The 136,127-nt window shown below is 37.3% G+C and overlaps 1 protein-coding gene across 1 annotated transcript; it reads right to left on the reverse strand.

Moving 5' to 3' along the window:
- Positions 1-6,694: 6,694 nt before the first annotated feature.
- On the reverse strand, positions 6,695-98,793 carry LOC128240919 (uncharacterized). Its single transcript, XM_052957913.1, has 95 exons — positions 98,720-98,793; positions 97,846-97,868; positions 97,060-97,095; positions 96,502-96,574; positions 94,542-94,669; positions 93,980-94,075; positions 92,870-93,064; positions 66,847-67,063; positions 65,352-65,595; positions 64,986-65,100; positions 64,539-64,654; positions 64,190-64,340; positions 63,454-63,685; positions 62,824-63,011; positions 62,174-62,428; positions 61,633-61,845; positions 60,956-61,126; positions 60,473-60,716; positions 60,074-60,273; positions 59,736-59,829; positions 59,141-59,388; positions 58,603-58,787; positions 58,170-58,277; positions 57,374-57,528; positions 57,003-57,133; positions 56,260-56,412; positions 55,395-55,542; positions 54,681-55,105; positions 53,324-53,758; positions 51,668-51,876; positions 50,699-50,794; positions 49,717-49,861; positions 49,068-49,472; positions 46,463-48,664; positions 45,913-46,083; positions 45,291-45,500; positions 43,996-44,185; positions 43,595-43,743; positions 43,086-43,377; positions 42,533-42,942; positions 42,112-42,247; positions 41,722-41,848; positions 41,286-41,479; positions 40,421-40,536; positions 39,922-40,051; positions 39,192-39,706; positions 38,652-38,784; positions 38,048-38,508; positions 37,639-37,789; positions 37,236-37,490; positions 36,222-36,346; positions 35,708-35,917; positions 34,833-35,291; positions 32,038-34,162; positions 31,596-31,788; positions 31,097-31,307; positions 28,950-30,891; positions 28,502-28,780; positions 27,970-28,082; positions 27,450-27,697; positions 27,143-27,302; positions 26,633-26,917; positions 25,501-26,414; positions 25,138-25,240; positions 22,756-22,925; positions 22,114-22,257; positions 21,655-21,805; positions 21,351-21,419; positions 20,653-20,940; positions 20,193-20,380; positions 18,943-19,050; positions 18,104-18,242; positions 17,577-17,675; positions 16,954-17,060; positions 16,593-16,797; positions 16,025-16,140; positions 14,768-14,972; positions 14,152-14,273; positions 13,810-14,014; positions 13,560-13,646; positions 13,199-13,320; positions 12,869-13,073; positions 12,557-12,681; positions 12,056-12,260; positions 11,904-11,960; positions 11,079-11,402; positions 10,785-10,847; positions 10,231-10,455; positions 9,973-10,019; positions 9,496-9,633; positions 9,167-9,274; positions 8,526-8,609; positions 7,903-8,037; positions 7,432-7,483; positions 6,695-7,292 (listed from the first exon to the last, which is right to left on the reverse strand). The coding sequence occupies exons 1-95, from the start codon at positions 98,791-98,793 to the stop codon at positions 6,958-6,960; spliced, it is 23,745 nt and encodes a 7,914-aa protein (XP_052813873.1). The 3' UTR covers positions 6,695-6,957.
- Between the last annotated feature and the right edge of the window lie 37,334 nt (positions 98,794-136,127).

A 136,127-nucleotide genomic window follows, 5' to 3' on the forward strand; every position in this document is an offset into this window, starting at 1 on the left:
CAAAACGACTTTGGTTCTGTTCTTGAATATCGCCTGCTCAGCTACTAAATGTGAGGTTTTGTTCCGTTTGAAACGTAGGAATTTTTTACTCAACAACGCATTGAAATCCATGATATCTGGCGGCCCTTATCAGATGTTCAGTGCCCTTTAATATTTTTGTTGAACTAATGCAGAAGAATTATCACCTCAATGTTAACCAAATTAGTTATATTTTAATGTTACATCCAGAAAAATAAATAAATAAGTCACTCAATCAATAATTCAGTCAGTAAACTACAATAGCATCGTATTGTAGTCCCAAATATACCAGATATATCGTTAAAATGTTAACATATTTAATAGAAGGAAAACAACAGGAATAGTTTGGCACATACTAGGCTTTCGTGCGAGCAATTAAATTTGCGTCGTTTGAGTTTTCGTTTCCTCAAAGTTTTTTCGAATTTGAGCCAACGGGTTTTGAATGGATGATGAATATATTGAGATTATAAAACTAACGATAAATTAATGTAATTGCATTATAATTTTACAACACCACAAGCATGTCAAAGCAGCAAGAAACCTAAAAAAATGTGTAGTATGTAAAAACAAGGAAAAAGTGGAAAATAATAAAGGAAATAATGAATGAAATGATGAATGAAATAATGGATGAATAAATGATTTCTTACTGACTTGTCTTCTTTTACGTACGGCTCTGAAAGTACACAATATTGATATTAAATATAAACCATTAAAAGATAACATATTGATATACTGATCATCCACGAAAAAGATAGGGGGTTGTTGTTGTTGTTTTTACCTTGTGTTTTTAGTTTCTTATTTTCAGCCATGTCGTACCAACCGAACTATTTTATTTAGCAAATTAACAACAGTTATAACTGAAAACTGTTCCTCTGTGGTCATTACAAAATGTGAAAAATCAAAATGGTTCTGGGGAGAATATTCTAAAACAAAAGTGCACAAAAAACACCATGAATGCATGTTGTAGGCTAGTTACGCGTGTGTATTGTCTCTGGCAACATATATACTTCGTTTCTATACGATTATCGCGTGTTTTCAGTTTAAGCCAAGGTTAGCGATTTTGTTCGACGCAAAGGCCAACGAATACGACAACGACATCAGTACAAAAAAAATTAAAGTACATAATTCAGGTAAGTGTTGCCCTCCATTCCGTCTGTCTACTCGTTAAAATAATACGTGAGGTAAGAAGTAGTTCCTATCCCTAACAATACTGTCGAGAAAATGTCCAGGAACAATGATAGTTAAAATCTGAATGTAAAGAATACCTTGATTGCACGAGTGTGGCGGAACATATCAGCGCGATGAACGCTGTCCGCAGAATATCAGCACGCAGTACCATGGTGAGGCTTGCTTCCACCAGTGAAAGCCTGACGTCACTCTAATGAATTCACTCAGCGCTTTATACCAAAATGTCTGCTTCACGAGTTTGCGAAATAGTTTAAAAATATGTTTCCTCTTTTCAAAACACGATGGGCTTCCTAGCCAGTTTGGGGTTTCAACATTTTAGGCGCTATATCTATATGGTTAAAAAGATACGACGTGATATGGGGTGATTTGCATATTATGACATTTATAGAAAAATACATCCTCACTGACTTTTGCATTGGAGCCGTGGGTACATTACCTCCCGATAAATCAGGATTTCTTTAAAATGTCGAACATTAATGTAACTGGCTCTAGTCTTTTCATTCGATTTTGATAAATGGTCACATCTTTGTAACTTTTATTTGCATTAAATTTTAAATTAATCCTTTGCGTTTATAGAACTCAGTATGTGTCTAAAATCGTCATTTTGGTGACCCATCCTCAGACCAGGTATTGTTGGCCGTTTTGGTTACTAAACAATGCGGCAAAACATAATTTCGAAAAAACCCTTGTTAGAATAATAACTGGATTAAACTTTACAGGGTTTACAATTTGCGCTGACCTTTATCGACAACGGTGATGGATCTTACTATAATAGATAACATTTAGCTTACATAATTAAAATGCCTGTTTACGCAAAAATGATAAAAAAGCGTTTATTGCATTCAGACAACAATAATTTGAAGCATGCACAAATCAATTAACAGAACTTCTTTCAGTTTTAAATCAGTAAAACAGCTATTCAAAGACATGTTTTATATAAATGCGGTCGGAAACAACACTCCTGATAAAACCACTATTTTATATGAATCATTAATCTTTTTTTTTGCATGTATTCATTTATTCATTCTTTCATTCATTTATTCATTCATTCATTCGTTCGTTCGTTCGTTCGTTCGTTCGTTCGTTCGTTCGTTCGTTAGTCCGTTCATCTATTCATTCATTCACTTATTCATTCATCTATTCATTCATTCATTCATTCATTCATTCATTCATTCATTCATTCATTCATTCATTCATTCATTCATTCATTCATTCATTCATTCATTCATTCATTCATTCATTCATTCATTCATTCATTCATTCATTCATTCATTCATTCATTCATTCAATTAATCATTTATTCATTCATTTATTCAATCGTTCGTTCGTTCTTTTGTTCAATTTTTCGTTTGTTTGTTCGTTCGTTCACTCATTCGTTCGTTCGTTCGTTCGTTCGTTCGTTCGTTCGTCGTTCGTTCGTTCGTTCGTTCATTCATTCATTCATGCATTCATTCATTCATTCATTCATTCATTCATTCATTCATTCATTCATTCATTCATTCATTCATTCATTCATTCATTCATTCATTCATTCATTCATTCATTCATTCATTCATTCATTTATTTACTTATTACTTTACCTTTTCTGTCATTTATTCCCATGCATTTATGTATGTAGTTATTGATTGCTTACTTGATTGGCTGTATGCTTTATTACTTTATTTACTGATAGACTGATCGATATGTGGATTCAGTGATTAATTTATTCATTTATTTATTGATTGATCGATAGCTTTGCTTGGTCAGTGACTCTGTGACTCTGTGAGTCAGTGAGTGAGTCAGTGAGTGAGTCAGTCAGTCTGCCAGTCAGTCTGTCAGTCGATCAGTCAGTCAGTCAGTCAGTCAGTCAGTCAGTCAGTCAGCTAGTTAGCCAGTCAGACATTCAGTCAGTCAGTCAGTCAGTCAGCTAGTCAATCAGTCAGTCAGTCAGCCAGTCAGTCAGTCGGGCTGGTATACAAATAACTATTTATAAAAAGAATGCTTATACTTTCTCATTTGCTATGTAAATATCGTATGATAGCTATCATACAACAATATGTTAGGCTCTTTGGGTTTACTCTAGATGAAAGATTTAATTTCAAGTCTTTATATAGATATGCATGTACATGTATCTCCTGCGCTTAAACATTTAGTCATGTTTTTAATAAATGAATAAATAAAACCAAACTACAATGTAAACATTTGAAAATAAAAGTCGTTTATCTTCCGTCTTAATTCGATGAACTTTTACATGTTATATACTTTATTAAAATAAGCTTTTCTTCGTCCAACCGTCAGCACAGACGAATGGGTATATAGTAATAATTCCTTCACTACGTTTAGTGCATGCATTTGATAAGTAGCACTTGTAGGTAAGGGTTGGTTCGTGTAAGTACGGTATCAGTGGGTATATCGTATAATGGGAGTTATGGGCAAATGCCTAAAAGAATTGAAATATGAGAAGGGGCGTTAGTTTGTCCGCTCGTCCGTCTGTTCATTCGTGTGTTCGCTCGTAAGTAAGTCCGTCCATTCGCCTGTCCGTCCGTCCGTCTTACCCTTCATCCCTCCCTCAATTAAATAGCTTTCATATTGTACAAATAGCTATCACTCCAACAAGTTCAAATCAGGGATATTTGCCGCGTGACTTTGACAGTTAGTGTTGTTCGTTAATTTTAGTGACATTTGTGGGTTTTTGTTTCTCTTTCTTATTACAAACTAGTTGAATTTAATGTGTAAGACGGCAAATGGTACAATAATTTATGCCATACTTTCAAGCCTTAAAGTAGAATTCAGTGGCGATCAAACGTATGACATTGTTTTATCATTGTGAAGCACACTGCACCTTAAGAACACTTTTAGTTTTGTGAAAGCATTGGTGCAGTTGTCGTCGTTAGTGTTTTAAACTTAACCTTCGCCATTGTCCAATAACTGTTTTTAATATCCTAACGAAACTCTATAAATATCTTTCTACTTACAAAATACAGAAAAGTAAAGGAAACAAAAAGTGTAGTTTCATATGAAATTAAGTATTAGTTTAAAAATGTGCCTGTTCAAAAAGCAATATAATTACGTATTACATTCAATATTGATTTATCTTAACAGTTCTGAACTTGATCAACGCTTGATTTGCGGATGTACTGTAATGTTAAGATTATGTCCGTGTGAATGATTTCATGTTTACTTCAGTTCCTACTTTTCAAATTACGCTATTTTGTTTCAGTGATTATTGTATTGCTGACTTAGCGTTTTACCCGATTGTTGGAAAGACCAAGAAGCACAACAATCCCTGGGTTATGCAGATCTGTCTTTAAGAAATTGACATATAATATATTTACTCAATCAGTTGTAAGGATTCTTTATGCTCAGGCATTTGCATTAAGACGGACGGAAATAAATATGCTGTTTCTTCCAAACAGATTACAGCATTCAAAAATTCAAACTGTTTTTCTGCTCCTAGGTAGTTAATCATGGTCACACGGAGCGACCCGACAATAACTTAGGTTTCAGGATGCAAACAAGTTCACCGGGTTCTGTACAAAATTCAGCACACAACTAGTGCCCTAGTTTCAAGCCACTGCTAGGCACCTAAGTTTTCATACCGGCATTCTTTTTTGTAGCTGTTTTCTTTTGCTATTTTTGGTTCAGTTTATGCATATACGTTACCACTAGATGAATGAGGCTCCAACTGGGTTCTATTTCACAACCACGATATATGTTTGAGAGGCGGTCAATTTCACCACTAAACCACTCCTGGCCGGGTGAGGCTCGACTCAACCATTCTTTTGTAGGTCAACTTTACTTCTATACCATTATATCCCCGGTAGCGCTACATATATTTTACCACCTCTTGGCTGAAATGCAGGTCTATATTCAACAAGACCACTCTTACTGCGGTGGAGCTCAATTCCTCTACGGTCAACTTTACACTAGACAGCTCTCACCCGTTTCGAATCTTTTTAGAATCGTTTATTTTGACTAATGTGATATATCATTTCGAGGGAACTTTGTTATGCTATATATTACATAATTTGATCTTTAGATTTGTTATTGTTTTTTGTGCCTTCCAGATCAATGCTTCTGCATCTCAACCAGCGGACTGTCAACGAATGAACAGCAGAATGTTATAATACATGCTGAATTTCAAAAGGTGTGTGTTCAAAGTGAAGTTATTCCAAAATGTATCCACTAGAAGCTAAGAAATATTCGAATTTAACCAAATCTATTCCTGAATCTTTAAAACAATACAAATAATACTAATAATAATAATAATGCCAATACTGTGTAGGAAGAACAGAATGAAACACTATGCAAGAAATGACAGAGTATGGGGTAGGTTTTGAGAGACTTCTTGACTTCGAATAAGGATAAAAAATAAATTGTTGAAAGAAGCTGTGAAGAAACTGAAGCTCATTTTGTCCGCGGATGTGAATTCGGAAGAAATGAAATTGTTGAACTGTTCTACAGAATATGCTAGTAGCTATGGATGGACTGTGACTCATTTTGAAATCGGATGTGAATAAGTAAGAACTATTTAAAAGAGTATGGAAGTAACTGTGGAGAGACTTTGACTCATTTTGTCCGCGGATGTGACTAAGAGAGAAATGAAGTTGAAAATATTTGAGGAGGTGTGGAGAGACTTTGACTTAGGTGTTTGATATGATGACCATTCCTTTCTTACGATGGTTGTCTTGTTATGGATTTCGAGGTACATTGTTCAATTAAAGTGTACACAACTGCATTGATTAACAAAATAGTTATGTATTGGAGAGGAAATTGTTTTTCGTGAACATTTGTCCAAGATTAAGATATTCTCACTTACCGCTTATTTCACGTCATACTAATATAAGCATCGGTACATGTCTATAGCTTTTATTAGCAATTTTTTCCAGTACATATATCGAGTTAAACTTGTGGAAGCATGTACTGTGAAAGTCTTGGTGTTGTTATAAAGTACTGACCGTTGGCGATGATTCAAAACATATAAAGGATATTAACATGAAATTTGGTACAATTCGCATACGATTTGAAAGCTGTATTGATCTGACTAAAAGATAATATCTCCCTCGTGCAAAAACCCATTATCACAAATTATCGTTAAAATGTTGAAGTAGCGGGTAAAGACATTAACGATGATCAACTCAACTCATTATAGAAGTCAACTATAATATCTTCCAGTTTCGAATATAAGTATAGATTTGCATTTGTTATTTACATATAGCTTGTATTGTATGCAGTACATATGTAATTTTATTGCGTGTGACCAGAGGCCGTATTCATTTAACATTTCTGATTTAAGAAGAAAGTGAAATCTAGTTGTTTTGATTGGACTATCAGATGAAATGTTCAATGAATACATACCGAATTATATATAAAAATATTAGATTACGATCAATCTAAGATTCTTATTAAAGTATGTCTCTTGTCGGTTGTTGTATTAGCTTTCCTTTTCCTACCATTTTTTCGTTGTATTAACAAGGTGTTTGTGATAGAAAACTAGTCGATGTTTCAAAGATATGCTTTATTTCCAAATCACAACAAAATGGTCAGGTCAACACAAATGTGTACCTACTTTGTAAATTAAATATAACTACAACAAGAAATTACTCTCAAGATGTATAACAAACGTTTACTTACGCTAAAAGCTATTTCATTATGATATGGAAATTTATAAATAAAATATACACTTGTAAAGTCGATCAAGTCCATTTTGGAAGTCCGTTCAGTGTTAACACATTGTCAAGTAAAGTGCAAGTTAGTGTCTTTTACCCGAGCTTATTTCGCGCCAGAACATGCACTGCAGCCACACGATTTAGGCACAGAATATGACTTGGTGATTTTTCTCCCATTCTTGCACGTAAGCTGCACGTTCCTTGTTTCACTTCCGGTTGCCTGACAACAATTGCAACTATCGGTGAATCCCTGCATCACATGACTATAGGAAGAGCGCGAATTGCAGAACCCTGAACATTCAAGCAAGTCGGGAATAGGTTCAACGTTTTTGCAAACTTCCATGTTGTCCATAATCGTGAAGTAGCCAATCGTATCGTTGGGGTTTCCAACAACGAGCCGTGGAGCGCATGTCTGACATGAATGGCTTGTGACGTTACCTGAAATTACAATTATCGATGTATTTGTTGTAATATGAAAGGTTTTTGTAGTTCAGTAGATTTTTAATGTAGAAGAATGCTGTCGGACATTGTTGTTGGTATATTTGGCTTTACCAGTATAACAATGTCATATACTTACGTTCAGGTAGACATTTCATGCAACAGCCTGTGGCGTCGTATGTTTCCTCGTTCTGTAATCAGTCATAAAATTAAGGTTAATGTTTTCTCGTTGTTTTTATATAGTATCAAAACAATTGACAGCTGCCTATAACATTGACATTACAACTACAATTTAGCGATTATTTAATATTTATATGAAAAACTACAGAAACAAAACTACCATGGAATATCACATGCTCACTGGTTGACCTGGTTTAACCAAAATAGTACGTGGCTTTGTGACCAGTTGATGTAGCGATGTAAATAAAATAATCTTACACGATTTTATGAGCGTGATTGTTTGCAGAGGCCGAAGTCTTACACATTTATTGTTTTGTCAACCCGTGTATTTCAATTGAAACCATTCCGGAAACTATGGACTTCATTTTAAAGGCCATCAAATAATTGCAAGCAACTTGTTTCATCATTTGAAGGGAAATTGCCTACTCACCGCCTTGCAATCGGCCAGCTGTTCGTAGGCAGGACATTGCACGTGGGTCTCTGACACGAGGAACATGTCGAGTTCCGCGTCGAAGATGCACAGTTGGTCGTAGCATTTCTTTGACGTCTCCATTGTAGCACCGTCCTGTTTTGAAAGGGAACATAATGTTTACCAAGTCGTTTCATGTAAGATAAATAAATAGTGGTTTTAAAATCATAAATGCCATAAAAAAATATAAAAAATAATAAAATAATAATAATAATAATAATAATAATAATAATAATAATAATAATAATAATAATAATAAAATCATTATTATTATTTTAATGTATTATCGTTGGGGTTATACATTATATTATATAATTATGTAAATAATTATATTAACAATTTTAAAGGTACATACAAATTGTTAACCGCGACCATGAACATGCATGTGAATTCATGTATACCCTTTTATACAGTATGATTTCTGAATAAGAGGTTAGGTTTTCGTTGGAATATTGGATTCGTGGATAAGCCAACCCACGAAATCCACGAAAATTAATGTCATACGAATATTTATGATATCACAGAAATCAAATTGCCTTAAATATGTTCTCTTTAATATTCAAATTCTGAAAGGATATGATAACCTTGTAAATAGTTCCGTTGTTAATGCATCCATTTGGCTGGCAATCTCCGCAACATTGGTCCAGTCGGGCAATAGTTTTATAACCCTAGAACATATAAAAGGGCCTATATATATTGACCGGAATTTCAAAAAGCTATTAATCTGTGTCAATGCTTAATCTTTAATATAGTTATCATATATACTGCTTAATTATAATGTGTTATACAGCTTCAGAAAAATATGCGGTTACCGATTTTCGATACCATTACGTTACTGCTATAATCAAATGCTAAAATGAGGTTACCTGGGACAAATCGAATGTCAAACACCAGAAATATTAAACATAAGCTGAAAATTGGCAAGAGCAAATATCCGTTATATAAGGGTAAGAACGAAACATATACAAGCATAATTTAGAAAATGCATGCACAAGTATACCGGTTGTTGAATAACCGAAGAAAACCCCCCCATTTTTTTAACTGTTCTGAAAACTGTTCTGAAAACTAAAATTACCTCTCTGTGTCACGGTTACATGGGTTTTTTTATCACAGAATTGACGAAAACAAAAGATCTTCATCGAGCAACTTGGCATTTATTTCGGCAGATATCGTATATTGTACAGTTTTTTTATCGTTAGCAAACATTGCTTTAAAGAAGTTTTACCTGTGGACAAGAAGGACATGTTTCCTTCTGACACACAGTGTCGGCCACGCCCCCTTTATCGAGGCATGCACAGTGGGTACAGACGCCGTCAGACCAAGACTGTCCAGTCTGAAATATAGAAATCGGATGGATTGTACCATGATATTTAAGCCCGTCTGCTAGACAACTACAGTGAAGTATTAATTTGGCCTACAAAGCAGCTTGATGATATAGACAATTTCGTCTGACAAATATGGTTCTAACATACAACTGAGGTAAAATAAAAAGGTACAAATAGAAAATATGATGTTACCACATTGACGCTTCGTACGTACTGTTAACACATGTACCTGATATGTTTGTGTCGTGTTATCCGCTAGTTTATATTGACACGTGTTCTGGCCCGGTGGCGGAAACACGAGAATTTTCGTCATACATGCAAACAACGTGCAGTTACATCTTGTTTGTATCTCAACAGCGTCTTGGTCCTTTTATAAAAATATAAACCAGAAGGTCAGTACAGTTCATGCAACTTTTATCAATACGACGATAATGGTCTCTTGACCCTTAAGATTATAAAAGCCGATACTTGAGGATGTTACTCCTCCCTTCTTGCAAACTCAACAAATCTTCAATTTCTTCCAAAATGCGGCTATGAAAATAAATGAAACTATTTTGAATGTCTGTGTTAAGAGTAATGCCCAGTTTTCGCATACCGTTACCAATTTCTTGAATTCAAATTAGTCGTTATGTTTATGTTTTAGGTCATTTGTTGAATTTATGTTTACACAATTATAGATGAAGGTAATTTAAGTGGAAGAATGTACCGGTTTGCAAACAGGTTTCGTCGTTGTTGGACAAATGGTAGGGCACACTGGAAAGAAAATCGTGAAAACGAGGAATGACAAATATTGTTTATCAATAATGATATTTAGTGTCAATTATATATGAGCATGCACTTTTGGTACGACACACGCCTAACACATACGATGAAACCTCACTCTCTGACCAATTAATAAACGATGTTTTTAAACTCACAATAACAATTTTAATATAATTACTGGTTATAAATGAGCGCTACTCACTGCATCTGTACGTAAGACAGCAATCAGACTCTCCAACGGCTGGTTCAAGTGACATTGGAGCGGGGCAGTTGAGTATTGGCGGGGCACATAGGTTCGGCTTACACACGACTATGTGCTTGAAGCAGCACCCGTTCGCGTCTATCACTGTCTGAAGCTCCTCCCCTTCTTTCAAAACTGGCTTCACCATCGGAAGACACTTCTCCGGTATGCACGGGGGCTTAATTGCTTGATAATACGAGCAATGTGTAGGTTACATAATAGACTGAAACAATTTGGTCTAACATAGTACATAAAATAGCAGTTTTTTTTAAAATTGCATAAATACCATTATGCTTATGTCATTCTCTTACAACTAATCATTATCTTAATGACATATGCGCAGGCCATATTGACTAGAAACACTTAGGACTTACCGCATACACAAACGTAGTAACATAAACATTTTAAAATAAATTTAGACTGACACAAAGACGATACTTATGTTTCACGATTTAAAGAAAAAAAACCTCTACACACATCAAATTATAATATGACTGCAATTGCAGGCACCATACCTGGAACTGGCGTGTTTCGGTTTTGCATTACTGGCCCGTGTGGGGTTGAAATGAACGGAGACACTGGAGTGAATTATAAATTGTTAGTTAAAATACTTGTTATAATCCATCATGAATGAAACGATAACAAAGTGCTAGGCATACCAAATCGAACAATTATCATGACATTGTGCACTTAAACATATAATGGTAGACGCTTGTTAAGTTAGGATAACAACATGCACTGTACGTATAATTATATACCAGTACATGACAGTGAATCGTTACACTTGTAGATTGCCTTTAAATATATACCTTCGCAGTCACAGTAGTATCGAATCTTGTAGTCACTGCATGGAATTGGAAAGTTGTTGTCATTTAAACATTCAAATCCGTTGTTGATGGAGCATGACAACATTTCCTCACTTTTGTAAGACGCGGTTCCGTTGACTGTAAAACATTCGATACCCTTGATACGTCCTTCGGGACAGAACACATTTAGTTCATGAGCGTTCATCTTCTCAATATCACCTCTTCCACTGTCTGGCTGGTCCCGGTTAATCCACCTTGACCACCGCGTAAGGCAAGGAACGATCGATGGCCCGCCGTGAGTGTGCGTGGTTCGGATAGTTGGCGGCCCTAAAATAGTTAATACATTTAACAGATTGTTGTCTTGTGTATGCTGTGTCCCTTTTTCAGCTTTAGATTGGTATTGGTCCATTGAAACTTGGTTGAATAAAAGCTACTAGGCTTTGTCATTAGAAGTAAATTTGGTGATTTTATCGACTGAGCAGTAGAAACTGTAGGCTAAAATATCTCTCAACTGATGAACCAACTTATATTGAAAGGATGTTCGGATGAAAATCAATTAAAAAAATCGACAGACAGCTTAATTGAACTTTTAATGTAATTCAACAAATTTGAAAATAATGAAATTAACTTTACTCTTTAAATTAAATTCTCAATGCGTATTGTCTTGAAATTGGTGTCTTATAAATCTTACTCGTAAATTTAATGATTCTCTAAAACTATGAAAATAAAATAGGCAACACATCTTATAAACAAAACTAATGCTAAATAGAAAATTATACCATCTGTATTGCTTGACCAGTTCGCATTCATGGATCTTTGTACACTTACTTCCCATTGTGGTTGTCCTTGGCGATTGTCCTATAGGTGGTGGTAATGTTGGTTCGGCTAAAAAAAACAAAGAAGATTTTTATGTACTTCAAACAATAAAAGCTGGAACTATGTCAGTTCAACTGGCAAATATAGTGACATATATCACCCACCTGTACATTCACAGAAGTATTTGATCTTGTAGTCACTGCACGGTACAGGGAAGTTATCATCATTCAAACAGACAGCTCCGCCCTCAATGCTACACTGCATGATTTCCCCTGAACTGTAAGATACGATATCGTCCGTTGTCCTGCACTCGATACGGGTAATATTGCCATGCGGACAGAAAGCAGCTTTTTGGGCGGCCGACCAAGTCTGAGTGAAAAGAACTTATTTGAGCACTCATGGTATTATACAACCAAAAGGAGGTTACTAGCGCGAAATCAATATCAAACTCAACACAGCAGTAACTATCCTTTCTCGTACAGTGATCACTGCCACCGCGCATATCACGTACAGACACACTTTTACATAAAATTCAGCAATTTGTGTACGTTAAGCAGGGATTATCTCTGCTCGTCAAACAGATCACAGCGTAGGGTAATTGGTGATTAAGAGTTTATAAACACAATTGCTCTCCAATATATTGTTGATTTTGACTAAATACTAACCTCCCTGTCTCCGTCGTTACTGTAAGGGGTATCCGTGTTAATCCACGATGACCAAGTGCTAGTACACTGGACAGGCGCACCAGTGGTCACTTGTCCGTGACTGGTTGAAGTACTTGCACCAGAGTCTAAATTAAAAAGACAGATTGAATTGTAATTTACTATTATAAGGGTAATGGGCTACCCTTTGAGTGGACATATCTGTTAATGATATAATAAATAAATAATTTAGTGTATGGTTACTTCACAATAACTTATTTAAACTAAACTAAGCTAAACTAAAACAGATGGACTCAAACATCAGAAATGGCTCACCAGTGCATTCACAGTAGTATCTGATTTTGTAGTCACTGCACGGTACAGGGAAGTTGTTATTGTTTAAACAGACAGCTCCTCCCTCAATGGTACACTGCATTATTTCTCCCGAACTGTATGATGCTATGTCGTCGATCGTCCTGCACTCGATACGGGATATCTTGCCATATGGGCAGAATGCAGCCGTCTGGGCGGCCGTCCAGGACTGAAGGACAAAAGAACATGGATAGTAATCCTCAGCCAGTTACTATCGGTGCAAGTTTAGATGATGACAATGGAAAGTTTGATTTATCAACTTACTAGTCAGTACAATAAAAGTCATATAAATACTTCTCTGTCTCCATCGCCACTATCGGGTGTGTCCGTGTTTATCCACGATGACCAGTTGCTAGAACACTGGACTGAAGCTCCAGTGGTCACTTGTCCTTGCAATGAGGTAGTCGAACCAGGAACTGTAACACGTGCATTAATGTGGTACGACATAATGGAAAAGCAGATCAAGTCGCTTTTAAACAGATGAACAGCCAGCTTTGATATATAACCATTGGACTTAACATGTAAGATATATTTTAATCGAATATTGTCTAGCTATTGTAAGTGTGCTTCTATCTTTTATTTTATTTTTCCATTTGTTATTTAATCCAAACCTTCTCAATGTATTCACAAGACATAAAGTTAACAAAGGTCCTACCAAGGTTGGGAGTCTGTGTTTTTACGCCAGGTGGAGTAACTGTCGGTATACCCCCAGATGTGCCAGTTGGGTGCAACGTCGGAGACACTATAATTGATGATAAAGTGATTAGATCAAAATTCAAATGAAGGGTTCTAGACGTACCAATGTTTATTATCGACCAAGTGTCAAATACGAATACATCATGACTAAAACAACACATCACACAACTATCTTAGAATAATGATCTTTATACGGTTGGTTATTATACCAGCACATTCGCAGAAGTATTTGATCTTGTAGTCACTGCACGGTACAGGGAAGTTGTCATTGTTTAAACAGACAGCTCCTTCCTCAATGGTACACTGCATGATTTCTCCGGAGCTGTAAGATGCGATGTCGTCTATCGTCCTGCACTCGATACGGGATATCTTGCCATATGGGCAGAATGCAGCTTTCTGGGCAGCTGTCCAGGACTGAATGGTAAAATAAGAAGGATAATTATCCTATGGCAATTTATATGTTGCTGTCAGTTAAACTTTAAACGATGACAAAAGAAAAAGAGTATTTAACGATTAACAACAAGCCAGGTCAACGAAAGTCATATACATACTTCTCTGTCTCCATCGCCACTATCGGGAGTGTCTGTGTTGATCCACGATGACCAGTTGCTAGAACACTGGACTGGGACACCAGTGGTCACTTGTCCGGGCAATGAGGTGGTCGAACCAGAAACTGTAACACGTGCATTAATGTGGTACGACATTATGAAAATGCAGGTAAAGCCGCATTTAAACAGATGAACAGCAATCCTTGATATATATCCATGGGACTTAATATGCTAAATATACTGTGATCGAATACTATATAACTATTGTTAGTGTGCTTCGATCTTTTATTTCATATTGCAATTTGATATTTAATCCAAACCTTCTCAATGTATTCACTAGACAAAAAGTATATAAAAGGTCCTACCAAGGTTGGGAGTCTGTGATATTACGCCAGGTGGAGTAACTGTCGGTATACCCCCAGATGCGCCAGTTGGGTGCAACGTCGGAGATACTATAATTGATGATAAAGTGATTAGATCGAAATTCGGAATCAAGGGTTTTAGACGTACCAATGTATTTTAAGCGACCAAGTGTCAAATACGAATACATCATGACTGACACAACACATCAACACATACTATCATAGAATTAAAATATTTATACATTTGTTTCTCATACCTGCACATTCGCAGAAATATTTGATCTTGTAGTCACTGCACGGTATGGGGAAGTTGTCATTGTTTAAACAGACAGCTCCTTCCTCAATGGTACACTGCATGATTTCTCCGGAGCTGTAAGATGCGATGTCGTCGATCGTCCTGCATTCGATACGGGATATCTTGCCATATGGACAGAAGGCAGCTTTCCCGGCTGCTGTCCAGGACTGCAAAGAAATATTGAGATCTTGTTTAAACTACAAGAAACAAATACCAACGGAATTGCGTTGATGAATTGGTAACTTTTAATATTGGTCTTACTTTAATATGTGAGCGATGTAGCCATTTGGATCGCGTGCTATAAATAACGGATGAATTCAATGAATGGAGCCAATAGTGTAAGACAATAAGTTTGACTAAAGTTGCGTATTGATAACACCCCAGAATTATACAGTAATGTCGTGTCTAAACATAACCATTCAGAATAAAATTACATTGTATGTCAAACCCGTAAGTTGTTACTCTTACTACTTTGGACTTGGCCAGAACAGATCTTCACGTATATTCTAAGAGTTTGTTTAATATATTTGCAAAAAGCTACAGAAACATGCTCAGTAGCAAAATGTTTAAACATAAACACGGTTTAGTGGCAATGGGCAAACGCCAAAGACATAGAACACAAATTCACAAACAAGAAACATAGAACAGCACAAAACTATACAAACAACACAGTGCATAAATACTTATATATATATATATAATTGGTATGTTTATCAAGAATTGCTAGGTACCGCCTTGGAACTGTCAGTAAAATGTAAATTTACTGGGGGTTTAAACCAGTTTATGTGCACAAACCTCACTCTTATCCCAACAATTCTTAATAAAGATAAAACGCACAAGGTAAATCTTATCAAAGTATGCATTAACTTGAGGAAACTTATCAATAAAACAAATTACAATAAAAAACGAAAAGGTAAACCCCAAGTACTTCAATGATTAGAGATCCCAACTTTATCTGCAGACGGAGGGAAACAATTCAGAGCACCTAAGACTGAAGACTCAAAAGTACTTTTTTAATTTGATTGTAATATTTTCTGCAACGTGTTCATTGTTTGTTAAAAATGCAATACGCATTAAAAATAACAAGCTTAACTAAGCTGTAAAGAACTTTTGTGGTTTAGAGGATTCGCAATTCCTCATATCTAAACCTTTGACTCGCAGGTTCAGAACGTGAATATGTGCCAATATTATGACTCTACAAAGTTAATAAACGTTTAACCTCTCTGTCTCCATCATCACTATCAGGGGTATCTGTGTTAATCCAAGATGACCAACCCCTAGTACACTGACCAGGGCCTGCAGTAGATATTTGTTCTTGCATGGATTTGGTCGAACCTGAAGATGTAAATCATCAATTAAATAATATACATACGCTTGAGCATAGATAAACATATCCATTGAATATTATTCTGAATATCTGGCTATAGTTATTTTCAGTTATTGTCGTTTTATTAATTAATATATATCGTATCTTTTAATGTTGTCTGTAACAAAACCATAATCTGAACAAAACAATAATGCATACAGTTAACGAAAGTCATACCAATGTTTGTAAATCGTGTCCTTCCGCTAGTTTGAGTTACTGTCGGTACGCCTCCAGATACTTTAGGCGGATTCAACGTCGGGATCGCTACAAAATGTCAAGTTTATGAATGATATATAAGTTACCTATTTATCTTATTGTTTTGAGAGTAATGAACCAAGGCGCCATTTAAGAATTACTAAAAGGAAATTATTAATAATTTGATGTTGTTAATATTGATTTTTTTGTATTAAAACCTCCGTACCATTGCAATCGCAGAAGTATCTGATCTTAAAGTCACTGCATGGCATAGGTGCATTGTCAGCGGTTAGGCAAACAGCTCCACCTTCAACAGTACACTGCATGATTTCACCGGAGCTGTAGGATGCAATACCGTCAGACGTCATGCACTCGATACGGGAAACCTTTCCGTTTGGACAAAAAGCAGCTTTCTGTGCAGCTGTCCAGGACTGAAATGTATCCAAATAGTGTGTGACCTTCATTTAAACGACAACTCTTCAAAACATTCCATGTCCGATCTCAGATATAAGTTAAGGCCTATTGAGGCAAAGTGTAACATTCACTCAGGTCACAAGGATTTACGTTTTACAACCAAAAAACAGTACCTCCCTATCTCCATCGCCTGTGTCCGGAGTATCCGTGTTGATCCAAGATGTCCATTGACTATTGCACTGAACTGGGGCAAACGTGGCTGTGGGTGATGTGCCGTTGACTAAGAAATAAGATATATTGATGCATGTGTTTACAAAAATAATTGTCTATTCAATAAATAGGCAGCATATATTGCCAAGAGAACCATGAATTTCTACAGCTGAGCCGCTAAATTGTGGGAGAGGTAAAGTTCATATCAATACTGCTAGGTCTAATAACCTGGTATGCACTAGCAGACGCGAGTCAATGAATTTAATAAATGCAAAAAATTACTCCTAAAGTGTTTATTCTAAATTAACAGTTATCAAATAACATTGTACTTATGAACGTATCATTTGATAAATCATGCAATATTCAAATTTGTTCATACAAAAACTAGCAACGGAACATTTTTCCACATACACCACAGGATTATGCAAGCGAGGGTATGGTCCTTGCATACCGAGGATGTTACCTTTACAAAACGAAGCTAAGCTAAAGTTAAAAGCAAAATTAAGCATACAAAACGTAATTATTTTTCTCTGAATATGTATTTTAAAAAAGTCCATACCAAGGAGTGGGTTTCCTGTCGATCCACCTGGTGGTATAGCAGTAGGTTGGCCAGTGCCTATTGATTTGGGTGGGAGGGTTGGTGTAGCAGTCGCGTATACGGGTGGTGTAAACATCGGAGTGGACACTGAAAGAGATCGTTTTCTATACAGTGAATACGTTAAAAGAACGCTCATTATAATAACCACATCGTATAATACATCGAGAAACCAAATATACGGAAACCGGCATGCACTATGATTATTATGGTCCATGAACGACTGTTGTATAGAGGTCCAAATTCATGAAAGGAACACCATGTATGTGTTCCGCTGATTTATAAACTGGACAAAAAGAAACATGCAACGGTCGAATTAACTGATAAAAGTTGTATAGGATTGAGCTGTTTAATCAAGTACCTAAATAAAAAGCTACAGTGACATTCGGTTGATAGAACTGCCTCTGTGAAAAAATACTTGCAAAGTTATTATGGAATGGGGTTCATATTTTACTTCATATAAAAATAAACGTTCACTCATTCATACTTAAAGCATTCCAAGAAAATATCACACTCACCACAACCAACTTCATCATCAATACAGTCGATGATTCCATCACATCGTCTCTCCTGCGGGATACACTCTCCATTTCCGCACCGGAACTCGCCCGGAGGGCAAGACCGACATGAGCATTCACAGGTTGTCTTGTTAATAACCTTGGAGGAAATAATATCATAATTGGATTCTTTTTGTTTGCAAAAAAAATATCATAGAACTACAATTACATGTGTTGCTGGATGGCGGATTGTTATGGTATAGAAAATACGGAATGACAGCAATATATATATATATATATATATATATATATATATATATATATATATATATATATATATTGTAAATTCTGCCATTATCAAACTTATAATTGCATTATACATAACTAATAATTTATCTCCCGCCGGCAATACTCTGTCATTAAATACAAATTATATTAATCAATGGAACATTGGTTATTATAATATTTGGTAAATACTTAAAAAAGAGACAAGGGGCCACACAATTATTAAAATATCGTCATAAGCAACTGTTGAGGTTACCAGTTACTCCAGCTTTGATTTTATAGATAACGCATTTGTTTTGTTTCTAAGTACCAAATAACAAACCATAAACAATCATTATCCAATATCAGGTGAATGAAACCACAAGCATGCAAGATGATTGGATGCTGACTCGTTTTATTTCAGAAGCTTTTCTGATGTTCGGTGTGCTTGAGGTGTTTGAACGTTGGATGTATCTCTGATCCGTGTATTTTACCCATTAGTCCTTACCAGGGTAACTTCTTAATGTTTTGGATACTGTGCTTGTTTAAGCGTGAAATATATCTAAACGAGACTGAGTCAACACCATTTTACTTACCAACGAGAATCCCTGGAGACAAGGCGAACATTTTTTTGGTTCGCAATTTACTTCGCCAGCGATACATTGGCACGTTTCACAGTTGGACCTCTCCTTGAATCCTCCAGACTGTAACAGATCAATGGTAACCTCTACTTGAAGACGAAACTTGCAAATGCTTTAATAAAACCCTGAACATTTGTCATCAAAGCATTATTGAATTAAAATGTTTCTTTTGTGCTTTTTAAAGATAATATGAGTTTAAACAGTGTAGTAACAACAGTAAAATTATTATTTTAATATTTTCACTGCAAAAAAGAAGGGGGGATTAATTTTAAGAACTACATTTAAAATCCATTGTCGTATATTTCCCTTGATCAAAACAAAACACAAGACATTTAAACAAGACATCATTGCCAAAATAATAATTTGATATTTAAAAAGGTTGCAGAAGTTATCAAAAAGATAAATTTGGAGAAAAAAAATCGTTTTTGAACTTTGAAGATGAATGTTTTATAAACATTTGCTTTCATTCGAAACAAAATACAGACAAAAAAACAACTACTAAAACAGAAATTCGATGTTGAATCATTTATCTTCTTCTTTTTTTTGAAAAATCGTTTAACTTTTTTCAACAACTTAGCGTGATTTTCAGGATAACTTTATCTGGAAAAGGACTCGTCTTCAAGCTAATCAGACTGGTCCCTGACAGTGAGAGATTATTGAATACCAATGTATCATTTAACTAACTTGTAATCCCTGTTATCCGCCATTGTTTTGCTAACTCGTTCGATTTTCAAATTGTTATTCAAAAAATGGCGACCAGTGTAGCTATTTAGTCATTCGTGTCCAATTCAACTTAAAAGTGATTGCGTGCATAAACTACTATTATTTTAAACATAGATGCATATATAAAAGTTGTTGATGAATGTTCATAGAAGGTTTGCACTTAAAAGCGTGTAAATATAAAACTGCATAACAAATGGATTTTTTTCATTTTCGAACCGGAAATAGACAGTAAAATTTTACGTCATCAGCAGAAATACTTCGAGTGAGGGGAATTAAAATCAAGTATAAAAAAAGCTTGTAAAATGTTGATTTCAGATAAAGATTAAATTTTATTTCACTCGCGATCATAGAAAAACTACCTGTGTTATTTATGACAGTCTTGAAGAAATTTCAATTCAAAACAGAAATCAATATGAATCCTCTCAGTTATTTGTTCTATTTGAATTATTCAATGTGTCAGAACTACTTATATCAACCATTACCATGAGAATCTGTCCATCCACCAAACATGGGCACTTGTCCTTGGTGACACACTGGCGACCATCACAGTAGAGTCCATCTGCACAGCCATCCTTGGGACAGGCGGAGATATCCAAACCTTCGAAGCACAGGAGAACCCGTTTGTTGACAGTGCTCGTCGTGCCGGGTTGAGTGGTACTGACTGAGTTCACTTGTGTGTGAAAGAAAAAAGTGGAAAATATAAATTGGATATTTTTCATTTTTCCAGAATTGTCTTACAGAGACTGAATATAACATAAGGAGTGAAATGTTGAATCGCTCACTTACAATCCGATAATTATTGATTTTTCAACATCAATAATATCGTATTATTAGTATTGATATCAAAATATAGACAATTTAATAAAGAATAAAACAGTTTTCTTGTTCTATTTCTGACATGAGGTATAATGTTATTAATCAAATCAAAGCGTTAGTACTCACAACATTCTGTTGTGTTCTTCAGGCAACCTAATCTAGCCTTGTAGTCGTAGCACAGTGGAGAATTGTCCGCATTAAAGCACTGTAGTCCATTCCAGAGATCGCACTTGACCTTCTGGCCAGCCTGGTCATACGGAAGCTCGTCGCTGGCCCGGACGCAATCAATCATGATTGGAGTTGTGCACCGTTCAGACAAGGATTGGAGTGCGGATATTGGCTCGGAGTCTCCGCCCGAGGTCAAAGTAAGATGACCTTCATTGACCCAGACATCCCAGAAGATACAGCTGTTCGCTTTAAGTATGAAACAAGTAAAAGAGTCACTGAACATATCATAAAAAATAACATTTTATCGTTTTAATTAAAATGGTATGTATGGTCAGTAAAAGGAAACTATTGTTTTAATTATCAGTATGCGTTTCGGGGTTCCGAAGTATCATTTTCGAAACTATCTTTACTAAAGATAAGTAATGGTGTTTTTTATTTAATGTTAGACGTACACTTCTCGATCAAATTAAATGCAAATTAGAAGGTTTATTAAATGCAAAATTGAATGTGTATTAAGCACATAATAGGTATGATCTGCTGTAAAACATGCACCCACCATGGTATAAATGACATGTTTGAATTTCTCTTTGTTGCTACGACTGTTGAATTCATTCACATTTTATTTCTACGTTGTAAAAATAAAGTATGATACTCACAAACAGTCGGTGGTGTATTTGGTGTAACAACTGATTGAGTGAAAGTTGGTTGAGGTACGGTCGTGACACCTAAAAATAAGTATAATATAATGAAAGACTGAAAAGTTACCATTTTATTTTTCTATTTAGTTAAAAAGAAAGAAAACCTCAAAGTAAAACAAAGCCGCTTGTAATCACCAGGCCCTTTAAACAGAGCTTCTTGGTTTGTAACATCAAATATTGATGCTTACTGATTTGCATCATAATAGGCATTTGCAGCCATCATCAATGATATAGTAGTTAAAGTAAAACTTAATATGCCTACTTGGGTAACCTTCGTAACAGCCAAGAAGTTCCATCCTCATGGCAATAACTCCCTTCCAGGTGAGCGGCACAACTCGAATGTACTGCCCTCTGATCGGATGTTCAAACCAGTTGGTAGCCATTGATCCGGAGTTGTTGTTGCCGGAAAAAATCTTGAAACAAAAATAGTGTACGTCATATCGTAAGTGTCGTAAACAACATAATTTAGCTTGCTTGTTAATCATATCAATCACATCCAATTAAAACATTGTTATAATAGATGTGTATTTTAGATTTTTTTAGAATTCTGTTGCGTTTGATTTTATTTGTGTGTTTAAACTTGTGATAGTATTGAATCGATTACCCAAAATCGTCATTCATTTTGCTGAATTCTGTGATCCGGAGATATGTTAGCTTGTTGGAAGTTCTAAACAAATAAAGATATAGAATTTTAAAATTTGGAAGAAAAGTTTGCATTTACCTTGTCTTGTCCAAAATCCTGGTATGGTGACCAAATGAAGCCGTCATTAGAGAAGAGAACTTTGTATGATGTCACATACGAACCGCTGTTCTCGCGTCCCTGTGTGATTATTCCTGTCAGCAGCATGGGCTTCAGGAAGTTCACCTGTAATTAGATCGGTAGTCAATACATATATATAAAATTATATATAATTATCATATATTGATAATATTTAATCATATTATCATATGGCACGACCTAATCGCTAGTATCGTTGTTATTCCGAAGCATAGAATCTATAAATATAATCGTTTTGTGACTATATTGCACATAACAAATACGTCTGGTAACCACTAGTATAGGAATATATTAACTCAGGTCCATATGTCGCTAGTCTGTTTATAGTAGGGGTTTCAAAAATTGTACCCTTAGTTTTTATGTGTGTCATTGCAAGCAATTTGATGAAGACAATGGTAATTGTTCCATTGTGAAACACATTGTTTTGTAAATGGTCTTGCCACTTAGTGCTTTTCTTATGGTTAGACGTCCCTACGGCTTAAGCTGTTGATGCGAGCAGACACTTCGTATTTAAACCTGGCGTTGACCGTACATAATAACTGACATCGATTAAACTGGTGGAAGACCATACGAATAAGAGCATACCTGGATATACTGTTTCTGATCGTTATGGTTTGGTGTCCATGCGCCGTGGCTGTTAAGTCGGGCAGAGGCTGGGTTAAGGTTGCCGTCTCGAGATGAGGAGACACTGATCATGTTGGTCACAATATGCCCGTTTTCCATTCCCATTTTCTCACGACAAACGACTGGGGGAACTTAATATGAAACTCTTTACATTATACAATACAAAAGCATAATGTTAAGCATAAACGATTCGTTTATGACATCGAAACGAATAATTGCTTGTCAAATATAAAACAAATGGCTTGTTTCAATGAGAAAACATTATCAAGAATTCGAATAATAGGTTTTGCATGAAACCAACTCTTTAAAATTGAGACCGAATATGCTATGTTTATCCCAAAACATTTGTAATGCTATTCAAAATTTAATTATTTTAGGACAAAAAACAAGTCAACATTATACCCAGTACTCAATCATATGACTACACACGACTGGAAACAAGCTATTATTATTTATATAACATAACACACACACCATTAAGACATGCAAACCAACTGAATTCCGTTCCCGATCATTTGACTGCACACGACTCTAAACAAGTGGTTCTTACTGATATTGCATTAAACCCAAATCGCTATGACAAGAAACCAGAATACAAACTTCCCGTGCGCAATTATTTCTCCTCAGTTTTCTGGACTTTTCAGCGAAACGCGATCGGAATGAAAGGAAACGGAAGTCTTTCTTTAGAAATAGGAAACAATAACTTCCAGTTCCTTAAGAACATCCTTAAGAGATAGGCGATCCCATTTTTAACATTTGCGAGGCTATTTTCTTGTTAACATGTAGCTTAAGATAACAAAGACAAAGACGAACAATAAATAGATAGATTTTCACACGTTTTGAAACGCAATTTCACTTACAAGTCGTATCCTAAGATTATATATTAGGAAAGTAATATTTGTTTTTAGGATTGGTTGTTTTAGAATTGCGTTTCATCGATGTATGAAATAATTTGGTAATTGCACGGTTTGTGAAGTTGGTAGGACTTAAAGAGTATCTATGTACTGACCGAATAATTTGATACCCAGATAAACCATAATTACAAACGTGTATATGTTTATTATTACACACATTATCTTATGCTGAAATATGTTCGAAATATCAATGCAAGCATGAAAGATCGTGTGTTCATATAACAAGAGATGTTTGTCAAACATTATGCCCCCCCTGAGCGCCATGTCGTCAGGATTATTTGGACAATTTAACGAAATATGCATGGACCGAAATGAAAGCTGATTTGTCATTGACATTGGATGCCTTTGATGCAGTTTTAAGGTTATGACCATTCAAAGTGTTAGGACAGTAGGTAGGTACAGTTTTAAATCATGTTCAGATGATGACTGATATTTGCAGATAAAATGTATCCTCTCAGCAGCAGGGAATAAGAAAAAATATGGACAATCAGAAAACCTTTTTTCAGCTTACAGTCACACTGACCTTGACCTTTGACCCACTGACCTCAAAATCAATAGGGTTCATCTGCTGGTCATGACCAATAAGCCTACCTAGTATGAGGTCCCTGGGTCAAAGCGTTCTCAAGTTATTGATCGGAAACCGTTTTTCATGTTAAGGTCACACTGACCTTGACCTTTGACCCACTGACCTCAAAATCAATAGGGTTCATCTGCTGGTCATGACCAATACACCTACCAAGTATGAGGTTCCTGGGTCAAAGCGTTCTCAAGTTATTGATCGGAAACCGTTTTTCATGTAAAGGTCACACTGACCTTGACCTTTGACCCACTGACCTCAAAATCAATAGGGTTCATCTGCTGGTGATGACCAATACACATACCAAGTATGAGGTCCCTCGGTCAAAGCGTTCTCAAGTTATTGATCGGAAACCATTTGGTATTCCGACCGACCGACAGACAGACAGACCGACCGACCGACCGACCGACCGACCGACATGTGCAAAACAATATACCCCACTTTTTTCAAAAGGGGGCATAAAAAAGCACAAGAGGAGTGTAAAGAGAATAGTTCTTACTGTAGGGAACGGTGACCGTTGTTGGCGGATTAGTCGGAATAAGGGCTGTAAGACAACACAAATAAGAATATAATAATGATGATACATGCATTTAACACGTTAAGACACATCTGTTCATGTGGGCATTACTATGGCAGTAAATAGATTTATATTATTTCAAATTTAACAGTATTACATCAATTCATCAATCATGTACACATATTAAATTACACGCATGTTTGTGAATAACATATCATTCATAATTTCAGTTAGATTTAAACAAAGAGTAGTATCTAAGATAGGAACTAAGTTATTCATATATCTTTCATAACATTCACCATGTGTTTATCCAAAAATAGTATGCAGTAAATTACCTGGACATTCACAGTGGTATCTGACTTTGTAATCACTGCATGGAATTGGTGCGTTCACAGCGTCCTCACAGATAAGTCCATTTTCCATGGAGCATTCAAGGATCTATGGTTAGAAATGAAAATCTCATATTTCGTTGCATTTTACACGAGTTGAAAACGTTTATTATACCATAATTATGTTAATAAGGGTAGATATGAAAGCATTAATGAAAATGTGTAAAATCATACATATATTTATTTCTAAAACATTTAACTGTTTAACACTTTTTATTCAATCACAATTACTTAAGTGTTCCTCTCATAAGTTTGTCGCTAGGTTATCATTCAAGAAAATAAACATTCACCGACGATTTGCATTCATACCTCGCCAGAACTGTAGCTAGCAATGTTATCGATGGTCATACACTCGATTCCAGACACCCTGCCGTCGACACAGAATGTCGCCTTTTCTGTCGCATTCATGTGTTCATGCTCCTTTCCGTCTGGCTGTGTGTCTCTGTTTATCCAAGGCGACCATTTATCTACGCATTTGCTTGGTGGGTGAGCTGTGGGCAATTTAGTTGACATTCCCGTTGGGAAAGCGGTGGGCAATTTGGCTGACATTCCAGGTGGTTTGTTTGTTGGGGAGCCGTTTGTGTGCTCAGGTGGTGGCAATGTTGGTGTAAGGCTGGAACTGCCGGCTGATGGTTTGCCAGTTGATGTACCAGAACAAACCTGTCCCGCTGGTTCACAGAAAATACGGATTTCGTAGTCCAAGCACCGGCCTGTTGGCTGTTCGAAGCCGAAGCACATTAAACCACCAGATGCAATGGTACACATGACATTAACTTGGTCTGTTTGATTGATCATTGCATGCGTATCTTTTACCCTACATTCAATGCCCTGGATATCAATGTCTTTGCAGAACTGGTATATAGTTCTCAGTTCTGAAAACGTTTCAGATTCGCCTGTGGAAGCATCAGGCTTATGCCCGTCCATCCAAGTCGTCCAACCGCAAAGGACTGGTCCAGCAGTAGATACACCAACGCCTGGTGCCGTTGGTGACATTGTCGGTGTAACTCCACTATGCACTGGTTGTTTTGTTGAATGACTGTTGGTAGTAGTATTATTCATCGTTGGTTTCAGTGTTGGAGTTCCACCAGATACGCTCATGGGTTGTTTTGTTGTTGTTTTGTTGAAGTTTCTATTTGGTTTCTCACTAGGAAAGCCGGTTGAGGCGCTTATCGGATGCTGTGTTGGAGTTCTATTCGAACCTGGGTTGGGTGAAACTGTTGTCGCTGAAATTAAAGAACGTTGTGTAATTTATTAGCAATGATTTCGAATTGTTTACAAAATTAACCCACACAAATTATAATATACGAATGTTTAATTTGCGTAGTTCAACAGGTTATTTTCACAAATCATACATAGCTCTTAAAATTATTCCAATTCAATTCAATAGTGAAAATGTTCATTGAGACTGTCGCGATCTTTTAAACGAAGCGACGAAACTTACAAACGCATGGACAAAAGAATCTGATTTCATAGTCGTTACATCCTCCCGCATTGTCCGTGTTCAAGCACTTCAATCCAGTTGTAACATCACAGGAGACCTTCTGAGACCCGTCTTTCACGGCGGTGTGGGTACGAATATCCCTGCACTCAATAAGAAGAGGACTAACACAGAAATGGTGTAAACGGCGGATATTGGAGATAATCTCAAAATCGCCATTTCCATACGATGGTCTGTCGCTGTTGATCCAAGCAGTCCAGCCGCAATCGGGATATGTAATAATTGGCCCTGAAATATTGACGCATTTATAACAAAGCACCCGTTTTATGACATTTCACTTACACTGTAGCTATATTGCCAAATATCTGCAAATTCAATACTGAAACTCTTGAAACAGATATTAACAGAGATACAGTAGTAGTAGTAGTAGTAGTAGAAGTAGTAGTAGTAGTAGTAGTAGTAGTAGTACCAAATGTCCGTGGTATAAATCAAATTGAGGACAAATCAACATACGGATAGTAGGGATGCTGCCGTTCAACATGGGTGGTATAAGTGTAGTTGTTGTTGCCTGGGGTATGGCATAACAGTTTTCATATGTTTTGCAGTTGATCTCATTGTTCGAACACTGACACAGGGAGCAGTTGTCGGTAGGGCTAGGCCATGTCTCGTATGCCTGCAAAAAGTGAACATTCATCTATATTCTCTGATTAATAAAATGTTTCCTTTGTACTTTTGATTCATATTTAAAAGCATATTTAGAAGCCTCTGAATGTGTTTTTATATGTTTGCATGTGTATTGTAATATTTAAATTTGACATACCTGCGCAACGGAACCGTCCGGTTTGATGCAAGGACACATCTGCTTTGCCACACAAGTATTCTTGTCCTTAAGCAGTTCACCGAGGGCGCATTTATGCTTAACGATTGGGTTCCTGCACATTGGTACGCACGGATTTTCCGAGTTACACAGGCCGGTCGACTGGGCGTAACTTTCACAGAGATCGCTGCAGTTCTGTGCACATGATTCCCAGACCTCGCCAGGTGGGCATACGACTGTAAATTGTGATACTAGTAGTTACGCACATTATGAATGCCAGATAATTTAAAATACAAATCATGTATTAATATTAATATGATAAAAAAATAACACACCGTTCACAGAAAAATCAATTTAATCGAGGGTTTTGTATTCTCAGTTCGGTTGTTTGTGTATATATCTATTGACCTACCATCTTTATCTTAAAACGAGATTGTCCCTAGCAGCACTTGCATCATTGTTTTTATCAAAAGGAATTGTTATTCTGTCGAAGACTTGGCTTAATGGAATTTATGTAGCTTACCAGTGGTTCTATTGGCTCCCGTCACTAATGTTGGAGTGACCTGTTGGGAACATTCAGCAGCCCAGCAGAGCACACTGACCTCGTAGTCGTAGCACATTCCTCCCTGCTGGTCTCTGTAAGGAGGAGAATAACAACAAGGTACGCATTTGTACAAACATCTGTCAGTGTGACATAATTGAAGGGTAGGTATTTGGTTACTGTGTTGGCTGGAGGTTTTTTCGGTTTAAATAATGTAATATTAACACTATAAAGAGGTGTTGAAATTAAAAAAAAAAAACAAAAAACAAAAAAAAAACTTCACGATAATCACGATGATTAATGTTTAATCTTGTAAAATAACTAAAATTTATTTTTGTTTATGAAATATAAGCTCAAGCTTGTTATGCTTAAGAACTGTCAAGAAAATGGTGCAAGTTGTTTTGAATGGCTGCTAGTATCGTCCTTAGGTCTGGCAATGCATTGAGATTATCTGCAAGTTCATGCTTGATTAAATATACTCTGCCTCTTACAAGTTGGTCATTCGTGCAAGTACCTGTTGTAGCAACGCAGTCCATTCACCGAATCACAAAGCACCTCCGTCTGTCCTGCAGCATCAGCCAATGTGTCCGTACCAGCAACCCGGCATGAAATGTCAACGATATTCTTGCAGAGACCAAACTTGGTTTTAAGAGACCCTATTGTTTCGAGGTCGCCTGCATCTGCGGATCCGAAATTTGGTCTATCACCATTTAGCCACGGAGACCAGCCGCATGTCAGATGCAGGGTCGGGGGTAGCGTACCGTTAAACGGAATGGTAGATGTGGGTTTAACACTTGTGGTAGAAGAGGTTTCTAAAACAGAGATTATTCAAAATGTCTTTTATAATATGTATTTCAAAACATTAATAACGGACTACTAATATGTTCTCTTACAATAACATTTAAAATACCATTGAAGAGTTTGCATAACGCATAATTTGACTTCTAAGTTTCACTAATCACACGAATGTGAACATACCTTCACACAGGCAGAAGTATCGGATTTTGTAGTCACTGCAAGGGACCGGAGCATTATGTTGATTGTTGCAAGAAAATCCGTTAAGAAGCGTACATGACATTATTTCTCCGGAGCTGTAGGAAGCAACCCCGTCGGTTGTGACGCACTCAATACTCTTGATATTGCCACCAATACAGAAATCAGCCTTCTCTTTGTCAGTCATACTTTCGTAGTCGCCGACACCAATGTTAGGGTTATCTCTGTTAATCCATGAGCTCCAATGACTCTGTGTACAGCGATTGACGGATGGTATACCAGTACGGCCGGTTGATAGATGGGCCGTTGGTTCACCAGAAACTCCAGTAGGGTGCATTGTTGAAGTTCCAGTGTTAGATTCTTTAGGGGTAAGAGTGGGTACCCCGCCTGATGATTTCGGTGGAAGGGCCGTTGGCTCACCGGAAATTCCCGTAGGGTGCATTGTTGGAGTACCAGTGTTAGATTCTTTAGGGGTAAGAGTGGGTACTCCGCCTGATGAATTCGGTGGAAGGGCCGTTGGCTCACCGGAAACTCCCGTTGGGTGCATTGTTGGAGTACCAGTGTTAGATTCTTTAGGGGTAAGAGTGGGTACCCCGCCTGATGAATTCGGTGGATGGTCCGTTGGCTCACCGGAAACTCCCATTGGGTGCATTGTTGGAGTTCCAGTGTTAGATTCCTTAGGGGTAAGAGTGGGTACCCCGCCTGATGAATTCGGTGGAAGGGCCGTTGGCTCACCGGAAATTCCCGTAGGGTGCATTGTTGGAGTACCAGTGTTAGATTCCTTAGGGGTAAGAGTGGGTACTCCGCCTGATGAATTCGGTGGAAGGGCTGTTGTCTCACCGGAAATTCCCGTAGGGTGCATTGTTGGAGTACCAGTGTTAGATTCCTTAGGGGTAAGAGTGGGTACCCCGCCTGATGAATTCGGTAAAAGGGCCGTTGGCTCACCGGAAACTCCCGTTGGGTGCATTGTTGGAGTACCAGTGTTAGATTCCTTAGGGTTAAGAGTGGGTACTCCGCCTGATGAATTCGGTGGATGGTCCGTTGGCTCACCGGAAACTCCCGTAGGGTGCATTGTTGGAGTTCCAGTGTTAGATTCCTTAGGGGTAAGAGTGGGTACCCCGCCTGATGAATTCGGTGGAAGGGCTGTTGGCTCTCCGGAAACCCCCGTTGGGTGCATTGTTGGGATTTCAGTGTTAGAACGCTTAGGGGTTTCAGTGGGAACTCCGCCTGTTGCTATTTGGGGATTGGCCGTTGGCTCACCCGTTAGACCTGGTGGTTGCAATGTCGTGGTTCCTGTATAGGATCCAGATGGTCTTACAGTTGGAACACCTCCAGTGACACTCGATAGATGGGCTGTTGGTGTACCTGCAGCACTTGTAGGAAGGCCAGTTGGCGTTTGACATATTTCTTCTATGCATTCATATCGCATTTTATAGTCCATGCAGGTTATCGGAAAGTTCTCTGCCCCGTCACATATAAGACCGTTTTCCATAGTGCAAGTCACAAAGTCTGGAGTTTTATCGAAATTGGTACCATCAAAGGTTTGGCATTCAACACCACTAATTGTTCCTCTAGCGCAAAATCGTTGGAGCTCCGTGGTTGTCATGTATTCGTGATCACCAGTCGCATTGATTCCAGGTGTTCTTCTGTCAATCCACATAGACCAACGCTTTTTTGTTTCACATATCAACGACGGTGACTGTGTTGGTGTTTTGTTTCCAGACGTGTTTGGGTGGGCTGTAGACGAGGCAAACTTTGGCGGTTTGAAAGTGGATACCGTTCCTGTATGCGTTGTCCCTTTATGTGTATACGTTGTCAGTTTTCCGCCTTGTCCTGGAGATGTGGTTGTGCGAGAGAACTGTGGAGTAGTGAGTGTGGACTGGCTCTGTGTAGTTGGTGGCAGGGTAGGTCCTGTATTTGTTTATGTAAAACATGAAATAGGGCGTTAGGTTGTAAACACTCTACAGAAGTTGAATTATACTATAACTTAAATACTTATAATTCCATTTTGTATTAATGAGTAAACATGTATGGCAAACATGTGTGCACATCTTATTGATACCATTTAGGCGTCATTTGTTCCACATGCACTGTAAGTCTATAGGTAAACGTGTACCTGTACATGTTGTCTCCTCACACTGGTACCGAATCATGTAGTCTGAACACATTCCCATATTCACACTGTTATCACAGAAGACTCCAGTAATCGGGTTACAGTCCACTATGTCCATACTCTGGTAAGACGGTACACCATCGATTGAAGCACATTCCACTGTCGCAATCGCGCCACTTGGACAGAACTTCTGTTTTTCTTCACCGGTCATTACCTATTAAAAAGGTTAACATGTTCACAACCAGGGTAATTGACATTCTAATACGATATATCACAATTCTTAATAAAAACAACTTGACAAAAATGATCTGTAATTATACAGAAAATTGTACATATTTTATTAATATACAGACACAAAGGAGTAACCAATCTATATCACTATATCCCATTGTAAGTTAGTTTTTGTAAATCTGAATGCGTGGCTTCAAAATCATTTAAACAATCATTCAAATAACGACAAACATAACAATATTAATAAAAAAAAAACATGTGTAGACCTAACCTCCTTATCCCCTTCTCCTGTGGTCGGTTTGTCCCGATTCATCCAACTGCTCCAGCGTGTTGTTGTGGCACAGACGGTAGTGGGGACCGCAGTGGGTGTGGCTGTGCTTCCGCCGGGTGGTGTCACCGTCGGCGTGTTCTGACCGGGTACCTTTGGACTGAACGTTCCGGTTCCGGTACCATCGGTGGTTTGGCTTGTTGTAGTTGGTTCTGAAATGTTGATCGAATTCGTCATTTCCACAAATTTGATAAGCTATAAAAAGTTCTTGTTTACATAACGTTTGTTTTATTTAAAGTACGTTAAATAAAGGATTTATATTTGTCAACACATCATTGCAAATAGTTTTTATTATTCTTATATGGAGATACTGTAAATTACAACTTTAAACCTAAATCTAAACCTGATCCTTATATATTTAACCCGTGTGTGGTGGATTAAGTACTTACCACCACAAATTTGCTCTTGACATTGGTATCTAATCATGTAGTCTTGGCAACCAATAGGGAAGTTATCCAAGGCTTCACACGTGGCACCATTGGTTATGTCACACTTAATACCAAAGTCTCCCGTACTGTAACTTGGTATGTTATGGATAGTTTTACACTCAACAGCAATAATCTTTCCTAAGCCACAGAATGTTAATTTTTCAGCAGCTGTCATGCTCTCGATTTCATCTGTAGTCGCATCCGGTGTATGGCGGTTGACCCAAGATGACCATTTACTGACAATAGCACAAGTAGTTGGTGTGAGTGTTGGCGTCCCTCCTGAATGGCCTGTTGGAGAAACAGTTGGAACTCCTGTACCAGAATAGCCTGTTGGAGAGCCAGTTCCGGTGAAGCCAGGAGGAGTGATTGTCGGAGTACCTGTGCCCGTATAACCTGGTGGTGTTAAAGTTGGAGTGCCGTTGTTGTTACCGCCAGGTTTCTGTGTTGGAGTGCCAGTGCCAGTATAACCAGGTGGTGTTATTGTCGGAGTTCCAGTTCCAGTGTAGCCAGGGGGAGTGATTGTCGGAGAGCCAGTTCCAGTGTAGCCTGGAGGAGTGATTGTCGGAGTGCCAGTTCCTGTGTAGCCAGGGGGAGTGATTGTCGGTGTGCCAGTTCCGGTGTAGCCAGGAAGAGTTATTGTCGGAGTGCCAGTTCCGGTGTAGCCAGGGGGTGTGATTGTCGGAGTGCCAGTTCCGGTGTAGCCAGGAGGAGTGATTGTCGGAATATCTGTGCCTGTATAACCTGGTGGTGTTAAGGTTGGAGTGCCGTTGTCATTACCGCCAGGTTTCTGTGTCGGAGCGCCAGTTCCTGTGTAGCCAGGAGGAGTGATTGTCGGAAGGCCAGTTCCATTGTAGCCAGGGGGAGTGATTGTCGGTGTGCCAGTTCCTGTGTAGCCAGGGGGAGTGATTGTCGGTGTGCCAGTTCCTGTGTAGCCAGGGGGAGTGATTGTCGAAGTGCCAGTTCCGGTGTAGCCAGGGGGAGTGATTGTCGGAGTGCCAGTTCCTGTGTAGCCAGGGGGAGTGATTGTCGGAGTGCCAGTTCCGGTGTAGCCAGGAGGAGTGATTGTCGGTGTGCCCGTTCCTGTGTAGCCAGGGGGAGTGATTGTCGGAGTGCCAGTTCCGGTGTAGCCAGGAGGAGTGATTGTTGGAGTGCCAGTTCCTGTGTAGCCAGGGGGAGTGATTGTCGGAGTGCCAGTTCCAGTGTAGCCTTGGGGAGTGATAGTCGGAGTGCCTGTTCCGGTGTAGCCAGGGGGAGTGATTGTCGGTGTGCCAGTTCCGGTGTAGCCAGGAGGAGTGATTGTCGGAGTGCCAGTTCCATTGTATCCAGGGGAAGTGATTGTCGGAGTGCCAGTTGCGGTGTAGCCAGGGGGAGTGATAGTCGGTGTGCCAGTTCCATTGTAGCCAGGTGGAGTGATTGTCGGAGTGCCAGTTCCGGTGTAACTAGGGGGAGTGATAGTCGGAGTGCCAGTTCCTGTGTAGCCAGGGGGAGTGATAGTCGGTGTGCCAGTTCCGGTGTAGCCAGGAGGCGTAATTGTCGGTGTGCCAGTTCCGGTGTAGCCAGGAGGAGTCATTGTTGTAGTTCCAGTTCCTGTGTAGCCAGGGGGAGTTATTGTCGGAGTACCAGTTCCGATGTAGTCAGGATGAGTGATTGTCGGAGTGCCAGTCCCGGTGTAGCCAGGAGGAGATATCGTCGGAGTGCCAGTTCCTGTGTAACCAGGGGGAGTGATTGTTGGAGTGCCAGTTCCTGTGTAGCCAGGGGGAGTTATTGTCGGAGTGCCAGTTCCGGTGTAGCCAGGAGGAGTTATTGTCGGAGTGCCAGTTCCTGTGTAGCCAGGGGGAGTTACTGTCGGAGTGCCAGTTCCGGTGTAGCCAGGAGGAGTGATTGTCGGAGTGCCAGTTCCTGTGTAGCCAGGAGGAGTTATTGTATGAGTACCTGTGCCCGTATAACCTGGTGGTGTTAAGGTTGGAGTGCCGTTGTTGTTGCCGCCAGTTGTCTGTGTCGGAATGCCAGTGCCTGTATAACCAGGTGGTGTTATTGTCGGGGTTCCAGTTGCAAAGCCTGTTGGATGGAGTGTTGGTGCCGCTGTAGAGGATAAAGTATCTGCCTTGTTTGAACATTGTGTATGTCATTGCATAGCATCAGACAGATTGTACCACTAATACTAATATTCTAAAACGCTGACATGATAAAACACTTATGACTAAGACATTCAGCGTACATAGCTTTAACATTTATATCAAATCTGATATATTTGACCTTGTAAAAAAACTGGTATTACTTTCGTTCAAAATAATCTTATTCTCTGAGTTAAGACAAGACAAGACAACGTCGGACATGCATTTCCGGTGAGTTAAGCTAAGCTTGAATGTTCCACACACCAATTTCAGATGAGTCACGCACTTTTCTTTTACATTTTGGTATATTATGCTAAGTACATAATGCCATTGAAAGAAAGCCAAATTACATATAAATTCAAACAAGACTTAGAATGTAGCTTAAGACATTTGTTCTGAAATTACTATGGGTCATGACGGAAGTAACCAACGTTGCGCAAGCTTTTTCTTGTAAGGAACATACATGCGTTTCTTACAACAATGTTTTTTTCATAAATGTATAATCTAAGGTATGCTAGAAAAAGACATTATGTGTTTTCAGTCCTGATCGAAACATACGACCATCTTGCACGATGCAGATGGTTCTTTCCGTACTGGAAACCCCTTCACATATGTTATCAAATGTGATGGGTACGTACGTGCACAGTCGCAGTAGTATCGGACCTGGTAGTCATCACATGGAACAGGATAGTTGTCGCTATTCTTGCAGGTAAGTCCGCTAAGAATCTCACAGGTAGAGCCCACGGTCCCAGCACTGTGGAAGCTCACTCCATATATTGTTTGACATTCAATTCGAGTGATTTTGCCATCGAAGCAAAGTTCTTGTTGTTTCTGTAGGCTCATGAACTCGTGCTCGACGTAGCTCATATCGGTTGTTGGTGTCATGTTGTTAATCCAAGGTAGCCAGCGTGGGTTGCACGTCTTTGGAGCCGCTGTTGTAACAGCTGGTGTAGATGCACATTCGTCACAGAAGACTCGGATTTCATAATCGAGGCAACTGCCGTCGGTTTGGTTCTTGGCGTAACAAAGAAGGCCCTGCAAGTCATTGTTGCAAATCACACCATTCTCGCCAGTCTGATCGAACGGGATGTGCGTACCTAAAACATATCGTAACATCATTTTTGAATGCAATATGTGGACTGAGACACCATATCTCTAATATGATACGAGTATTAGGTTAACGTTTAAAACAGTAGAATTGATGGTTAATTTTGCGTTACATAGAACAATGTTTCGGATATATATATATATATATTATAATAGGGTAAGTGGGTTTATGGGTAAAAACAATGCCTCGAACGCAACCATATATCAATACTGACGCATTAAAAGTATGCCTTTAAATGCAATGAAAACAATACAATTTAGAGGACAATGCATGTTGCCATTTAATGAGTCCATGTTTTGAAGCAAAAGATCGAACACATAAGAGGGTTTTCCATTAAAACGTTAAGCACACTAATTATACGAACGATCTCACTAATCTTGATACAATATATCAGTAAAGTCTAACCTGTGGTCCTACACTCGGTCTGTTGGACGTACTGGTAGTCGCAGAAAGTAATAAGCTGTTTCAACTGCCAGGCTGATTCGTATTCCCCCTCCTTGTCTGGCTTGCTGGCGCTCACCCAAGGTGTCCAGTATGCACAGGCGGTTGGGCTAACACTAGACGCTGGCGTTGTGCCGGTGGTGGAACCGGTACCAAGTGGGCGGGAACCAGTTACTGAAAAGGTTGAATGATCTTTCATTAGCAGGTATAGAACCATGTCTTACTTGAACTGATCTTAAGCTGGGCGTTTGTTTGTATAAATTGATTCATACAGATTCAGCCGAAGATATTGGTTGCATACATTATCATTAAAATAACAATTTACAAAAACATGTTGTAAGCTATTCAAAATTTATATCCACTATGAGTGAACTCGTGTTTAACTCTTTCAATAACTATCGTGCTTTAATAATGTTCGTCCTTTTTTCCAGATCCTTTCTTTAACTTAAAACAAACAAATATCGTATTAAGTGCGTACCAGACATTTGAGAAGTAGGAGTGGTGGGAAGGGCGGTGGTCGAAAGGTGTGATCGAGACGGAGACATGCAGCCCAGAACCTCAAATCTCACAGCAATGGCGTTGTGCCATTCGACTGGGTGGATTCTGTATATATTAAAGAATAGGTTGAAAGTTTTCAGTTTGATGTTGCATTCATCAGGGTGAAAAAGCCTTCCAGATACATATTTTGAAGTTGTTTGTGTGTTTGACAACTCTTTTTCTACCTCTTTAAGATTAAAATCTATTAGTGTTTAACTGTTTTCAACATGTTTTCCAATATGCACGGAACATTGGGGTTGTATAGTTTTAAGTGTAAATTCTTATTTATTTGATAATTGTAAAATTTCGGTAGAAAGTATTAAATAATTGCAACGTAAAATATTGAAACTGGAAAAAAAAAATCCTTATTAAACAATGTGGTTTGTGGTATTGTGTCAACAGAAGTATTGTGCGCATGTGCAAACACTACGGCAATTAAACGTGAAAGTAATCGGAGGTTGCTGTCAAATATTTTTTTTGCATTTAAAAATACTTAAAAGAGGTATGAAATAAAAGAAATTCTACGTGTGCCGTTTGGTCCGAGGGATTATATAATTTCTTGATGCTTGCGTAAAGATACATCGCACTCGACCTTCGATCGTACGCGATATGGACAATAAGCATGATATTCGAAAATATACAACACCAACAAATTATTTGAATTATTACATTCCTTATTCATTATCAATTAATCAAATATCTGCAAGCATGATATATTGTAAAAATAATACAATACGGCCGTTTTTAACTCTGATGTCGTCGCCGTATAAAAAGTACCATTTAAAGATATTAATAGGACGTAAATAAACAAAGTAGTGCGTCATGAAAGTGCATTTCATTATGTTATAAAACAAAAATATTTGATTTAAATTAAGTCATATTCGTAACAAAGGAGTAAAGAGTTCGGCGTTTTCATATTCCAATAGAAAAAAAATCATCTGTAGCCAAGTAATACCTGTTCCATCGTGCGGCAACGAGGTTAAACAAGTTTGTAACAGGCGTGCCGGAGTCCTTATTTCCGGAAAACACCATTGGCGAGCTATCCAGGTAGGACTTGGGCAGGGCACTATAGTGCTTCCCATCCGTGCTGTAGTAGATCTCGTACTTCGTAACCCATTGGTCTTTGTCCGAGCGTCCTTCAGTCTTAATTCCGCCAACGTAGTATGGTGCCAGAAAATCCACTTGGATGAACTGCTTCTTGTTACTTTCTCTGTAATACAAAATATTAATGTTTGAATCATAAGCTTTAAGTAAGTTTACAAGTGTGAATTTTAAACATTCGGTTATTATAACACAAACACACGCACACACAACACAATATAGTAGATACATGCATATATTTATATTATCTGAATTACCCTGCAACCCAGCCACCGTAGAAACTACCATCCTTCTGGGCATCAAATCGCGACCTCTCGGCGCCACTAAACATATCCTTGGATGATGAGGCACTCAACTGTTGATCTTTAACAATCAGAGTGTTTGCAACCCCCATTGGTACTGTACAAACTGTAATAATTAAGCGATTCAGATATCACTATCATAGGTAAGCCTATCGAAAGCCTTTATAGTAATGGGTTTAGAAGACAGAAGTACAATTGTATAACGATTTATTAGGTTGTCAACAGGCTTCTTTTGGTTAATTATTATTGAAACGATTGGATTTGTAAGTAGCTAATAGCGGACACGGATTGACCGACAAACAAATGTTTCCCATAACTTAGACTAAGCCAGAAACGATGATCTGTCAATAAACACTGTACATACGTGAAGGCGGGAACATAACCATTCCCGAGATGGTACTGATATGCTCGTACACGGTCGTGGTTCCGACACCTGTTCCGTTGGTTGGTGGGGTGACAGAGGGACTTGGAGTCGTTACTGTTGGTGTCTGTGGACTGTCTGGGTTGCAACCGATGATGTTGAACCGAATAGCTGCTGAATTTCCGTGCCATTCTTGAGGATGAATACGGATGTACTGCGCTGTGACGTTCCTGTTGAAAAGCTGTCTAACCAGTGAGTTGCTGTCGTTGTTACCACTAAACACAACGGGTTTGGAGTCGCCAAGAAGGAGGGTGTATGGATAGAAGGTTTTGCCGTCCATGCTGAAATCCACTGTGTATTTGGTGACCCATCTTTGCCCTCCGTTTTCTCCCTGTGTCAAAATACCGCTCAGAAGTTTTGTATTTTCAAAGTTGACTTGGATCCATGGAGATGAGTCGTTTATACTGAAATAAACACAGTGATGGTATGGGGTGGTACACACTGAGGCAAATACACACTTCTGTCTAGTTTCACAATATTTCAAAATAATAAGTTTTATCAAGACGTCATTTTAAATACGTGTGTTTGTATAAGCATATAATCCTACCTAGGTATCCAGCTAGAGTTACTGTGTATTCTGCCTTGTGAAGCCCCAGTGTGCTCATTTATTTTTGAAGAGGAAGTGATCTGACGATCAAACACGGTTCGGGTGTACTCAAGACCCATTGGCGTCAGACACACTGAAATGAGCATAAAAAATGTTAGACACCCATTTACCTATACTTAGACTTTTGGGAACACGTCTATGTTTTAAATTGCATTGAACTCCCAATACACTAATTTCTTGAAAAATGTGTTACGGACGAACTCTACCTAAGCAGAACATAATAAAATGTGGCAGAAACACTAAATTGTTATTAAAATATATCCGACAAACCAAAACGAGCTCATAATAATAAGAAATAAAATTGGCATTCTTGTTTTGAAAAACAAAGTCGATGTTGGTGTAGAAAGAATTATGATTTATTTCGGTTCGATGTACCATTCACTTGCAATGTCTTTGTTAAATGCTTTTAAATAATTGCTTTTTATATCGAAGAAAAAATAATTTAAATATCAAAGCAGCAATGACAAAGTGTGATCCTACCTGTTGGGGGAGCCACGTAGGTTTGAGTTGTAAATGACACAGTCTTTCCAAAGCCTTGTGTGGTTTGGGTACCAGTCCGTGAAGGTGGAGTTATGGTCGGGGTGTTCTTGGAGACCGCCGGTGGGGACACAGTGGGTGTAAGTGTGCTGACACCGCTTGGAGACTCTGTTGTTGTCATGTTGACAGCCTCTGATGGATTACATCCGAAGACCTCAAAGATCAGGGTAGCAGCTGTGTGGAAACTGATTGCGTAGAGCCTTATGAATCTACCATAGATGTTCCTGTTGAACAAATTAGTAACCTGTCCAGTGTTATCCTTGTTGCCTTTGAAAGTCGTAGGTATTTTAGCATTGAGAATGTCGGAGTATGGTGTCCAAGTATTGCCATCTAAGCTGGTGTAAACTTGGTAGGATGTTACCCATTCAGACTTGTACGGGCTGCCTTGAATGAGCACGCCAGAGAGAGCTTTAGGCTCCAAGAAGTCTACTTGGACATATGGGTGGGGATCCGTGGGCCTGCAAAATAAGTTACTTTTCAATGAAGATGCTATGTTTAATATATTGTTTATAATGTAAGGCATAGATGGTGGATGTGTCTTTAAAACGCTAATATGCTATATATAAGCCAATATATAAAAAGATTCCGTTATGATTAAAACCACATTCAGTATAACAAGCGATACATAATATATGCATAAGGCCGCATTTATAATGGAATATAAAGCGCGTACACAGGTGTCCATGGCAACTTGATTCCTGAAGACCAAGAAGATATCGGCTCGATATCGAGGCTGGAGGAAGCTGAGATCTGATTGGCTCCGATGGTGTACCGGTTGCCAATACCCATGGGGATGGTACACACTAAGGAAAATACAGGTCATTTTTTATTACCAGAAAAAGTGTACCGTTGTGTCATGGTCTTTTTTATTAAAAATGAAACTTATGTATGATATACATGTTCATGAATTTTACTCTAAGAATTGTCTTTATGAGCATTAATATTGTTTGCAAATGCATAAATAATATCTAGAATCTTGGATTATTTAAATGTTTAGTTTAATATACAAATTGGATGACAGATCTTTTTAATTTCAGCACGTCGTGTCGTCAACTTATTATCAAATTGTTACCTCAGGGAACCTGTGTTGGTGGTACCATAGATTTATAGTAAAGACATTACCCTGGAGAGTCTATGTTGATGTCACGATATACCTGAATTAAATACGTTACCTAGGGGAATCTGTGTTGGAGGTATGATAATAGGTGTTGTCATGTTGGGGAGGACGAATGACGGAGTAGGTGGTACCACTGTCTGGGATGTCATGGGCGGTGCCGTAGTCGATATGCTGAACGGAGGTAGAATAATATATATAATATTAATGCTATAGATATTTCTATACGTGACTTCATTTTGTGAATGGGTAATTGTGAGTGAGGCCATTGTTGATGCGCGTTTGACGGAGAAAATACCCTTGGCTTACACTAAATAATTTCAAAAAGACATGATTTGAATCTTGCCGCATTTCATCAATATAAATTCCGTTTTTAGAAACGTTTAATTTTATAAATGACGACAAATTTATTCTAGCAAGTGAACAAATAGCGGTTCTGATCAGGTGTTCTTCCAATCACTCGAGGCTTTGCCAATACCTTGCAATTATATTGTTCACCTTCCACGATAGACGTCATACTAACACATCAAATGGGTGGATGTACGTTTATTTAACGAGAACAACGGCACATTCATCAATCAGCGTCGGACCCACTCAGAGTATAAGTGCACAGATATATAGTCCTGATAAAAGAATTTCTAGTTCTTCGACATGCAACAGTGCATAGCAGTGTCTCACAGGACTCCTGTTTGGGTCTGGGACCCAACCTGTTCCAATAGGGTTGGATAGATGTGCTAATACTAGATCATGGATCTGCTTCGAAGATGTCATTTTTTTTATTTTTACAATCAAACAAGTTTTACACCGTATTCGTAACATGCAGTCGGTTTAAAGACTTACTGCTGATCAGCTAAGAACCTTACTAGCAACAGCCAATCAGCTATAAAACATAGTTTGAGACGCCAATTAGCTTAACGACTTACTTAAAGCAGCCAATCAGGTTAAACCTCAGACCGATACCCGCCCAGCCTCCTTCAATAGGTGTGACTCGGACATATCGTCCAACAATGTTTCGATTGAACATCATCTTGACGATGGAGTTACGATCGTTGTTGGCATTAAACACCATAGGGAGTCCACCATTCTTCTCCGAGTAAGCGGTGAAGGTATTGCCATCCTGTAAACATGATAATGTTTATTTTTATTCGACTATTACCCATTTCATAAATAAAACTTATCGTGGTCCATTCTCAGTTTGAAATTCTTGTTTTTAAAATTACGCAGAGCTCTGTATAAATGTAAATCGAAAACACATGGTTTGTGTTTTTGTTGCGGATTTTCAGGGAAAATAGCTGATTTTGTCATAATTGAGCAATGTTTATCATATTTCATTAATATTGAACTCAACCATCCACTCACATTGGAGAAGGAGACAACATACTGTACACTCCACATGTCCTTGTCTGGGATGCCCTGAGTGAGGATACCGGAAACATAGCGGGGCTCTAGTAGATCTACCTGTAGCCACTGCTTACCGGAAGTCGAACTAAAACAGAGTGCAAGGTAAGCGGCATTAATAATGCATACTTTTAACCACAGTGACGGACACATATTGCTGATTAATATATGGTAAAAACCGTTTCGTAATAAATCATCATATGAAACATTTGCTTGACGGGTTTCGATCAAAAACTCAAAATCATCTTGTATAAAACAAACACCAGGTATTTTAGTATAAATACAAAAAACGAATATCTCCAACATTATATACTAGTTTTAATACACAGTGCAACCCTTCAATGTACGTACACGGGGGCCCATCCAGTAAACTCGTTATATAATCTGCCAGCAGCCGCACCGTGCATCGAGTCAAGGTTAGAGCTAGAAGTAAGCTGACCGTCTTTTACGAGCATCGGGTTGTCGATACCCATGGGCTCCAAGCACACTGTTGTTGGTGAGGAAAGTACTTTTTAATACTTATCTGTTTCATTTCAAGATGTTACTGCTTTTATAATCAGAGAATTTGGCGGTCTTTAGCCGAAATTTACCACTTACAAAAAGCCACGTATAAGCTCAAGGAAAAATCATTTTTAAGTTTAATTATTACAGCAACATTAAATCAAATTATGCTAAATTATAGCTGAAATATATAAATAAGGCTTTTTTGGTTTGATTATGGAACGTATACGTATTAAGGTCAAGGTCGATATTAGTCGAATAGAACACTTACAAGGAGAGGGTGTTGGTTCAATTGAGGTTGGCGTGGTGATTGTTGGCCTCTCCGTCGTGTAACGGCCCGGAGGCTGCGTTTTTGACCGTCCATAACAAGACAGCACGTCAAAACGAAGGGCAATCTTGTCTTTCCATGTCATTGGTACGATGCGCACATATTGGGCGTCAACCTCACGGTCGAAGAAAGACTTGACGGCCGTGTTGCGGTCAAAATTTGCAGGGAATATGGTGTAGGCTTTCTTGGAATCGCGGTCCGCGTACTTGTACCAGTGAATACCGTCAAGACTGGTCTCAATCAGGAATGATTCCACCCATTGGTCAGTGTCCTGTCGTCCTTGTGTTAACACTCCGGATATTTTTTCGGGGTGACCGAAGTCCACTTGAATGAATTGTTGAGTATCGAAAAATCTGAAGATAATTGAACACATGCGTTGAACAGAGAACAATGGTATTTTAGTTTAACTACTAACAGCATGATTGTATTTTTTTTCACAAACATATCATAAAAATGAATTATAACTATCTATATATTTTGCTGTAACAACTATAACCTTGGCATCCACGCTCCTCCGTTCGTTCCTGAAGGTTGCTGCATCAGACGACCATTAGTTGCTTCGTAGCTAAAATTGAAGGAAGTCGAAGCTGAAAGTTGGCTATCTGACACGATCTGCCTGTCTGTTACTCCAAGGGGCATATCACATGATTTTCGGGGCGTGACAGGGCTCTCTCCTGTGTGCGAGGTAGGCTTCAGTGTTGGCGTGACTTGCTCGTGGTATGGTGGACGAAGCGCTGGGGTACCGCCTGGTATAATTGGAGGAGCTAAGGTAGTGGTCATCAAGGGGGCTGTGAAATATTCATGTGAAAAATTTAGATGATAAATTAACATCAGAGTTCAAAAGAATAGATCGCCATACACTATTAATATTCATTTTGGGAAATTGGTGGTTCATCTATTTGAATTAAATAGTTCGCATTTCATTTCATATGTGCGCTTCAATTTGAATAAAAACCTTTCTATATCTATTTTTAATACCCTTATGTTAAAATATCCGATATATACCTTCACAGTCGCAGTAAAGCTGCACCGTGTAGTCCGCACACTTGCCACCGGCCTGGTCTGCACCCTTACAGATGAGGCCTTGGGTCATGTCACACGTGACCTTTTGACCCAACTCTTCGGCGGTCTTTTCGGAGATCAGATCGGCGCACCTGAAAAAATTGATAACAGGCAAGTAAACGTTAGGGAGAATATTTCAGATGGTTGATGTTTATTCTGAAATACAAAACTTATTTTTATCTGTTTAATCACGATGCTTCTTCTATCTTACGAAACTAGTACGCATATTTTGTATGCGTTTCAAACGTTTGCCTGCATCACATTGCAATAGTATCTGATTGTTTTAAAATTTGATGAGTCTAACAAGCCGAGACTTTGGCAATAATAAAGGAATGCATAATTACCTTATTGACACAATCATCTCGTCGTCACAAAACTCGTATTTTCTCCTCAAGTCACTGATTGTCTCTAATTCGTCCCCGGTAATGGCAGAAGTGGTGACGCTCATAGCGGAAGTCCAACCTTGTGTGCAGTTGTAATGTCCCGTCGTCCCTGGGACACCGGTTACGCTTGGGGGAGTTATTGTCGGTACACCTGCCGGAGATACATTTGAACTACTATAGTGAGGGTTTAACATCGGTTAAGCTTGGAGAAATCATGGTCGGTACACCTGCCGGAGATACATTTGAACTACTATAGTGAGGGTTTGATCTAAAATTACTGAACGGCATCCTGTTATTTTTCGATAGCATGCACCCTGTTGCCTTCATAGAATAAAATGCCTAAGACTTAATTTCTCCGGTTTTGATTCTAAATGACTTTAAATACAAACATGCAGCTGAAACCTAATATTACTTGAATAATCGTAATTTATTTTATTACTTTTTAATTCCGTATGTCCAAATTATATTTAGCCCGACACAAAGTGCGATTTTCTCACTAAGCCTCGGTCCCTGTTCTGTAGTACCATTACCGTTGAACACTAGGTTCAAACTATAATAGTTGAATATACAATTGTATTATATTTTTGCTGATCAATTAAATTTTAATTAAACCGACATACATGTACTACATATATAGTTGACACTTTGAGTAGTTATGATATTTGTGGATTTGTTGGTGTTTTTGTAGCAAACGTTGAGTGGCAATGCCAAACGTAAATACTTTCTGATATTCCGACATAATATATACATATGCTTTAGAGTAAAACTATGGTGGTATAGTGCTGCCGTAAGATAACCTAATAGCGTTCGCGAATTGGTTTTTAATCTTATGATACTTATCCTACCGAAAAGGTTTTGCGAGTATTAACTAAATAGCTAGATAATTGTCGCGAAAATTTAGAGGTTAATACAAATCAATTCGCGAACGTTAACAGATACTCTTAAGGTAGTTATATGCCACCATAACAATCACATCAGACCGTTTTATATGAAATAATTAGAATCCATTTATAAAAGTATATTTCTAACTAATTTAGAGCAAGTTGCGATGTAAACACTTAACGTTTAAATAGTACTAATGTTATTTTTAAAACGACTCTGTTACAAGTCATTACAATCTTACAATACTTTCTCTCCGTGGAACGATATAACGCGGCATTTTGGTCTTGAGTTTTTAGATTAACCGGAGCAACCGACGGAAACGAGAAAACGTATTAAAGGAATATCTTCTAAAAGAGATTAAATCATATATTTACCAGTTTTCTGTGATCGCGGGGTCATTGTAGGTGAACCACTGCCTACGCCTGGCGGGGTCAATGTGGGTGTACCACTGCCCACGCCTGGCGGGGTCATTGTGGGTGTACCACTGCTCACGCCTGGCGGCGTCATTGTGGGTGTACCACTGCCCACGCCTGGGGGAGGTTTTACGATGGTGGTGACACGAGGAGTTGTCCTCTCTAAGGGACCTGGCAAATAAAGTTATGGTCAATTATTTCAACGTTGCCTTGCTATATAATTGATAATATAAATAAATAGTGATAAATTATTAATGATACTCATTCATACGATTCAGCGGTGGTTATTATTTACACGAAATGCAGAACAAGCAGGATTGCCTTCATTTACCTCGTAGTCTTTCACTTGAACGTTAAGTCCCAGACGAAGTAAATAAACGTGTGCACTAATAAACGGATAATTAAGTTATCATAAATAAAAAATAATTACTTTGAGTACACAGAAAACAAACTTAAAACTGTTTCAGTAGGTAAACCATTTTTCAGGAATGCGGGTTTATCAAACGGGTCGCAAAATCAATCAAATAAAAAAATGGCAATCCTTCATACATGCATTGTGAACATGAACTACATAAATGCATACATGAGCAGAAGAACTTAATCTTGTAGTCGACACACTTCTGGGATGGCCCGTCTTCACACATTAAGCCTTCTGGACTACAAGACACAGCCTGGCCTGAGTACATATAGTTTTGACCGGTAGATGCGATCTGACACTCCGCGGCCACGACTTCCTCACAGGTATTCGGATAACCTTGAAAATGTGGATGATTTTTTACGTTTACATCGGTAAAATGTTTGCCCAGTTCTTGTTTCTGCATACGAAGTATCAATCACCTACGCAGTTTTCTCTCTTGACAAGCAGATAAGATCTCTGCCACCATGAACAAAAACACTGCTGAATTTTAGTGTTCATTGTTGTGTTTCTTAAACAAAAGACAAGTTTAACTATTTGTATGACAGGTCTTGTTTGTGAACATTTTGGCATGCGTGGTGGTATTATTTCTATTATACGACAAATGAAAGTAGCCGGCGTGTTACATTAGCCTATGTAGATGTATTGCATTCGACTTTGTTAAGCAAAAACAGTTATGACTTCGTTTGAATTCATCAATGCAGACAAAAATCCATACCTTGAATGCTCTTGTAAGTTTCGAAGTCTCCTTCAGATTTTGCTGGATTCACCAAATTAATCCAGTCCGTCCAGCCTTCCTTGCAAAGTATGGACGGTGGTGTAAATGTTGGGGTACCGGTTCCTGGTGGACCGGAAAGTGAAGGCGTAATGGTAGGTGTTGACAGGGTTGGTGTACCCGTGTCATGTTCTGGTGGTGTTAGGGTCGGTATGCGGGTGACTTGGCTTGTCGGGGTTAGAGTAGGCGTACCGGTAGAACCACGGACTTGGCCTGTTGATGACAGTGTTTGTGTACCAGGTGGCGTCAGAGTAGGTGTACCGGTGGCTTTGCTTTGTGGTATTAGGGTAGGTGTGCCATTGGCTTTGTCGGGTGGCGTCATTGTTGGTTTACCGGTGGCTATGCCTTGTGATATCAAGGTTGGCGTACCTGTGTCTTGACCTGGTGGCGCAAGAGTAGGCGTATTGGTAATTTTACCAGGTGGTATAAGGGTTGACGAACCGGGGGCTTGGCCTGTTGGTGGTGGCAGGGTTGGTATATCGGTGCCCTGTCGTGGTTGCGTTATGGTCGGTGTGTCAGTGTCGGTGCCTGGTGGTGTCATTGTTGGTGTGCCACTGGCTTTTCCTGTCGACGTCAAGGTTGGAGTTCCTGTGGCCTTGCGTGGTGGTGTCAGGGTTGGTGTTCCGGACGACATGCCGGGTGGTGTGAGAGTCGTCGTATCGGTGCCCTGGTCTGGTGGCGTCATTGTTGGTGTGCCGTTAACTTTGCCTGTTGTCGTCAGTGTTTGTGTTCCTGTGGTCTGGCCTGGTGGTGTCAGGATTGGTGTGCCAATGGCATTGCTTGTTGGCATTAAGGTTGGTGTTCCTGTGGCCTTGCCTGGTGTAGGTTTGAGAGTCGGTGTATCGGTGGCCTTGCTTGGTGGTGTCAGGGTAGGTGTGTCAGTGTCGGTGCCTGGTGGTGTCATTGTTGTTGTGCCATTGGCTTTGGCTGTTGGCGTCAAGGTTGATGCATCTGTGGCCTTGCGTTGTGGTGTCAGGGTTGGTGTTCCGGACGACATGCCGGGTGGTGTGAGAGTCGTCGTATCGGTGCCCTGGTCTGGTGGCGTCATTGATGGTGTGCCGTTGACTGTGCCTGTTGTCGTCAGTGTTGGCGTACCGGTGTGCTGGCCTGCTGTTGGCGTCAGGGAAGTTGTGTCGGTGGCTTTGCCTGTTGGCGTCAGTGTTGGTGTGCCGTTGGTTTTACCTGTTGGCGTCAATGTTGGTGTACCGGTGCGCTGGCCAGGTGGCGTCAGGGTAGTTGTGTCGGTGGCTTTGCCTGTTGTCGTCATTGTTGGTGTGCCGTTGACTGTGCCTGTTGTCGTCAGTGTTGGCGTACCGGTGTGCTGGCCTGTTGGCGTCATTGTTGGTGTGCCGTTGATTTTGCCTGTTGGCGTCAATGTTGGTGTACCGGTGCGCTGGCCTGGTGGCGTCAGAACAGTTGTATTGGTGGCTTTGCCTGTTGTCGTCAGTGTTGGTGTACCGGTGGGCTGGCCTGTTGGCGTCATTGTTGCTGTGACGTTGACTTTGTCTGTTGGCGTCAAGGTTGGTGTTCCCGTGGTCATGCCTGGTGGTGTCAGAGTTGGTGTTCCTGAGGACTGGCCGGGCGGTGTGTATGTCGGCATATCGGTGTCTTGGCCTGGTGGCTTCAGGGTCGGTGTGGCGGTGGCCTCTGCTGTAGTCATGGATGGTGTTCCGTTTGCTTTGTCTGTCGGTGTCAATGTTGGTGTACCGGTGCCTTGGCCTGTTGACGTCAAGGTTGGTGTACTGGATGACTGGCCAGGTGGAGTGAGAGTCGGCGTACCAGTTGCATGTCCCGGACTTATTGTGGAACTGCATGCATCAACACAGTACAGTCTTACTTCATAATCCTTGCATTTTTCTCCAGATTGACCGTTGTCTTCACAGACAAGACCCCGATTGACATCACAAGATACACCTGCCTGACTGATAGTCCTATAGTCTTTTTTCGTTTCCGTATCCCTGCATTCGATTCGCACGGGAAACTCGCAGAATACATACTTCATCCTAACGTTATGAATCGTTTCATAGTCGCCAGTGCTTGTCGGTGTTCTAGGATAGCTGTTTATGAAATTAGTCCATCCGCAAGCGGGTTTTGGAGCCGATGGTGTACCAGTTACATTTGAAATTGTCGTTGCGATTTGCGAGGCTAAAACATAGTTTGTTAAAATTAAGGTTTTTTTGGAAGAATTTAACCCATTTTTTCAGTTTCTACTCATTTTCTAAGCTTCTACATTAGCAAGTGAACATTTTCTGGCCTTCGGTATGCTATGCGAAATCGATTGAACGGTATGTATATTTTAAGCAATACTGCATAAGACTAATTAAGGCAAAAGTTGTATACATTATTAATAAAAAAATCTGTATATAAATTCTGTCAATTATTTTGCAAGACTTAAAATAGTTTTTGTTTTCCCGCCTGTTACCACGTCAGATATGGTATAAAGTATAAATAATGCACACACTTGTGCAACAAAAGGATTTTAAGGCAGGTAATTTTTCTGAGTTTGTCGTAAAAGGAGAATTATTTGATATTTCAATTAATGTCTTACTTGTTCCACAGTCGCACTGAAAGCTGACTTCATAGTCTCCACATTCCATGCCACCCTGTGCAGAATTCAGACATTCGAATCCTTTCTCAAGGTTGCAGACAGTATCGAAATCGAGGGACATCGTGTACGGAAGTTTATCGACCTTAGTCCTACACTGGATCCCGGTTGGGTAGGCACAGAAGCCGTACAGATTCCGGAGTTCGGTAATTGGTTCAGTGTCACCCGGTCCGCTCTTCTCCCAGGTGTTAAGAGCTCCGGGCGTGTCAACGCTTATGAACGGTGTCCATCCAGGAACGCAGATGAAGGGCATGGGCGTGGTTATGTTGCTGCTCACGGTAGTGACACCGGTGACATGTCCACTTGTAGTAGGCATGAGAGTGGTTGTGGTAAAAAGCGTTAAGGGAACTAAAAATTGAAATATGATACTTAATTGAAAGTGATACCACATTGGAATGAGTTTTTAAAATGTTCACACTATTAGTATTTGGGCATATTGTGGTATGTGATATAAGGTTAAGATTGTTGATAAATGAATTAATCGATATATTGCGCGTTTATTGTAAAGCAGTATGCAGGCATACATTTGTAAATATCTTACTGTGTTTGCGGCATCCAGCAGTATAAAAATGTATATAAAAAAGAAACTTACTGTGTTTGCGGCATCCAAGGATATCAAATCTCAGGGCTGGAGCGCCGGTAAATTCAATTGGACTTAACCTTACACATACAGCCTTTATCTCTTCAAGCAAAATATGTTGAACATCACCGGAGCCTCCTGTGTTACCCTCGAAAACCTACAAATGAATAATTTTTAGACATATTGAAGTGTGTAGAAAACAACGATAAATACAGAAAATGTGACCAGTTGCTCAGATCTTTTATATTCGATATTGTTCATGTTTCAATAGTTTGGGTATGGTATTAAAAAGAAACAAGGAATTAAATTAAAGATGGTGTAACACTGTTAAATAACTCGGATATAGATAATACACTTGTCATAAATTATGTACCTTAATATGATAATATGTTAACATCATATTTATGTTCATCATTTCAGTCTCTACATTACATTGTTTTTACAATTGACTTCAATATTTCCATGTTATACATAAATTTGGAAAGCATACACGTTGATTTGTTTTGGTAGGAATGCAATGGTGTCCTAGACTAATAATATGATTGAAAACGCGTTTAATAAAGTTGAGCAGCCGACGAGGGACGTGATTGCTACACTCACTGGTGTGAAAATGATTTTGAAAGTATTTAAAAGGTATTCTTTATTATATTTAGCAACATTATACATGCTCCGAATGTTCAGAACTGTGTTTAAGTCAACCATCGTTGCCTAACACTTTTTGAAGATAAAAACTTACGTATTTGAAACACTTATAAATCGTTTTAGTTAAATGCATTGATTCCGAAAGACAAGTAAAGAGTTGCAACGTGTATGAAGTGGTATCGCAGTCCATTTCAAAAAATTGTCTGTTTCTGCTTTTTAAATTTCCTTTAATTCAGCCCCTGATTAAAAACAGAGAACTTGCATTTCGAATAAGTCCGACAAGATTAGTCTTTATACAAAATAAGGTTTAAATCGGTGAGCGGGAACGATTCAGTTACATGTATGTACATACCATTGTTTTCCCGTCGGTGCCGTTGTAGGTCTGGAAGTTGGAGCAGTTGAAACTACCATAGGATAATGTATACTTGGAGGTGTACGCCGATCCGTCCTGCAAAAGTATTAAATACGTGTCTACCTTGAGTAATGCTATGGACACTAAAGAGAAGCTACTTTTAAGTTTGCGAGTTTTTAAGGTCATCGTCGGCAAATACTGTACATTCTTCCGTTACATTTTATACAATTGACTGACGAACCCTCGTTTACTGATTAAAGTGACAATTTAAAATTTGTATTAATCCGGTAGACCGATTTCAAATCTAGCTTTCAAAATTATCTTTCACGTGGAAAACAATTGTTTGAGTGTCAGCGCATAACACCACATTGGTTCATGGCATGACAAACAAAACTGCCCCATTAGTTTTGCTTGATTAAGATATCTTCCTAGTCAAATCTCCCAGGGTTCATAACGAAGCAAATCGTAGTAGGGTATCGGGGGTATCCGAAGATTTGCTCAGGTCTGACAAACATTAACAAGTTAAAGTGATTCAAGTGAACAACATGAGTCTTGCAGCTTGATCAATTGAAAATAATAAAACCAAGAACGTTGAACAATATGGAAACAATAATAAATTCACATTTTACTTCGTTGATTTAAACTTAAGTCTGAATTCATAATGATGTCTCTTATTATCTTGTCGATTTATAATTTGTTAATCGTAGCATCATTATATATTTTTATGAATAAATTGTCTTTGACTAAAGCAGAGCTAATATCTATATTTTACCTTTAATATGTGTGTTTGATTCTTATTAAATCACCTAAATAAGGTCATGATCAAGTGTAAGAAGTATAGCATACTATATTCGTGTATTCCATTGTCTGTTGTTGTTGTTAGTTCTTATGTAATGATTACTTTAAACAAAGAAATCTCGGAGAACATTTTACAACTCTTTAAACAGTCCTAGTAAACATTAAATTTACCTTTACAGCCTGTGTAATGACGCCGGCAACGGTGACGGGCTCCTGAAAGTTGACCTGCACCCAGGGTGTTCTGTCGACGGAAGCCGCCCGCCATCCGCTCACGCTGTCCAGGCGCGCCATGGCGGCAGTTGAGCTGCTAACAGAAGTCGATGCCGTGAACTGTGTGTCGCCCACTGACCGAACATCACTGATGAGCTGCTTGTCACACACTGCGACATGGAAACAACGTAAGTTCTATATGGTAGTTTTGACTACTCGAAGACACGGACGTATTCACAGTAAGTCCATGTCGAAGACTATTAGTTGAATAATAATTTTATGTACAGCTTTATAAGATATATATCTGTTTCCTTATATACTATAAGATTGTTTAAATATGGTAAAAACACCCGCAAGTATAAATATGGGTGGTAGATGTTGCAAAAATCTTATTCAGTGTATACTAATTTATAATAGTTATATATTCATCGTTGGCGGCTGTTAGCTTGTTAGTTATACAGTTAAACACTCAAGGAATTTGACGGTCGGTCTCGGAATAAAATAGTATTAATGCGTACTTCAATCCTTTAATTTAACGCACGTTTTAAGGGCATACATTTTTGTCCAGTATTTTATCGACAAAAAAAAGATATTTGTAAAAAAATAATTTTGTATTGATTCACATACAACTTTACTTTCATAGATATGTTGTTTAAACATAACAGTATATAATTGATGCAATGAGGGATGCCAAATACAAAGCATTGCTCAACCAGATTAATCCCAATTTCAGTTAAGGTTGCACGATAGCACGATTTTACTACTTGGTTCCCCGCTTGCAGTAGATGCATTCCGATTTAACCGGCTTAAAAAACTGATCATTTTGCTTACGTGAGCGATCGTTAGCCTTAATGAAAAGCTGAGCAGATCCAACTGACCTCTGTTGGTATAATATCAAAGCTAAAATTACTAGAACAGTTGCTTTCTTAATATATATTTCTTATCCCGATAGAACACGATGTAAAACAAAAAGCATCGACTGGTTGCTAGAGGTTGTATCTAATTATAAATAACCATTGTATTGATTGTTCCTTGAGCGTTCGAGCCCTGCGTACGCATGTTTAATTATAAACTTTTATTACGCTTTTTTAATTATTTACGGTGGCAAAGAGGTGACATTCGTGTCATCTTATATCTTGCGTAAGTGAATTACCTATCTCGTTAACGACTTGGTAACTCGTTTAAACGACTAGCGCATCTCCTTTAAACGACCTACGTATGTCGGAAAAGGACAAACTAGCCACTTAAAATCGCGTAATATTATCACCCGGTTTCGTGAAATTGTAAATAAGGCCGAGGCAAGAGATGATCATATAATAAAATTATTTCCAAAAAGTATTGCATATAATAATATTTTAACAAATCTGGCAACAACACATGAACCTTGTTATAGTTTGCGACATCGGCGACTCTGATTGGCCAATTATGTCGTAACACGACAAACGTAATTCGGTTAAACGAGACATGTTAATCGTTTAAACTATAAGCGTTAGTTCTCAAACTGTATTTGTTTATCAGCCAAACCAATCAAATGTCCGAAGTTTTTTTTATAGTTTAATTTGGCAAGTATTAATATGTTTAATATTCAACTATAAGATATATTTTGAAGACACCTACCGCTGTTTTCACATTGGCAGTAAACCCTGAATTCATAGTCGTCACATCGGCCGTCGGGTTGGTTTGAACCATAACAGGCAAAACCAGCCTTAGTGCTACACACGGTCTGAAGGTCTTCGGTGTCATCAAAACTCAGTTTGTCTGAAACTCGTCGGCATTGAGTATAGGCGATCTGGTCTTCCCGGCAAAATCCAAAGCTCTTGACAAGACCGGGTAGGAATTCTATGTCATTCCCGTCCACAGGTTTCACGCTGTTCATCCAGTTTGTCCATCCGGGCTCTTTACACTCGGTTGATGTCGAGGGAGGCTTAGGAGGCGTGACAAAGGTTTGGTTTGGATGAAGTGTGGTGGTGGATGTGCCCAAGTCCATTCGCCGAGGGGTTGGGGAGCCCGTGGGAAGCGTGTTTGGAGCAATAGTGGTGGTGTGTGGCAGACCTGAAAACACAGCCAAATGAAAAGTTTGGTGTGTGTTTCTTAAATGTTTAGGATGTGTTACGAGTTCTATTGAGTACTTTGTATTGTTTCATTTGTTTCCTTAGTCTTGTTTGTGAAGTTACTGGTGGGACTGAGCGACATCCGTCTATTTTATCAAAGTAATACATGCATTAAAATACAGTATGTAAAATAACCCATACTCCAGAATAATGCTGTTGTAGATATTCAACAATGTATGTGTCCAGAACCACTATTAAGCTTTAAAACCTCCGACAGAGACTTCTTAAAGACAGTTATCAAAAAACTAAGACATGCATTAATTATGAATAAAGCTAAAGCAGGTTACGCAATGTAAACAAATTGAACATTGGAAGGTCTGCCCGAGGACAAGTCGTGGTGAGAAAAAACATTGGTTGCTTGATTTTGTGTTTGAAATATGCAGCTCTATAGTACTTAAATACAAATTGAATATAGTAAAGAGGAAAACAAATGTCAAACGTCAGCTAGCATGAATTTTGATTATAAGTTACAATACCTTTAGAACTAATGAAACTGTATCGATGATTTACATGACGATTATAATCAAATACTTATTTTGATATAATTGTTAATAAATCGTTTCAGGTTATTGAGGAAATATTAAAAGAAATGAAGCAGTTTTGTTTTGTTTGAACTCTACATAAAATTCCTAATTATAAAACATAGATTAAAACAATATTTAAATGACCAATCAATTTGATAGAAGAAAAAAGAAATAGTAAATGGTATAAATAAAAACATACTCTACCTTAAATGTTTTCATTTCCCATACAGATTTATCAAAATGATACATAGAATACGTTCATTATAAAACGCTAATTTCACCAATATTAATTTAAAAAAGCAAGCCGCAATTTCGAAGCAGTCAGTCACAATTACTTACTGCAGTCACAAGTGACCCTGACTTCGTAATTATGGCATTGTTCTCCCGGATTCTGGTCGCTATGGTAACACTTCAGCCCGTTCCTCAGGTCACAAAACACGCGTTGCCCAGCAGCGGCAGATGACGTTGTTGTTCCAACGACACGGCATTCGATAGCTGTCATCTGACTGGCGTTACAGAATGTGTATTGACTTCGGAGGTTCCGGATGGAATCAACGTCACCCTGGTTGTAGGGAGTCGGGACTGATACGCTCATCCAGGCTGTGGGACCATTCTGGACACATTTGGCTGTCATGGTGGGGACCGTCGGGGAGGCAGTGTAGATTGGTGGGGAGACGGTTACCGAGGAGGTGACGGTGCTACTTACCGGTGGCGGGGTGCCTGTGCAGACGCCGGTACGCTTCACCTGGTGCTGGTCACAGTAGCTTGTAACGGGAAACACGATTATATTTGAAATATATGAAATGCGCATTGTTATTGCAGTAGGAAAATTCACTTGTTGCATTTCTATGACAAGGCACCTATGTGCTCAGTTACGGCATAATGGTCGAAATGCATGTTGTTGTGACAAAATCAAGTGAAAAGGAATTCTGACGGTTAAATTTCAACGACGTTTGTGTGTTGCGAATTTCAGCCTTAAATAAAGAATGACGGGATTCTATACAATTTGAAATTAAAGAAAACCCCTAAGATCCAGTAACCAATCCATCTCACCAGACTTCACAGTCCATTCTACAGATAGTTGAATCCAGGATTCTCTCCCCTTCCTTATACTCCTTTCCGTTTAATGTAAGGCAGGTTGTATTACAGAACGCCTCAGGAATACACTTGAATGGTTCCTTGTTGCTCTCATACACTTGACCTAAAAAGCGGGTACCATCAGTTAGTTGTAGTAAAATAAACAAGATGACGATATTATTTAATATTAATACCTATGGCAGGTTGTACAACCGTTTCACAACGCCACATGGGTACACTTAAATGGAATTTAAAGGCGGGCAGCATAAAATATTAGGGACATATTCCCACGAATTTTCTTAAAGCACATATTAACGGCAAACAGAGTTAACAAAACACTTTAGTTTGGTATACTTTTGAATGGCTCGTTATTGCTCTCGAACATTTGACCTAAAACATTTATGGTGTATAGCTCACCATTCATGTATTCACAATTACGTTTGAAATTGGCAATTCACACAACGCCATAGGGGTAAACTGTATAGTGTTGCCTTTATTTAAATAAACTTATACACGCAAGATAAAGTAGAAACCCATTGTGCAACTGGGAGTTTGTCTACTTTTTGTCTAATTATCGAGAGAGATGTCGGTAACACAATGTAGCATAATTGTCACAAAAAGAGGGATGGTAAAGAACGGAAAACTTCTTATGAAAGTCCTATTGAACTATTCAGGCATACCAGTATACCCATGGATCAATGACTCTAACATCCCCATGTTCATCCACATGTTGACCTGTCGCATTCCTCGACACGTTTCCTAACTACAATTATGATAAGGATCTTTCAACACGACGTGTTAACTGGAATTTACTACACAATAAAACATGTTTACAGTCTACCTGGCTGGCAGGGCTCAATGTCGCATCCCTCCACACACGTCTCCTGGCCACAGTCCTGTATGAGCGTGTCGTATACCAGGCGGTTGTCGCACGTCTTCACTGGACAAATCGAGATGCAGGGGTTATACGTCTTGCAGTTCTCACACATGATCGCTGCAAATATTCAAGTGCCCGGAATAAGCATCCACGACACCCCAGCAGATTCATAGCATATGAAATATACTTCGCACTTTGGTACTCATGAAAAATAATAAGGTGAAATCAAGCCGCTTGATTGGTCGCATGCGACACACATCATAGGGTACAAACATTGGCTGGAAAATTGAATGCAATCTCGATTCTAAACGATCCAATGAGATTGCGGATTCAAAACGATTTAAGCCGGATATCGAATATTTTGTCAAAACTGCTGATAGCGGAGGTTTTTTCCTTTTTGTTATCGGCTATTTTATTGGTCGGAAAATGCTTATGAATATTCAAGCTTTACGAAGCAAAGCCCATGTTATCATACATACGAATAAATATCGGGGTTGATAAAGAAATAGCACTCAAACGTATAGCCACACAGACAAGAATGTTTTAATAATGCTATAAAAATGGTATTTATCGCTGAGCATAAACGGGTAAAAATGACAGATCACGTTATATATATTATAAGAGTAATAAGGAGTTGTCTTGATGTCACCCACATAATTGCATTACAGCAACTTGTTTATTACACTTATGGCATCGTAATTACTTACGGCAGAACTCCTCTGTCCTCCATTTGATGGTGACTCCGCTCATAGAACACTGGTGGGCGTAGGCTGCTACAGCCGTGCATAAACAATCACAGTCCCCGCCCGTGTCACACGCGCATGCGTCAAACACGCACCTACAGAAGAGATAGGGAGAGAAAGTTATTCAATTTGTAATTGTTTGCTGATTATCATATTGGGAAAGCGGTAAGATGTGGTATGAATAGTTTGTATGCATATTGCTTGCGTGTTTGCTTGGCTGGTCGGCAAATTGCTAGTTTGATGTCAAGCTGAGCAAGAACTTGAAATCTATATATTGGCTATTGATTATGAGAAGTCGATTGTAGGCATATGTATTGATTAATTTATTTTCGTACCTGTCAATGAACTCCTGGTAAGCAACAACAGGATGGCATGCCTCGAACAATTTACTGGACAGGACGCTACACTGCTTCTGAGCCCAGGGGCCGCGTTCCGTGTTCGCCGCGCAAGTATCTTCGATTTCCTTTGAGTCGGCACAGTACCCGTGCAACTATAAAAATATGCGAAGATTAAAAATGCATAAACAATAACAAAATATGATTGGAGCCAACTGCCAAATCTTATGACATGAAAGATGTGTATTGAAGGATGTAATCAAATTCTTGTTTGAAGAATTACTTTTGAATGTTTGGCTCTTACATGAACTGGGTAATAATCTCCATGATGGTACAAATATCCTAACCAATGAAAGTTGTTGGATGTCCTTTTAATTACAACTGATGGAAGAGAAACACTATGTTCATATTACCAACCGGTTATCATAATTGGTGATTCATAACTTTTGTTTTACAAATGGTGATTTTATGCCATTGCAATAGTCATGCATTTGGAGTTATGATTTATATGTCAGGGAATATGAAACCTTGTACCGTGCAAGGGTGAGATGAACATTTTTTTTAATTTTTGTATTTCATATTGCAAACTATGAAACATGGCGCGGCTCCTATTTGTGGAACCTTTTAAACAATAAACAAATACAATTTGACAAGAAACGGACCTACAGTTATTACAATATAGGTTAATATATGCACGACTAAATATAGGAAAACATATTTAATACCTTATAAGTATTTAAAAATATACAATTCAGTCTCATCAGCAACTTAAAACGCAATGGAGCACGAGACATACCTTCCAGCTGTCAGCAAACGAGGTTGCCTTGGAAGCGGAAGGGCCGCCCTGGGGCGTGGAGAAATCATCCTTCTGGTTCCCGTTAAAATTACCGCATAACCCAACAACCTGAAACACATTTTTGAATTGATACTATTGACATGCAAAACAATGCGTTGGTCAGTCGTATTTGTGTTTGATTGAAACGGCCAAATTTCCTTGGCTTGTGCGAAAATGATTAATTTAAAGCAGTAAGTAATTTTTGGGTGTTTGTGTGAGGTGGGGGGGGGGGGGGGGGGCGGGGGATAAAGTCAGATGAATGCTGTGGAAAGCAATTATTATTTAAATGAGAAAAAATAATAAGCGGACTCAGGTGGAGAACCATCCAGCAGCGAGCAAAACTAAATATTGTACATTTTTTTAAAGATAACGTGAATGTCGAAGGATGTTTCACCTGTCCCTTGTGTTGTGTGCTCAGTTTGAGGTAGAGTCTGGTTCCCTTGTCCCACTCCAGTGTTATCCCCTGGGGCGTGGTTATGATGATGAAGTTCCCAACCTCCCTCACGGTGAAAGGGGAGTCGGCGTCGGCAAATACTTGTTTTCCCTTCACTAGCTGGATCCGGAAGAAGTTTGCAGTTCCTGAAAAATTAGTCGAAATAAAGAATTCATTCATATCGTTTATACAAAACGCAAATGACATTAAACTCCGTGGTTGTCTCGGAGACCCCGGCCTTGTTTCACGAATCAAATCTTAAATAACTAACGAAGCAATGACTGTACATCGACCTAAATGGGTCGTTTTTATTACTGCCTGATCGGATATTAAGATTTTAGGCGTTTAACATATTATTAGGATTGTTCGTAGACCGGCACCTTAACTTAAGTGAAGCATACAGAAACGAGAATGTTCAGTAAGAATACACCAACTGTTTGCAGAATAGGGTCGTAAATGAATTCAGACGACAGATATTTAACATTGTAATGGAACGTACCTTGTTCTCCAATGCTAAACGAGATAGACTTGGTGCACGTGACACCCGTGGTTCCACAAGGAATGTTCTCTGTGGTGATCTCGAACTTTACGGGAGAAGTCTCTGATGATTTCGCGAACACATAGTCACAGCTACCCTGGAACTCGAACGAGCGTCCATCGAACGTGGTATAATGAGAGTCGCCATAAGCGCTACACACGGCGGGGCAATCCTTCTGTTCACAAACCCACATCCGGCTACGACACGTGCTTTACACGAAATGAGGACAGGGACATAAATAGATTGTATATATAGCAATCGATGCTGGCTGGCAACTATTTCATAAAGTGTGTTCTTTACTTACAAGTCTGGATCTCGAGTAATTGTTTGATATTATGCTTTGGGTCGTATTGATAAAGCTTGTAGGTGACTAAGTGATTTTTGTTTTATTTTGGTTGAACCACATATCTTAAAAACTCTCTTATTCATTTCAAGAGACAAGTAAGCACTATTTAGCGCAGATTCAAATTTTAACATGGTATTGAATTTTGTAACAAGTAAAGTATGTTTTCTAGGATAACATGGTAACGTATTGGAAACCAGTAAGCAAACAAACCATTCGTTGCAATCCATGGTGAACTTTTCCCCCTCTTTGTAAGCCTTGCTACCGTGGTAGCACGGACAGTCGGCCTTCAGGACACAGTCGTTACCTAAAACGTTTACACAATGAAAGTACATGTATAAATGACTGCAATAAAATTCGAGTTTGATGCGAAATACATAGCAGTCCTGAAGTCGAGTTTTAGGTAGAAAATCGATAAGAAATAGGCAGTTATTCTACCCTTATGAAAATAAGATGACATATTTTCCGTATTAAATTGAGTCCTATGCTCTATATAACTATGTATAGAAAGTCAATATTTATTTTTTTGCTTCACCTATGTGGGCATATACCTTCTTTCACATATCCGGGCTTACAGATGCACCCTTCTACGCACGTGGTCGTGTTGCACGATATGGAATCATGCATGTTCTCACATGTCATCGGGCACGAGGATATACAGCTGGAGAACTCTTGATTTGGCTTACAGATGTTTGTCGTCGGAATTGGAATCGTCTTAGCTGCGCATGCCCAACGAGCGTCCACGCACGTGCTGAAGTTGATAGTTCGATGAAAAAAATGCAAAAACTCAATTGTGACAACGGCTTCAAAAACGTATTCAATCATAGACATGTAGACAATTCCATTAAGATTTCATACTTTTAAGCTTCCTCCACTGGTTGTTAATTTAGTTCACGACTTTTTAAGACGTTTCACAAACGTTGCTTGAACAAAAACAAATGACATTTTACCAGATCTGATCGCCACGTCCCACGGTGATGCCGGGCAGGAATTCATTGCCCGCAAACAAACAAGGACATTTGGAGATGGATAAACAGTTGCCATAGTCGTCAAGAGTCTGACCGGCGGGACAGGCGCACCCTTCGGCGCACACAGATGACTGAACGCAACCCTGGTCGTTGGCGATGTTAGAACACGTGCGAGTGCACTCGTTCGGGCAGACCTGATACTCTTGGCCGCCATTACAGGCCAGTTCTGTATAAGAAATTAAAGACCACTCAATGGCATGACATGTTGAGAAAGTGTTTCAGTATATCCTTTGACTAGACCAAAATAGCCTAGAATCACTTTCACAAATGTTAAATCAATATCAGTATTTTGGTTTCTGAGTTTTTCTTTAATTAAAATATATAACGTATAATATATAACATTTTCTGTTCTTTTTTTACAAAATTCTTATACGTGGCCACACACACAAATTGTTATTGGCTTACGGCACTCTGGTATAGTTGTTCTCCAGTGGATCTCGACGCCGGCAGCCACGCATTGTGCAGCGTACTCTCCCAGGATCGGACACAGGCAGTCCTTCACGTTCTCTGTACACGAGCACACGTCAAACATGCAAGCGTGGTAAAACGAATCCACGTCTACAGCATTGGCACACGCTGAAAATGACGCCAGACGAAAGAAATAATAATAATGTGTTGTAACCTCAAAATCTTAAGGCCTGATATAGCGCATGCTGAATGTGAACTCGAAAATGAAAACAAGCATACTACATTAAAGAGTCATGGACAATGAACAGTATCATAATTGTGTTTGTTATAGAATCTAACTCTTTTTTTTGTAACCATGTGATTTGGATGTCTTTCTGCGAAACTACCTTCCATAGCGTTTCATGCAAATTTACCTGTTGAATATTACCTTAATAGACTTCGACACTGATACAGGACAAATATGCACAAAACGTATATAAGGACAATCCTATCAAACCCTCCGAAAAGAAGACACACCATGGACAATTAGGAAGACTTCAACCCTAAGGCAGGCGAAATATTTCAAGTAGACTGATTGTTCCAAGTAACGTGTGTGTCATACGTATTAAATGTATATAAAGAGGACCTCACCAAACCATGCGAAAAAAAGATAAATACAATTGAATCCAAAACACCTTGAAAGACATCACTTCGGAGGTATGCACAATACTGGGCTGACTGGTTCTTCCGGTTCACATACGTGTCGCACGGGTTGACGACCGGTCCGGCATCCTTGCACGTGGGAACCGTCTTCCAGCGGTTTCCAAAGGCGCTAGGCATAGTCTCGATGTCGCCTTCCCTGGTTTTAAAGTCGTTCTTCTGGTTAGAGTCGTAAGTTCCGCACAAACCTGCCACCATAGAAGATATGTTTTATATAGTTATAAATACTTATAATGACTACGATTATAAATTTGCGGACTCGGTGGTAAACATTTCCCTTTTCCGAAATAAGGGTCATTCATATAAACATTTAGTATGAAAACTGTAGTTGCAGATCAGCCCAAAAAACTCGTTAGTTTATTTAAACTTTACTACGTTTTTTACTTGACAAACAAAGAAGTCTATCCTTAATCCATACAAAACAGCCGCCATTATGAAGCTCAAATTGTACAACATATGGCAACGTGCATAACATACCTAGTATTTAAAGCTATCCAAACAAAATCGTATTCTTACCCTGTGTTTTGTTGATAAAGGAGGGTGGGGCGGTGATGTAGGCGCGGGTCCGTCCGTCCCACAGTATGGTGATTCCATTGGACAGCTCGGCCTTCATGAAGAGCGAGGAGACCATAAAGACCTTGATGCCGTCATTTTCGTGCGGAGTCTTGGTAATTTCCTCGCCGTCCACGAACAGCTGATGGTTGTGGTCCATCTTGATATGGTGTCCACTGATGTCGATACTGAGACTCTTTGTGCAGGAGTACTCGCCCCCTGCAAGGTTACGGATACAATTCAATATGCTTTTTGGAAGAGTTGAGCAAACAAACGTTTTACAATTAAGCGACCTTTAGTTAATGGGGTGCGTTCACTGAATTCATATTGGAAATCTTTTTTTCAATCTGTTCGAATTAAATTATTTTGCTTACTGTAATGAACAAACATTAAGACACTTGCAAATGCTCATTTAAATAGATTTGTTTATTTTATTTAAACGCTTATATAATTTTTGATGACGATTTATTATTGTTGAAAGCCATGTTTTCGTATTCCAAAATACAAGTGGCTTAAAATTACCTACCTTTATGTTTACAAAATGTATTGAAGTCGACAATTTATAGAATTAAGTATAAGAGAACAAGAGAATAAGACATGAATGCATCTCTAACCGTGTCCACACTTGATGTTGTCTACGATGATGTCGAAAGTCCCCGGGTCGTGGATCATGTAATAGGAGCACACTCCCATAAAGTCGTACCGCTTCCCGTCAAACGTCATGTAGTGAGGATCGCCGATAGCGGAACACGTCGCATCGCAGCGCTTGTTCGTACACTGCCACGCGCCGTTCATGCACGTGCTGACAGATATATTTGACATCATTTATGAAAAGGTTTTGCCGGGGAAAAAATAAGAAAACAACGAGCACTCCGATACGAGCAATATGATTTGGAATAAAAAACCGATTGTCTGGCGTATGTAACGTCTTAAGGTAAGCAGTGACGACAAACAAAAAACATATTGTATTAATAAAAGAGGCGAGTTAACATAATTCTGAGGGGAGATAATACATTTAATTTACTTAAATTAGGCCATCAAACTTTGATCAAACTACTGTATATAACGCGTACCCAATGCTTAGCATTTGTACACTTTGTGCCGGCTGCTCAGCGGTTTCTTATCAAACCCACATGTAGGTTCATACTTCAATAGCTAGTGGCACAAAGCCAAAGGGTAAAACCATTTTTAATTTCGGTAAATTGGACAACAGCCTCGTGTTAAATAGTCAAAAGAACACTCACCATTTGTTACACTCCTTGGGCACCTGTTCGCCGTTCCGGTATTCCACTCCGTTCAGCATGCACGGACACTCGGACTTCTGGACGCACTGATCATTTAGAAGAACCATGCCGTCCGGACAAAAACAGCCGTCGATGCACGAGTGATCTTCGCACGCTGAGCTCGGGGACTGGCACGTCTTCTGGCACATGCTACCGCATTCCTTGTGGATCTGGTTACCCGGGCACTGGGCGTCTGGTGGGGAACGAAAACATGGTGTACTAAGTGTGTATAATGAAATCAAAGCACCGAACGTAATGAGAGATTGGAATGTCTTACTCAGATTGCCAGGGCCTGCAACCCTGTACGACGGGGATCGGGAACAAGTTTCTTTTAAAATACGATGGTAATATAGGTCACTTCATTTTAGTGTCATAGATCATCGATATTTGTAACTTTGTTGATACTAGTCATATATTTCTGATCAATTTTACCAAATTGAACACGTACTTAGTGTGCTTTAAGATCGGGGCATTGAATGTACGGATATGGGTCAGATATTAGCTGTTTCGCGAAAAACTGATTAATTATTTCGACAATATTATTATATTGTACGATTACAAGTCGCATCATTTTTTCATCTTACCGGAGATTATGAAACAAATGAAAGCAGTGTTAAAAGACTGGGAAAATAAAAGTCATCGCTGCCAAACTATGTATATACTGTCACAAGCAGTTGCTTGCGAAAGGGAAACTTACGACATCTGTTATCCGAGCGCCAGTCCAGCCTTATGTTATGTTCCAGGCATGCGCGAGAGTACGCTTCAAACGAGCTACACAGGCAGTCTTGACCGGAAGAGTCACAGCAGTCCTCCTTACAGGCGGAGATGTACGCCGCTGGTGGAACGGCCTTTAGAGAAAAAACAATTACCATGGTATTTGCTTCGGTATTCCATTAATTTATTTTAATATTCGGTTTAATAGTACCTTACCTGTTCGCGTAAGTCAGAAGTAAGGAAATAAAGAAACACATATACACAAAATGTAAGGCATCTTATATGTGACATACAAGTTCCCAATCGCAACACTAATAAGTACACTTTCTTACATGGTGACATATTTCAAATTCGGTTTCCATTAGCGCCTCGCATGTGGAAGTTGCGGTGGTTAAAACCTGGGGAGTTGCGGCGTTGCATCCGGTCTGGGGCAGGTCAGCGCATGTTTCTTAATAAAAAAATATTTGTGTATATCACTACTAGTAAATGCTTTGTTTTTTTCTGTTCAAATTAAGTCTGTTACCTTTCCAGTTTTTGATATATATCCATTAGTTCAATTAATACATATTTTTTAGTGTGTTTACCTTTCCTATTAAACTGTTTTTTTGTATTCATCCAATTGTTCAATTAATAGATATTAATCAATTTGACAAGAATAAGGTGAGCAAGTAATATGATGCCTGGGCTGAACTATACAACTTATTTCGATTTTTATCTTTATTATATCTAAATTTTCTATTAGATCAAGCTTATCTCTGATACATCTACGACGTACGTACCACCGGCAAATGAGCGTTTCCACGTGGTGACGAAGGCCGGTGCCTGGGTAACAACATTTCCTGTGTCCGTGGTGAAATCGTTCGTCTGGTCCCCGTCATATGTGCCGCATAGACCCTTGAACCAGCAAGCACAGCCACGCATGATAAATGTTTTAATTTTAAGATTTGATATTTAAAAACCAAAATCAGCTTTTGTCGCTATCGACTAATGAAGACGTATCAATTTCAAATTAAGCGTTTCCGACCATAAATTGTTGACGATTATATTTTTTCATTATATTTTTATTACTATATTCTAAAGTAGCAAATAATGCCGGTGGATCCGTGTTACGATCGCATAGAGATGAAATTTCTCGTCCGTTTTACCTTTGTCTTGCCAAGCAGGACATCCGTGACAGTCACAAACACCATCTCATACGTGTCCCAACGGATCTGAAAGCCGATGCTACTCCTCACCACGATGTACGAGCTGATCTTCTCGAAGATGACCACCCCCTTGCTGGAGGGGACGGGCACCACCGCGCCGTTGTACGAGACGACAGGGCCGCTGGAATCACGCTTCAAAGAGATCCGATCGTTACCCATGTAAATGTCTAGCTCACGTTTACACCTGAAACAGATATAGAAAATCTTGGTGTCAATTTTATTTTAATCTATTTTTAAAAGTAGAATAATAGGAAATGAACGATATATTTCGTTGAAGGTACGTTATAACTAAATGCTTAGTACCGGAATATGGTCCAGGATCACCTCTCTAAATAGGCTCAAGACAACAGTTATCTCCCCCCCTCCCCGTTGACCTAGATCCGGATGTGAATTCAGAAAAAAGAGTGCTTGTGTTCAAGTATCAATATTTTATTGAAGTTAAATGAAAGAAAAGATACATGTGACCTTTTTGCATAGAGCTTAACATAATTTGACACTGTATTGTAAAACTCGGAAAACTCTTTGCCTGTTGAACTATGTAAATTGGTTGTTTGTAGCCTTATTCCGTCTTGATCTCAGGGTCATGTATTACTACTCAAATTTGTGAGACAACGCATCGGTTAACCTTAGGTTTTCTTGTGATTAAATTGTGTGTCTTGCATTGTTCTACAGCAGCCAGTTTCTTGTTTTTCAATTGGGACAGTTTTAAAGTGAAAAGCCAGGTTAGTGTCTATATGAACATATAGTAAGAATGCTTCTTCCAATTGATATTTTTATGACTGAGTGACCTAATTTAAAGCTGTTATACTTTAATTTCTGCACTCAGAGAAGAACCTTTATTTATGTCTTAGAGATTCAATATGGTTTGCTGAAACATAAACCTGCTGTCACCCAGCCTTATGTAACATTCAATGGATAACTTGAAAGAGAAACGATGCCTATATTCAAACTTTCTTAGACGAAATGTGACATACCTTTTTTGTAAAAATCAGCTGGGCTTGAACTGTGTTTTAATGATATGTATATATGGCACATACGAGAAACGCTAGAAATAGCATTTTTTCCAATATGTAATGATGCCCGTTTCATTGAAAGGTATAGGCAAATTGATTAGTAGTGTGTAACCTTAAGCTCGATTAGGGCAAAAGCTAATAGCTTTAATACAATCACGCTCCTAGGAAGTAACCAACATCAGTTTATTCAAGATTCCCGAGAGGTTTTCTGATGTAGTACTGCACAATTGAAAATATATTCTTCATTTTTTGATGCAACGGCTATTTGGTGTCAAATTTAAGAGGTCACGAGAAAGTACCCATTCTTGGTATCGAAACATAACGTTTGATTGAAGACGGACACATTTACCTCAAAACCCTGGTGGGCTTGAACTCACAACTGCTAGGGTGGAAGATGGACACCTAAACCACAATTAACGTACCTGTGTCCCGGTTGGCAGTTCTTATCATTGGCCACATGTATTTGGAAGCTGTTGGCGACCGCATCCTTGACAAGCACGTAATTGCACGCTCCCTTGTAGTGGTAGATCTTGTTGTCGAACGTCCGGTAGTGGTCCTGGCCCCAGGCCACGCACCGTGCACTTCCGGTGTGTGGGTGGGTAGGGCTCGGGATGTGGGTCTCGTTGATGGGTGTCGACTCTGTGAACATGCAGTTTTATTTTCAATACAAAGGCATGACGTTTACTAGTCAGGTAATTGCGGCGTTAATGGTTAATATTTGTGATGTTTTGTTCTATGTCTTTGGCGTTTACCCAGTGCCATTAAATCGGATGTATGTTTAAACGTTTTGCTACTGAGCTTGTTTTTGCAGCTTTTTGCATAAATATTAATGAAAACGTTTACTAAAGGTCAATTTAGTTAAAACATTGTCATTATCAAACCAATTTAAGGCCGCAACCGGCATTATTCCATGCTTTGTTTGATTAAACAGGCTTATATCGCTAACATAAAAAAAACATTTTTAGATATTAGGAAAAATGCTCACGCAACAAAACGAGCCACAGAATATGACTGATTCCTTATATTGCAGCCATATCTTTCAACAACATTATTTTGGGTTGAAATATAGGCATTAGGAGTGTTGCATAAATGCCCTACCATCCACACAACCCGGGATCTCAGCCAGATCGGGCGACCAAGTTCCGTCCGGGGAACACGTGAAACTCGGGGCGATGGCCCATAGGGGTTTGTATCCCTGGTTACATGCAACTGTGCACCGAGCACCGGAACTGTCCTGCTGGCACGTGACCTGAGCGTTTTGAGGAGTCGGTGGGGATGCGCAGTTATTTGCCGCTGTTTGGAAAGAAAAAAAGTTGAATGGCGAAAAGATACTTGAAAACAAAACTTTTCAATAGAAAATGAATCGGGACGACGTAATTTTGGATAACCTTTAACGACCTGCTTTTGTTGGTCGACAAGATGTAGGCCTGAGATAAGTTACAAGGGGTGTCTTATAATGAGTCCATCATTTGTTGGACAGTTGCATCTTGCTTGTAGGTTGCGTATCGCCCGTGCGGATGCGTGTCAATGTTATTACATAAGTTTCTCTTTCCTAGTTCTAATAGATTATCCCGTTTCTTATCTCTCAATATGGTAGGTTCTACGTTTGTTTTGTGTCAATGTGTATCACCAGTGGTGTTGCTTGCCAGTGCTATCTCAAATAGATCTCTTCTGACAGAGTGTACAACTCCTCCCCCCCCCCCCTTTAATGTTTTTAGGTTGCACAACTGACTTAAAAAATTTCATCTTGCGCGTTTGGACTATCAAGCATTCCATTATACAATCAAATCATTATGGCAAATCTTATAATGTTAATGTAAAATAGTTGTAAAATATTTTGTGAATAACTTTTTGTAGCTGTTTTCCATAACTTGTTGATGTTATCACTGTGTTCAATGCTATAATACATCTTACTTTTCGTAATTGCATGCATAGAAATTATAAGAAACGTTTTTTTTGTAAATATTGGTTAATATTTGTACCTTTTTAAAACTATACGTTTTCATTTCAAGGTCACAAGCTCATTGTCATGTTTTGATATGTTATAGATTTGTGTTATGTATGTAGGAAAATAGCTCTGTTTCTTGCTAACATATACCCGATTTTAAATACAGATTCTTGTATCTTGTATCTCATAGTATATTCAGTCTGTTTCCTCTACGAGTTATGGTAAGTTCTTGCTTTTTTGTGATGGCATAGCAAGAGTTTACTCACGGTATTGGCACTGGGCGCCCATGAAGCCGTTGGAACATCCGCACGTGTTGGGCAGCAGGCACGAGCCCCCGTTCTGACAGGCAGGGCTGCACGACGCTGGATAATAAAATGGTTGGAATCACTTGACTGTCCAAGATTTGTGACACTGTTTAACTTAGACATGTCGAAATGAACTAAATGCTCCTAAATAAACTGAGTTAAAGATAAAAGGGATTTACGACATGTTTTTTATCTGTCGACATATTAAGACGTATAAGACGTAACGTTTGTAAAAATAAATTTCCAACGAAATTAACTAATTGTCTCGGGGTACGCCTGTATAATTGGAGGAGCTAAGGTAGTGGTCATCAAGGGGGCTGTGAAATATTCATGTGAAAAATTTAGATGATAAATTAACATCAGATTTCAAAAGAATAGATCGCCATACACTATTAATATTCATTTTGGGAAATTGGTCGTTCATCTATTTGAATTTAATATTTCGCATTTTATTTCTTATGTGAGCTTCAATTTGAAAAAAAACAACAAAAAAAAACATTCTATATCTATTTTTAATACCCTTAGGTTAAAATATCCGATATATACCTTCACAGTCGCAGTAAAGCTGCACCGTGTAGTCCGCACACTTGCCACCGGCCTGGTCTGCACCCTTACAGATGAGGCCTTGGGTCATGTCACACGTGACCTTTTGACCCAACTCTTCGGCGGTCTTTTCGGAGATCAGATCGGCGCACCTGAAAAATTGATAACAGGCAAGTAAACGCTAGGGAGAATATTTCAGATGGTTGATGTTTATTCTGAAATACAAAACTGATTTTTATCTGTTTAATCACGATGCTCCTATCTTACGAAACTAGTACGCATATTTTATATGCGTTTCAAACGTTTGCCTGCATCACATTGCAATAGTATCTGATTGTTTTAAAATTTGATGTGACTAACAAGCCGAGACTTTGGCAATAATAAAGGAATGCATAATTACCTTATTGACACAATCATCTCGTCGTCACAAAACTCGTATCTTCTCCTCAAGTCACTGATTGTCTCTAATTCGTCCCCGGTAATGGCAGAAGTGGTGACGCTCATAGCGGAAGTCCAACCTTGTGTGCAGTTGTAATGTCCCGTCGTCCCTGGGACACCGGTTACGCTTGGGGGAGTCATTGTCGGTACACCTGCCGGAGATACATTTGAACTACTATAGTGAGGGTTTAACATCGGTTAAGCTTGGAGAAATCATGGTCGGTACACCTGCAGGAGATACATTTGAACTACTATAGTGAGGGTTTGATCTAAAATTACTGAAGAGTGCGGCATCCTGTTATTTTTCGATAGCATGCACCCTGTTGCATTCATAGAATAAAATGCTTAAGACTTAATTTCTCCGGTTTTGATTCTAAATGACTTTAAATTCAAACATGCAGCTGAAACCTAATATTTCTTGAATAATCATAATTTATTTCATTACTTTTTGATTCCGTATGTCCAAATTATATTTAGCCCGACACAAAGTGCAATTTTCTCACTAAGCCTCGGTCTCTGTTCTGTAGTACCATTACAGTTTAACACTAGGTTCAAGCTATAATCGTTGAATATACAATACATGTACTACATATATAGTTGACACTTTGAGTAGTTATGATATTTGTGGATTTGTTGGTGTTTTTGTAGCAAACGTTGAGTGGCAATGCCAAACGTAAATACTTTCTAATATTCCGACATAATATATACATATGCTTTAGAGTAAAACTATGGTGGTATAGTGCTGCCGTAAGATAACCTAATAGCGTTCGCGAATTGTTTTTTTAATCCTATGATACTTATCCTACCGAAAAGGTTTTGCGAGTATTAACTAGAGAGCTAGATAATTTTCGCGAAAATTTAGAGGTTAATACAAAACAATTCGCGAACGTTAACATATACTCTTAAGGTAGTTATATGCCACCATAACAATCACATCAGACTGTTTTATATGAAATAATTAGAATCCATTTATAAAAGTATATTTCTAACTAATTTAGAGCAAGTTGTGATTTAAACACTTAACGTTTAAATAGTACTAATGTTAACTATAAAACGACTCTGTTACAAGTCATTACAATCTTACAATAATTTCTCTCCGTGGAACGATATAACGCGGCATTATGATCTTGAGTTTTTAGATCAACCGGAGCAAACGACGAAAACGGGAAAACGTGCTAAAGGAATATCTTCTAAAAGTGATTTAATCATATTTACCAGTTTTTCTGTGATGGCGGGGTCATTGTAGGTGAACCACTGCCCACGCCTGGCGGGGTCATTGTGGGTGTACCACTGCCAACGCCTGGCGGGGTCATTGTGGGTGTACCACTGCTCACGCCTGGCGGGGTCATTGTGGGTGTAACACTGCCCACGCCTGGGGGAGGCTTAACGATGGTGGTGACACGAGGAGTTGTCCTCTCTAAGGGACCTGCAAATAAAGTTATGGTTAATTATTTCAACGTTACCTTGCTATATATTTGATAATAAAAATAGTGATAAATTATTAATGATACCCATTCATACGATTTAGCGGTGGTTATTATTCACACGAAATACAGAGCAAGAATAAGCTGCAGTGTAAACATTATTTTCATTTACCTTGTAGTATTTCATTTAACGTTATGTCCCAGACGAAGGAAATAAACGTGTGCACTAATAAACGGATAATTAAGGTATCATAAATAAAAAATTAATTACTTTGAGTACAGAGAAAACAAACTTATAACTGTTTCAGTAGGTAAACCAGTTTACAGTAATGCGGGTTTATCAAACGGGTTGCAAAATCAATCAAATAAAAAATCGCAAGCCTTCATACATGCATAGTGAAGATGAATTACATAAATGCATACATGAGCAGAAGAACTTAATCTTGTAGTCGACACACTTCTGGGATGGCCCGTCCTCACACATTAAGCCTTCTGGACTACAAGACACAGCCTGGCCTGAGTACATATAGTTTTGACCGGTAGATGCGATCTGACACTCCGCGGCCACGACTTCCTCACAGGTATTTGGATAACCTTGAAATGTGAATGATTTGTTTTACGTTTACATCGGTAAAATGTTTGCCCAGTTCTTTTTTCTGCATACGAAGTATCAATGACCTACACAGTTTTCTCTAAATTTAACTATTTGAATGACAGGTCGTGTTTGCAAACATTTTGGCATGCGTGGTGGTAGTATTTCTATAATACGACAAATGAAAAGAGCCGCCGTGTTACGTTAGCCTATGTAGATGTATGGATTCGACTTTGTTAAACAAAAACAGTTATGACTTCGTTTAAATTCACCAATGCAGACAAACATCCGTACCTTGAATGTTTTTGTAAGTTTCGAAGTCTCCTTCAGATTTTGCTGGATTCCCCAAATTAATCCAGTCCGTCCAGCCTTCCTTGCAAATTATGGACGGTGGTGTAAATGTTTGGGGTACCGGTTCCCGGGGGAATTGGTGGACCGGAAAGTGTAGGCGTAATGGTAGGTGTTGTCAGGGTTGGTGTACCCGTGTCATGTTCTGGTGGTGTCAGGGTCGGTATGCGGGTGACTTGGCTTGTCGGGGTTAGAGAAGGCGTACCAGTAGAACCACGGACTTGGCCTGTTGGTGACAGTGTTTGTGTACCAGGTGGCGTAAGAGTAGGTGTACCGGTGGCTTGGCTTTGTGGTATTAGGGTCGGTGTGCCATTGGCTTTTTCTGGTGGCGTCACTGTTGGTGTACCGGTGGCTATGCCTTGTGATATAGAGGTTGGCGTACCTTTGGCTTGACCTGGTGGCGCAAGAGTAGGTGTATTGGTGATTTTGCCAGGTGGCTTAAGGGTTGACGAACCGGGGCTTGGCTTGTTAGTGACAGTGTTGTACCATTGACTAGGCCAGGTGGCGTAAGAGTAGGTGTACCACTGGCTTTGCTTTGTGGTATTAGGGTCGGCGTCACTGTTTGTTTACCGGTGGCTATTCCTTGTGATATCAAGGTTGGTGTTCCTGTGGCCTTGCCTGGTGATGTAAGGGTTGGAGTTCCAGATGACTGGCCGGGTGGTTTTAGAGTCGGCGTAGCAGTGCCCTGGCCTGGTTGTGTCAGGGTCGGTGTGCCGGTGACTTTGCCTGGTGGTTTCATTGTCGGTGTATCACTGGCTTTGCCTGTTGGCGTTAGTGTTTGTGTTCCTGTGGTCTGGCCTGATGTAGGTTTGAGAGACGGTGTATCGGTGGCCTTGCTTGGTGGTGTCAGGGTAGGTGTGTCAGTGTGGGTGCCTGGTGGTGTCATTGTTGCTGTGCCATTGGCTTTGCCTGTTGGTGTCAGGGTTGGTGTTCCGGACGACATGCGTGGTGGTGTCAGGGTTGGTGTTCTGGACGAGATGCCGGGTGGTGTGAGAGTCGTCGTATCGGTGCCCTGGTCTGGTGGCGTCATTGTTGGTGTGCCGTTGACTGTGCCTGTTGTCGTCAGTGTTGGTGTACTGGTGCGCTGGCCAGGTGGCGTCAGGGTAGTTGTGTCGGTGGCTTTGCCTGTTGTCGTCATTGTTGGTGTGCCGTTGACTTTGCCTGTTGTCGTCAGTGTTGGCGAACCGGTGTGCTGGCCTGTTGGCGTCATTGTTGGTGTGCCGTTGATTTTGTATGTTGGCGTCAATGTTGGTGTACCGATGCGCTGGCCTGGTGGCGTCAGGGTAGTTGTGTCGGTGGCTTTGCTTGGTGGTGTCATTGTTGGTGTGCCAATGATATTGCCTGTTGGCGTCAATGTTGGTGTTCCGGTGACTTGGTCTGTTGGTGTCAGTGTTGGAATATCGGTGCCTTGGCGAGGTTTCGTTAGGGTTGGTGTACCACTGGTTTTTCCTGTCGGTGTCAAGGTTTGTATTCCCGTGGTCTTGCCTGGTGGTGCCAGAGTTGGTGTTCCTGAGGACTGGCCGGGCGGTGTGTATGTCGGCGTATCGGTGCTTTGGCCTGGTGGCTTCAGGGTCGGTGTGGCGGTGACCTTGCCTGCTGTAGTCATGGATGGTGTTCTGTTTGCTTTGTCTGTCGGCACCAATGTTGGTGTACCGTTGCCGTGGCCTGGTGACGTCAAGGTTGGTGTACGGATGACTGGCCAGGTGGAGTGAGAGTCGTCGTACCAGTTGCATGTCCTGTCGGATTTATTGTGGAACTGCATGCATCAACACAGTACAGTCTTACTTCATAATCCTTGCATTTTCCTCCAGATTGACCGTTGTCTTCACAGACAAGACCCCGGTTGACATCACAAGATACACCTGCCTGACTGATAGTCCTATAGTCTTTTTTCGTTTCCGTATCCCTGCATTCGATTCGCACGGGAACTCGCAGAACTCATACTTCATCCTAACGTTATGAATCGTTTCGTAGTCGCCAGTACTTGTCGGTGTTCTAGGATAGCTGTTTATGAAATTAGTCCATCCGCAAGCGGGTTTTGGAGGCGATGGTGTACCAGTTACATTTGAAATTGTCGTTGGGATTTGCGAGGCTAAAACATAGTTAAAATTAAGGTTTTTCGGAAGAATTTAACCCAAGTGAACATTTTCTGGCCTTCGGTATGCTATGCGAAACCGATTGAAAGGTATGTATATTTTAAGCAATACTGCATAAGACTAATTAAGGCAAAAGTTGTATACATTATTAATAAAAATATGTATATCAATTCTGTCAATTATTTTGCAAGACTTAAAATAGTTTTTGTTTTCCCTCCTGTTACCACGTCAGATATGGTATAAAGTATAAATAATGCACACACTTGTGCAACGAAAGGATTTTAAGGCAGGTATTTTTTCTGAGTTTGTCGTAAAAGGAGAATTATTTGATATTTCAATTAATGTCTTACTTGTTCCACAGTCGCACTGAAAGCTGACTTCATAGTCTCCACATTCCATGCCATCCTGTGCAGAATTCAGACATTCGAATCCTTTCTCAAGGTTGCAGACAGTATCGAAATCGAGGGACATCGTGTACGGAAGTTTATCGAACTTAGTCCTACACTGGATACCGGTTGGGTAGCACAGAAGCCGTACAGATTCCGGAGTTCGGTAATTGGTTCAGTGTCACCCGGTCCGCTCTTTTCCCAGGTGTTAAGAGCTCCGGGCGTGTCAACGCTTATGAACGGTGTCCATCCAGGAACGCAGATGAAGGGCATGGGCGTGGTTTTGTTGCTGCTCACGGTAGTGACACCGGTGACATGTCCACTTGGAGTAGGCATGGAGAGTGGTTGTGGTTAAAGGCGTTAAGGGAACTAAAATTGAAATATGATACTTTATTGAAAGTGATACCACATTGGAATGAGTTTTTAAAATGTTCACACTATTAGTATTTGGGCATATTGTGGTATGTGATATAAGGTTAAGATTGTTGATAAATGAATTAATCGATATATTGCGCGTTAATTGTAAAGCAGTATGCAGATATACATTTGTAAATATCTTACTGTGTTTGCGGCATCCAGCAGTATAAAAATGTATATAAAAAAGAAACTTACTGTGTTTGCGGCATCCAAGGATATCAAATCTCAGGGCTGGAGCGCTGGTAAATTCATTGGACTTAACCACACATACAGCCCTTATCTCTTCAAGCAAAATATGTTGAACATCACCGGAGCCTCCTGTGTTACCCTCGAAAACCTACAAATGAATAATTTTTAGACATATTGAAGTGTGTAGAAAACGACGATAAATACAGAAAATGTGACCAGTTGCTCAGATCTTTTATATTCGATATTGTTCATGTTTCAATAGTTTGGGTATGGTATTAAAAAGAAACAAGGAATTAAATTAACGATGGTGTAAAAGTGTTAAATAACACGGATATAGATAATACAATTGTCATAAATTATGTACCTTAATATGATAATATGTTAACATCATATTTATTTTCATCATTTCAGTCTCTACATTACATTGTTTTTACAATTGACTTCAATATTTCCATGTATACATACATTTGGAAAGCATACACGTTGATTTGTTTTGGTAGGAATGCAATGGTGTCCTAGACTAATAATATGATTGAAAACGCGTTTAATAAAGTTGAGCAGCCGACCAGGGACGTGATTGCTTCACTCATTGGTGTGAAAATGATTTTGAAAGTATTTAAAAGGTATTCTTTATTATATTTAGCAACATTATACATGCTCCGAATGTTCAGAACTGTGTTTAAGTCAACTATCGTTGCCTAACACTTTTTGAAATTAAAAACTTACGTATTTGAAACACTTATAAATCGTTTTAGTTATATGTATTGATTACGAAAGACAGGTAAAGAGTTACAACGTGTATGAACTGGTATCGCAGTCCATTTCAGAAAATCGTCTGTTTCTGCTTTTTAAATTTCCTTCAATTCAGCTCCTGATTAAAAACAGTGAACTTGCATTTCGAACATGTCGGACAAGATTAGTCTTTATACAAAATAAGGTTTAAATCGGTGACTGGGAACGATTCAGTTACATGTATGTACACACCATTGGTTTCCCGTCGGCCGGTGTAGTCTGGAAGTTGGAGCAGTTGAAACTACCGTAGGATAGTGTATACTTGGAGGTGTACGCCGATCCGTCCTGCAAAAGGATTAAAAAAGTGAGTACCTTAAGTAATGCTATGGAAACTAAAGAGAAGCTACTTTGAAGTATGCGAGTTATTTAAGGTCATCGTCGGCAAATACGGTACATTCTTCCGTTACACTATATACAATTGACTGACAAACCCTCGTTTACTGATTAAAGTATCTATTTAAAATTTGTAGTAATCTGGTGGACCGATTTCAAATCAACTTTCAAAATTCACTTTCTTGTGAAAAACATTAGTTTGAGTGTCAGCGAATAATACCACATTGGTTCCTTGCATGACAAACAAAACTGCCCCATTAGTTTTGCTTGATTACGATATCTTCCTAGTCAAATCTCCCAGGGTTCATAACGAAGCAAATCGTAGTAGGGTATCGGGGGTATCCGAAGATTTGCTCAGGTCTGACAAACATTAACAAGCTAAAGTAATTCAAGTGAACAACATGAGTCTTGCAGCTTGATCAATTGAAAATAATAAAACCAAGAACGTTAAAAAATATGGACACAATAATAAATTCACATTTTACTGCGTTGATTTAAACTTCAGTCTGAATTCATAATGATGTCTCTTATTATCCTGTCGATTTATAATTTGTTAATCGTAGCATCATTATATATTTTTATGGATAAATTGTCTTTGACTAAAGCAGAGCTAATATCTATATTTTACCTTTAATATGTGTGTTTGATTCTTATTGAATCACCTAAATAAGGTCATGATCAAGTGTAAGAAGTATAGCATACTATATTCGTGTATTCCATTAAGCCTGTTGTTGTTGTTAGTTCTTATGAAATGATTACTTTAAACAAAGAAATCTCGGAGAACATTTTACAACTCTTTAAACAACCCTAGTAAACATTAAATTTACCTTTACAGCCTGTGTAATGACGCCGGCAACGGTGACGGGCTCCTGAAAGTTGACCTGCACCCAGGGTGTTCTGTCGCCGGAAGCCGCCCGCCATCCGCTCACGCTGTCCAGGCGCGCCATGGCGGCAGTTGAGCTGCTAACAGAAGTCGATGCCGTGAACTGTGTGTCGCCCACTGACCGAACATCACTGATGAGCTGCTTGTCACACACTGCGACATGGAGACATATGGTAGTTTTGACTACTCGAAGACACGGACGTATTAATCGTAAGTCCATGTCGAAGGCTATTAGTGAAACTATTTTTCTTCAGCCCATAAATAACATTGAATTTTAACAAATGTACAGCATTATAAAATATATATCTGTTTCCTTATATACTATAAGATTGTTTAAATATGGTAAAAAACACCCGTAAGTATTAATCAGGATGGTAGATGTTGCAAACAACTTATTCAGCGTTTACTAATTTAAAATAGTTATATATTCATCGTTGACAGCTGTTAGCTTGTTAGTTATACAGTTTTACACTCAGGGAATCCGACGGTCGGTCTCGGAATAAAATAGTCTTAATGCGTAGTTCAATCCTTTAATTTACCGCACGTTTTAAGGGCATATGTTTTTGTCCAGTATTTTATCGACGAAACAAAAATGATATTTGTAAAAAAAAAAAAAACAGTATATAATTGATGCAAACAGATTAATCCCAATTTCAGTTAAGGCTTGCACGATAGCACGATTTTACTACTTGGTTCCCCGCTTGCAGTAGATGATGCATTCCGATTTAACCGGGTTAAAAAACTGATCATTTTGCTTACGTGAGCGATCGTTGAGCTGAGCAGATCCAACTGACCTCTGTTAGTATAATATCACAGCTAAACTTACTAGAACAGTTGCTTTCTTAATATATATTTCTTATCCCGATAGAACACGGTGTAAAACAAATAGAATCGACTGGTTGCTAGAGGTTGTATCTAATCCTAAATAACCATTGCATTGATTGTTCCTTGAGCGTTCGAGCCCTGCGTACGCATGTTTAATTATAAAGTTTTATTTCGTTTTTAATCATTTACGGTGGCAAAGAGGTGACATTCGTGTCATCTTATATCTCGCTAAAGTGAATTACCTATCTCGTTTAACGACTTGGTAACTCGTTTAAACGACTAGCGCATCTCCTTTAAACGACCTACGTATGTCGGTAAAGGACAAACTAGCCACTTAAAATCGCGTAATATTATCACCCGGTTTCGTGAAATTGTAAATAAGGCCGAGGCAAGAGATGATCATATAATAAAATTATTTCCAAGAAGTATTGCATATAATGATATTTTAACAAATCTGGCAACAACACATGAACGTTGTTATAGTTTGCGACATCGTCGACTATGATTGGCCAATTATGTCGTAACACGAGAAACGTAATTTGGTTAAACGAGACATGTTAATCGTTTAAACTATAAGCGTTAGTTCTCAAACTGTATTTGTTTATCAGCCAAACCAATCAAATGTCTGAAGTTTTTTCATAGTTTAATTTGGCAAGTATTAATATGTTTAATATTCAACTATAAGATATATTTTGAAGACACCTACCGCTGTTTTCACATTGGCAGTAAACCCTGAATTCATAGTCGTCACATCGGCCGTCGGGTTGGTTTGAACCATAACAGGCAAAACCAGCCTTAGTACTACACACGGTCTGAAGGTCTTCGGTGTCATCAAAACTCAGTTTGTCTGAAACTCGTCGGCATTGAGTATAGGCGATCTGGTCTTCCCGACAGAATCCAAAGCTCTTGACAAGACCGGGTAGGAATTCTATGTCATTCCCGTCCACAGGTTTCACGCTGTTCATCCAGTTTGTCCATCCGGGCTCTTTACACTCGGTTGATGGCGAGGGAAGCTTAGGAGGCGTGACAAAGGTTTGGTTTGGATGAAGTGTGGTGGTGGATATGCCCAAGTCCATTCGCCGAGGGGTTGGGGAGCCTGTGGGAAGCGTGTTTGGAGCAACAGTGGTGGTGTGTGGCAGACCTGAAAACACAGCCAAATGGAAAGTATGGTGTGTGTTTCTTGAATGTTTAGGATGTGTTACGAGTTCTATTGAGTACTTTGTATTGTTCCATTTGTTTCCTTAGTCTTGTTTGTGAAGTTACTGGTGGAACTGAGCGACATCTGTCTATTTTATCAAAGTAAAACATGCATTAAAATACAGTATGTAAAATAACCCATACTTTAGGATAATGCTGTTGTAGATATTTAACAAGTTATGTGTCCAGAATCACTACTAAGCTTTAAAACCTCCGACTGAGACTTCTTAAAGACAATCATCAAACAACTAAGACATTTATAATTATGAATTAAGCAAAAGCAGTGCGTAATGTAAACAAATTGAACATTGGAAGGTCTGACCGAGGACAAGTCGTGGTGAGAAAAAAACATTGGTTGCTTTATTTTGTGTTTGAAATATGCAGCTCTATAGTACTTAAATACAAATTGAATATAGTAAAGAGGAAAACAAATGTCAAAAGTCAGCTAGCATCAATTTGATTATAAGTTACAATACCTTTAGAACTAATGAAACTGTATCGATCATTTACATGAAGCTTCTAATCAAATACTTATTTTGATATAATTGTTAATAAATCGTTTCAGGTTATTGAAGAAATATTAAAAGAAATGAAGCAGTTTTTGTTGTTTGCACTCTACATAAAATTCCTGATTATAAAACATAGATTAAAACAATACTTAAATGACCAATCAATTTGTTTGAAAAAAAAGAAATAGTAAATGCTATAAATAAAAACATACTCTTGCCTTAATTGTTTTCATTTCCCATACAGATTTATCAAAATGATACATAGAATATGATCATTATAAAACGCTAATTCCACCAATATTCTTTTAAAAAAGCAAGCCGCAATTTCGAAGCAGTCCATCACAATTACTTACTGCAGTCACAAGTGACCCTGACTTCGTAATTATGGCATTGTTCTCCCGGATTCTGCTCGCTATGGTAACACTTCAGCCCGTTCCTCAGGTCACAAAACACGCGTTGCCCAGCAGCAGAGTGATGTTGTTGTTCCAACGACACGGCATTCGATAGCTGTCATCTGACTGGCGTCACAGAATGTGTATTGACTTCGGAGGTTTCTGATGGAATCAACGTCACCCTGGTTGTAGGGCGTCGGGACTGATACGCTCATCCAGGCTGTGTGACCATTCTGGACACACTTGGCTGTCATGGTGGGGACGGCCGGGGAGGCAGTGAAGATTGGTGGGGAGACGGTTACGAGGAGGTGACGGTGCTACTTACCGGTGGCGGGGTGCCTGTGCAGACGCCGGTACGCTTCACCTGGTGCTGGTCACAGTAGCTTGTAACGGGAAACAAGATTATATTTGAAATATATGAAATGCGCATTGTTATTGCAGCAGGAAAAATTACTTGTTGCATTTCTATGACAAGGCACCTATGTGTTCAGTTACGGCTCATAATGGTCGAAATGCATGTTGTTGTGACAAAACAAGTGAAAAGGAATTCTGACGGTTAAATCCCAACGACTTTTGTGTGTTGCGACTAACGAATTTCAGCCTTAAATAACGAATGACGGGATTCTATATAATTTGAAGATCCAGTAACCAATCCATCTCACCAGACTTCGCAGTCCATTCTACATATGGTTGAATCCAGGATTCTCCCCTTCCTTATACTCCTTCCCGTTTAATGTTAGGCAGGTTGTATTACAGAACGCCTCAGGAATACATTTGAATGGTTCCTTGTTGCTCTCGTACACTTGACCTAAAAGGCGGGTACCATCAGTTGGTTTTGGTAAAATAAACAAAATGGCGATTTTATTTAATATTAATGCCTGAGCCAGGTTGTACAACCGTTACACAACGCCTCATGGGTACACTTAAATGGAATTTAAAGACTTAAATGGAATTTAAAGGAGGGCAACATTAAATAATAAGGACATATTCCCACGAATTTTCTAAAAGCACATATTTAAGGCAAATAGAGTTAACAAAACACTTTAGTTTCGTATTCTTTTGAAGGCTCGTTATTGCTCTCGCACATTTGACCTTAAACATTTATGTTGTATAGCTCACCATTCATTGGGTACAATTACGTTTCGAATTGGCAAATCACATAACGCCATAGGGGTAAACTGTTCAGTGTTGCCTTCATTTAAATAAACTTATACACGCAAGATAAAGTAGAAACACGTTGTGCAACTGGGAGTTTGTCTACTATATGGATAATTATGGAGAGAGATGTCGGTAACACAATGTAGCATAATTGTCACAAAAAGAGGGATGGTAAAGAACGGAAAACTTCTTATAAACGTCATATTGAGCTACTCAGTCATACGAGCATACCCATGGATCAATGACTCTAACATCCCCATGTTCATCCACATGTCGACCTGTCTCATTCCTCGACACGTTCCCTAACTATAATTATGATAAGGATCTTTCAACACGACGTGTTAACTGGACTTTACTTCACAATTAAACATGTATACAGTCTACCTGGCTGGCAGGGCTCAATGTCGCATCCCTCCACACACGTCTCCTGGCCACAGTCCTGTATGAGCGTGTCGTATACCAGGCGGTTGTCGCACGTCTTCATTGGACAAATCGAGATGCAGGGGTTATACGTCTTGCAGTTCTCACACATGATCGCTGCAAATATTCAAGTGCCCAGAATAAGCATCCACGACACCCCAGCAGTTTCATAGCATATGAAATATACTTGGCATTTTGGCTGTAAAAAATCTGGTACTCATGAAAAATAATGAGATGAAATCAAGCCGCTTGATTGGTCGCATTCGACACACCTCATAGGGTACGAACATTGCTGAGAAGTTACGAATGCAATCTCAATACTAAATGTTCCAATGAGATTGCGGGTTCAAAAAGATTTAAGCAGGATATCGAATATTTTGTCAAAATTGCTGATAACGGAGGTATTTTCCTTTTTGTTATCGACTATTTTATTGGTCGGAAAATGCTTATGAATATTCAAGCTTTACGAAGCAAAGCCCATGTTATCATACATACGAATAAATATCGAGGTTGATAAAGAAATAGCACACAAACGTATAGCCACACAGACAAGGATGTTTTGATAATGCTTTAAAAAAATGGTATTTATCGCTGAGCATAATCACGTTATATGTATTATAAGAATAATAAGGAGTTATCTTGATGTCACCCACATAATTGCATTACAGCAACTCGTTTATAACACTTATGTCATGTTAATGACTTACGGCAGAACTCCACTGTCCTCCACTTGATGGTGACGCCGCTCATAGAACACTGGTGGGCGTACGCTGCTACAGCCGTGCATAAACAATCACAGTCTCCGCCCGTGTCACACGCGCAAGCGTCAAACACGCACCTACAGAAGAGATAGAGAGAGAAAGTTATTCAATTTGTAATTTTTTGCTGATTATCATATTGGGAAAACGGTAAGATGTGGTATGAATAGTTTGTATGCATATTGCTTGCGTGTTTGCTTGGCTGGTTGGCAAATTGCTAGTTTGATAACAAGCTGAGCAAGAATTTTAAATCTATATATTGGCTATTGATTATGAGAAGTCGATTGTAGGCATATGTAATGATTAATTTATTTTCGTACCTGTCAATGAACTCCTGGTAAGCAACAACAGGATGGCATGCCTCGAACAATTTACTGGACAGGACGCTACACTGCTTCTGAGCCCAGGGGCCACGTTCCGTGTTCGCCGCGCAAGTATCTTCGATTTCCTTTGATTCGGCACAGTACCCGTGCAACTATAAAAATATGCGAAGATTAACACTATCATACTTTATATACTCTGTCGAATATATCTGAACTAAAAATGCATAAACAATTACAAAATATGATTGGAGCCAACTGCCAAATATTATGACATGAAAGATGTGTATTGAAGGTTGTAATCAAATTCTTGTTTGCAGAATTACTTTTGAATGTTTGGCCCCTTACATGAACTGGGTAATAATCTCCATGATGGTAAAATATCCTAACCAATGAAAGTTGTTGGATGTCCTTTTAATTACAACTGATGGAAGAGAAACACTATGTTCATATTACCAACCGATTATCATAATTGGTGATTCATAACTTTTTTTTTTACAAATGGTGATTTTAGGCCATTGTAATAGTCATGCATTTGGAGTGATGATTTATATGTCACGGAATATGAAACCTTGTACCGTGCAAGGGTAAGATGAACATTTTTTTTTAATTTTTGTATTTCATATTGCAAACTATGAAACATGGCGCGGCTCCTATTTGTGGAACCTTTTAAACAATAAACAAATGCAATTTGACAAGAAGCGGACCTACAGTTATAAAAATAGGTTAAGATATGCAGGACTAAATATAGGAAAACATATTTAATACCTTATAAGTATTTAAAAATATACAATTCAGTCTCATCAACAACTTAAAACGCAATGGAGCACGTGACAAACCTTCCAGCTGTCAGCAAACGAGGTTGCCTTGGAAGCGGAAGGGCCGCCCTGGGGCGTGGAGAAGTCATCCTTCTGGTTCCCGTTAAAATTACCGCATAACCCAACAACCTGAAAACACATTTTTGAATTGATAATATTGATATGCAAAACAATGTGTTGGTCAGTCGTATTTGTGTTTGATTGAAACGGCCAAATTTCCTTGGCTTGTGCGAAAAATGATTAATTTAAATCAGTAAGTAATTTTGGGGGTGTGTTTGTGTGGGGTGGGGGGGGGGGCGGGGGTTAAAGTCAGATGAATGCTATGGAAAGCAAATATTATTTAAATGAGAAAAAATAATAAGCGGACTCAGGTGGAGAACCATCCAGCAGCAAGCAGAACTAAATATTGTATATTTTTTTTAAAAGATTACGTGAATGTCGAAGGATGTTTCACCTGTCCCTTGTGTTGTGTGCTCAGTTTGAGGTAGAGCCTGGTGCCTTTGTCCCACTCCAGTGTTATCCCCTGGGGCGTGGTTATGATGATGAAGTTCCCAACCTCCCTCAAGGTGAAAGGGGAGTCGGCGTCGGCAATTACTTGTTTTCCCTTCACTAGCTGGATCCGGAAGAAGTTTGCAGTTCCTGATAAATTAGTGGAAATAAAGAATTCATTCATATCGTTTATACAAAACGCAAAGGACATGAAATTCCGTGGTTGTTTCGGAGACCCCTGCCTTGTTTCACGAATTAAATCTTAAATAACTAACGAAGCAATGATGTACATCGAGCTAAATGGGTCGTTTTTATTACTACCTAATCGTATATTAAGATTTTAGGCGTTTAACATATTATAAGGATTGTTCGTAGACCGGCACCTTAACTTAGGTAAAGCATAGAGAAACGAGAATGTTCAGTAAGAATACACCAACTGTTTGCAGAATAGGGTCGTAAATGAATTCAGACGACAGATATTTAACTTTGTAATGGAACGTACCTTGTTCTCCAATGCTAAACGAGATAGACTTGGTGCACGTGACACCCGTGGTTCCACAAGGAATGTTCTCTGTGGTGATCTCGAACTTTACGGGAGAAGTCTCTGATGATTTCGCGAACACATAGTCACAGCTACCCTGGAACTCGAACGAGCGTCCATCGAACGTGGTATAATGAGAGTCGCCATAAGCGCTGCACACGGCGGGGCAATCCTTCTGTTCACAAACCCACATCCGGCTACGACACGTGCTTTACACAAATGAGGACAGGGACATAAATAGATTGTATATATAGCAATTGATGCTGGCTGGCAACTTTTCATTAAGTGTGTTCTTTACTTACAAGTCTGGATCTCGAATAATTTTTTGATATTATGCTTTGGGTCGTATTGATAAACCTTGTAGGTGACTAAGTGATTTTTGTTTTATTTTGGTTGAACCACATATCTTAAAAACTCTCTTTTTCATTTCAAGAGACAAGTAAGCATGATTTAGCGCAGATTCACATTTTAACTTGGTATTGAATTTTGTAACAAGTAAAGTATGTTTTCCAGGATAACATGGTAACGTATTGGAAACCAGTAAGCAAACAAACCATTCGTTGCAATCCATGGTGAACTTTTCCCCCTCTTTGTAAGCCTTGCTACCGTGGTAGCACGGACAGTCGGCCTTCAGGACACAGTCGTTACCTAAAACGTTTATACAATGAAAGTACATGTATAAATGACTGCAATAAAGTTCGAGTTTGATTCGAAATACATAGCAGTCCTAAAGTCGAGTTTTAGGTAGAAAATCGATAAGAAATAAGCAGTCATTCTACCCTTATGAAAATAAGATGACATATTTTGCGTATTAAATTGAGTCCTATGTTCTATATAACTATGTATAGAAAGTCAATAGTTTTTGTTTTTTTGCTTCACCTATGTGGGCATATACCTTCTTTCACATATCCGGGCTTACAGATGCACCCTTCTACGCACGTGGTCGTGTTGCACGATATGGAATCATGCATGTTCTCACATGTCATCGGGCACGAGGATATACAGCTGGAGAACTCTTGATTGGGCTTACAGATGTTTGTCGTCGGAATTGGAATCGTCTTAGCTGCGCATGCCCAACGAGCGTCCACGCACGTGCTGAAGTTGATAGTTCGATGAAAAAAATGCAAAAATTTAATTGTGACAACGGCTTCAAAAACGTATTCAATCATAGACATGTAGACAATTCCATTAAGATTTCATACTTTTTAGCTTCCTTCACTGGTTGTTAATGTAGTTCACGACTTTTTAAGACGTTTCACAAACGTTGCTTGAACAAAAACAAATGACTTTTACCAGATCTGATCGCCACGTCCCACGGTGATGCCGGGCAGGAATTCATTGCCCGCAAACAAACAGGGACATTTGGAGATGGATAAACAGTTGCCATAGTCGTCAAGAGTCTGACCGGCGGGACAGGCGCACCCTTCGGCGCACACAGATGACTGAACGCAGCCCTGGTCGTTGGCGATGTTAGAACACGTGCGAGTGCACTCGTTCGGGCAGACCTGATACTCTTGGCCGCCATTACAGGCCAGTTCTGTATAAGAAATTAAAGACCACTCCTCAATGGCATGACATGTTGAGAAAGTGTTTCAGTATATCCTTTGACTAGACCAAAATAGGCTAGAACCACTTTCACAAATGTTAAATCAATATCAGTATTTTGGTTTCTGAGTTTTTCTTTAATTAAAATATATAACGTATAATATATAACATTTTCTGTTATTTTTTTACAAAATTCTAATACGTGGCCACACACACAAATTGTTATTGGCTTACGGCACTCTGGTATAGTTGTTCTCCAGTGGATCTCGACGCCGGCAGCCACGCATTGTGCAGCGTACTCTCCCAGGATCGGACACAGGCAGTCCTTCACGTTCTCTGTACACGAGCACACGTCAAACATGCAAGCGTGGTAAAACGAATCCACGTCTACAGCATTGGCACACGCTGAAAATGACGCCAGACGAAAGAAATAATAATAATGTGTTGTAACCTCAAAATCTTAAGGCGTGATATAGCGCATGCTGAATGTGAACTCGAAAATTAAAACAAGCATACTACATTAAAGAGTCATGGACAATGAACAGTATCATAATTGTGTTTGTTATAGAATCTAACTCTTTTTTTTGTAACCATGTGATTTGGATGTCTTTCTGCGAAACTACTTTCCATAGCGTTTCATGCAAATTTACCTGTTGAATATTACCTTAATAGACTTCGACACTGATTCAGGACAAATATGCACAAAACGTATATAAGGACAATCCTATCAAACCCTCCGAAAAGAAGACACACCATGGACAACTTGGAAGACTTCAACCCTAAGGCAGGCGAAATATTTCAAGTAGACTGGTTGTTCCAAGTAACGTGTGTGTCATACGTATTAAATGTATATAAAGAGGACCTCACCAAACCATAAGAAAAAAAGATGAATATATTTGAATCCAAAACACCTTGAAAGACATCACTTCGGAGGTATGCACAATACTGGGCTGACTGGTTCTTCCGGTTCACATACGTGTCGCACGGGTTGACGACCGGTCCGGCATCCTTGCACGTGGGAACCGTCTTCCAGCGGTTTCCAAAGGCGCTAGGCATAGTCTCGATGTCGCCTTCCCTGGTTTTAAAGTCGTTCTTCTGGTTAGAGTCGTAAGTTCCGCACAAACCTGCCACATAGAAGATATGATTTATATAGTTATAAATACTTATAATGACTACGATTTAAGATTTGCGGACTCGGTGGTAAACATTTCCCTTTTCCGAAATAAGGGTCATTCATATAAACATTTAGTATGAAAACTGTAGTTGCAGATCAGCCCAAAAAACTCGTTAGTTTATTTAAACTTTACTACGTTTTCTACTTGATAAACAAAGAAGTCTATCTTTAATCCATACAAAACAGCCGCCATTATGAAGCTCAAATTGTACAACATATGGCAACGTGCATAACATACCTAGTATTTAAAGCTATCCAAACAAAATCGTTCTTACCCTGTGTTTTGTTGATAAAGGAGGGTGGGGCGGTGATGTAGGCGCGGGTCCGTCCGTCCCACAGTATGGTGATTCCATTGGATAGCTCGGCCTTCATGAAGAGCGAGGAGACCATAAAGACCTTGTGCCGTCATTTTCGTGCGGAGTCTTGGTAATTTCCTCGCCGTCCACGAACAGCTGGTGGTTGTGGTCCATCTTGATATGGTGTCCACTGATGTCGATACTGAGACTCTTGGTGCAGGAGTACTCGCCCCCTGCAAGGTTACGGATACAATTCAATATGCTTTTTGGAAGAGTTGAGCAAACGAACGTTTTACAATTAAGCGACCTTTAGTTAATGGGGTGCGTTCACTAAATTCATATTGGAAATCTTTTTTTCAATCTGTTCGAATTGAATTATTTTGCTTACTGCAATGAACAAACATTAAGACACTTGCAAATGCTCATTTAAATAGATTTGTTTATTTTATTTAAACGCTTACATAATTTTTGATGATTTATTATTGTTGAAAGCCATGTTTTCGTATTCCAAAATACAAGTGGCTTAAAATTACCTACCTTTATGTTTACAAAATGTATTGAAGTCGACAATTTATAGAATTAAGTATAAGAGAACAAGAGAATAAGACATGAATGCATCTCTAACCGTGTCCACACTTGATGTTGTCTACGATGATGTCGAAAGTCCCCGGGTCGTGGATCATGTAATAGGAGCACACTCCCATAAAGTCGTACCGCTTTCCGTCAAACGTCATGTAGTGAGGATCGCCGATAGCGGAACACGTCGCATCGCAGCGCTTGTTCGTACACTGCCACGCGCCGTTCATGCACGTGCTGACAGATATATTTGACATCATTTATGAAAAGGTTTTGCCGGGAAAAAATAAGAAAACAACGAGCACTCCGATACGAGCAATATGATTTGGAATAAAAAACCGATTGTCTGGCGTATGTAACGTCTTAAGGTAAGCAGTGACGACAAACAAATAACATATTGTATTAATAAAAGAGGCGAGTTAACATAATTCTGAGGGAGATAATACATTTAATTTACTTAAATTAGGCCATCAAACTTTGATCAAACTACTGTATATAACGCGTACCCAATGCTTAGCATTTGTACACTTTGTGCCGGCTGCTCAGCGGTTTCTTATCACACCCACATGTAGGTTCATACTTCAATAGCTAGTGGCACAAAGCCAAAGGGTAAAACCATTTTTAATTTCGGTAAATTGGACAACAGCCTCGTGTTAAATAGTCAAAAGAACACTCACCATTTGTTACACTCCTTGGGCACCTGTTCGCCGTTCCGGTATTCCACTCCGTTCAGCATGCACGGACACTCGGACTTCTGGACGCACTGATCATTGAGAAGAACCATGCCGTCCGGACAAAAACAGCCGTCGATGCACGAGTGATCTTCGCACGCTGAGCTCGGGGACTGGCACGTCTTCTGGCACATGCTACCGCATTCCTTGTGGATCTGGTTACCCGGGCACTGGGCGTCTGGTGGGGAACGAAAACATGGTGTACTAAGTGTGTATAATGAAATCAAAGCACCGAACGTAATGAGAGATTGGAATGTCTTACTCAGATTGCCAGGGCCTGCAACCCTGTACGACGGGGATCGGGAACAAGTTTCTTTTAAAATACGATGGTAATATAGGTCACTTCATTTTAGTGTCATAGATCATCGATATTTGTAACTTTGTTGATACTAGTCATATATTTCTGATCAATTTTACCAAATTGAACACGTACTTAGTGTGCTTTAAGATCGGGGCATTGAATGTACGCTTATGGGTCAGATATTAGCTGTTTCGCGAAAAACTGATTAATTATTTCGACAATATTATTATATTGTACGATTACAAGTCGCATCATTTTTTCATCTTACCGGAGATTATGAAACAAATGAAAGCAGTGTTAAAAGACTGGGAAAATAAAAGTCATCGCTGCCAAACTATGTATATACTGTCACAAGCAGTTGCTTGCGAAAGGGAAACTTACGACATCTGTTATCCGAGCGCCAGTCCAGCCTTATGTTATGTTCCAGGCATGCGCGAGAGTACGCTTCAAACGAGCTACACAGGCAGTCTTGACCGGAAGAGTCACAGCAGTCCTCCTTACAGGCGGAGATGTACGCCGCTGGTGGAACGGCCTTTAGAGAAAAAACAATTACCATGGTATTTGCTTCGGTATTCCATTAATTTATTTTAATATTCGGTTTAATAGTACCTTACCTGTTCGCGTTAGTCAGAAGTAAGGAAATAAAGAAACACATATACACAAAATGTAAGGCATCTTATATGTGACATACAAGTTCCCAATCGCAACACTAATAAGTACACTTTCTTACATGGTGACATATTTCAAATTCGGTTTCCATTAGCGCCTCGCATGTGGAAGTTGCGGTGCGAAAACCTGGGGAGTTGCGGCGTTGCATCCGGTCTGGGGCAGGTCAGCGCATGTTTCTTAATAAAAAAAATATTTGTGTATATCACTACTAGTAAATGCTTTGTTTTTTTCTGTTCAAATTAAGTCTGTTACCTTTCCAGTTTTTGATATATATCCATTAGTTCAATTAATACATATTTTTAGTGTGTTTACCTTTCCTATTAAACTGTTTTTTTGTATTCATCCAATTGTTCAATTAATAGATATAATCAATTTGACAAGAATAAGGTGAGCAAGTAATATGATGCCTGGGCTGAACTATACAACTTATTTAGATTTTTATCTTTATTATATCTAAATTTTCTATTAGATCAAGCTATCTCTGATACATCTACGACGTACGTACCCCGGCAAATGAGCGTTTCCACGTGGTGACGAAGGCCGGTGCCTGGGTAACAACATTTCCTGTGTCCGTGGTGAAATCGTTCGTCTGGTCCCCGTCATATGTGCCGCATAGACCCTTGAACCAGCAAGCACAGTCACGCATGATAAATGTTTTAATTTTAAGATTTGATATTTAAAAACCAAAATCAGCTTTTGTCGCTATCGACTAATGAAGACGTATCAATTTCAAACTAAGCGTTTCCGACCATAAATTGTTGACGATTATATTTTTTCATTATATTTTATTACTATATTCTAAAGTAGCAAATAATGCCGGTGGATCCGTGTTACGATCACATAGAGATGAAATTTCTCGTCCGTTTTACCTTTGTCTTGCCAAGCAGGACATCCGTGACAGTCACAAACACCATCTCATACGTGTCCCAACGGATCTGAAAGCCGATGCTACTCCTCACCACGATGTACGAGCTGATCTTCTCGAAGATGACCACCCCTTGCTGGAGGGGACGGGCACCACCGCGCCGTTGTACGAGACGACAGGGCCGCTGGAATCACGCTTCAAAGAGATCCGATCGTTACCCATGTAAATGTCTAGCTCACGTTTACACCTGAAACAGATATAGAAAATCTTGGTGTCAATTTTATTTTAATCAATTTTTAAAAGTAGAATAATAGAAATGAACGATATATTTCGTTGAAGGTACGTTATAACTAAATGCTTAGTACCGGAATGTGGTCCAGGATCACCTCTCTAAATAGGCTCAAGACAACAGTTATCTCCCCCCTCCCCGTTGACCTAGATCCGGATGTGAATTCAGAAAAAAGAGTGCTTGTGTTCAAGTATCAATATTTTATTGAAGTTTGAATGAAAGAAAAGATACATGTGACCTTTTTGCATAGAGCTTAACATAATTGAACTGTATTGTAAAACTGGAAAACTCTTTGCCTGTTGAACTATGTAAATTGGTTGTTTGTAGCCTTATTCCGTCTTGATCTCAGGGTCATGTATTACTACTCAAATATGTGAGACAACGCATCGGTTAACCTTAGGTTTTCTTGTGATTAAATTGTGTGTCTTGCATTGTTCTACAGCAGCCAGTTTCTTGTTTTTCAATTGGGACAGTTTTAAAGTGAAAAGCCAGGTTAGTGTCTATATGAACATATAGTAAGAATGCTTCTTCCAATTGATATTTTTATGACTGAGTGACCTAATTTAAAGCTGTTATACTTTAATTCCTGCACTCAGAGAAGAACCTTTATTTATGTCTTAGAGATTCAATATGGTTTGCTGAAACATAAACCTGCTGTCACCCAGCCTTATGTAACATTCAATGGATAACTTGAAAGAGAAACGATGCCTATATTCAAACTTTCTTAGACGAAATGTGACATACCTTTTGTTGTAAATCAGCTGGGCTTGAACTGTGTTTTAATGATATGTATATATGGCACATACGAGAAACGCTAGAAATAGCATTTTTTCCAATATGTAATGATGCCCGTTTCATTGAAAGGTATAGGCAAATTGATTAGTAGTGTGTAACCTTAAGCTCGATTAGGGCAAAAGCTAATAGCTTTAATACAATCACGCTCCTAGGAAGTAACCAACATCAGTTTATTCAAGATTCCCGAGAGGTTTTCTGATGTAGTACTGCACAATTGAAAATCTATTCTTCATTTTTTGATGCAACGGCTATTTGGTGTCAAATTTAAGAGGTCACGAGAAAGTACCCATTCTTGGTATCGAAACATAACGTTTGATTGAAGACGGACACATTTACCTCAAAACCCTGGTGGGCTTGAACTCACAACTGCTAGGGTGGAAGATGGACACCTAAACCACAATTAACGTACCTGTGTCCCGGTTGGCAGTTCTTATCATTGGCCACATGTATTTGGAAGCTGTTGGCGACCGCATCCTTGACAAGCACGTAATTGCACGCTCCCTTGTAGTGGTAGATCTTGTTGTCGAACGTCCGGTAGTGGTCCTGGCCCCAGGCCACGCACCGCGCACTTCCGGTGTGTGGGTGGGTAGGGCTCGGGATGTGGGTCGTTGATGGGTGTCGACTCTGTGAACATGCAGTTTTATTTTCAATACAAAGGCATGACGTTTACTAGTCAGGTAATTGCGGCGTTAATGGTTAATATTTGTGATGTTTTGTTCTATGTCTTTGGCGTTTACCCAGTGCCATTAAATCGGATGTATGTTTAAACGTTTTGCTACTGAGCTTGTTTTTGCAGCTTTTTGCATAAATATTAATGAAAACGTTTACTAAAGGTCAATTTAGTTAAAACATTGTCATTATCAAACCAATTTAAGGCCGCAACCGGCATTATTCCATGCTTTGTTTGATTAAACAGGCTTATATCGCTAACATAAAAAAAACATTTTTAGATATTAGGAAAAATGCTCACGCAACAAAACGAGCCACAGAATATGACTGATTCCTTATATTGCAGCCATATCTTTCAACAACATTATTTTGGGTTGAAATATAGGCATTAGGAGTGTTGCATAAATGCCCTACCATCCACACAACCCGGGATCTCAGCCAGATCGGGCGACCAAGTTCCGTCCGGGGAACACGTGAAACTCGGGGCGATGGCCCATAGGGGTTTGTATCCCTGGTTACATGCAACTGTGCACCGAGCACCGGAACTGTCCTGCTGGCACGTGACCTGAGCGTTTTGAGGAGTCGGTGGGGATGCGCAGTTATTTGCCGCTGTTTGGAAAGAAAAAAAAGTTGAATGGCGAAAAAATACTTGAAAACAAAACTTTTCAATAGAAAATGAATCGGGACGACGTAATTTTGGATAACCTTTAACGACCTGCTTTTGTTGGTCGACAAGATGTAGGCCTGAGATAAGTTACAAGGGGTGTCTTATAATGAGTCCATCATTTGTTGACAGTTGCATCTTGCTTGTAGGTTGCGTATCGCCCGTGCGGATGCGTGTCAATGTTATTACATAAGTTTCTCTTTCCTAGTTTAATAGATTATCCGTTTCTTATCTCTCAATATGGTAGGTTCTACGTTTGTTTTGTGTCAATGTGTATCACCAGTGGTGTTGCTTGCCAGTGCTATCTCAAATAGATCTCTTCTGACAGAGTGTACAACTCCTCCCCCCCCCCTTTAATGTTTTTAGGTTGCACAACTGACTTAAAAAATTCATCTTGCGCGTTTGGACTATCAAGCATTCCATTATACAATCAAATCATTATGGCAAATCTTATAATGTTAATGTAAAATAGTTGTAAAATATTTTGTGAATAACTTTTTGTAGCTGTTTTCCATAACTTGTTGATGTTATCACTGTGTTCAATGCTATAATACATCTTACTTTTCGTAATTGCATGCATAGAAATTATAAGAAACGTTTTTTTGTAAATATTGGTTAATATTTGTACCTTTTTAAAACTATACGTTTTCATTTCAAGGTCACAAGCTCATTGTCATGTTTTGATATGTTATAGATTTGTGTTATGTATGTAGGAAAATAGCTCGTTTCTTGCTAACATATACCCGACTTTAAATACAGATTCTTGTATCTTGTATCTCATATAGTATTTCAGTCTGTTTCCTCTACGAGTTATGGTAAGTTCTTGCTTTTTTGTGATGGCATAGCAAGAGTTTACTCACGGTATTGGCACTGGGCGCCCATGAAGCCGTTGGAACATCCGCACGTGTTGGGCAGCAGGCACGAGCCCCCGTTCTGACAGGCAGGGCTGCACGACGCTGGATAATAAAATGGTTGGAATCACCTGACTGTCCAAAATTTGAGATCAATGTTTAACTTGGACAAGTCGAAATGAACTAATTACTCTTCAATGAACTGAGTTCAAGATTAAAGGTCTTTACGATATGTACTTCATCTGTCGAAATACTAAGATGTATAAGACGTAACGTTTTAATACGATAAAATTCTGAAATAAGCCCTTAAAAGCACGTCTGGGTTTACACCATATTTAAGTCAAAGGCCAACGATTGTGGCAAGTTATTACAACATAAGTTTGAAGTATTGTGTTGAGAGAGAAACTGAAACATCCAGAGGAAACCAACTGGTCCGGTTTGGTGACTTTTCATTCAGAAAGAAGGGACATCGAACTCAAAGTGCTTTGGTCGGCAGCTAGTCCGAAAACCGGACAACAAAAGTTTTACGTTAATGATTAGTTTCGATGGATACTAAAAGCTGTTTCCTTACGCTGGCAGTCAGGGATGTCCATTCCGGGTGGGTCGAACCAATCCCCGAACATTTGGTCACACTCGCGTTTGTCCGTCGTCATCTTGTTAGAGAACTCGTACCCAGGGTCGCAAGAGGCCGTACACTCACTAACGGGAAAAAGGGTTAAAAGCCATGTCCAAATTTGGAAAAAAAAAACCGGGTCAGTTAAAGGCGGCAGCTTGTAAACCAAAACAAATACAGAAAAGCGCTCTTTTTGAACCGAACGTTATAGTGGTAAGGTTTAAAAAAAAGCAAACTGAAAGGACATGAATGAATTATATAATATTTTAACTGTATACACTAATATCAAAAACGTCTAAAAATCGCTTCGATCTTAGCCCCTGGTAGATTTCAATTTCAAGTGTATATACTTTATACTTTATGCATATTCCGTAAACATATACCGTATATATAATTATATATATATATAAAAGTTGGATGCATTAAAAGAAATATTTATAGAGGAATTTTTTGTATTTCAGTGTAAGATCGTATTGTATTTACAAGTGTCATAGAAAATATAGTCTGTCTATGATAAGGGGTAAAATGAAATACGATCTTATACTGGAATCAACATATTTTCTTTTATGCTGATTTCCGAACTTAATTGGTATTTAATTTATTTATATTAATTCCCACTATATTAAAAAGAGCGTTTATACGCAGCTACCCGAGGAACGCCTCTCACGCAAACTTTTGTCAGCTGATGACGTACCTTTAATTTCAATTTTGGGCTCGTGGTTTTGGTTTATCATATATTGGCTATTGGAGCACGAACAATTTGTGACCGTTCATCAATACGATTTTTTAGTGCACTTACGTTCCAAAGAATAACAGTAACTGCACGAACGTACTTTTAAATGAACAGGGTTTGAATAAATGATCAAAATAACACAGGTTGCAATTTAATGAATAAAAACTGAAATGGTCGAACGCGTAAATAAAACAAATGTAAATAACCAAGTTTTACAGTTTTACAAGTTTTTGGGTTTGTTTTCATATACACGGATATTCAATCGCCACTCATTGTCAGAGATATGTTTGATTCGCTTAATAACGGGTCGATTTCCAGATTTACCACGCATGGTTTTTGACAAATTAAGAGGAGGGTGGGGTAAATCAAATCACATAATTGTTAGGTGGATTTTTCCGGGAAGTTCGTACTACAAAGTCATACAGTTTAAAAATGTCCCTTTATAGATAACATCACTTCGAGCAATTGTTTCGTTTGTAATTTGTATTGTTCGGAAAACAATGTTCAGCTGCAGGTTCATGAAAACGTATAAAATAAACAACAAAATAATTACCATGTTTCTAATAAACAGAAAGTTATGTTATTTGGCAAAATAAATATATTTATTTATGTCACATTTTTATCTATACTTTTTGGCAACATTTACTGGTTCAAAAGTGATTATTTTAGTTTTATTCAATGGGAAGTAACTTCTCTGGAATTTAAAAGTTGTTTATAAATTTGATCTTCTCAATCATAAGATTGAGGTGATTATATCGGTAAAATTGATATTTTTACTGTTATTATTTCACTGATAAAACTCCATATTTCATCGAAATGGATGAAAGAAATCTAGATATTTAAAAACAAGTTATACAACTCGAATTGAGTTCGACCGATCTTATCTGATGTGAACGGTCATGCTTCATTGTCTATATAGTCGTACTTTCTTAAAAGAACATACTATGCTAAAATTATCGAAATGCTTCTTTTTTTCCCCTGTAGTTAAAACGAAATTGAGAAGACAAAAACTGTATCCTTTCAAATATAAAAGAACATTCGTTGATGAATAATGCTTAAAGTTTTATTGTATATATATATATATAAACATACGTTAAAGTCAACTTTAGTCACCTGGCTACCGGTTTTAATATATTGTATTATACATAAAATCAAACGAATACATGAACACAGGTGTGTACTCACTAAAACGGGAATCCAGCCCCACAGGCAATTGTTCCATGTGCGGGTGCGTCCAAGGGTTCACACAGGTTCTTCCCTTGAAATGCAAAACAACGGTTGGTTGAAAATAAAAACAATTAAGATTGTTAACGTGATGTTCAACTTATTTTTGTCTATTAGTCTTATTTGTGTGTGTGTGGGGGGGGGGAGAGAGAAGATAATAATAAAAGCAACGAGCAAATATATACGTTTAAAGGCGTGGGTCAATATGAAGTTCAGAAGCCGAAAAGTTGCTGTTATAGTTTCTTCTGACAAAAGATAGAATAGTGGCATCAATGTCCATCGAGTAACATATTTTGAAGTCATGGGTAATGTTTCTTTTTAATGTTAAAATACTTGGCATTATGACCAAAATACCTCGCCATAAAACCATTTAGCGGCTTGTTGCAATTTTTTGTTTTTTTTGTATATATTGTTTAGTTAGTCATCGGAACTCAAAGGGAAAAGAGTAAGAAATGTTTTTACATGATATAGTTTTAAATATCAAAGGGTTTAGAAACAATTTTAGAAAATTAAATTAACTACAGAAGCCGGGATTATTGACTAGGTTCGATCCGAAACAAGGTTTTAAAAAATGTTGCAAAACATGCTATAAAAATCACACAAAAACGTTTAATAAAATGCAAGGGTTTGTTTAAGTAGTTTTGCAGAAACAACACTACAACGAAATTAAAATGTGAGTCTTTTACATCAAAACGACTTTATTTTTGCTCTATAACGAGAATAAAAATCGCTCTATGGGAAATCATGGGACCTTTAAACTACAGGAATTTGTTTCGTAAAAGCGAATTTAAATTAATAATATATGGCGGCCCTTATCAAACATTCAGTGTTTTCATTGATGTGGACATATGAAGACACATCATCACTAAAATGTAAGATAAAATAGTTAATAGCGAAAATGTTTAACATTTTCAAATAAAAGAAAAACCTGACTGAATGCTCACATGCCGGACACTCTAGAGCATGAAATGAGATTTTGCCTGGCTCGAATTTTCCTTCGCTCGACATTTTCTCGACGGACGAGGCGAAATCGAGCCGAGGAATTTAAAAGCATGATCAACATATTTTCATATTCAAATTGTTTCGACAAATAAATACATCTACTTTCCGTTTCATGCTTTAATTTTACGAATCCACAAGCATGTCAAACCAGCAAGGTCGTTGAATGTAGAAATAAATGAAAGGGTTCTATTTAAGTTCTAGAACGAAAATAACTTGTCTTCAGAAAATTATCTAATTCACTGAAAGTTATACAGTTTAGATATGTTATCAATTTCGAGTAATGCAGAAAACATTCCTTACCGATTTGTCTTCTTTTACGAGCGGTTCTGAAAGTAAACAAGTTGACATAAATTATAAGAAAAATAAAAAGATAAAATTGATATATATCCATCCACTAAAAGGTTGTTATTTATGTCTTATTTACAGACATTTGTTACCAATTAAATTAATTAAGCAACTGTTGCGTGAATCATAAATATACTTTACAGAAAACTGTTCTTTTCTGATAACAGAAAATCTGTACTTAAAAATGACAAATAAAATAATTGAATGGTTTGAAGCATAGCTTTCGAAAAGTGCAAAAAAAACAATAACATAAATGCTTGTTTTGGGCTAGTAACGACTTAAACAAGAGCGTCGAGGAGCAAGCGCTGACGCTCTTGTGAGGTCATTTATTTCGTTCGACCAACGTTCATAACTCTACAATTTTTAATACCAGAATTATTGGCTTTATATATGTGTATTGTTTCTGGCAACATATTTTTTAGTTAAATTATAAGTTTCATTTGAATTTCATTTAGGCTTTCTTTTAAGCTATCGCCAAGATTCAGTATATGCACGACGCAAACCCAGCGAAAACGACAAGCACTGAAATATTTCCTGATATCTGGATTACTCGTCGAGCTTAGACGTCTTCGCTTGAATGTTTACTTTGATTGTATGGTTAAAGTGTTAAACCAATGTCAACTTCCCTACAAAGTAAATAAGTAAGGTAATACTTTAGTAATTGATACCATACTTATTCTTTTTTGTAGGATTTAAATGTTTCTCTTACTACTATTTGTTCGGTAATTAAAATAATACAAGCTATTGGAAGTAGTTCTTATTCCTGAAAATACTGCACTGTCGGAAAAGTACCCAAGCGCAATGGTAATTAAAATAAGAATGAAAAGAATACCTTGATTGCACGAGTGCGGCAGTACATATTAGCGCGATGAACGCTGTCCGCAGAATATTGGCATGCGGTGCCATGGTGAGGCTTGCTTCGACGAGCGAAAGCCTGACGTCACTCTTACAAATTCACTAATTTCACGAGTCTGCGAAAACAGTTTTAAAAATATGTTTATACTTTTTCAAGAACACGATGGGCTTCCTAGCCACTTTGGGGTTTCAACATTTCAGGCGCTATATTTATATTCGTCAAACGTTAACACGTGATATGGGGTGATTTGCGTATTGGGACATTTATGAAACATAATACGCAATAGGCAAAACAACTTTAAATGTCCTAAATGATTTTTGTAAGTGAGCTAAGATTACAATACCTCCTGCTAAATCAGGATTGCTTTAGAATGTCTCGCTTTAACGAAACTGGCTCTCGTCTTTTCATTTAATTTTGATAAATGGTCACATCTTTGCAACCGTTATTTGCATTAATTTTTAAATTAATCTATCGCATTTATAGAACTGTATGTTTGTCTAAAATCGTGACCAATCTTAAGACCAGGTATTGTTGGCCGTTTGGTAACTAATTATTCAGAAAAAAACAAGTTTGAAAAACACATTGTAAGAATAAGTCTTCCGGATTACACTTTAAAGGGTTTCGGTTATTTTGCGATAACATTTATATAAAGGGTTATTTCGTAATGCAACGATGTTTTATCTTATCTTAATAGACAAAATTCAGCCTAATGAAAGTAAATCTCTGCTAATGCAGAAATTATAAAAAATATTGTTTACTGCACTCAGACAACATTAATTTCAAGCATGCACAACTCATTTAAGAACCCATTGATATTCTTTGACATTTTGCTTCTATCAAAATATATATAGTAACAAACATGTCCAAGGTTTTTGCGAATGACCAGTCGCCAAAGCATTGAAAGACATGCACTTATCGATATCATTTTGCGACGTGTTTCACTGCATTTACTTATCATGCTTCTTGTTTTTACCTCTAAATAATAGACAACATTAATATCACATCAATAAAATGTCTGTTTAAGCAGAAAATATACAAAAAACAAACGCCATTTACTGCATTTGGACAACATTCTTTATAAGCATGGAGAACATTAATGAACAGTCCATATACATTCTTTGTCATTTATTTTACTGCTACCGAAACACGAAAGCAAGTTCTATTCGGTGCATTCTGGACAAAACAATATATAACATCAACCGACAAAATGATAGATATATTAAACAAGAATCTTCATTTATAGTTGGGTATATGTTAACAAGAAACATTCTCTGAATGACGGCTTTTTCCTATATGAATAAAACAAACAAATATAACACATCAAAACATTAGAGCTGGTGACCTGGAAATAAAAACATATAGTTTTGAAGAGGTACAGTATAGAGTATTGGAACAAGTATTTACAAACGCCTTTTCTTTATATATTCATCCATAAAATTACGAAACAAGTGATATGGATTAGAGCACTGTATACAGTGATAACATCTACTAGGTTTATATTTTAACAGTAATGCTGTTATATAATAATATAATAAGCTTAGTATTGATTGTCAAAACATTGCTTAGTCTTTGAAAGATATTCAGTTGCTTAACTTGTTGCGCGTTTTAAAATTTCTCGGCATCATAATTTGATTAATTATGCACCTCAAGTCATAAAATTTAACTTGCTCTTCATAAACAATAGTTTGATTAAGTATTAACCGACGGTCAGACAACTCCGATACAGTACAGAATTTTATCATTGAAACACTTCATTCAGAACCAATGAAACAAAACTGAAATTTGTCTTTGGTGTTGTTTTTTCAAGTAACTGCGTGTTTAAACACATATCGAATCAGAAGTTTGGGAGATTTCAATTTTTAAATGTAAATAATATACCTTGTTATTGTAAACACATTTGGATCAGTTGCTCGGTCAGTCGGTCTGTCGGTCGGTCAGTCAGTCAGCTGACGTTGATATTATTTAGTTCTTTAGAATGACCGTGTGGGTATACTAATAAAAAAGTACTATAATTGTTCGGCAAAATGTTATTCATGCCAGGGGTCATTTCAATATTGTTTAATTGATACTTATATAAGTTTGTTCTGAAGCATGATCTAGTTCAACCCAAGACTACAACTATATATAACCTCTGTATCACGCTATTTCCCCCCCCCCCCACTCCAACCCCCCCCTCCCATTGAACCCTTAACCTTGTCAGAATATAATCCATTTCCGACCAGTTTCTTTCTTGAACTAATTAAAAATTAATTTTAATACTTTGAGAATTTGCTTTCCTTCATACTTCTACATACTTAAATATCACAGTAAATATTTTAGCATTCACCAATCATTTCAAATTTGCGCTTTCTGCTTTTAAAAACACGGTTACAATCGTGTTATCAGTAATTAATATTTTCCATAAATGCATTATTTAGCAAGCAGTTAAAGGTTTATCAGTCAGAAGTGATGTTTGTTTTAAATGAGTATGTATTGATTTTGAATAAGAGTGTCACTTTAAATTATTGTTGTATTTTATGTATAGCTAGAAATAAATGCTAATCAGTTCATCTACGGTCTGACCGGGGTAATATTCGATTTCTACACACATTTCTTAAGTATGCACGATTGTGCGCGTTAATGTTTTCAGTATTGTGCGTACGAACACAAAACGTGGCCACCATCCTCCGTAAATGCGACCCAAAAGGACCGTTAAACTGACCGACGGATATTTCTTAAATATCTGTAGCCCTCCCTCTGGTGTGACTGGGCTAAACCATTTTCACAATATGTTATTTTTACAACTGAACCCAAAGTCGTATATTTCCTTTTGTACAACTCTTTAGACCAATACTCAGCTGGTCTCACTACATTACTGCTCCATACTCATGTTATACCTTAAATTTCTTTAATCCAAATCATTATGCTCAACGAAAACATTGCCACTAATTAATGTTCGGTTGTTCAAGAGGAATGTTTGTAGTGATTGAAGTTTTGCCTTTACAAACCAAACTAAGAATTCAACAAACTAGAATATTTCGGTTACTTTGCCAAATTGTAGTCTGTATACATGCTGCTTACTGGCATTTCACTACCCATCTACATTCTTACACTTTTGTCTAGCTTTTTTGAAAAAGTGTTTTATCTTGCAATATTAATCATAATCGTCATTTAAGCTTAACTTGATAAGTTAAAAAACAAAGCCTTGCATCTTTGACCACCGCTTAAATGACAGTGAGAAACAAATCTCGTCGACCTATGCCGGCACACGCAAACAAATCATTTTGTTACAAGTGATATGCAGATAAAACATTTCAGAATGAAGTGCACATTTAGCCCTTGTTATCAAGCCGGGGAACAAACTCCGTCGAAGATAAAACTTCTCGGCTCTTTTCTAAAAATGTAGACAATATCAAAATGTTTTACCATTCACCAGGTAATGCTCCAAACAATATCGTAATCAAAATGACAAGACCAAAGATTAATACTTTCCTGTATAATAAACAGCATTACTGTTAAAATATTCTTTAATCTCAAGTGTTCCTCTGTTTCAGCCTTGAATAATACCGGCTTTTTTTCTCATAAAAATATGAAGAAAAACCGTTTGACTGTAGATTCAGTGAAACAAAGTAATACACAGGCCTAAATTTAACCAGTTTATGAATAAAATAGTTTAACTTTTGTGAACAATATTTCGGACTGTCAAAATAAAACAAAAGACGTACACATCCGAAAACAAGACCAGCTGTACTTGGGCAGGCAAGACAGTACAAACAAAAAAAGGCAGGCTAAAATTCAGTCTATCCGCTTTGAATAAAACCTACATTTGCAGCCGATGAAACTCCAGATTAATCATTAATGACGAAGCTTAATCATTTAACTTTGGTGAGTGTAAAAACTTTCGGTGGTACTTAAAGGTCTGCCTACTGCAATTTATCTGATATACTTTTCGTGCGTCAGCTTTTGCTTTGACTATGTGTCAGCCAATGAGGTAGTATTCTCAAATAGTAAGATTGCCAAATCTTGACCTTTGACTTAGTGATCACAATATCAATAGATATCATCAACTAGTCATGACCAACTGACATACCAAGTTTGAAGTTCCTATGTGCAGGCATTACCGAATTATGCAGCAGAAAACGTTTTTTAACTCTCGGTCACGGCGACGTTGACCTTTGACCTATGGTTACAAAACCAATAGGGTCGTGACCAACAAGTATACCAAGTATTGATTTTCTTTGTGCAAGCGTTCTTTAGCTTTTCATCGGGTAACCGTTATTTCTCCTCATGGTCACCCTGACCATAACATTTTGACAAAATGATTCCAGAATAATAAACAGTCATTATTTAGTCGTGACCAACTATTATACCAAATATGAAGATCCTGTCGCCATTGTACTTAAGTTATTTAGCGGAAACCGTTATTCACCTCATGGTCAGTCGACCTTTCCTTCTAACCTCTTGACCCCAAATTCAATCCACAAGTCTATCCACAAGTCATGTCCAACTGGTAAACCAAGTATGAAGTTCCTGGATGCAAGTATTATCTAGATATTTAGCGGAAACCACATATATTTTTCACCTAAAGGTCATCGCGTCCTTGAACTTTGACCTTCTTATTTCAAAATCAATAGGGTATGTCTACTTGCCATAACCAACCGGCATACCAAGTATACATAGGCAGGGCCCCAGGTACCAATTTCTCAGAAAAAAATGTCCAGCCTGCTATACAAAATCTTTGTTACTGATTATGTAGGAGGATGTCTACCATTTACGAAAAGGGATGTTGGCAAAAAATATCTCTTGCGAAAAGCCAAAATCCAAGATGGCCGCCAAATTGAAAAAATACTCTTGCATAGAAAATCCATCTCATTAGAAAGTTTTTGATGTTTTTAGTAGTATTGATTTGTCTAATTTTGGCAACACCGGTTTGAACCCGGTCTCAGATGTTTTATTTAACATTTTGGTGTTTTTTTACAATGATATCAAAGAGTAACACATTTTATTAAATAATTGTCCTGAGATTCGTTACAAAAAGACTTTTTTTGGGCCAATCTGGTGTAAAGTCCCTTTAAAATGGAACAGTCAGTACTATGCATTCAGCCTATTTTTTGTAATCAATAAGAAATATTGAATGTGTTGATCGTTTACCTTATGTTGAATCACATGCATTGTTTTGAAATAAACAAGCAATTGTTAAAACCTCTGATGTTTTGTGACCTCATAATGAATTAATCTCGGATTTAATTGACAAATCCATTGTATACTAACACAAGTTTGCATATACAATGGTTTGAAACATTAAGCAACAAAAAAAGAGTTGTTTTACTGTTTTTATTAATGTTTTAATTGAAAGTCCAATGAACTGAATTGAATGCAATTATTCATATAACACAATTATACCTGTTTTTAAAACAATAATTTAGATGGTCATAACAACATAAGACACTGTTTTACTTGAGATGAATGTTAAAATGTGAAGCGTTTTAACCACACTGGTAAAATATATGTTAACTTTAAACTATAACTAGTACTCTTAAAAATAAAATTGTCGTAACAAATTTAATATCCATATAATATCTGCGTGACTTTTATTTTTAAATTATGATTAAACATGTATTAATGTTTGTTTAGGTAATTGAAACTCCTCTTGAGAGTTCTCAAGTTATTGAGCAAAAACCGGGCGATAGCAGTAGATAACGTGCATTAATCAATAAATCCACGTGCAGTTAACGATCGCCTTCAGGACCTGGGCCCCGTTATACTAACAGTTCGTAAGTTGTGCGTAAGTTTTTACGTACATTTTCAACTTACGTAAATAAAACGAATTGCGTACGTGCGTTTTAATAAAATTTCGTAAGTGTAAATATTTCTCCGGTTGGAGGTAGAAATCTCTCTTGGCGCACACCTGTCAAAAAGATAAACAATGGCGACGCCGCAAAAGTTTAAAAGGAAAGAGAATTGGTCCAGAGCAGAGCATGAAGTGCTGAGGTATTCATTCCTTGATGAAAGCCATGCCATTGAAAGCAAGTCCAACCATAACTCATGTCGATGAAGAAAAATCGTGGAAGAGGAATGAGGAGATTTGGGGTAATTTTTTTAAAATATCATTATGGAACTTTGACTATGACGGATGACGACAATAATCAGATACTATGATACAGTTTTATACTGATTTTTGATATAGGTATAGTTGTTATATGTTTTATTCAAATAGTGTAACGATTTTTTTCACAAAGGTATTCATATATGTTAATTTGTAAGTTACACATGTATTTGTAGTGTCAGCCGTTCGGGCACACACTTTTTCTTTCACAATTTATTGTTTGTGTGATTTGAAGAAGCTTTAGTAATAAAATTTAAAGAAAAAAATATTTGACTTTCAGACTGAATGCCCATGGTGTCTGCATTAGAACTCTTGATGAGTTGAATAAGAAATAAACCAACATCAAGATTGACGTGAAGAGGAGGCGTCAGATGGCAGCGCTGACAGGTGGTGTGACTCTGTATCTGTTCTGATCTACGGGGTGACTCCTCCAAAGTTCAATGAGCAGGAGGAGAAGGTAAATTATTACTTATTTGAAACTTATCTTCATCTTTAAATATTTCAGGAATCGTACAATTATAGTTAAAATCACGTTAAAATTATTGTTTTGTTAATACATATTTAAAGCTGCGCTCTCACAGATTGAGCGTTTTGACAACTTTTTTTATTTTATTGTCTTGAAACGAGCCAATTTTTGCAAAAAGTCTTAGAAACCAGTTATATAAGACAGCTGACAAAATATTAGATCGCAGATTTTTATAATTAAGTTCCAAAATTGATGGGTTTTTTGCATTTTTCATTAACGTTAGTAACGTTCTAAGCCATAAAATATTAATTTTCGGAAAAATGAAAATCTACGATCTGATTTTTTTGTCAGCAATCTTTTATTATTGGTTTACATATATCTATGCAAAACATTGCCCTTTCCAAGACAAAAAATAAAAAAAAGTTGTAAAAATGGTAAATCTGTGAGATTGCAGCTTTAAAATTCCATTACAAGATGCTTTTTTGTAAATTTGGTAAAATTGTTTAACAGATGATTCAGCTGATTGGTGATTAAGCCATAGTTGTTTTTTTCTGGGGTTGACACCTTTGCTTAAAATAGTAAGATTTCTTACCTGCCTCAAATGAATATCATGGATTTATCTGTCAATATTTTTTTTATTATAGGTGATATTAAATTTGAATAAAAATGAGTATATAATCAGTGTGGACATACCACGTGGTTTGTGACGTCACATTTAGTTATAACGTGAAGTAAAATACCGCTCGACTCATAAAGGATTATCGCTGTAAGTGTGTTATTTTTATATCAATTTTTATAAAACCTAGCGGAGGCTAAGCGGAAAAATGTACACTACACTCGGTTACTAAGCGACATGTTGAGTAAGTTATAGTTTTTTCAAAAATCGTGGGCAAATGCTGAAAATGGACAAAATATTGTTTGTTATGACGAGAAGCAAATTACGTTTAGGGTCCAAAAAGTTGTTTATATATATATTCACCATGTTTGCCTTAAAACGGAAGTCTCGGAATGCATATTCTATCCTCAGGATATATACATACCTAAAAATAAGGCATACAGTATATAGAAATATCAAATGTTTGTATTTTGTTATGACGAAAAGCAAAACCTATTTGGTTATGACGAAAAGCAGTTTTAGGCACAATTGCCGACCTCGCTCCATCTTGCAATGAGCCCACTTTAAACCTGTTTTGCAATGAGTATCGGTTATGTTTTACAGCAATTAAAAGACATATACATATATGACAACTACGTGTCACTGCTAAGTATGTCACTCGATTTATTGATCAGAAAACTTCATGATTCCAACAACACGTTGCATGTTCTTCATAAGCTTGTCTTGTATTGTTTGACAAAAATGGAGTTTAGGTGTCGTCGGTAGGTTAGAAGTGCACCTACATGTAGTTCACATTAATTGTGTTTCAATTAAAACCCTTAAAACAATTGAATGTTACTTAAACGAACGTTCATAGAAGTAAACGTTGCCATTTTGTCTTTTTTCATTATCAAACTTGATTAAATGCATATTGATAGACATATGTTAAAGTGGATACTTCAGTGATAAACCTTGATGTCGAACAACTGAAGCAAAACCATGTTTATCGCCACAATAAAGGGGGTCAATGATTTAATCAAACAAAATGTTTTCTTTTTTCAGAATGATGCGGCTTCCCCTTGCCGTGACGAAGCGCAGCAGGCGAGCAAAGAAAAAACAAAGGGGAGGACGTAATTTCGTTTCATGCAAACATTAAGTGAGAAAAATGTTTCATGGCAAACAAAATGGCGGATTTAGAATGAAAAGGACTGATTCAGGAACCAACTTTTGCCTGGTAAGTGGACTTTTTCTTAAAATTTTGAGTGTATGCGTCCAGTATGTGGCGAAAAACATATTCTTCGATCGACATCTTAGTTAGGTATCATAAGTTTAAAGATAAAAAAGTTATTGAAATTATTGTGGCTTAGGAGGCAATGTTTACAAATAAACGTGTTGATTTTATCCACAATTTTTTTGTATTTTCTCGGCAAATATGGCATATCGATGCATCTTGTAACTGTGCGTGCATGTATATATTCCTATTTTCAAAACTTCATGGTTATTGCTCGAACCCCCATTTTGTTTATTGCAAGCACAGTATCCACATTTTGTAGAAATGTAAACAAACTTCTGCACAATTGTTTAGCCTTGAGAGGATACGTTTTTAGTTCTGAGAATCGCTAAGATCATGAGTCTTTCAGTTTGGCATGTGATGTGTATCATAATTTGAAGTCAACGACTTTTTCACTTCAGGAACTTCACCATGGCCCGATTTAGAAGGCGAACGATCCTCGCGTTTTACAGAAAATCACACAAGACCGCAGTGGCAAAGAAATCCGTCAATACAACATAAAATGCTAGCCTGTCGCCGATGAAAAATGTGATTACAACTCCCAAAGTAGTTAGATTCTCAGTGTACAAAAAGAGATAATTAACGTCTTTAACTAGTAACAGAACACCCAAAAGCACACGATTAGCCCTCGAAATACCACATAAACATAAAATATGGAAAGTATTCAATGAAGTCAATTTCCTACAAGATTTTTGAAGACACATTAAAATGATATGATTCGGAAAACACCTCCGCCATGCATTATTCTGAGGAGACGAAAGATTTCTATCGGACTTGTTTGGCATGTTCATTCCCTGCTGTGCATCCCTTGTTTATTGCACTGGGTCACAGAAGGGGACAATTTCCTGTGTATTTATTTACTGACACAGGGGCATTTAGAGCTGACACTTTTAGCGTAGATAGTCTCATTGTCTCACTAATACATAATAAATTCTTGTATAATTTGTATATCCACTGTATTTAAATATTTGACCGAGGGGATATAAATAATAAACAAATAAGAGTAATACGTGTTTTAATAGTTATATAATTGAAATATTTCAATCCGCTTTAAATACATGGTCACTATTGTAATATCCAAATTGTGAAGCATCATGGTTAAATCATATTAATGGGCTTTTATATACATTCATAGAATATAACATTACTCTTATTCTTATTCTAAAGCATTGTAATAATAATAATAATAATAATAATAATAATAATAATAATAATAATAATAATAGTTGTATTATAATGTGAAAAAGTAAAGAAAAAACAAAACAACTATAAGACAAGATCATTTGTTCATTCCTATAATAAAACATCTAGGTCACTCAGATCTCAGAACTGATAGACAGTAGACAGCAATACAAATAAAGATCAAAACACATAAGTTGTTTACTATACATGGATGGGGGAGCTCACTTATAGATGGCTTAAACAAGGCCTTTAAATGCTCTAATGTGGCACTAAGGTTTTCCAATGTGTCAGTTTCTTAAGAATTTTCTGGCGAAGCAGCTTTTAGTCCTATGTCTTCATCTAATTCGTCGCTTTCAGCATTTATTTTAATTGTCACATACCCGTGAACCCCTGCACTGACTGAATTTCCATTATCTCGCCCTCTGCGACTCACTGCACTTTATCTCACATTCACGTGAAAGTAATTTTTCATGCTTCTGTTCACGTGGTATTTCGATGGATACACTTTTCTGGGCTCAAGTTCGTTCCTGAAATGAAAAAAGTCATTGACTTTAAATTATAATACACATCACATACCAAACTGAAAGACTCGTGATCTTTAGTGATTCTCAGAACTAAAAACGTATCCTCTCAAGGCTCAACAATTGTGCAGATGTTTGTTTACATTTCAGCAAAATGTGGATACTGTGCTTGCAATAAACAAAATGGGGGGTTTAAGGAACAAAAAATCGGACAGGATACGTGTACAGTCGAGCAATAACCATGAAGTTTTGAAAATAGGAATATATACATGCACGCACAGTTACAAGATGCATCGATATGCCATATTTGCCGAGAAAATACGAAAAATTGTGGATAAAATCAACACGTTTATTTGTAAACATTGCCTCCTAAGCCACAATATTTTCAATAACTTTTTTATCTTTAAACTTATGATACCTAACTAAGATGTCGATCGAAGAATATGTTTTTCGCCACATACTGGACGCATACATTTTTCAAAATTTTAAGAAAAAGTCCACTTACCAGGCAAAAGTTGGTTCCTGAATCAGTCCTTTTCATTCTAAATCCGCCATTTTGTTTGCCATGAAACATTTTTCTCACTTAATGTTTGCATGAAACGAAATTACGTCCTCCCCTTTGTTTTTTCTTTGCTCGCCTGTAGTGCTCCCCCATGGCAAGGGGAAGCCGCATCATTCTGAAAAAAGAAAACATTTTGTTTGATTAAATCATTGACCCTCTTTATTGTGCCGATAAACATGGTTTTGCTTCAGTTGTTCGACATCAAGGTTTATCACTTTAATATATGTCTATCAATATGCATTTAATCAAGTTGCACTTCTTACCTACCGACGACACATAAACTCCATTTTTGTCAAAAAAATACCGGACAAGCTTATGAAGAACATGCAACGTGTTGTTGGAATCATGAAGTTTTCTGATCAATAAATCGAGTGACATACTTAGCAGTGACACGTAGTTGTCATATATGTATATGTCTTTTAATTGCTGTAAAACATAACCGATGCTCATTGCAAAACAGGTTTAAAGTGGGCTCATTGCAAGATGGAGCGAGGTCGGCAATTGTGCCTAAAAACTGCTTTTCGTCATAACCAAATAAGTTTTGCTTTTCGTCATAACAAAATACAAACATTTGATAGTTCTATATATTGTATGCCTTATTTTTAGGTATGTATATATCCTGAGGATAGAATATGCATTCCGAGACTTCCGTTTTAAGGCAAACATGGTGAATATATATATAAACAACTTTTTGGACCCTAAACGTAATTTGCTTCTCGTCATAACAAACAATATTTTGTCCATTTTCAGCATTTGCCCACGATTTTTGAAAAAACTATAACTTACTCAACATGTCGCTTAGTAACCGAGTGTAGTGTACATTTTTCCGCTTAGCCTCCGCTAGGTTTTATAAAAATTGATATAAAAAACATACTTACAGCGATAATCCTTTTTGAGTCGAGCGGTATTTTACTTCACGTTATAACTAAATGCGACGTCACAAACCACGTGGTATGTCCACACTGATAATGATGTCATTCTAAAAGAATTGGTGATTCTCAGGTCATTTATATGTACCTTTTTTATTTTATATAACACTAATGTATTTATATGTGTATAAATTTTACTGCAGAAACAAGTCCATCATCTTTGGTGCTGCACCATACTGCCAAAACAGCTACATGTGCATCGCTTGCAGTGGAGTTATGTCAATTTACCTCCAACATAGTGTTTCCTGCAATGTCACAGGGGGCTGCCATGATTCCAAAAAGGTAGAACACAAATATGACTTAGTAAACATACAAACTTGAGACAGACTGTGTTATGGTAGTGTCTTCATGCCAAAAGAGTCATGCAATGGATACAAAAGGTTAAACAGTTACTATCAAAACCCCAAAACTGTGAAAAATATGTATTAAAATGAAACTTTAGGCCACACCAAAGTGGTCACTGGAGCAAGTACTCAGATTTTTCTACATGCTATTAAGATATTTATGCATCAAATTATAGGTCAGACAGTACCTTTTTGTCTAACTATTTTTACATTTGAAATTCTTTTTAAAGACTAAGTAAGACTTTTTAAAAAGTACATATAAATGTGTGTATTTTTATATTTCAGTACAACACCAACTGCAGCAAAAGTGACAAGAGTTTCCAAGATTACATCTACAAGCAACTTGAAAAGACTTCTTAAATGCCAGCGTGAGCTCTATGAGCAAATATTACATCAACAAAAACTGACAATTGACAGTCTTCTTTATTACAACTTATTTCATGAATGATCACTTAAATAAAATGTGACTCAGCAACTGTTTTAAATCAACAAACATTCTTACATAAACCTATAAAGTCTTATAGAAGAATCATATACCTGGAAGTCTTTGATTATTTTATCTACTTAAAAAACTCACAATCCACTAAAATATTGCTGACACTTGAAGCTTTGCATATTTTATTCACTATTGCATTTCATAAATCTTTATTAACCTGTCAACCTATCCATATTCAAGTAATCTAATATTAAAATACATATGGAAAAGCACTTTCATTAAAAGTGACATATATCAATCATTATAATCACAAAAAGGGGCTTATTATCATACATTTTATGATATTGTATTTTTTACCAATAGCTGAATGTGTAAATTGGTTATTGTTTAGAGAGATAATATGTCAATTTATTTGTTTTGTAAATGTGTTTTTTAAATTGTTATTTGTACTGTCAACACTATTTTAACATATATTTATGATTGTCAGCCTTCAATAACTGTTTTGTTCATTGTTATAATCATCTTCTCCATAAGTAATGTCAGTGATTATCAAAATGATACAGCATCAAATTCATGTATAATCATTTTTAAAGGGACTCGTTCATGTTTTATAGGGTTAGACATTGATTTTTTTATTTCCTATGAAATGTGAACAACATGCTTGTAGCAATGATAAAACACTACAAAAGTTCAAATAAGCTCAGAAAATACTGCATAAAATGCTTTATTTTGCCAAAGTCAGGCTATTAGAAATTAAATCATTTTGGGCTTAGATTTACTATTAAAATGTTGTTCATATGATTATAGCAGTTGCTTTTTGGTCTTTCTTCATAAAAGTTAGTAAAATAATTCAATTTTAGCAATTTGAAAATTAATAATCTATTAACAGTCCCTTTCTGATAATGATTGCTACTATTGTGTTGTTGTTTTTCAAGTTGAACTTTATGTAAAATGTCAATTTTAAATTCACACACAAATAAAGTTTTCACTTATTTCACAGATAGATATGTTTTACCTTTGTCTTTTTCACTTTGTTGAAATGATAATAATGATACATCTATGGAATTCAAATATTAGCACAAACACTTCATGTTATTGAGATATTGAGATTTTGTATTGAATAATTAATAAAATCCCTAGAATGACATTTTATTCCTCTTGATTGCTTTTACTTCAATACATACTGCAAAAATGGTGCCATCATCAATGAAAAAAACCTAAGTGCAACCACTACCCTTGACAGTATTATGAGTTTTTGTTGTTTACCATATACATAGGAACATTACCTGCCTTCAAACTATGAGATCTTGGATTCAATCCTAAACTACTTTTGTGATTTTCCACATCAACACTCAGTAATGTTGACTTGGGAAACAAGACAGTTTATAAACCAAACATATACATTATGTCCATAAGTATTTTACTGTATATAAACATATCAAATTAATAAATTCACAAGTGGACAAGAAATCAGAACAAAAATCACATTACATAAATACCGTAAGAGAAATATCTTTCAACAGATTACAAAATCAAAGCATTTTTTAAGTTAACAATGTTTAAAAAATGAACCTCAAATGTCTATTCATTACAATTTAAACATTTGAAATTGTTCAAAATATTTATAAAAGAAAAAATAACAGTATTTAATAATCAAAAGTTCATTAAAAATGAAATGGTAAGCATTTTGACACTTGTGAAAACAAAAATAACAAAAAATGTTTAAATAACAATAAATGTTTTGGATGACTAACTAACACATCCAGGGTATTTATATTGAAATCTGGCAATGAGGGCTGCTCTTGCCCTCTGGGCATTGGGGTCAACTGGCCACAAGTATGGTGGTGCATTTCCTGGTGCAACTTGAATCTGTCCATCAAACTTCACCCCTCCATCAATGCACAATCATGTTGTGCAGCAAACTTCTCTGGGGTGTTCTGCAAAAATCCTCCTGTTTTATGAAGGCATCTGTTTCAAAATAAATGATATTGTTTAAATATAGAAAAAAAATGTTCATTGGAAAATAACATATAACAGATGAAATGCCTTATGGCTTTCTATAATATGCTTCCAGGTGAACTTAAAAATCTTATCAAAGAAATATATTTTTATAGGATATTTTACTATTTGGATGTTTATAACACAATTGCCCTACAAAATAATTAAAATTATTGGTACAAAATTTCAATGGAGCAGTAAAATTATAATATTCAACAGATTTGAGAACTTGTTTATCATTATGATTTAGTAACATTGAACAGGAATGGTTTATAAAAAAAACTGTTGAACATAAAAATAGCCTGCTTGACTATTCCACAAGTAATTCATTGAAAGACTGTATGTCGATTCTTAACTGAAAAAAGTTATTTAATTCATTTCATGAATAAGAATGTTCCTAATTGTCTAAATTGGCTTTGCTTTTATAGGTATAAAAAATATTTAGTAAGCCTTTCATAAAGTTGAATACATTACTAAAAGAAGACACTGGAATGTGCACATTAACATTGTCATTGTTGCTCACAAAACAGTATCCACAACTTCAAAGTGGAACCCATCCAGATTTTTTATATTAACTTAAATTATTATTTTCTATGAAATATTTATGATTAACAATTACACTGCCCATGCTTAGAGCCGATCTTTTCTTGATGAGAAAGAACATAATTACCGATGGTAGGAAAATGTATAGGATTTTTCAAGATCCCATATCGCATATTAAATTTATTTATATATATTTCAAATGTCTGTTAAAACAAGTTTGATACATCTTTAAAATTTCATTTTCATGCAACACCAAATAAATTAAATGAAATCATTAAATGATCAACATGAAGTTTTACTTACTTGCCAAACAGATAGTATCATACACATACAGAGCTTCTGGAGACGCCATGAACAAGTCAACCCTCACTTTAGAATTCCCCTTTCGCCAACAACTGTGGTGTTATGAGGAGCTACCGGTACAACAAAGAACCAAACGATTTGATACAATATTACACTTCTTTTTGAAACATACATATATAAAATGAAGGTAATATGTATATATCAAACTTTTGAACAAGACACAGTATTGTTTGTTTCAGTTAAAGACATTCAATAAGTTCCACCGAGTCAGCACCAAAAGAAATGTTTTACGAGTGGCTTTCTACAAGTATAATATTTACTTTTTGTTGTCACAAGATGATTTATATTGCAATCTTACACTGAAAAAAAAAAGTTTTATGCTTATCGATAGCTTACCTGATAACCACATTAAATTCTAGCCAAATGACATAATACTGCAAACTATATAAATGACATTGTTGCGTTTCCTTCCCGGCATAAATGTTTGTATTTATGTATCATTGTATGCATTTTTAAAATAAAACGGTAGATTTTGGAATGAAAGGAGAATATGAGGTTGATTACAGGAGAGGTTGGAAGTAATCAAGGCAACAACGGTTGTGTAGCAACAAAGATTTTGGAAGAAAAGCGCAATAATAAGCAAAAACCCTACCTGAGTGACTCCATGTGTATCAATTACCGGTGAAATGATGTTTACCTACGTGCCATTGCGGCATGAGCCGAGACTACAATATTTCTAGTACACAGCACATTTCAGTTTGTAGATTATAAGTTTCAAATAAATGAATATCATGCAATATCACATATTGGGGATTAATTGACACCCAAAAGAAATAAAGCACAAACACTATTACAAACAACTTTTTTTTTTAAATCTGAAGACACTCGTTTCCTTCCATCCGGATAGAGAGAATATTCGGATAAAAAATTAAATTTCACATTACGTTGATACAAACAATCCACAGTCTTTCAAAACACGTTTAAACCATGATTTAATATCTACGATGTGCTCCTCCGATGCCTTTGTTTTCAAATCAGTTGGAAAAGCAAGCTATGTGAAAGTTTGTAAAACAACAATTTCAAGCGTTGACACATCCAAGGTGAAGGTCAGATCTGAGAAAGGGAGGCTGCCGTGAAAGAACTTAATTCATGCTATAGAAACGAGCTATAGATACGAGCTATTAAAACGATTACTGTACCATCAGATTTTATCTCATCAAATATTATATAAATATTGCATGGCTTCCAGTGTGACAGTACATATTGTCAACTTGAGGGAAATACTGTTACCCGAGGCGAAGCTTAGAAATAATGCAAACACCGGTTGTACCCAGATTTACAACACATTTTAATAAGCGCTTACCACCTCAGACTTGGGAAACCAAAGAAATGCCTATTTTTAGACACGCGTGCTATGTGACAGTAGTAATGTCAACCGGTCAAAACGGTACTGTCAGTGTGACAGTAAGAAATTGCCCATGATGGGTATATGAGAAATCAACATGGTCAGGTCACGTGAGGTATAATAAAAACATTTTTTACCTTTGTCATCGCTGGAACGACATGAATTCGCATGGTTTTTGGTTTAATGTCGTCTTCAATGAGGTCGTGCAAATCAATTATTGGCTGCCTTGATAACCTGTACTTTACTTTTACCTCACTATCGTTCAAATTATTTAACAAATCTACTCTATCGCGAAAATTATGGGGTTGACGACGTCGGGGATTTCTTCCGTCGGCCATATTTACGCTTTTCATAACAAACTTACGGATACTTTTTTAAACGTAGTTTTACGCAAAAACTTACGTGCATACGTATATACGAACTATTTAGTAAAACGCAGTTACGCTAAAACATTGTGCGTACGCAAAAACTTCAGAAAATATTGGAGTTACGCTTACGTAAGTCCGTTAGTAAAACGGGGCCCTGCATCATAACAGCGGACGCTGAAATTTTCATTCCCTACTCCTCTTGTCTAATGTTATTTCTGCCGATTTGAATCACAATAAACGACTAATGTTGAAATGATGCCAGTATGTCGTATGTAATAAACAAAGAAACTATCAACACTGTTTTTCTCTGATGCTGAAGATGTGCAATCTGAAGTTGTCGATCAATGAATGAATTAAATGAAGCGTTTAAGCCAAGCCAAGTTTTAAAGTAAATACATATCGGTGATAGAGCGAATACCCTATAGGTATTGTGGGTAAATACGTTAGGTAAGTTATCCATTATATTTTCTAAAAGAACACGTTTTCCAATTGACTGAAAATAATTAATTTTGCGTCGAAGCTAAAATGCAACTGTCGTGTATTGTTCCAGCCCTGATCGAGCGTATTGTAAAACATTTCCAAAACACCGAATGCAAGTACCTGTTAAGGATTTACAACTAATTTTATTTTCATTTTCATGGCTTTGAACAACTTTTTAAAGCCACAACTGATAACTGATGGTATTAATTTTACGTAATAAAAGCAATACGACACATGTTTTCTGTCGTTACCATCTGCAACGGCCATAAAAACCCTCGTGTTACGCGTATCCAAATTGACTTTAAGCGGTGTAGATTACGATTGATACTGCGGATGAAGAACTCTTTTAAGAAATCGTCCAGCGAAATTGATAGGCTTAAAATATACTTAAATCTTTTAATTTCGTTGGGCCATTTGTCAAAAATGTTTGTCATCCAAACATATATGATATTTTCTTAATATCGTGAGTTAATTTGACATTCATCATCGGGACTCGGGATGGACAAAAATAAGAGTAAAAGTTGTGTTAAATGCTTAATCTATGTGTCTATTAATAATTTGACATTCAGTATTATGTTTGACAAAAAGAGAGCGATATGCATTACAAATTCTTAGTGTTTATAAATAATTTGACATTCATCATTTGGTTTGACAAATGAAAAAATCAAACATTCATTTGTTATATTTTACATAAAAATTATGAAAGGTATCGGGCAATTTGATATTCATCAATTGTCAAATGTTGGAATAGTTTACATTGACGAGTGATTGTTTGTGAGATGTTTCAGAATAATCTTTATTTTTTGTAACTTGTTTAAAAAAAGATGTAATGCATTCTTTGTTTCAAATATAAGCTCAATATTTGGTAGAGTAAAACAGTGACCGTTTTACTATCTTTCAAAGATTGATAGTCATGAATGCCTCGTGTTTTTGTATGTTCTAAGACATGCTTGATTGAGTGTTAAAAGTGTTTTCTTATTATTGAATATTTATGCTAAAAGCTACAGAAACAAGCCCAGTAGCAAAAAGCTTAAACATAAACCCGGTTTAATGGCACTGGGCAAACGCCAAAGACATACAACATAAAATCACAGAAAAGAAACATGGAAGAACAGCACAACACTCCACAAGCAGCACAGTACATACACACTATATATAAAAAAAGCTAGGTATGTTTATCAAGGATAGTTAGGTAACGCCTTGGAACGGTCAGTGAAATGTAAATTTACTGGGGGTTTTAACCAGTTTGTGTGCACAACCTCACTCTTATCCCAACAATCCTTAATAAAGTAATACCGTAAATTGTTGAACGTCAAAATTTTCAGGTGTTTCTATAGCATTTGCTTTCCGAGTTTATGCCAAAATATCGTTCAAAATAGGACTTCTTTCATTTTCAACTCATATATAAAAAACTAGGGGTGTTTACAAAGGATTGTTAGGTACCGCCTTGGAACGGTCAGTAAAATGTAATTTACTGGGGGTTTAAACCGGTTTAAGTGCACAAACCTCACTCTTATCCCAACAATCCTAAAAAAAGATAAAACGCAAAAGGTGAACACTTGACCAAAAGATAACTGTCCCGACACTGACGAAGGCTTCTTTGATGGAGATGATGATCTTGGTATGCCAAAAGTGTGCAGTATCGCGGCCTAAGTGCAAAACGGTTATAACTGATGTTTTCATATATTTTTTAACCTTTTACAAGCCTCCATACTATTCCAAAACATAGTTCTATAATCTAATTAATGTATATAAGAGTTAAATCTGAGAATAATCATTTACTTTTGTGCAAAACGGTTGTAACAGCACTTGCAACCGTTTCCACTAAAACCTTTTTGTAAATAAACCTTTGAGATGGAATATTACTACAATATTTAGATGACATCATGATTATTTAACATTGTTTTTGCAGTGAGAGAGTAAAATTAATAAAATGACTTTTTAATTAAATTTGCAATAAAATGAACAAGCAAATTCGTTCAATTGATATCCCCCGTCTTATTAGGCAAGTTCATGGATTGGAAATGAAAAGTAGGTGGAATATTCTTATATTAACATGTAATATGGCTGCAGAGAAATGGACCGTTATGAACGTTGGATATAATTTTGAGTTTGTTTGGAATTATTTGAATAAAAAGTTTTGTACATAGAGTAAAATTTGTTTTTGTCAAAGTGAAAGTTCAGATATGTCTGAAGTGATAACAGTAAATAGTGGAAAATGACATTTTAAGGAACCTGTTGATCATGTTCACTGTGTGTTATTTTCAATCTCATCAAGTTTCACTGCTACCAAGTGGTGATCAGTGTATGGTAGGGGTTTGTTGACAGTGTGGAGATTTTGAATCGGGCTAATAAGGAGGTCTAGTGTATCTCCGAAAGTGTGTGGAGGACCTGTAATGTACTGCCTGAAGCCATTATCTTGTAGGATGAGGTTGAACACTTCAGTGTTTCCAGTTTGATTAAAGTCTCCAAGCATAACTAGATTCTGTGGATTCTAACTTGTATCTGTAAACGTTGGATAAAACTTTGAACGGGAAATTTGGTGACTTGTACAACAACGATGTTAAATGTTAGTAAATGAGAATGCAAGGCTATTCCGAAAATTTCAATATCTCTGTCTTCAAAGTTCAGATTGTTATAAACAAGATGCTGTCGAACAAATATGGCATGTCCAGGATTTCTGTGGTCAAAGACCATATCATAACCGGGGATTAATATCTGTCTGGGAGAAGTTTTCATGTTTGTCTCTGTTAAGCACATGACATTCATCTGTTTAATAGTTGGATCATGTATCAGGTTACAAGCATGCTTCCCCAGTGACCTCATGTTGGTGTGTCCAATGTACAAACCATTGCCATGTTAATACAGTGGAATTTCAAGCATTGATTCAGACTGCATTCTTGTAATTTCTTCTAAAGCCTTTATGTTGACAACTATGTCTGACTTAGAGAAATTTAATACCTTAACGCCTTCCCTGTTTGTTGCTCTACTAAGCATTGTGTCTGAAAGCCCTTGGGGTGTAGCCATTTTCTGGGCTTTTTTCTGGCTTTCAAAGGTCCGCAATGAGATGAGTGTATGTGCTCCCTTGTGGTTTGTGTACTGTGATAGCATAAGCTAAAATACCAGAAAACAATTTCCCTTCAACTGGCACAGTTATTTTGTCTTTGATAAAAAAATGTGGAAGAAATTGGTGTAATTGGAACTAAATGTCGGAGGCCCAGCCCAGTGCAATGCATTTCATGGGCTTAATGGGTTCCAAAGAATTTTCTAAGATTTGAGCTTGTAACCTAGGTTTTGACCCCATGTGACCCACTTTTACAAGTAGTTCATATTTCATCAAGGGGTAAGTCCTGACCAAGTTTAAACATAATCTGACCAATCATTACCACGATATGGTTCTTGTCAAGATTTTTCTAACATTTGACCTAGTGACCTAATTTTTGATCATATGTGACCCAGTTTTACATACATCCAAGAGTTCATCTATGAAAACATTTTGATAAAGTTCATTAATATTTGACCATGTATAATGCCTCTAGTTTGTTCCAAAAAAATTGTTAAGATTTCACCTTGTAACCTAGTTTTTGACCCATGTGACCCACTTTTACAAGTGGTCGAAAATTGATCAAGGGGAACATTCTGACGGACGGACAGACAACGCCAAAACAATATCCCCCTCCCGAAACCTTCGATTCGGCGGGGAATAAAAAATGCATTTTTAACGTTATAGTTACGAACAATATCTAACATTTTGTAGCTCAATTCCTATATTTTCATTTATATTTATAAACTGTATTACATAATTATTTTTCATATCATTGATATATGATTTTTGCTGAAGAAAAAATGATTGGAAAAGTTAATGTAAGTGTAATTAAATATCCCCTCTAAGATTTTTCTAAGGACAAAAATTTAAATGAAAAAATGGAATTTTGCTCAAGAATATTGTTTCTCTTATTAGTTTTCAATTGCAATATATTTTTATTTTATGAATTTCTGAGAAGATATGTGTAGTCATTCTGATATTCATAAGCTGTATAGTTTAAAGTCATGCTGGTCAGTATATGGCTAACGGGAAGTAACTCTATTTAAGTTATGTTGATATTTATAAGCTATGCCGGTTTAGCCATGCTGGTGTTTTTGACTGGCTAGGCAGTATGAATAGTTGTAAGTCGAAGTAAGAAGATGGTGTCATCAGTGTCATGGTTGTCGTGATGGTTACTATGTAACTACTTGATAATAAATAAAAAGAAACCATTGTGATGTTCGTGAGCTAACTTAAAATAAATAATGCTTGTGTTTATGACTTGCTTAGAAGTAGATATAATTATGTAATTAATAGTCATTCTGGTATTTATGACCAATGCTTATCAATCTGATATTCATGAGCGGGGTATAAGAAACTTACGCTTATATCGATGGCTTGTTTATAGTAGATGGTAGTCATACGGATATTCATGATCTAAGTAGATGGAAATCAAAATGGAGTCAATGGCTTTTTAAAGTTAGACTGAAATCATTATGATATCCATGAGTCAAGTAAATTGAAATCATGCTGGAGTTGATGATTTGTTTAGAGTAGATGGAGGCTATTCTGATATAAATGAACCAATAAGATGGACATTATGCAAGTGTTAATGACTTGTTCAGGGAAAATTTAAGTTATCCTGATATTCATGAGTTGATGGAAATCGTGCTGGGGTTAAATATTTGTTAAGACTAGTTGGAAAGTATTCCGATATTAATGAGCGAAGTAAATGTAAATAATGCTGGGGTTAATGAATTGTTTAGAGAAGATGTAAATCAGGCCCAAAAAATACATTTGGTTCGGGTTACTCGACCTTACCTAGGCTACAACATAGGCACCGACCACACCGTTGTTATATGTAGTTGTTAAAATGAATTAAAAACGAAATGTATTTCAAAACCGTAAAAGGGTATACAGAATATTACTAAAACACCATTCTCCAATGATAAAAATAACGTTCTTATATAAAACATAAAAATGCCTACCTACCCTACCTGTTTTGAGCAAAGAGATGGACACCAAGATGATCTAAATGATTTGTTTAGGGTAAATGGAAGTAATTCTGATATTCATGAGACACTTAGATTGAAAAAAGGCTGGTTGATGATTGGCTTGGAGCAGACGAAAGTTATTCTGACATTAATGAGCCAATAAGATGGAAATTATACTAAGTTAATGGTTTGTTTATAGTAGCTGGAAGTTAAACTGATATTTATGACCTAAAAGTAGATTGAAATCACGCCAGGGTTAATGATATGTTGAATGTCAATGGGAAGTATTCTGATATTCATGAGCCAAGTAAATGGAAATGATTTTGGATTGATGATGTGCTAAAGAGAAGATGGAGGTTATTCTGATGTTCATGTGCCAATTTGATGTCAATTTTGCTTGGTTAAGGATTTGTTCAGTATAGTAGGAAGTTATTCTGATATTTAAGAGCTAAACCTGTGGTTAATGATCTGTTAAGAGTTGATGGAAAATATTTTGATATCCATAGCCAAGTAGACAGAAATCATGCTGGGGTTAATAAAATGGTTTGAACATATGGAAAGTTTTCTGATATTCATGAGCCAAGTAGATGGAAACATATTGGGGATGATGATTTGTTTAGAGTAGATTTATGTCAATCTGATATTAAAGAGAAAAGTAGTTGGAAATTGGGCTAAGTAATGGAGTATAGGAAGAAAGTAGTCTTATATTTATGCACTGTGGGAATATCAAACCTAATACGATTCCAATCGAATATGATGTTTAGGTTTGTACCCAGTCATTGTAATTTCTATAATAGGTTTCATTAATTATCCATAATTTTGCTTAATTTGATTATCTAAAATTTAACGTTTTGTTTTTTTAAATAATTAGAGAAATCAGTACATCATTGACTTGGCAATTGTAACATTCAATCAAGATAGTCAAGTACACATCCGTCTATCATCTTCCAGTACTTGGAGAGTATGCGGTGCTACAGACTGTACCAGTAGTGTTTGATCTTCTAGCAAGCTCTGCAAAGATTAACACAATTATGAAACTGCTATATTGTTCCCATAAACAAAAAAATAATCTTGTAAGTAGTCATAGTTTTGCTTCGCAAGTACGTATAAACTTTAATTAATTATTTCATAAGTCTGAAAGCAAAAAGATATTTAATCTATTTTAGCCTACAGCCATCACAAGCCTGTAAAAAGCAGATTTGAATATTGCAGTTTGAAATGTAAAACATATTTTCCAGGCCTGCCATGCGTTCAGTAAACGCGTTTGCGGCGAACGTTTGCTGTTTGGTTTCCCACATGCAGAGTACGCGGTGAGTTGCAACAGGGATATAAAACAAAACAGTTTGCTTAAGTAAGGTAAACGCTCGCCCTACTGACCATTCATAGAAGGATTATTTTTTTATATAAGCTAACTACAAAAAAAAGCATATTAGAATTAGAAAATGTCATTACAGAACACCTGAAAACCTGCGATTTTAAAGCTATCAAAATAAGGAGAATTAAACCGAAAAGTGAAAGAAATTGACATTCTTGAAGCTATACTGGGTCTGCGCAAATCAAAGTTGCAGTCAGCCAGCAATTGAAAAACTCCAATGATATGACAATGCACTGTGGCTCAATTAAAGCAACCTTACATGTAGTACAAACAGAGACAGAAGATTGGGACGACCGTGTCAGGAAGAACATATCAACAGCGAAGAGGATTGCGAAATTGAAGCCAATACACAGCCATTCACACATGGTGGGACCTACAGCGAATCGGGAAAATCATCAAACTAAAAAACAGATTCCCTGATTGTTTCGCAAATGACTGTGGATATAAAGTTAACAGATGTTTGCTCAAAAAGCACCCGAATGCTTATTCTAAATCATTGATTTAATTTGCCATATTATACTTGATAAACAGTATGTATTTTACCTGATAGTTGTTTATTTCAGTGTCCCGAAACCAGTTAACTTAAATTGAGGTCAAACCATTCATACATAGCTGAAAAACGAAACATATTTTTTTTAGATAACATGATCAAGAGAACAATAAAAAATCTGAAAGAAAAGCTCAATGGGTTAAATAAGTACTATGTTATACAGACATAGCCGTACCCATTTCAATTTATTTACCACCAAACATGAAACTAAAATGATCTTGTTTTCCCTGCCAGATGAGATACTTTACAACACATACACGCTCCATCTCACTTATTATCATTTACAAAAATATAAAAGCTGTATCTTCTCACAAAACATTGTGCATTTACATGTATCATTTTGCAGTGGTGTACAGCAAAATAAAGTTCTGTCGGTACTGTGTTAAATAAATCAAACACATAGCACGAAAATAAAATAACTTCACTCTTCATTGAGAACCACAAAACGAGATATCTTTGTTTGTGGTGCAATTACCTTCTTTTTAATAACAGAAGACATGATACACTGCATGAAGTTTCAATGTTGTGGCAGACTACACTATCTGAAAAAAACAGCATTTTAGCAACACACACTAAAGCACAATTTGTATGTTACAAATCAGTTATTTTGCTAAGATAAAATTAAATGAGAATTCATACACAAATCAAAATCAAATCCAGTTGGTTCAGTGTTATAATGTATCAAAGCACGAAAGTAAGTTAATTTCACTCTTATTTTGTAACTTTGATTATTTTTGTTTCTGCTAAGATAACATAACTCAAATGACAGAACAAAATACGCACTGCTTGTTGGATGAGGTTCAGGTAATATAAGGTTGGTTACTCAACACAGATCTAGAATAAAACATATCGCATGTTTTTTTATCATTTTCATTCCATTAATATCAAGGTTGAGTGCACATTCCATCCACATCATCTAATCAATCTTGAAATAATCATGAACACAACGTTCTTCTTACATACTGTTTACAGCAATAATTTGTTCGTAACTAATTTGTATGCTTTTTGACAAACAGACCTCACATCAAAACTGCATGTCCTGCATTATGGTTGTACCCTATTGTAGTGTACCTGTAGCCAAATCATTCATTTATTTGTTCAGTCAGTTGAGTTTGGTCTTGATTATGTGCCTGAATAAACTTAAAATCACTTAAAACGTGACAAAAATGGGCAGAGTTCATGAATTAACACTGCTTACTTTGTTTTTCAACATAACTAACCAAAAACTGAAGTTTCTAAAAACTGCTTCGAGAAGTTTCGAAACATCCGGAAACGAGCTGGGATCGATTTGTTTAGACAGAAGTTGTCAAGCAATCTTATAATGGCGACGACAAAGCTTGTTTGCAGTAACTGTATGATGTATATAATACTAGGACACAATTTTGCAGTAAAGTTTGAAACATTCATGTCATAATGACCGCACAAAAACTGGAAAAACGACCTGCATAATTGTTTTTTCAAGATTGGCTGACAAGCGAACAGCGAGCGTGCTGTAATATGACGTCATAAATGTTTCGTCATAATTATCATTCCGCGACTTGCAATATTTTCTTGTTGAACTGGTAATCTTACCAAATAAAGGGAATACACTATTAAAAAATAATAATTAGAATATTGATTCTGTATTATCAAATACTTGGTATTGTTTTATGATGATAAACATTACGAAAAAGAAATGTTTGTCGTGTTCATTTTCACAAAACCAAATCGAAAGTAGAAATATCTTCCGACATTGAAACTGTTGTAAACCTCGAAAAATCTTTTAAATATCTTGTCGATGCATAAACCAGGAATTATTCAATCACAATAACTTTATAGAAACTATAACTATCAGGTTCGTACCGTCAAACACATAACATCTTCTAAAAAATTCACATATGATTTATGGCTTTTGTTTACATAGGTTCAGATGGGACAGACAACAGTTTCCCTTGTGTAATCAGATAAGTTGAGCTGTTGAACGGTCAATTGTGTACAACAAATTGTTACATTTCTATGTGATCGTGTTCCTTCGTTTCATGTTTTATTTTGCCCGAGTATCGTACTTTGTAGCATTTTACGACAAATACTGTATAAATTTGAGGAGTAATGCATAGCAATTTGCAAATATGATAATATGACCATTGCGCTTATGATAAAGTTATATGAACAAACATAGTTGTTTTTGAAGCTTTAAAGCTGCACTCTCACAGATTGAACGTTTTGTCAACTTTTTTTATTTTATGTCTTGGAAAGAGCCAATTTTTGCGAACATCCATGGAAAACAGTTATATAAGACTGCTGACAAAAACTTAGGTCGAAGCTTTTTATATTTAAGTTCAAAAATTGATGTTTTATGCATTTTTATGCCATAAAACATTGACTTACGAACGGAAATATGAATGTATACGATCTGATTTTTTGTCAGCAATCTTATATCATTGGTTTGCCGATATATACGCCAAAAATTGCTCTTTCCGGGACAAAAAATAAAAAAGTTGTAAAAATGGTTAACTGTGAGAGTGAAGCTTTAAGTGCCTTTAACAAGATGAAGCAATAAGCATACAAACGGTTCATGCATTTTATTTTCAGCATTAATTAGCTGTTTATCAATCAATAAAGTAAACGTAGTTTCGGGACAACCTGGCAAAGAACTGACGAGTGTAAGAGTCGTATTATGTTAACAAGGTGTCAACAATAAAATCTCATGTCAAGCTCAATAAAGCTCAATTCATTTTGAGAATATCTTCATAACATACGGGACAAAATAATGGAGGGGGTCAAGAAGGGATGTTGTCATTTTTTATCATACATACACTCAAGTCCACTCCATTTCGATTTCACTTTTTCAAAAAACAAAAGAAACTTTATAGTTCGCTTAAAATGTTCGGTTACATGACAGAATGTCTATTTTCTTTCAACACTGGACGGTAAACTGTAATAAAGTGGTGTCGGTAAGAGCAAATATGCAATGCATCTATGAAATAACATTTAACGTATTCCAGCAGTATTAACTGAAGATATCGTTTGAGGGTACTTTTAATATATTTTGAATAGGGACATACTTTTAATGAAAAGTTGAATATGACATGAAAAAATGATTAGCTAATAAAACATAAATATAGAATGCCTACATACATGAATAGTTATTTACTAATTAAAACTGTTACAAACATTATAATTAAATTAAATGTGCTCTAAATTAACACAAAAGCGTTGCAGGGCTTTTTTTTTCATTCGGAAGAGGGGAATAGCTAAATTATTTTAAAAATTCAGAATTGTGTTCCTTGTTATAACGTGTACACATTGTATTTGGCAACATTTCTTTCAAATGTCATTTAATGTCATGAGTTTGATATAAGCTTGTCCATGTAGTTTTCTATGTATTATTGAATATGTAGCTGATTTCAGATGACAAACATCTTGAGATTTAATATCATGCAATAAGCAGAGAATCTATATGTTATTCGATTTAAACATTAATATTGTTCCTTCCATTTTTTACCGATACATTGTTTTCAGACTTAATGTAACAAAACATGTTAAATAAGCGGTTCCAGTTCAATGTACAATCTGTTTACCTTAATCAATATTTTCAATAATTGTTTATGATTGAAAGCTGTAAAACAAATTAAATAATTAAGATTTAATATCTACACTACCCCTATCAAGTTTAGGTATCTCACTGCAGCAATAGTATCAATGAACTAAGCGAAAGCCACACAGTTAACACTGCTGTCATTCGACAAATGATGTGTTAAGTGTGTGCGTCATTTATATGTTCTTTTAAAATTACATGTTTTAAAGTTTCTTTCTCTGATCTGATGCAAACAACGACTATTCATGCTGAAATATACTTTTTACGTGTAACCATGACATAGGACCTTTACTACTTGAGATAAATAACAGTCTTTATCTTTACTGTGAAGATTTCTATCGCCCATCCAGTCAATTTAACAGGTTCGATATCAATAAAGTATGTAGTTGAAGACAGTCAAATTGTTAATTTTGGCAAAGGATCCACCTAGATCAGTGCATGGTACAATGCGCCAGACTACATGTTTAGGGTTCATGGCTTTGAGCCGTTTACTGGGTAAGTACGTATAGTTCAATGTTTTATACTAATGAAACTGCAAATGGTAGAGGCCTTAAAGTGACTGAAATATTGTTGAAAAAGCATAAAACTATTCCAATAAAATGTGTTATATTTAAGTTTATGTGTCAACAAGGAACAAATAATGTATATCACTGAACTTCCTTTTCGATCTGTAACACACAGCTCTTTATGGAATGTTTAGAGGTACTAATGTCGGTTTCTTTTGTGCTATTAGGATGGCAAACGTATTTTTCGTCGGTATCGACCTAGCTGCCATCTTGTTAAACTCTGATTGTTCATCATTTTTGTCTGACGACATACATTTCAGCATCAGACAGTTTGCTAAAGAAACTGTTACATAAAACGTTTAAAAGTACTTTTGATTTATCCCGTCCAAAGGAACAGACTTTAGAAAGTATAAAACCGAAAGTGGGATGTAATAACCTATTGCTTTGTATTTGAATTATAAAGGTTTACAAACATTGTCTGGAACTTTTTATTACTTTGCCAAATTTAAAAAAAAGAATTTCCCAGCTCAAATCTGAGGTCGCTTTGACATTCTATTATATAACTAGGTATAAAGCAGAATGATAGTGTGTTCAGTGTTAACATCGATTTCCTAATAGCAAATTTGACAGCAAACGGTTTAAACTTGGTTAAATTGATAGGACGTTGGCGCATACGCTGGCTGCAAATGCACTTATAGCTTGACGCCACCTCCGACACAAAAATTTCATTTGACAATTCGTTCATGTCGTCGCTATCTTTTATAAGTGTTCATGGCCCATTTGAAAAAAAAGCATGCCATCCAGACGATGGGTCAGAGGTAATTGAACATATGTATCAATCCAATGTTTGCTGGTTCAAAACACACGACCCACACAAGTAGCATTACACATATTTATGAAGACATAAACATGTTTTACAAATACAGTTCTGACTCATTACTCTTGCGTAAGCGATTTTAGTTGTTGAGAATATTGTTACTGCTTTTGTCTTTTCAATTGGATAATTAGCGCGATAAGTTACAACAATGGGAAAAAAAGAAACTGGTAATTTTACTTATAAAACATTCAATTTCCATATCTTACTTATTTTTTTAACATATCAAATTATATGTATATACTTTTATTTTCACACCCTTTTATTACATTAGTTTTATTGTATCTCCTCGCTGTATCTGTCGATGTGAATTTTTATAAAAGTGCATGTTTTATACCAAAATAATATTAAATTTTCACCATAACATGATATGAATGACGGCAAGTATTACTAAACAGCAAAGGGAAGTAATCGCTTTATTGGTATTTGATATATATCTGCAGTTAGTATGATACTTTTCGTAAATCAAAAGAAATCAGATTTATTACCTGCGTAAAATGTTGTTGTTTTCCTGACAAGAGAGATGAGAATAAAAAGGAAAACAGTTACAGGATATAGGAGTAGATGTTGGGTTAAGGAGACTGATGTCGACTACGGATGATTTAGAAATACATGCAATTGTTGATCAAGTTACAGAGTGTGGAAGTAGGTATAGAGTGATTGACTCATGTTGAACTTGAATGTGAATAAGAAAGAAGTTGTTGAAGAATATTCAAAGAATGGGATAGATGTATTGCTTTTCATATTTATCAGGTTGACTCTATGAACGAAATACATTGAGGATCTTAACAACACATACGATCCGAATACTTTTTATTAATGTCACATGGAACCTTTTCACATTCATCCATCGAAAAGTGCAAAGTAATTTTCATATTACAATAAACGTTTGTGCTTTTGATAACGCCAGTCAAAATGTGCATAGTGATTCTAATATCTCAATTAACGTGCTTGCTGTTGATGCAGTCAGTCAAAATATGCCAAACGATTCTCGTATTTTAATAAAGTGTGTTTTTATACCGCCAGTCAAAATGTGCACAGTTATTCCAATATAAAAAACTCAATTTGGTAAAAGCTAACCCCTGATAAAGCTTTTATCATTTTAGGGTTAAATAACATATTTTCAGTGACAAAATACATGTATGTTGTTGTGTATACTGCAAGTAAGAGTACATAACCATGCTTGATAAACATACCTAGTTTTTGGACTAGGGCACTTGTGGCCTAGTTCACAGCCATAACCGCGATGTCTGCATTTTCAAGCCGCATCTGGGGATTCACTGACGTAATGTATTCATACGCTGTATTTTGATTGGATTGCCGTTAGCGAATTTGAATAATCAAAGTAGTACCGGAACTGATTACAATGAAAACATCCAATAAAAATAGTTCTCCTAACAATTCAAGCTAACTGTATGTTCTTTTAATGAAGCACAAGAAATTCATACGTAGCGAGTGAGTTAATCGGGTTAACTACATGAATATTCTTGCATACGGTCAGATTATATGCAATAAGAATATGAACATATTGGAAAAGTACGCAGCGAAATTTTTCCGTTCAATGCTCTGTATTGATAGACTGGTACCCTCTTTCTCTTTTATCCAAAAAGAAACCAGTATCAGCTAACCGCGGTGCCCGTCGCGCATTCGAAATGTCTTGTGGATTCATACGTAAAGCGAATAAAGCGTGCGGTCTTAGAAGAAAACAACAAGGACATTTGGTTTAAAAAAAGTATTGTCATCCTTTGCATACAATGTTGGTATTCCGAAGTCGGTCCCTGTTCTTTTTTTCGACATAATTTGCATGTTTCCGTGATATTTTCTTTTCGATACAAAGTTTTTTTAACTAATCATCGCATGGCACTTAGCACATTTTTTAATACAACACGTTTTTTGGTATTTATTGTTCAAATACTTTTAATGTTTACTAAAAACCATATGCCCCGTACCTGTATAACTTTATATTTTTAAGGAAAAGTAAATCAGGGTACCAGTCTACTTATTGACCTCAAAATTTACTCTGATCAGAGCGGCCGAATGATTCAGACATACATGTATGTTATGCTACTTTCGGATGCTGATGATGTGAATTTCATAGTGTTTTATTGAGGAAATTGATCAAGAAAGCCGCCATTGAATAATTACAACCATCAAACGGATTTATTTCATCTTACCGTGGGTAGCATTTTTAATTTGACACGTAAATTTTCAAGCAATACAAGTTCGTTTGAAAAAATCATATGATTTCAATTTTGCAAAATGGAGATAAAAAATATCAAATATGCGCATACTTATTTATGAAGTTTCATTCTAAATGAAGCCAAATGTATGAATATGTGCACAGCATCTGTGAAAAAGATGATTGTTTACCTATGTGCATAGAATGTCTTGGAGCCACTCTCAGTGTAAGTACATGACATTGTGATAAACCATCGTCATTGATAAAACAATTTTGCATGCTCAATTTTGATTTCCTCTCTTACCACAGGGGCATGTTGCGTTGTTTTGACATAAAAGTTTTGATGAAGTTATGGCTTCTTAAACAGGGTCATGTCAGCAAATATATGGAAATTCAGGGTAAAAAAACAACAAAACGGACAGGGGCGTGGTGTGTCAAAACAACACAACCTGCCCCTGTGAAATGCACCAGTCAAAAATAAATATCAACATTAAAGTTATGGAAGCCAGAACTAGTGTCCTCGCAATGCCGGGTGATTGCGGTGGTTTTGTCTTCCCTCAAATTATATCAGGGAATTGCTCTTATTTTAGATCCCTTGGGTGCGGGGGGGGTATTCAAGGGATTTTACCACCAGTTCGTTCTCGCAGGGCAGGGATTTTACCGGGGATTGGCTGGACCGAAAGTCAAAGTACCTGCTATTCCCTGGGGGGCGTGGTTCGTGGTTAAAATTGACTGGTGCATACTTTACAAGTTCTTTTTCTGAAGACGCTTTGTGCTCACTTTTTGTTTTCTAGCCAAGAATGAATATCAAAAATCAGTCAAAGATACTGTATGGTGATGCATTGTTGTTGATAGATCAATATAAATTTGTGAAATATTTGAGGGAAAGGTACTTGGTTAAATAATTTACAAGTGTAACTTTTGAGTTTTATTTAACAATGCAGTGCCGAATATTGTGGAGATAGAATTGAATTTGTATTAATTAATCAGTTGACTTGTGGCGTTTAGGGAACAAAATTAAAATCAAAATATTCAATAAAGTTCCCTTATCACCCAATGTTGTGGAATAGTGAAGTAATAAAGATTTAACCTCACAACAGTCTTTCTCTTCTCAAATGCTGTCCAGGCTTTTTTATGCTTAAGAATAACTAACATCGCGATGTCAGACCAGAAATCATCTTGGCATGAGATTGGATCACTATGGATCATTATGCACCAGTCAATAGTAACCACGGCTCCCACATCCGGGGATAGCCGGCGAAATGGGCCATGTTTTTACCTTTCAGGTAGCCCCGCAGTGCCAGGTCTTCCCGGAAAATACAGTGTGGATGTGGCTTAACATAATGTCCCTTGGGTGCGGGGCATTTGGTGGGGACTTTACCATCAGATTATCTCCACAGGGCGGGGATTTTAGCTGGGGTTGGCTGGACCGAAAGTAAAAGTAAGCTTTCAAGATTACCTTTCCAATCGCATACACAATGCAGTTTGAAACCTGGATAATTAAAACAAATCTTGGTTGTAGACCATTACTATTAAATATTTGATAAGTCACAGACATTATAAGGTACAGTTTAAAGGGGCTGTACTCAGTTAATGATGAAAAAGCAAAAGTTTAAAGAAAATTGTAGAAAATTGACATAAACTTGGTATCGATGTGTACAATTAATGCATTGAAACTTAATAACTGACGATCCCCATAGTTTACAAATAATTTATTAATAGCAGTTATTTCGTGTTTTTCCATTTAAAAAAAAATACTAGGTATGTCTACCGAGTAGAATTCATTCCTTATGTGTGATCTGCCGTTGATGTTATTACATGATATTAGCGAGTTAGGTATACATCTGGAAAATTACACCCAGTAAAAGTAAGTCTTCATAGCATAGTGGATACGACACTTCACTGCATTTTTTTTATTTTGATATTTTATTTACAATAACGATATCAAAGAGTAAAATATTTTATTAAAAAAGTGTCCTTAGATTCGTTACAGGAAAAAACAAACTTTTTTTGGTGACAATCTGGTGTACAGTCCCTTTCATAAAAAACAAATGAAGCCAATGCTGTATTAATTTGAGACAAACAAAAAGAAGACAGCACAAAGTTTAAAAAGTGTGACCAATGTGCGATTACCTTTCATAATTTATAAATTTTCATGCGATTCAGACAATTTTAATGCTAGAATTCACAAAAAATCATTCCCTTGAATTATTCCTGTCATAGTTTAAAGCTGCACTCTCACAGATTTACCGTTTTTACAACTTTTTTTGTCTTGGAAAGAGCAAATATTTGCGTAAACATCTTCAAACCAATGATATCAGATTGCTGACAAACATAAGGACCCCATTGGAAATAAGTTGAATAACTTTAATGGGTTATCCTGTGTTATATATTTGTCACATTTAATTAAATCTTTATTAACACATGTATGTATCCAAAGCATTTTAAATGATGTTGTGCTTTAGTATAGATATCATCACTAATTCTAATCAGCTCATAGTTTGTCATATTTCCGTTCGAAAATTTATGTTTTATGGCTTAAACCGTTACTAACAGTTAAAGAATATTGCTTAAAACATCCATTTTTTAACTTAAATATAAATATCTGCCATCCAAATTTTGGTCAGCAGTCTTATATAACTGGTTTCCATGGATTTTCGCAAATATTGGCTCGTTCCAAGACAAAAAATAAAAAAGTTGTCAAAATGAGAGTGTAGCTTTAAACTCATAATAAAATTTCAATGCACTACATTTGACATAATTTTTAACAGATGAAAAAAAATGTTGTTTTTTTAAAAACGCACAATATATCATTTATGTGACCTTACATTATAAGGAATTTATTCAGATCATTATTAAGTGACTTTTCTTGCACTTAAATGTGAAAAAAAGCTTGGGATTGAGGAATTGAACACTAAATGAAACAAGAATGAAATTAAAAGAATCACAAAATATCATCAAAATTATACACACAAATGTTCTTTGATATACAAAAAAATGAATCTTTTTAGACTTTCAAAAATTTAACATTTACTATATACGGTTATATAAAATGATGAATACATTTGTAGGATTTGATATCCTACTAGATGTAACTCGGCTTCGTTCATTTTTCTAAACTTTCTCTCAGTGATGAGGAATAAATTTTATTCACTGCTGTTGTTTTCCAAGTTTATAAAAATAAGAACAATTGAAACAACTCATTAACTACTGTTGATAAGTGCAGATTGTGGGAGGTCATGATTGATTTCAATGAACCACCAATAAGCCCTGCCAAAATTGGATACTGATTGGTCAGTCAGGTGCTTTTGGTAGGCATGATTAGCATGAATGTTAATTTTAACCATCATTTATGAATGTTTACAAAATCATTGAATATTGAAATAACAAGCGAAATGTTAGTTTGAATGATGAAAGCCATGAAATATGTGAAGTATTCAAAAAGAGACCATTTTTTCAGCTTGTGTAAATAATGAGAAAATTGTTAAGTAAATTGTTTTATTGTTTATCAGGAAATGTTGAATTCTCATGTTTAGGCCTATAGTGATCATACTTGATTGCTATGTTATTGGCACTTATTGCAATATGTTTTATTCATTGCAATATTTATGTAAAACATTAATCATTATGTTGACTTAAGTTTGTAGATAAGCACTAATGGTATAGGTGATGTGAGAATGCAAAACAAGTCCAGCACGCTGTCTAGAAAGACTATGTCAAACCCTGACCAGATATAATTTCTTGTCTTTTCAAAGTACCAACTTGGCAATGGTTTTATCATAACATAGGATATTGGTTTTAAAGAACATGTTAGTGTTTTTGTATGTGGAATGACATATGAAAGTGACACTAAATTGATCATAATTTATAGTTCTCATTGATATTACAAATAGCCCCAAGTACATGTTGATCTAAGATTTAAGGCTTGGATGGAGTCAGGACAAGAAAAATGCATATTAATACATTGTACTTTCCAACGCAAGAACTGTTTGTTTATTAAAGTAAATAAAGCAATCCCCACACCAAGGAACTAGAGTATTGCTTAACCAGCTTAATTGACATTATGAGTTGGAGTTCAAATTGCTGCAATTAAAGGCACATCTAGTTTGTAGAATTATTCAAACTCTGATTTAGCAACCTTAATATAGTTATATGAACTACTTTTGCGAAATGAAAGCTTTTTTAGATTTACAAGGACGGTGAAAAGTATTTGCCAAATGTACTGCAACACCTGATACCTGTTGCCTAGGAATCCAACAAATTCTTGGCACTCAAAATGTTACAGTACTATTCAATTTGGAGTGCCTGAAAAGAAAGCTTCTTGATTCTACATTCAACATCTTCTTTCTGTATGACATATTGGACCAGGAGAATCATGAACCTACAACCTTTTGCATCTATTGAGATAGGGAGCTATCAGGACAGTGACAGAGGACAATACAAGAATGACCAACTGCTGCATTTATTGAGTTATCCAATGCATACAAATTAAGATGGAGAAAATAATTCTTAATTTTTCCAAACTACTTCCTTAAGCATCTTGTATGTAGTTGTCTTTTACAATGATTGTTCAAAGTTACAATGGCACTGTGGGTTAAAGATGCTCTGTCCACGGGGTAGCAGGTTGTTTTGTTGTTCCTGCGTTTTGATCCAGGAGGTTGTATTTAACTCAAGTAGATTTATGCAGATTCGGATTTCACAAGGCACAAGCCGAGTAAAATCAAATTTACAAACAACTACCAGAATCAAATATAACATTCCGCCATATCCGGATCAAAACGCAGTACTAATAACCCTTTTATTATATGCATTACTGATTAGATCACTTAGAAACCACATCTTTGCATAATAAATTTCATTTTAAGGATTCACTCATTGGTTTAATGACGTCAATTTAATATTGCGCAACATTCTTGTTATGACGTGACGTCACAAGAGTGGTATATGGCCGTATTGCACTGGAGCGGAATATGGGTTAAAGTATTTTGTGATATGTATTGCATGTGGATTGATGATGGGTATATAATAAAGAATAAAATTATGTTTGGTATTCCATTCTCACTAGCAGTGTGATGAACTGCTGACACCATGTTATGAAATTTGATGGTCAAAGTATTTAAAAGACATTTCAATATTTCATACTTTAAAAACGATATTCATCTCATCTTAGTCTACTCAACTTGCTTTGCTATGTACAAAAGTCTGCAGCAGTAAAATGAATAGCATTAGACAGAAGGCAGTGCCTAATATTTATCAACAGCACTAAGTTATCATGGTAACATGTTATATAAATTGAATACCAAGCACAAATTAAGCAGTTTTAGTCTAAAGTCTAAGTCTAAGCTTGCCCATTAAACATTGTGATGTGATCCGATTTTTTCAATGCTTAGAATATGGTTGTCAAAATTCCCCTGAATGGAGCCCTAGTCCATCAGTGCTTTCAGCACTTTGATTTATAAATAGTATGTATGTACTGTGCTGTTTGTAGAGTTTTGTGCTGTTCTTCCATGTTTCTTGTTTGTGATTTTTTGTTTTTTTTTGTGTTATATGTCTTTGGCGTTTACCCAAGGCCATTAAACAGGGTTTATGTTTAAACATTTTGCTACTGAGCTTGTTTCTGTAGTTTATCACATAAGAATTGTAATGATATAATTTACTTTTTAAACTTCTTTGCAACAACTGCTGATTCGTCCCCATATTAGTGCAAGCTTAGACGGATGTATATTACTTTCATATCCCTTCAATATTGAATCCCTTACAATCTTAGGTTGTATTAGCTTAGTTCTCAATAAAAGA

The sequence above is a fragment of the Mya arenaria genome, chromosome 7 (genome assembly GCF_026914265.1).
Source record: "Mya arenaria isolate MELC-2E11 chromosome 7, ASM2691426v1".
Taxonomy (NCBI): Eukaryota; Metazoa; Mollusca; class Bivalvia; order Myida; family Myidae; genus Mya; species Mya arenaria.

Excerpts from the sequence above, each read along its gene's own strand:
- LOC128240919 (XM_052957913.1), bottom strand. The coding sequence starts at position 98,793 with ATGGCACCGCATGCCAATATTCTGCGGACAGCGTTCATCGCGCTAATA. Across the intron at positions 55,106-55,394 it reads AGAATGGACTGTGAAGTCTG|CTACTGTGACCAGCACCAGG; the intron begins GTGAGATGGATT and ends TCCCGTTACAAG. Across the intron at positions 40,052-40,420 it reads TCCAACACAGATTCCCCTAG|TGTGTACCATCCCCATGGGT; the intron begins GTAACGTATTTA and ends TATTTTCCTTAG.